This window comes from Bufo gargarizans, chromosome 6 (genome assembly GCF_014858855.1).
Source record: "Bufo gargarizans isolate SCDJY-AF-19 chromosome 6, ASM1485885v1, whole genome shotgun sequence".
NCBI lineage: Eukaryota > Metazoa > Chordata > Amphibia > Anura > Bufonidae > Bufo > Bufo gargarizans.
The window spans coordinates 260,194,469-260,338,647 of record NC_058085.1 but is presented as its reverse complement, the minus strand read 5'-3'; the positions used below and the strand labels follow the sequence as shown (position 1 = coordinate 260,338,647).

The 144,179-nt window shown below is 45.7% G+C and overlaps 2 protein-coding genes across 2 annotated transcripts in view; both read left to right on the top strand.

Annotated features, from left to right (window-relative positions):
* Window positions 1–8,754, top strand: part of SALL4 (spalt like transcription factor 4) — an 8,775-nt gene extending 21 nt beyond the window's left edge. Inside the window, 5 exon segments of the mRNA XM_044297968.1 lie at window positions 1–75; window positions 4,135–6,546; window positions 6,794–7,086; window positions 7,725–8,086; window positions 8,088–8,754. The exon segment at window positions 1–75 is cut by the window's left edge and continues 21 nt beyond it. Of these exon segments, the coding sequence (XP_044153903.1) occupies window positions 6–75; window positions 4,135–6,546; window positions 6,794–7,086; window positions 7,725–8,086; window positions 8,088–8,142 (3,192 nt within the window). The 5' untranslated portion in view covers window positions 1–5 and the 3' untranslated portion in view covers window positions 8,143–8,754.
* A 38,375-nt stretch (window positions 8,755–47,129) lies between these two features.
* Window positions 47,130–142,914, top strand: ATP9A (ATPase phospholipid transporting 9A (putative)). The gene is made up of 28 exons (XM_044297369.1): window positions 47,130–47,251; window positions 67,868–68,012; window positions 71,054–71,167; window positions 72,096–72,204; window positions 75,553–75,611; window positions 75,793–75,844; window positions 80,041–80,135; window positions 84,035–84,115; window positions 86,609–86,684; window positions 87,676–87,752; window positions 89,325–89,485; window positions 92,369–92,511; window positions 92,788–92,900; window positions 95,902–96,108; window positions 108,513–108,674; window positions 111,715–111,807; window positions 114,281–114,364; window positions 116,754–116,924; window positions 117,347–117,445; window positions 117,528–117,617; window positions 119,840–119,984; window positions 123,355–123,419; window positions 126,626–126,781; window positions 135,851–135,915; window positions 138,832–138,940; window positions 140,116–140,173; window positions 141,100–141,303; window positions 141,640–142,914. The coding sequence occupies exons 1-28, from the start codon at window positions 47,184–47,186 to the stop codon at window positions 141,774–141,776; spliced, it is 3,138 nt and encodes a 1,045-aa protein (XP_044153304.1). The 5' UTR covers window positions 47,130–47,183; the 3' UTR covers window positions 141,777–142,914.
* The last annotated feature ends 1,265 nt before the right edge of the window (window positions 142,915–144,179 follow it).

Sequence of the window (144,179 nt, the reverse complement as noted above, 5' to 3'; positions counted from 1 at the left end):
GGACCATGTCGAGGCGCAAGCAGGCAAACCCCCAGCACCTCAACTCAGAGGGGCAGCAGCTCCTGGAGGCGTGCGGTGAGTACACGAGCTCTGCCCGGTGACTTCAGGACTCGGGACCCCCGGCGGCAGACACTCTCCCCGGGCTCCGTCCCTGCTCCAGCGGCCGCCAGTCTCTCCCCCCCCCTATAGCATCCGCAACTTCGTACGGTCTTGTCGCTGCCGGACGGTGGAATGTACCATTTGTAGCAAGTTGTAGGAGCTGCCTGCCGCGGTACCTCTCGCACCTGCTTTATCCCGACGGGGACCTCGGAGTTTAGGGCGATTTTTTTTCACGTTACTACAGCCATGAACTAACTTTTGGGTCGCTTTTGAGGGACTTCTGGGCAGGTATGGGTTTACAATGCGTTCGCGGTGTAGTTTTTAACCTGTCTGAATGCTCGTCTAAAGGTCAGTGCTCCATAAATGGGTCAGGACCGCTTCCCTCTGTGCGTGGGATGGTGGTGCGGTTGGCACCTGAAACCTGTAGCCATGAGGCCCCACTAAGGGGCTTATAGTTAGTTTTGTGGCCACCTTCCGTGCGGTTGTGTCTCCCGGTACTGACCGCTCGGTAAGTGCTCACATCTGTCCGTATGTCGCGCCTGCAGAGCGGAGAACGCTCACGTTTGGCAATGCTCGGACGTGAAGGTGATTCCCTAGCGTTATCCTCCGGCGCCCCCTGCCGGTGAGTGCTGGCTATGACAGTCCCACTGTGAACCACAGGCTGTGGGGGGGAGTCCATGGGACCTCTTTTTAGCTGAAGAATTTGTCACTTTTCTTTTTTTTTTTTTTAAATCTTCAGATGAATCCCTCTATTGGACCCTCCTGGGAGAACAATGGGCAGCTCTTTTACCCTTTCCTGGTGAGCAATTACCAGTTCAGGAAATCTGCAGGGGGTGCTCTGTAGAGACAATACTACGTATTGTACGTCGGCATTTGTCACAAAGGAAGGTCACAAGTGGCTTTTATTTTATGCTCTGTTATTGGAAATCGCCATCGATCACTCTGCTTTCTATCCAGAGCGCCCCCCCCCCCCCACAATAAATGTGTTTATTGCTGCGATTCTGTAGGAGCGCGCCCCCCCCCCCCCCCCCCCCAATACTGGAGGTACAGCACATGTCCAGTGTAAGACCCCCCCAATGGGATGAAGGTACTTGTTGTTTCTATATATTGTTGACTACAGGTCGTTGACCCACTTATCTATATTAACTCCATTTTTTGGGGGGCCTGTCCTCGTCTGTGTAAACCTAATCTTTCTTGTAGCGGTGGTCGTCCCCATGCCCCCTGTGCTTGTGACGGACTTGCTTCTGTAACCTTTGCCGCCTACTGTGGGTGGTAAGCTGATGTCAGGCTTACAATTAGGGTTCCTGCAATTGACCTTGGCAGCAGGGTTTGTGTCTTCAGGACTGCTTGTGGATGGGGCCCGAGAGGACTAGCTTTGTGGAAGTGCCTGTCCTTGTTGGGACTTCTTACAGCTGAGGTTTGTTTCTGTGTTTTTGCTCCTTGTTGCTTTAGGTGGCATTTATTATAATTTTTTTTTTCTTCTGTTTATATACCTGCGGCAATGGATGATTGCCTAGTACAGGGCTACATGCACACAGTATGTATTGCGCGTAGATTGCGCAGCTCTTCGTGCAGTAAATCTGCAGCGTAATACAGTACCAGCTAGGGTAGATTGGATTTTCCGAATCTCGGTGACGCTTTCTACATGGAGGTTGACCTACTATGTGGATTTTGAAACTGTTTGTACGGATTTCCAATGCAAAGGGTGAGATCTGGGCAAGTCCGTGTTTAGACCCACGAAGCAAAGTTTGCAAGCAGCCCATGTGGATATCGGCGCAGAGACTCCAGCGTTGTGCGCATGGACTGAAGAGCTGATTAGTTTTGTTGACGTCTATTAGGGCTCATGCGCATAAACGTACCGTGTTTTTTTTTTTTTTTCTGCGTCCCGTATGCCAAGCCATTCATTTCAATGGGTCAGCCCAAAAAAAAAAAAAGACGGAAATGACTCCCGTGTACATCCGGTTTCCGTACTTCCGCATGGCCGTTCCGCAAAAATTTGAATATTCTTGTCTGTTTTGCGGACAAGGGTAGGCATTGTTACATCGGGTCTGCAAAAAAACTGATGCAGTACAGACATCGTCTGTATTTTTTTTTGCGGACCACAGAATAGTTGCGGTCCTGTGCATGATCCCTTAGGAAGACCTAAAGCTGATGTGGGTGTGCGCTCGCTTGTAAGGCTATGGCTTTATGTAATGTAGGTCAATGGCATCGCCATGCAACACGCGACATGGATTTTGTGTTGCATGTTGCACGCGCCTTTCACGCCATTGATTAATTGCACGCGACTTGGCTGTGTTTTTCACAGCAAATCCCAGAACTATTTGCAGACAAGTTTTCGTGTTTTTTGTGTCGCGTGCCTGTGTAGCCCTACCCTAATAGAGACAAAGGGTTGTAGGAACCGTCATGTTCTGAACGTTATTGTGATAATCCAACTGTGTGAAATGCCCCTTAAACGAGCACGGACCAGCGCTGGTTTCAGGAAGTGGAACTACCTGTGTAAATGGACCCTGCGTCTTGATGGAGTTTCTGAAAGCCCCCTATTCTGTAAATACATTAGCATAATTAACAATAGCATTGGATTATTTTTCCCCCCTTCTCTGAAATCCATTTGTTGGTGATTTTAATCTAAACCCCTGCTGACTTCACTGCATTCTTCTAACTTATTGGATAACTAGATGCTGAGAGATAACATTCCACAAATTCAGGGGTGGAGAGATGGCAAAACAGATGAACTTTCTGGATCTCTGCTTTTATCATTAATGAAAAGGCCCTCCCCCCACCCATGTGCACCATTATTTAACGGCTGGCCATGGCTAGAATTTTGCTGTGTAGCCAAATGTTACAGTGCCTGATGGGTGACAAAAGCCATGTGCCCGCCACCCTTCATGAATATTCCTTGGTCTGATGTATTAACACTGAGGGGGCTTGTATTAAGCGAGACCTTTACAAAAAGCTTAAGCACTTGTACAGTCCAACATGGTGATGTCTAACGAGCAATGCTCTGCTAACTGTGACCATAAAGTATGTACTTCCAGAGCTGTGGGGTCCATAAACCAAACTTCTGACCCCTCTGTTCTTCCATACCGTGACTACTTCAGAAATGGCTTGCGTATGATTAGTTTAACCAGTCTACTGTGGTGAAATGAGGGGGCCCTCAGGCTCATCACATCTTAATCTACCAGCTCCACAGCCTGGTTAAGCCTACCACACATCATTCTGAATGTTGTGCTGGAGTTTGCTTTAGTGTTAAATATTCTTCCATAAATCCATGAAGAGGTCATACACCATTCATGGGATGCAGAGAGTTGTGAGGCACACGTATGGATCCATGAAGGAAAGTGCTTCAGTGTCCATGCAATTAAAATGAGGATGGGCTTTATTATGGGACTCCTATGAGAGTGAATAGAACATGCAGACTTATGTTGTGTGGTGGGTTGGATCCCTAGTTCTTAAAAGTTTGTCTTGGTACTCTACAGGCAACCGCCCATGCGCTTTTTAACAGGTGATGAGATCCAAAGGTTGTTGTTTTTGAAGATCTTCTCAGCAAGTGACTAATAGGAGCTGAATTATGGTACTAGGCAGCATGGTGACTTAGTTTTTGGCCTTTGACCAAGGCAATGTGTTGGTTGTCAGTAATGGTAACCCCCCCCCCCCTAGAAGGATAGACTATTGAGAATGATGAAGTCTTTGTGGGGAGGGGTGTTGGTGCCTTTGACGTCAGAATGGTTTCATTACTGGAAGCTGCGCACATCAGACTAATGGGGGGGGGGGGGGGGGTTGGATGGAAAGTGTGTAAATATATTCTAGCCTAGCTTATGGTATTGGGTTCAATGATAGTTTATTCCCATGAATGTTAACAGCATTGTTTGTCAAGGACTTAATAGGACCATGTCCTCCTGGTTTACAGGATACAGTTAGTGCTAATAAAATGCAGTTTTGTGATTGTTGCTTTGTGTGTATGGTAATGTAATCTACATGGAGTGATGTAACCAATGTTCATGGCCGCTCATTTGTCTTATCTTTTTTTTATTTTAGCTGAAGCTCAAGAAAGTCCGAGCAATACAGATGGAGAAAGAAGCGTGAAGCGCTGCAGGATGGAAGAGACACGTGTCTGCGAGAAGTGCTGCGCCGAGTTCTTCGATCAGTCAGAGTTTTTAGAGCATAAAAAGAACTGCACAAAAAATTCTCCAGTCCTGATCATGAGCGACGGCGAGGGTACACCCGGAGTCTACTCTGAAGAACCTTCTGGAGGTGCCAAGCCAGCTGAGATCAAAGCCAAACAGGAAGGACTTGCAAAGGGCTCCACTGTGTTAGCAGAGAAGATGGACGGAAAAGTGGACTCTGCCAATAAAACAGCTTCTCAGCCAGCTCACAAGACTAATGGATTTGGCTACCTGCCTAAAACAACCATCTCCAACACTAATGTGACTTTGCAAAGTATCAATACCACTAAAGTGGCTGTTAATCAACACGCATCAGAGGGCATCTCTAATCCAGTGAGCAACCCCAACGCCATTCCGATGATTCTCGAGCAGCTAGTATGCCTGCAGCAGCAGCAACTCCAGCAGATCCAGCTTACTGAGCAAATTCGCATTCAGATTGCAATGATGGCTCCTAACTCCTTGCATCCTTCCATAGCTGCAGCCACGGATCCACTAAAAGCCTTGGGGGCCCATTTGTCTCAGCAGCTTTCGGCTGCCGTTGCTCTAATTGGACAGAAGGCTGGAACACAGAACTTGACACTTGAGACTATTAAACAATCCAAACTACCTCATACCACCATACCTGTGGCAGCATCCGGCGCTGTGCCAATTGCCGTTTCAAGCCAACTAATAAAGCCTCAGGTCAACAGGGGAATTCCTACTTCCATTTCACGATTTCCAAACCCTGTCCTACCTCATTCTCCAGGAACTGTAATATTCCAGAATCCACTCAGCATGACTGACCCCGCAAACAAACTGAAGATTAGGTTTCCAGGTGCAGTGACCTCTGAAGTGAAGTCTAATGGTGAGGATCCGTTCTTCAGGCATAAATGTAAGTTTTGTGGCAAAGTATTTGGCAATGACAGCGCGCTGCAAATCCACTTGCGCTCCCACACAGGTGAGAGACCATATAAGTGCAACATTTGTGGCAACAGATTTACTACGAAAGGAAACCTAAAGGTTCACTTCCAGCGGCATAGAGATAAGTATCCACACATCAGAATGAATCCTTATCCTGTTCCTGAGCATCTGGACAATGTCCCAACGACTACTGGAATTCCATATGGAATGTCTGTCCCGATGGACGAATCTAATGTGATCATAGACCCAAAACCTTTAGTGACTAGTCTTCCTAGTTCTGGGTTAACTATGACAAATGTGGCTAGTACAGGTGACTCATCAGTAGCCTCTATCCCCATAAATCTGCAGTCCAAGCCATCTCCAGGCAGTGAAAGTGAATCTGTGTCTGGAGTAGTTGGCCATGAATCTGGCACTGATCAGAGTCTAAATTCTCCTTCTGCTAGTGGCTCAAGCGAGCAAGGGTCTGAAACGAGCAAGCTCCAGCAGCTGGTTGAGAACATTGATAAGACTGGTTCTGACCCAAACGAGTGCTTGATATGTCACAGAATTCTCAGCTGTCCAAGCTCCCTTAAAATGCATTACCGCACCCACACTGGCGAGAGACCATTTAAATGCAAAATCTGTGGACGTGCCTTTTCTACCAAAAGCAACCTCAAGACCCACTATGGAGTCCACCGTGCAAACACTCCATCAAAAGTGCAGCACTCGTGCCCCATCTGCCAAAAGAAGTTTACTAATGCGGTGGTTTTGCAGCAGCACATCCGAATGCATATGGGTGGTCAGATTCCAAACACGCCAGTTTCTGAAGATTCTTGTGAGGATGTTGACATTGATTCATCTATGAACGATGAGAAGAATGGAGATGTAAACTGCTTTACAGATGACATTGATGATATTGATATGGAAGAAGATTCTGAGCTTGGAGATGGTCCTTTGGGTTCTAAGCCACAGACACCACAAAGTGAGACCCAGGCAGAGTCGCCGTCACAGCTTGCTGAGCTTGTCTCACAGGAGAATCGCATATCTCCGGCCCTTAACTTACAAAGGCAAAACAGTGTAAAATCTATGGACAATGGGTCGGTGGAAAGTGAAGGCCTGACCAATGATTCCTGCTCAGTTGGTGACCAAGAATATACTAACGGTAAAAGTCCCACACAGTCAGAGCCTAGAGGGTTTTCACCAGCTAACAGCCAAGATGACAGCCTTCCATCGAAGTCACCACCTTTATTTAACGGCCATGATATGCTGAGTGTGTCCAGTAAGGCAGAGCAGTCTGAACACTGCTCCATGAACACAGAGGATGATGGTGCCCTCGACCTAACAAATGGTAACCTGGTCCGGAAAATCAAAGAAGAACCAGGGCTGCTACATAATGGAGACTTCGGTAAGTATTCTTCACTTTAATGTTAGGTTTCGTCAGAAGATTACATAATTAGTGGCTATGACTTGTGTGAGATATATAATTTATACTTATGTCTGTAAGTGGATTTTAGAGACCTTTTCCTGATTAATGTAGCACCTTCCTGTTTTTTTTAAAGAGCATTTTTGGGCTGTCTTGTGGGAGATTGCTCTGTGCACACAGTAAGGTGTTTAAGTTGGCACGTGTTTAACAAGTATTCGTTGTTCTGCAGGTAGGAGTTCAACTGTGTACATTGGTCCACCCCCAACGCTTATAAAAGTGGAAATGCCAGCAAATCGGGTTATAGGCACTGCACAGTTCATCACCCCACCAACTCTGTCACCCGCCATAATGCCTCTAATTGCCCCACAGCGCCGAACAGCAAAGCAGCATTTATGCCTTACATGTAATAAGAACTTTTCCTCTGCAAGTGCGCTACAGATACATGAAAGAACCCATACTGGGGAAAAACCTTTCGCTTGCACAATTTGTGGCCGGGCTTTTACAACAAAGGGAAACCTAAAGGTAATTTTATTTTTATTTTTTCTACCGGTAAAAATGAATCAATCCAAATGATGGTTTTATGTTCCAAAAAAAATTCATTAAATACCTTGCCTTTCCCTTTTTGTAAGCTTATTAAAGGTTTGCAGAAATTGGTAGAATCTGCCAGCAAAAATCATGTTTAACTCTTATTTTAGAGAAGAAAAAAAATCATGTAAAATATATTACTCTTCTGTAATAGTTGTCTTTTTGACCTAAACTAAAACTTTGTCCTCTATACATTATGTGCGTCCCTTATTTTTTCTTAGTAAATAAAAGGGGCTATTCCTGTCCACAATATAGCCAAGAACAGGACCTGTTCTCTAGGTTGAGGGTTAGCCGCAAAAATACCAATGTGTGCCTGGGCCCCATAGAAATGAATAGGTCACTGAGATATCCATAAAAAGTAGATAAGGGTGTGTGCATGAGACCTAAGTCGGGTAATTCCTTGCCCCTCATATCCTATAAATACTATGGCCAGAATCAGATCGAAATGTCAATTTTATAGGAACCCCCTGCATGCCATGTCTTCCAATGTCTTGATTAGATTAGCGCTTCTCTCTGTGAAACTAGACTTTAGAGACTTTCTGTGATGGCACTGACCTTCTCTCTTCCTTCCCTAGGTACATGTGGGAACGCACATGTGGAATAACTCTGCACGCCGAGGACGGAGACTCTCCCTGGACAACCAAATGCCTATCTTGGGAAATGATACAAAGAAAGTGGCTGAGATTTTTCCGAAGTATCTTGTTCCTTCAGCCGTCAACATAGATCCAGCGCTATGGAGTCAGTACGCTACAGCTCTTAGTAATGGCCTGGCCATGAAGACTAATGAGATCTCTGTGATCCAGAGTGGCGCCATTCCTGCATTACCTGTCAGTAATGGGGGCGCTCCCATCATCAGCACGGCCACCATCTCAAACCTTGAGGTCTCTCAGTCTAATGTGGGTCAAAGCTTGTCTGAGATGGAAGAAAAGACTGCAGAGTGCACCACAACACCAGTTCATTCACTTCATGTCGGAGAATATAGCCGTGAACTAGTAGAAAATCGTGCCATGATGCCAAAATGCGTGGGCGTTAACCTGTAATCAGATGGCTGGGAACTGCTGCATTTGTCCTCTAGTTGGATTTTCTTACTGTAGAATGACTTGGAGCACCTCTGAAGGCTGGCCGCTACTGGAGTAGGGAAGATGCATCCGTAAGACTGAAATGACTTGTTATCCGCCCCATGAGACTCGTTTACCTGAAAGTTGCATTAAAAACTTAGTGTGAGAACAGTCCTCCCCTTCTGTGTTAAGACTACCCGTGGGTACATCTTCTGGAATATCTGCCATCCTTTATTTTTTAAAAGTAGATGTTTTTTGAAGTCTTGAATGTAGGTTTTACTCCAAAGTAAATGTGCACGGAGGACTCTCCTCCTGCATCTGAAATCGTCTGCCTGTTCCAGTATTTCCAATAGGGTTTTCCAGTGGCCTTTCTGGGATAAGACCACTGAGAACTTCTTTACACGCGTGACAATGGCTTCTTCAATGAGCTTTAAGTGTTGTCTTTACTGATGAGCAGTATTACCTTTAGTCAGCTTTCTGATGACCATCTGTTACTATAGTTTCTGTAAGAACCTTATTTTTTTTTTTTTTAAGTTATCTACCTCATTATTTTATTTCCCCCCCCCCCCCCTACTCTTCCTCCTCGTGCTCTCTGAAATCTGAAATTCTACTGTAAACCTAACTGGTACTGGAAACTCTCCAAGCACTGAAATGTACTTCTGTCGTGTTACAGCTCTTCCTATTCATCTACTGTATGGGGAGTATGTGTATGTATGTAAATATAAAGACTTGAATCCTACATGCAACATGAACAAGAGTTGTACTTTTTTTTTTTTTTTTTTTTTTTTTTTTGAAAGGCCCAAAACTCTGCAAAAATACCAAAAAAAAATCAATTGCACGTTAGCTTGTTGCTTCAGACCATTGCCATTTTGTGCCTTTCATAATGGACTAGAAAAATCTTGAACACAATAGTTCCTGTTTACATTGAAAAGTTTGTTACAAAAGGCATTCCAGTGCCAAGTTTCTGCAATGTGAATGTATGCCTTTTAGGAGTATGTAGTGTTATGGCATCTACTGAATGTATTACTATGAATTTATTTTTATTTTTTTTCTCTCCTTTTGAATAAATTTTTGGGATGGCTTTTTCTCATGAAAGTTTTGTCATTACTGCAGTGTCTACACTGACTGTATACTACATCTCAAAGCTGACAATACACATAAGGTAATCAGCTGATTTTGGAGGGGGAGTAATGGGCACAATCAATTACCTCAGACTGTGCTGTGCCGAATACTAGGGTTGAGCGATTCTTAATCCACAGTCGCGCATTGTTCAAATCGGAATACTGTACGGAGATTCATCTCCATGCAGTATTAGAATGTATGGGCTCCGATGAGCCAAAGTTATTCACAAAGTCGTGTGTGACTTTGTTGAATAACTTTTTTAGACGTTAATTTTTGTAGTGGAAAACCACTTTAACCCAAACTCTGCTTCAGTTCTGATGCACTAGTTGGAACTGAAACTGCGTTCGGTTTTAAAGTGGTTTTCCACTTAAAAAATCCACTACCGAAGTTATTCAACAAAGTTGCGCGCGACTTCGTGAATAACTTACTTCAGCTCATAGGAGCCCAAACATTATAAGCTACTTCGGATTAAGCATCCTAAGCTCTCTTCGCTCAACCCTACCGAATACGATAAACTCCGGCAGGCTGTTCCTCTGCCGTAAGATTTTAACACTAGTGAAAAACTAGCCTTACAGAAGTGCACTCTGTTTTGCGCTTGATCTGATCCACTAGTTGAGTCTGACCTCTATCAGGTTTTTCATGACCAGTCTGAAGTACGTTGGCTGCATTAAGTGTCTGTTTTAATTTAACTGATGCGTCATAGCAACCTACTAAAGGTTTTGATTGGTAGGGGTCAGAGTACAACCTTCACCAATTGCTAGAATGAGGAGATAAGTGCTCACATTGTCCCTCTATTACCCCCCCCCCCCCTTACCTCAGCAAGGAGACACTAAGTGAGTCCTATTTCATTGTTCCAGCAAATGGTGAGGGTCTTAGCATTTAGACCCCAACCGATCAAAACATTTGGTGTCACTATGACATCACTGTGGTTTGCCTCCATTGAATAGGATAATCCTTGGGAGGATCTGTGGCAGTAATCAGACTGAGGACCATCCTAGTTAAACATGGTGTATCCATTTTCACCTGCGTACGACTTTTACGGCAGATTGGTTTTGCACAGAGAAGGCAACAGAATCAACAGATGGCCGGGAAAACCCTCTCCATTGTAGCCTATGGGAGTTGTGAAATGCACGGGTATTGTAGTGAGGGTCTAATCTGACCAGGTGCCCCTTGTTGCAGAAATGTTGTGCACTCTGCTTTTAGGCCCCCTTTCACACGAGTGAGTTTTCCACGCGGGTGTAATGCGTGACGTGAACGCATGGCACCCGCACCGAATCCTGACCCATTCATTTCAATGGGTCTGTGCACATGAGCCTTTTTTTTTTTTTTTTGTTGAAAAAAGCAGCATGTTCTATATTCAGTGTTTTTCACATAGTCCTGGCCCCAACCTTGGAACCTTAAATGAAGTCTTTATACTTCCATGTGAAGTATCCTGCACATGGCTCTGTGTTCATGAGTCCTGGAAAATGACCAGCATTATAAAGTGGGAAGTGACGGTGACGCCTGACTACAAGGGGGTGGCCACGTGTGCAGAGTCTGCTGTGGAGCAGCTGATATATATATTTTAGCTGCAAAAACCTGGTTGGGAAATGTATTGCACCTGTAGTGCCGGATTGCTGCACAGTCTGCATTGGAAAGCATAAGTCAGCCCTAGCTAGCTACACACCGCGTGACGCCTTCTGCTACTGTTAGCACTGCAGATTTTTTTTTTTATATATTTTTTGCAGAAAATTGGCAAATTTTACTGTGGATTTCATCCTTTTGCATTGTTAGTTCCGACAATCAGTCCCAACTGTAAAGCCTCATGCAGACGTACGTGGAACACATTGCTTTGACACCGTGCGCTCCTGCAATGCCAGTCCAGTATCTCATGGGCCGTGTTCCACGGACATCTGCATGAGGCTTAAAGCAATAAAAAAGAAAAAAAAATTATATATTTTTTATTTTTTTTTCAGAAAAGACTGCTGTACCAAACTGTAGAGATATTGATTTTGGTGGGAATTATATATTTTATTTTTACTTTTTAACTTTTTTTTTTGGGGGGGGGGGGGGGGGGGGTGAATGCATGTTGGCAAATGCAACAAACAAAAATGAAACCGGTGAACAAATGGAAATTGAAGAAAGGAAGTAAAATGTAGCCTCCAGGTCCTTTCACACTCCTAATAGAAGGTGTTGTATCGCTCAGAGTGCCATATTGCCTTGTTCTCGCCACCCAAAAGTGACTACTATTTTGACAGTGACTCAGGAAGGTTTGTTCTTGGTACCATATGGAAGTAATTTGAACTGGTTCTGAGTTATGATTGCCTTAGGCCCCTTTCACACGGGCATTGCGGGAAAAGGTGCGGGTGCATTGCGGGAACATGTGCGATTTGTTTTTTTTCGTGCGAGTGCAAAACATTGTAATGCGTTTTGCACGTGCGTGAGAAAAATCGGCATGTTTGGTTCCCAAACCCGAACTTCTTCACAGAAGTTCGGGCTTGGGATCGGTGTTGTGTGGATTGTATTATTTTCCCTTATAACATGGTTATAAGGGAAAATAATAGCATTCTGAATACAGAATGCATAGTAAAATAGGGCTGGAGGGGTTAAAAATATTTTTTTTTACTCTCCTTAATCCACTTGCTCGCGCAGCCTGGCTTCTCTTCTGTGTACAGGAAAAGGACCTGTGGTGATGTCACTCTGGTAAAAGATCATGTGATGACCGGAGTGACGTCACCACAGGTCCTTTTCCTGTACACAGCACAGAAGAGATGCCGGGCTGCACGAGCAAGTGGAATAAGGTGAGTTAATATTTTTTTATTTTATTTTTTAACCCCTCCAGCGCTATTGTACTATGCATTCTGTATGCTATTATTTTCCCTTATAACCATGTTATAAGGGAAAATAATAAAGATCGGGTCTCCATCCCGATCGTCTCCTAGCAACCGTGCGTGAAAATCGCACCGCATCCGCGATGGCTTGCGGATGCTTGCGATTTTCACGCAGCCCCATTCACTTCTATGGGGCCTGCGCTGCGTTAAAAAAACGCACAAAATAGAGCTTGTTGCGATTTTCACGCAACGCACAAGTGATGCGTGAAAATCACCGCTCATGTGAACAGCCCCATAGAAATGAATGGTTCTTGATTCAGTGCGGGTGCAATGCGTTCAACTCACGCATCGCACCCGCGCGGAATACTCGCCCGTGTGAAAGGGGCCTTAGAGTTGGAAGAAATTCCATATTTTTGCGCTATAGGAAACTTAGTTCCAACCTGGATAGTGCCATAAACCACTTCTGTGCTGCCCCTGGCACATTTGTGGACAATACAGTCAAGGAAATTGCATTGACTTGACTTTTTTTTTTTTTTTTACACGTTTGCCTAGCTTTCCTTAAACAGTTTGCATAACTATTTTGCTTTGCTATTATATTTTATTTTTACATTTACTTTCCCTATTCAAAGTAAAACAGAGCTTGCGGGGAGCCACAGCCAGGATTAAGGTTTGATTTTAAATCTGCCCTTGTATTGTCAATGATGGCAATCAAAATGTGCAGCACAGTGTATGAGTCTTAACATGGCGTGTCAGGCTGATTGGTGCAAGCTCCGAGACATAGTGAGGGTGCTTGCACACTGTGCATCAGTTAAATAATAGTGAAGAACCCCTTTAGCGTTTCTGATCCCAGAACATGGGATCTGATCCTGTCTATGGTACTAAATATTGGGCCGTGTTTACAGAGCCAATTTCACGTAAGCGTCATACATATTATGCGTGCGTAAAGCTGGCCTAAATTAGGTAGAAATTAAAAGGATCCATTGACACATCTCACCTGATAATCCCTGATTTTAAAGGGTTTCTCCACTTTGGATTGTATCTACTTGTTAGAAGGGTCACTGTTAGTAACCTTATGCTGAAGCCTTACAGAAACCTGGCAGGAAGCGATCAATTTCTCTGCGCCGCCATCATGGGGGAAATGATAGATTACTCAGTGCCCATTCATCTCAATGTGGTAGAGACGCTCTTTGTAATCACTAACTACTCTAGTTAAGGGGGGCACTCCTCTATAACGTGTTGGGTTATGAAACATATTCTACATCTTTGAAACCAGTACCTGGATCTGAATAGTTTTGTAATTGCATTTAATAAAAAATTTCGTATCGCTACTGAGTTATTCAATAAAATGTATCTGTATAGCGCCTCCTGCTGTTTGTTCTTTTCCTGATTTTTTATTTTATTTTTATCCGTCTCATTGAGCTGGTTCAGGGATGGGCAAACTGCGGCCCTCCAGCTGTTGTAAAACTACCACTCCCAGTATGCCCAGTCTGCCTACAGCTATCAGCCTACAGCAGGTCATGGTGGGAGTTGTAGTTTTACAACAGCTGGAGAGCCGCAGTTTGCCCATCACTGAGCTGGTTGAACGTGCTCAGTTTAAATCTTCAACTGCCGCCAGCTATATGTTCCGTTATATGCTGTGGTAGTTTCAGGGAGAGCGCTGCAGCAGAAAGGGCATGCCCCCTGAGCTGCCCCGCTGAAGATAACCTAGCAGAGCAATTTGGAAAGTGACGATTAGGGATGAGTGAATCGACTTCGGATAAAACCTCCGAAGTCGATTCGCATAAAACTTGGTTTCCATTCTGTACGATGAGCCAAAGCTATTACTTTGCGAAGTCTCTCAAGACGTTGCCTAATAACTTCGGAAATTGATTTATACTGTAAAAAAACATTTCCCGAACTCAGGTTCGGTTCCAAGGTACCATTTGGAACCAAACCCGAGTTCGGGAAATGTTTTTTTACAGTATAAATCAATTTCTGAAGTTATGTGAAGTCTCGCAAGACTTCACAAAGTAATAACTTCGGCTCATCGGAGCCAATACATTCTAATATTGTATGGCGTGCTCGCTCCATACAGTATTGAAACAAAGTTTTATGCGAATAGACTTCGGATGTTTCCTCCGACGTCGATTCTCTCATCCCTAGTGGCGATCTCTGGATCCATGTGCGGTAAAGGGCTGGTTCTAGCTTTGTTAGGGGGACTTCACATCACTGTCATTTTTCCGTTCTTGTGAACCATCAGGATCCTTTAAAAAAAATGTAATAAATAAAAATACGGATCCTGTGCATCAGTTATGTACATTTGACATCCGTTTGAGCCATTTCTGTCAGAGATCCGGTTTTTTTTTAGACAGAAAAAGCAGTACTGCTTTGCTGATTGGAGTCTGGGGAAAGTCCGGAATGAAAATCCTGTCTCATGAGACTCGTGCTGCTGCTCAGTCTATTTCTTATCCTTAATAGAGTTGAGCGGACGTCTGGATGTTCGGGTTCGATGGGTACGGCCGAACTTCACAAAAAAGTTTGGGACCCGAACTTGACCCCGAACCCCATTGAAGTCAATGGGGACCCGAACTTTTGAGCACTAAAATGGCTGTAAAATAAGTCATAGAACGGGCTAGAGGGCTGCAAATGGCAGCAAAATGTGGTTAAGAGCATGGCAAGTGCTCTGCAAACAAATGTGGACAGAGAAATGACTTTAAATAACATAATACATAAAAATAAAAAATAATAATCTTGATCTAGGAGGACGAGGTCCATATGGAGTAGGAGGTTGAGGAGGCGGTGTAGGTGGAAGTGGTAGCCAACACTGGTTTTTTGTTTTATTTTTTATTGTTTAAATTAGGGCACACCCCAAAACATTGGGAAATATAACCTGTGATAACCCCCTCCAGCCGTGCTAAAAACACATTCAGACAATAAACTGGCTGCAGGGCAGGCTAGCACCTCCATGGCATAAAGTGCAAGCTCAGGCCATGTGCCCAATTTGTAGACCCAGAAGTTGAAGGGGGCAGAACCATCAGTCAGTTCATGAAGGCGTGTGCACACATACTGCTCCACCATGTCGCACGTCCCCGTGACGTCCACGATCCAATTGGATATCTGCTCTATCAACTTTCGATGTTCTTTTCTGCACCTACCATGGTGATCATGGTTAGCGGCAAATCAGGGTTCCACGCCGGAGAGGGAGTGTGAGAAAGGGAGAACACATCCAAGGGAGGTCAATGGCTGCAATGTGATCAAGCTGAAATGTGGGACGAATTATTAAAGCAGAAGGATCGAATGAAAGGGCCAATTAAAGATGAATTTTAGAAATTTAAGTCCCTGTGACCTATGCAGAGCAGGGGTTTTTCATCGCCAGAAATGGGTTAATGTCACCCACCAATGGAACAGATGATTTTAAAAAATTGCGGTTCCTGTCACCTATGCAGAGCAGGGGTTTATTCACAGCAAAAATTGTAAAATGTCACCCAAGAATGTAACTGAAAAATTTGTGAAATTTATGAACCTGTCTACTAGGTAATGCAGGGGTATATCATAGCCAAAAATTAGTGAATTTCACCCGAAAATGTAACAGACAAATTAGTGAAATTACATAAAATAAAATACGTACAAATAAAAAAATAATAATTTTGATGTATGAGGTGGAGGTCCATATGGACTAGGAGGTTGAGGAGGCGGTGGACATAGCAGTGGAGGTGGAGGAGGACGAGGTAGCCAACACTGATTTTTGGTTTTAATATTTATATATATTTTTTAAAATTAGGGTACACCCCAAAAGAGTGGGAAATATAAAAAATACAACAATGAGCAATTGCGCTGTAGTATAACAATGGCTGGGTAAGGCCGGTATACAGGTCTATTCTGCACAAGGTACGGACAAGTCCTGTGAGATTCATGCCTGGTTCATTTTAATGAACGTGAGCTTGTCCACATTGGCTGTGGACAGGCGGCTGCGCTTGTCTGTCATGACGCCCCCTGCCGTGCTAAACAAACGTTCAGACAATACACTGACTGCAGGGCAGGCCAGCACCTCCAAGGTGTAAAGGGCAAGCTCAGGCCATGTGCCCAATTTGGAGACCCAGAAGTTGAAGGGGCAGACCCGTCATTCAGTACGTGTAGGCGTGTGCACATACTGCTCCACCATGAAATGCTGCCTCCTGCTAAGACGTTCCATATCAGCTGGTGGTGCTGGTTGTTGTGGCGTGCTGACAAAACTTTTCCACATTTCGTCCATGCTAACCCTGCCTTCTGAGGTGCTGGTGGTGCCCCAGCTGCGTTGGCAACCTCTTCCTCCTCCTATGCCTTCGCCTTGTGCTTCCACTGTGCCCCCGCTGTCAGGTGGGAATGCCACCAGCAGCGCGTCTACCAGCGTGCGCTTGTACTCGCGCATCTTACAATCACGCTCCAGTGACGGAATTAAGGACGGGACTTTGTCCTTGTAACGGGATCCAGCAGCGTGGCCACCCAGTAATCAGCACAAGTTAGAATGTGGGCAACTCGGTGGTCGTTGCGGAGACACTGCAGCATGTAATCACTGATGTGTGCTAGGCTGCCCAGAGGCAACGAAAAGCTGTCCTCTGTGGGAGGTGTATTGTCTGTGTCCTCTGTATCCCCCCCAGCCACGCACCAGTGATGGCCATGAGCTGGTTTGGGTGCCACCCTGCTGTGAACACGGTTCCTCCTACTCCATCTCCTCATCGTCTACCTCGTCATCCTCCAGAACTGTGCCCTGGCTGGACAATTGTGTACCTGGCGTTTGTGGGTGCAGGAGCCCACCCTCGGAGCCACTTGTGAATGACTGGCCTGAAACCTTATGAAATGATCCCTCCTCCTCCTGTGCCACATCCTCTTCCATCATCGCCCTCAGTGTTTTCTCAAGGAGACATAGAAGTGGTATTGTAATGCTGATAACAGCGTCATCGGCACTGGCCATGTTGGTGGAGTATTCGAAACAGCGCAACAAGGCACACAGGTCTCGCATGGAGGCCCAGTCATTGGTGGTGAAGTGGTGCTGTTCCGCAGTGCGACTCACCCGTGCGTGCTGCAGCTGAAACTCCACTATGGCCTGCTGCGGCTCGCACAGTCTGGCCAGCATGTGCAAGGTGGAGTTCCACCTTGTGGGCACATCACATATGAGGCGGTGAGCGGGAAGGCCGAAGTTACGCTGCAGCACTGACAGGCGAGCAGCAGCAGGGTGAGAACTTTGAAAGCGTGCACAGACGGCCCGCACTTTCTGCAGCAGCTTTGACATACCGGGGTAATGTTTAAGGAACCTCTGCACCACCAAATTCAGCACATGCACCAGGCAAGGGATGTGCGTCAAAACGGCTAGGCCCAGAGCTGCTACGAGATTTCTCCCATTATCGCACACCACTAGGCCGGGCTTGAGGCTCACTGGCACCAACCACTCATCGGTCTGTTGTTCCATGCCTGTCCACAGCTCCTGTGTGGTGTGGGATTTGTCCCCCAAACAGATGAATTTTAAAACTGCCTGCTGTCGTTTACCCCTGACTCTGCAAAAGTTGGTGGTAAAGGTGTTACGTTGACCGGATGAGGAGGCGGCAGAGGATGAGGAAGCGGAGTAGGAGGAGGAAGCAACAGGAGGCAAACTGAAGCGCCCTGCAATCCTCGGTGGTGGAAGGACATGCGCAGTGCACACCTGATTTTGCCCCCCACTTGGTTGTGCAGGGAAGGGATGTCTCGCCTGGAAAAGTACTGGCGGCTAAGCACGACGTACTGTGGGACAGCCACCGCCATAATGCTTTTAAAACTCTCCGTCTCCACCAGACGGAATGACAGCATTTCAAAGGCCAGTAATTTTGAAATGCTAGCATTCAGGGCCAGGGATCGCGGGTGGGTAGGGGGGTACTTCCTCTTCCGCTCCAGTGTTTGGGAGATGGAGAGCTGCACACTTCCATGGGACATTGTGGAGATGCTTGGTGACCCAGGTGGTGGTGTTGCTGGCAGATCCTCTGTTTGCGGGGTGGCAGGTGGCACTGTCATTCCAGAGGTGGATGAAGAGGCCGAGACTGCAGCAGAAGAGGAAGCAGGAGGAGCCAGAGTCCTTTCTTGGTTTTTGAGGTGTCTACTCCACTGCAGCTCGTGCTTTGCACTTAGATGCCTGGTCATGCAGGTTGTGCTCAGGTTGAGAACGTTCATGCCTCGCTTCAGGCTCTGATTGCACAGCGTGCAAACCACTCGTGTCTTGTCGTCAGCACATTGTCTGAAGAATTGCCACGCCAGGGAACTCCTTGGAACTGGCTTCGGTGTGCTCGGTCCCATGCTGCGTTCGGCAGTAGCAGGCGTACTGTCTATGGGACGGCCGCTCCGCTTTTGCACCCTGCTCCCTCTTCTGCTGTGCTGGTGGCTCTGTGTGACCACCCCCTCTTCCTACGAACTACACAGGTCACTCGCATGAACCTGATTCCATGTGGGGTCGAGGACCTCATCGTCGTCCACATCGTCTTCACCCCTGACCTCCTTGTCGGTCTGCACACTTTCGAAAGCCACAGCAGTTGGCACCTGTGTTTCGTCATCACCCGAGACGTGCTGCGGTGGTCCTCCCATGTACTCATCTTGAAACATAAGTGGTTGGGCATCGGTGCACTCAATCTCTTCCACTTCTGGGGCAGGGCTATGGGGATGGCCCTGGGAAACCCTGCTAGCAGAGTCATCAAAAAGCAGAAGAGACTGCTGCATGACTTGGGGCTCAGACTGCTTGGCTGATTTGCAAGGGTCACCAGCTGGACACCAGCTGCAGGTGCTAACTCTGCAGACAGTATATCGGGCATTGAGGAAGCACGCCCACTTGTCCTCCGTTCAGTCCTGGCTGGACCCTGCTTGCTTTCTCTATGCTCAGGGCCCCCTCCGAACATCTCTCCCCCCCCCCCTTCCCATTCTGTACACAATAGAGCAAGCATACTCTGCTGATGTCCCGACCCTCCGTGTCAGGCTCAAGCAGACAGAACTTCACTGACCACGCCTACATCCATGAAGCCACACCTTGTCCTGTGAAGCCACGCCCCCCAACGCCAGTCTCAGGTAGGACACTAGCTGCCTGCCACCTCCCTCTATCCTGCTGTTGCCTATTATCTCCCTCCTGGCCCCCACAGAACCTCTCGTATGCCCCTCTATACTACTCTCCCCACAGGCCACAGAATAGCTGCAAGCCTGCATCCATCTGTGGCCTCCCAGCCACTATCATCTCCTATGTTCCCTGAAGTCCCCAGAGACTCCTTGCCACCTTCTGTGACCAAAAGAACCTGTACAAGCTTCTGTGCCCCTTCTCATAACAGAGCCCCTGCCACTTTTTGTATTCCTTGTCACCACCATCCACTCACAAAGCCCATGGAACCCTCTATCCTTCTCCAATACGTGTCTGTCCATCCATCAGTAACTGAGCCCCTATCACCTATTTGGACTTGATGTGCCCAATCCCTTAGCACAAAGCCCTTGTCAACTTCTGCCCCCTGATCTATCAGAGTCCATGCCACCTGCTTCTTTCCCCTTTCATATAAAAGAGCCCATGCCAGCTGCTGCTACCCTGCATCTAATAACACATCACCTTTTGTCTTTTATGTTCACTCTGTTCTGTCAGACACACTGCGCCTGGAGCCACGGCTGGGTAGGAGATGGTGCGCACGTGCGACTATATACTCCGGTCCAAATCTACCTACCCCTGAGTGCGCACGCGTGGTGTAATCCTGATGTGTGTGGTCGACGAGTATATAGCCGCACTTGCACACCCTCGCCTACCTAGCCGTGGCTCCGTACGCAGGCGCAGTGTGTCCTGGCCGGTTTTGCGCATGCGCATTAAGTGGTACCTGATAAGGTATAGTATTCGGCCAGAACACACTCCCCTCATAGAGCCTCTAGCAGCTTCTAATCTCCCACCCACTGCAGTGTCCCTGACATCTGCCACCTCTAACAGTGCGTAGTGGCACTGACTCTGTGGCAATTATGGGACAAAAAATTGCTAATAGCTGCCCTATCCCACTGTGTGCAGGATATGGTGGCTTTATCTGTGCACATTGTATAAGGGTCCATTCAGACGTCTGTTGAATGGGTGCAGACCCATTCATTTTCAATTGGGCTGGAAAAGATGAGGACAGTACACAGTGTGCTGTCCGCATCCGCATTTCCTGTCCACTGCCCCGAACTTCCGGACAAGAATAGGAATGATCTATTAGGTGCCGGTGATGTGCGGCGTCAGTGTTTTGCGGTCCGCAATTTGCAGACCGCAAAACACTATGGACGTCTGAATAGACCCTTAGCAGGATTATTTATCTGTATAGCATATTATGTTATTATTTGCGCATAGTGTATGGGAGAGGCACTATATGGTGGAGTTACTGGTGTGTGCAAGGTCTAACAACATGATTGGTGTGTAACGTGTAATAGATCATAGTTTTTGTGTATAACGTATGATGTTCACACTTTTATTTCTTGCACGTTATGACAGCAATACCAACTTATACTCAAGTCATTATTCATGATAAATGGCTATTTTTTCTCATGGTAAACTAAGCATCAGCAGCAAGGAGTTAAAGGGGTTATTCAAACCCTATAATGCCCCCCCAAAATGCCAGGGCACCTCATACAGGTAATACTTTGCCCGCTCCCGACACCCGCGTCACTGATGCACACATGGCCACCACTGCATCCTCCCTGTCACATGAATGAAAACATCCAGAGACGTGAGGGGCAGTCAATAGCAGGCCACAATGGAAATTAGCCTCTTTAGCATCACGGGTGACGCTAGGGAGGCTCATTTCCTTCACGGCCTGCTATTGGCTGCACCCCCCGAGCATAAGTATTATCTGTATGCGGTGGCCAAGCATTTTGGGGGCATAATAAGGGTTGGATAACTTCTTTAACAGGATACCAGAGTCATTTTTGCATTTTCATTTTTCTTCCCTATCTTCCTTGAGCCATAACTTTTTTTATTTTTCCGGTCACATATCCATATGAGGGCTTATTTTTTGCGGGACAAGTTGTACTTTCTAATGCCACTATTTAGTATGGCATACAATGTAGTGGGAAGCGGGCACAAAATTCCAAATGGGGTGGAATTGGAAAAAACAAACGCAATTCCTCCACCATTTTACCGGTTTTGTTCCTACGGCGTTCCCTTTGTGGCGAAACTGACCTGTGCCTTTTGTTCTCTGGGTCAGTTGGAATACAATGGGGGTGTGGCAAGGGAGGAGCCAGGGTAGGTAGTGGGATGGGCCAGGGGTGGGTAGTGGGCGGAGTTAGGGTGCCCAATTCAGATTCTTGCTATGGGGCCCAATGATTTCTATGTACGCCCCTGGGCCCGACCAAATAACGCTGAAAGTTCTGTCGCCTATTTGCACCTGAGGAAGGGGTTTTACTTGTGCGTGTAGCTGGCACAGATCGACCACGTCCTCTCCCTCTCTCCCTACAACAGGAGCTCCACCAGCAGCACCACAACCGGGGCCACGTTCCTTATTCAAAGCTCTCCTCATTCTCCGCAAATTTAGTGTTTGGCCCAAAATGGGTGTTTTTTTTAATAACAGAATATGACAGTAGTATCTAATGCTTGTATTTCACACTGACAGATGCAGCAAGGCCTGTAAAATTGTGTCTTTTGCCCAAAAAGGGTGTGTTTTAAAACCTAGAAAATTATTGCAGCATTTCAAGCTTAAATTTCACACTGACTAATGCTGCATAGGCCACAGATGGAGGGCATTGCCAAAAAAGGGGTGCTTTTTTAAACCCAGAAAATTATTGCAGTCTTTGAAGCTTGTATTTAACAATGACAGATGCAGCAAATGCCACAGATGTAGGGTCTTGGCAAAAATGGGTGATTTTTTTAAACCCAGAATATAATTGCAGTATTTCAAGCTTCTATTTGTCACAAATGCACATATGCTGTGCTGGTGCACTGAACTTGCATAAAATGGCCACCGCCGCCCACCTAACTAACAGACGGATAAAAGCCATTTTTCTGTGTCACTGGGCTCAGGGCAGGGTAAAAAGATTGTGCACTGCACCCACACAATAAAATCTAGGTAGATTGTTGAGTTAACAAGCACTTAAGATTAAAGATTCTGTCCTATTCTCTCCCTCACAGCAGCAGCATCCTCTCCCTACACTAATCAGAGCAGAGTGATGTGCAGCGCTACGTGACTCCTGCTGTCATGCCCTGCTCAGGTCATGTGCGGAGGTCTGCTAGGTTAGCAGCACATGTGTAGCCTTTTGTTATTGTTTTGGAGTTGAGCTGTATCCGCCTCCCTTCAGGTGCACTGGGTGGGGTCGTTGGTATGAGTTTAAATTACGCCCACTCCCAGTGTCCTGTGCGGGTTATAGCTTCTGTCTTATTCAGAGGAAGGAGGGAAGGATTGCTGTTCCTGCTCAGTACAAGATAAGTTGGTTTTGTTTTCTTGTGATTGTCTGTCTAGGCTGTTAGAGAGACGCCTGCCCCCTCCAGGTCCTGAGGGAGCAGGCTGACGCATTCCCCCTTTCACCATCTTAGGGATTTTAGGGAATCTTCAGCCTAGGCATGAGGACACATTCATTCTCACCTTCAGGGTCTGAATGTGGGCATAGAAGTCTAGGGAGAGCTGGTAGGGATTTGTCAGGAGGTGACCTTTATCCCTAGCTTCTTGCCTAGACATTTGTTTTGTTGTATTCTGTGTATCTTGTATCCTGTCCAGCATGACACCAGCTTATATAGAGGCTGGGTCACATGCTGCACTGGCCAATCACAGCCCTGCTATTAGTAGGCATGGCTGTGATGGCTTCTAAGGGCACACAAGTTAAACGCTTGTTGATTGGCTGCTCTGCAGCCTTTCAAAAAGCGCTATTAAATCACTGAACACCGAACCCGAACTTTTACTAAAAAGTTCGGATTCGGGTCCGGGGTCCAAAACTCCTAAAGTTCAGTACGAACCCGGACTTTACAGTTCGGGTTCTGTCACGGCTGTGGATGGGGAAAACCCTTAGCCGTGCGGTATCAGAAGATGGATGGTCAGAGCATGGCCAGGACAGGGATCAGGTCACCTCCTAAACAATCCCTAATACTGACCCTGTCTCCTAGCCTGTATGAGCCGACCCTGATGGTAGGAGGGCTCATACTCCGGAACCTGATATTCCTGCTAGCCCTCAGGGTGGCCCTGGACTAGGAGCAGGGTAAGACGACTTGTTCCTCCTAGACACGGAGGAACAGGAGTCTCACTGGCCAAGCTACATAGAAAGGGGAACATAAACAGACATATGGCAATGACATAAACTTAACATCACATAAACATATAGTATCACAATTTATGACCACAAGGGTGGCCCTCACTGGCAGATGGTATATGGGACCAGGAGAGTGCCTCCAGCTTACTACAAGGCTGGAGTACCCCTCAGAACTCAGATCTCAACTGAGGTTAAATAGCCCATGTAGCCACACCCACGCAGACACACCCAGTGCTTACAGACTAGGAAGGGAATTAACCCTTCACACACCAGGGAAGGGAAGACAGCAACTAAAAGGGGAATACACACAATAAGGCTGCTTTCACACTAGCGTTCGGCTGTCCGCTCGTGAGCTCCGTTTGAAGGGGCTCACGAGCGGACCCGAACGCCTCCGTCCAGCCCTGATGCAGTCTGAATGTAGCGGATCCGCTAAGACTGCATCAGTCTGGCGGCGTTCAGCCTCCGCTCCGCTCGCCTCCGCACGGACAGGCGGACAGCTGAACGCTGCTTGCAGCGTTCGGGTGTCCGCCTGGCCGTGCGGAGGCGTGCGGATCCGTCCAGACTTACAATGTAAGTCAATGGGGACGGATCCGTTTGAAGATGCCACAATATGGCTCAATCTTCAAGCGGATCCGTCCCCCATTGACTTTACATTGAAAGTCTGGACGGATCCGTCCGAGGCTATTTTCACACTTAGCTTTTTTTTGCCATTTTAATGCAGACGGATCCGTTCTGAACGGAGCCTCCGTCTGCATTAATATGATCGGATCCGTTCAGAACGGATCCGATCGAACGCTAGTGTGAAAGTAGCCTTAACCCCGTGCACACCAGAGAAGGAAAGTGCACACATATAAACACACGTTGCCAAAAACAACCGCATGCATGGACAGCGAGCTGCCCAGCAAGCAGCTCAGGCTGCTCCACTGCCCAACAACCACACGTGAGGCAAGATACTAGCCCTCACCTGTGGTTGACAACAATACCAGACCGCGGGCAAATGCATGCGGCTCCCAAGGAGTCACGACCATGACCATGGTCGTGACAGGTTCGCTCAACCCTAATCCTTAACACTGCAGCGCTTCTCATTAGGGTTGCCATGTGTGATGTGTGTGCCAGCACAAGCACAGCAGAAAGTCTGTACATGGGTAGCTGATTACATTCCAGTAATTACAGAATGATTATAAAGTACAAGCAATTAAACTCCAGTGAGGAAACGATTTCTAGGAAACTACTAGCGTTGGAGGTGGGGCCTCAATAAAGAGGGGCGTAGCCAAGGTACATATTAGACAGTCACCTTAACACTTTGGTGTTTTTTTATAAAGATCTCACCAATTGATGCTTTATAATGTGCAGACATTTCTGGCATTGGGATCACTGGGTGTCCAGCCTAAAGTCACTCGGCAGGGTCCACCATTGTATCAAAATGGTTCCCACACCCTATAAAAAGTGTTCAAAATGGACTCTACACACAGTGAGGGACCTATTTCCACAGCCTTAGGCCTCATGCACACGACCATGCAGTTTTTTTGCGGTCCGCAAACTACTGACCCGCAAAAAAACGGAAGCCGCCCGTGTGCCTTCCGCAATTTGCAGAACGGAACGGGCGGCCCATTGTAGAAATGCCTATTCTTGTCTGCAAAACGGACAAGAATAGGACATGCTATATTTTTTTGGGGGGGGGCCACGGAACGGTGCAGCGGATGCGGACAGCACACGGAGTGCTGTCCGCATCTTTTGCGGCCCTATTGAAGTGAATGGGTCTGCACCCGAGCCGCAAAAAATGCGGCTCGGATGCGGACCACAAAAACGGTAGTGTGCATGAGGCCTTACATAAGTCATGCCTATCCCATTAAAGGGAACCTGTCACCGGGATTTTGTGTATAGAGCTGAGGACATGGGTTGCAATACTGGTCCCCATAGCTCTGTGTGCTTTTATTGTGTAAAAAAAAAACGATTTATACATATGCAAATTAACATAAAAGAGTCATATCTTACTTGTGTGACCAGAGAAGAGTCATATTTTCAAGCTCTGACTCATCTCAGGTTAGTTTGCATATCTATCAAATCGTTTTTTTACACAATAAAAGCACTCAGAGCTATAGGGACTGGGTATTGCGGATGTGCTAGCGGCCATCTAGCAACCCTTGTCCTCAGCTCTATACACAAAATCCAGGTGACAGGTTCCCTTTAAGGCTTTCTTTCACATTTGACGCTACAGTTATGTCCGGACTGAGGGCGTAGCCTTAGGGGAGGGCGTCATGACGGGGGTTTGGTTTAGGGAGACCCCAGTTAGGTGGGTAGGTGGAGTTCAGAGGGGATAGGAGGAGGAATTGGGAATGAGTGTAAGGGGTGTGGTTAAGGGGTTAAATAGGTTAGCTGAGGGGAGACCAGGGGCCATTTTGGAGGATCTTGGAGCGAGCTGGTACCTGTCGTTGTAGCTGAAGACCCATCATGGAACAGCTGAAGGAGACCATCGCTCGGTTAAGGGCAGCAGCGGAGGTCTGTGGCGCCGATTGGATCCAGGCGCAGGTGCAGCAGATGCTCCGGGGGCGGCTGAGGCTCCAGCTGGGTTAATCCGGCCGCGGCGGGCCGGGCCGCCGGCGCGCTACAGCCCGTCGGCTTCTCAGTCGGCTCCGCCCCCTCCTAAGGCTCAGCGCCGCAAACGGAGCCCCTCAAGTGACCCTCCACGCCGGGGGTCAGCGGGGAAAGCTTCCTCCGTTACTCCCCGGCGTGGGAGGAATCCGGCCAGTAGGCGGAACCTGCGAGGTGGCCGGGCCCGGTCACCTCGTCCTTCATTGACGATCGGCGAGGGAGATGGACCAGGTGCGGGGGTCTCCAGCCCGGGATCGGTGGCTGTGACCCCCCCAGCGTGTGCAGGACGTCGGGAGGAGCGGGGCTGCCGCAGTTGCAGTGGTGTCCGGCGGCAGGCCCCTAGCTTCGGTAGTTACAGTTCCAGGAAGAGGAGGCTCCGCCCACTCGCCTACAGCCCGGGAAGATGGATGTCCTAACGTCCCTGGCCTGGGCCTGGCTAGGGGACTGGATGAAGAGGCGGCGACGCGGAGGGATGTTCAGCAGGATTCCGGATTGTCGGCTGGTGGGGACACAGCACCCAGGTGAGGCCTCTTTGGGAACGTTAGTGTAACGGTCAGCAGAGGAAGAGACCGTAGAGCAGGACTCAAGTACAGTGCAGCAGACAAGGAGGCTGAAGTAGAAACCGGCTTTATTAAAGGAGAACTCTAACTGCCGGAGAAGCAGATTTACAATATGAACAGCTTGAGAATTCACAACAAAGATAATGGAAATTTGCATAAAGAAAACAAATGAATCACAAACAAGTACAGACAATAGCAGGCTACTCTCTTCTAGGTAGTCCTATCTGTCCCCGCTACCCGGGGTGCACCTCTACGGTGCACTAAACTAAATCCTGTTCCACTATGTCCTAGCTCCGGTTAGCATCAGTGCACTCACAGTTCGGTGTCCGGCACATGCAGGCAGATACAGTCTGGGTCCCGATCTGGTTGCTTGCTTGCTTGCTTGCTTCAGCGTGGCTCAGCTCTGGCCTCTCTTTGTAGTCTCTGTAACTCTGGTTAGAGATAATCAGCAGCTCTGGACGTGTAATCAGGCAGGGCCTGGAATTCACTCACAGTTCCTCTGGTAAGTGCCTCACACTACAGCAGTCTCTCTTCTACACCAGGACACATCAGCTCAGTCAGAGAGCAAACACACTCTAATGTCCCAGATACCATGTCACAGCAGGTTGGCAGGGAGAAATCACTCTAATCTTCCCTGTGGATCTCCCTCTCAGTGCACAGCGTCCTTCTTCCTGTGTACTCAGACACCTGCACCCCAGGCTCTCTGCTCAGCCCGGGAAAAACACTTAACTCCTTGTCCTCTGGAAACAACTCCTCACACTGTCCTACTCAGCCACAGTGGCCTCTGGTGGCTGGAGGGAAACATGACAGTCTGCTATATATATATGTGTTGGAAATGTTGCTGGATGATCAGGGCTGCCTCTTACATGCCTCCCCACTTAAAGGTGGCCGTCCTCGGCCTTGCTATATAGTCCATAGAAATAATGGTTAATGTAACTTTTTATACAGCAGTACAACATTGTCCACAATACATACAGGTGGACCAAATGAACTCATCAGCAGCGTACCTGTTTGGTGGAACCCCTGCAGTAAGCCTACTGGATCTCCGGAGGTCCTGGCTATCTGTTACGACCTGACTCTCTCCACTAGGAACTGCCAGTCTGGATTCATCTACCACAATAGGAGGTTCGGGTGTGTCCGAGGGCCCCTCTCCATTACGGGCCGGCAATGGTTCTGTGACAGTGCCTTCATCACCTGTAACCTGGGAGGCTCCTTCAGTGTTGGGAGCAGTCCACTAGTCTTCACCATAATCTCCATCAGAGATAACAAGTTCTGAGTATGGGGCAGGAGGAGGTGTCCTCTGAACAGGTGCGGGATCTTTGGACCGGCATGGCCGTAACATATTCCTATGTAGAGTCCGTGAAGCAAATTCCTCATTCTCAACCTGCACTTCGTAGACCGGACCATTAGGGTACACTCTCTTGATCACTTTATACGGCTGTACTTCCCAACGCTCACTCAACTTGCCTCTGGGACGTTTCTCTCATACCAGTACCCGATCCCCAGGCTGCAATGGAACCTCCTGAACTGGAGGACGGTCTGTATGAGCTCTCTCCTGTAACCGCTGACCTGCCAACCGGCGAATGGTCTGGAGACGCCGACGGTGTTCTTTCACCCATGAGGTGGTTGATCGCTCTATTAGGTCTTCTGGCTGTTCTAGGTTTAATTCCACAATCTCTCGACCAGCCCTACCGAACAGTAACATGTATGGGGTGTAACCGGTGGTGGTGTGGACACGATTATTGTAAGCCCAGACTAATTCTGGCAGGTAGTCAGGCCAGTGTGCCCTCTTGTCTTCCTCTAGTGTCCTCAGCATTTGCAGCAATGTGCGGTTAAAGCGCTCACAGGCTCCGTTTCCTTGGGGATGATAAGGAGTTGTCCTGGATTTTTCAATGCCGTACAGTCGATGTAGCTCTTCCATCACTTTTCCTTGAAAGCACGCCCCTTGATCTGAATGGATCCGCTTTGGACACCCATAGACCCAAATGAAGTCTTGACAAATGGCTCGTGCCGCGGACTCGGCCGTCTGGTCCCGAGTTGGGGTGACTACTGCAAACTTGGAGAAGTGGTCGATCATGACCAGGCAATACTGTGGACCTCTTGACGATTGTCCCACAAGAAGATAGTCTATCATCAACACTTCCAGCGGTTCTGTGGTCTGGATGGACTGTAGGGGTGCTCTCTGTTCTGTACTCTTCGTGAGTTCACACACTCGACACTGTCGGCAAACTTCTTCAACTGTGGCCTCCAGTCGCGGACAATACACATAACGCTGCAGCCACTGGTATGTCTTGACTGGCCCGAAGTGAGCTCCAAACTCATGAGCCTCTTTGGCTATCTCCCGTGCCGTTCTTCTGGGTATCACTACCTGCCACCTCGCCTCTAGGTCGGCAGGCTGTTGCCACTTGCGGAACAAAACAGCTCCATGCACTTCCAGTCTGTCCCATTGATGTAGAACGGACTTCATCTCGGCATCCAGATCAGTCCTTTCTTCTTTGTTGGGTTTCCTGCACTGGGTTACCCAGCTTTTCATTTGCTGCAGTCCAATGTCTTCATCTTGCAATCTGCCCCATTCTTCATTAGTTCTCCCCAATGCTTTGGGTAGCTTACGGGCCTCCCCACTTGTCTGGGCCGCGACTGTTGGGGGAGCGAACTTGCGGAAGTCAGGAGTTTCATCTTCTTCCTTTTGTTCATCCATATCCCCTACTGGAGTTTCAAAAGTAACCCTCGAGAGACCATCAGCATTAGTGTTCTCTGTAGCGGAGCGGTAGCGAATTGAGAAGTCATACTTTGCGAGGCGAGCCGCCCAGCGTTGCTCCAGGGCTCCCAACTTGGCAGTACCCAGATGGGCCAGGGGATTGTTATCCGTCCGTACGAAGATCTTAGCTCCTGTCAGATATCCTGCAAATTTCTCCGTCATAGCCCACACCAGGGCAAGGAGTTCCAGCCGGAAGGAACTGTAGTTATGGGGGTTTCGCTCCGTATCTCGCAAGGATCTACTGGCATAAGCGATCACTCTCTCATGTCCATCTTGTACCTGCGACAGGACTGCCCCAAGTCCGTAGAGGCTGCCATCAGTAGCTAAGATGAATGGTTTATCAAAATCGGCATAAGCCAAGATGGGGGCCGATGTCAGGGCTTCTTTCAGGGCCTGGAAGGCCTCTTCCTGTTTCTGTCCCCAGGGGATACTTTGGCCCTTGGGTTGCCCAGCCGTTCCTCTCAACAACTCATTCAGAGGGCCCGCTATTTTTGCGTAGTCTTTGATGAACCGCCGGTAGTACCCAGTCAGTCCCTAGGAAGGCCTTCAACTCACGCAGTGTTCTCGGCACTATCCATTGTCGTATTGCAGCCACTTTGTCTTGGGACGGTAGCACTCCGTCTTGGGACACCCTATGGCCCAGGTACTCGATCTCCCTCTTGAAGAGATGACACTTCTTTGGCTTTACCTTCAGGCCATGGGATCGCAGTCGCTCGAGTACCTGCCCTAGCCGATTCAAGTGTTCTTGAAAAGTAGCAGAGTATACGATGATATCGTCTAGGTATATCAGAGTGGCTTCAAAATTCAGGTCTCCCAGGCATCTCTCCATCAGCCGCTGGAAGGTTCCAGGGGCATTAGTCAGTCCGAATGGCATCCTGTTGAATTCAAATAACCCCATGGGGAGTATGAATGCTGTCTTTGCCTTGTCCTGCTCAGCCACTGGTACTTGCCAGTACCCACTTGCTAGATCCAGGGTGGAGAAGTATTTGGCTCGTCCTAGAGCCGTCAGAGGCTCCTCGATGCGTGGCAGAGGATATGAGTCTCGCGCAGTGCAAGCATTCAACCGCCGGTAATCCACACAAAATCGAATAGTGCCGTCTTTCTTCTTGACAAGCACCACTGGGGCTGCCCAAGGGCTCTGGCTTCCCCGCACCACTCCGGAATCTATCATCTGTTTCAATAGCGTCTTCACTTCCTGGTACAACTTGGGCGGAATCTGTCGATATCTCTCCCGAATTGGTGGAGTGTCCCCCGTCGGTATATCATGTGTGATAGCATTCGTGCAGCCAAAGTCATCGGCGTGGCGGGCAAATGCAGCCTGATTCTCCCACAGCATGGTTTCAACTGCTCGCTGTTGGTCTAAACTGAGAGCCTTAACATCTATCTCCATTTGATCCAAGATGGTTCCCCCATTCCATTCTGGGGTCGGCGCCTCTTCTGCACTGGCAGTAACTGCCAGGGTCCAACCAGCATCCCCTACCGGAGCTAGAGTCACTTCTCTCTGACTCAGGATTTCTCCCTGATGTAGGTACACACGAGCCAGTTCCACCCCTGGCGTCAAGGGAACTTCTAGATATCCCACATTCACAGCTCTTATGGGTACTCGTCCATTCTGGACCACTCCCAGTGTCCGGGCCACCAGGACGTCCTGACCCAGCTCTCCTAGGCCTGTTGGTTCAACGAACACCTCCATGCCTTCAAGATTACGGAAAGTTCCCACGGGTAACGTCAGCACGGTCTCCCGACCAGGGGGAAGGGTGAAGGTAGCCTTTCCTGGCGCTCGGATCGTTCCCACCGCCTGGTGTGCTGGTACACTTTTCTGTGTTCCACAAAAACGGATTAGCCGTTGAAATGCTTTCTGGGTAGGTTTGTGCGGGGTGGCTTGTTTCCAGTAACCCGGCCCCCGTTTGGTGAACATGATCTGATCCAATTCTCGCAGGATATTCATGCCCATTATCACCGGCACATCTTCTTTGAACGTTTCGGGGACCAACAAGATACCTTTCCGCCCCACTTCCTGTCCACATAGCCGTACATTCATCCACACGACCCCTGTGACAGGAATCTGTTGCTGGTTAGCCGCTGTAACCCGGACCAGTGTCTCTCGTTCTGGCTTGGCCAGCGCTTGAAAGTAACGGTAGAAGAATGACTCGGGCATAGTTGTCACTTGAGACCCAGTATCCACTAAGCAGTCGACAGGAACACCTTCGAACTCAGCTCGTATAGTGGGGCACCCTGCGACCAGGTGTTCGGAGCTTTGCTGGGTAACTTGGCTCTCCACCTCCCCTGCAGTACGCCCCACTACTGCAGGGGTCGGTAGTTTAACGGCGGCTCTTGGCGTCCAGCTGGATTATTCCGACACTCTCTGGCGAAATTTCCTAGATCTCCACACCGCCAACACTGTGCCCCTTGACGGCCCACTTTTTGCCTGCGAGTGGGAGGTGCCCTCAGAGCTTGGCTGGATGGCCCCACTGTCATGGAACCATGAACCAGACGTACAACAAGAGATAAGTGGAAAATAAGAAGGTTTTATTGAAGAGCAAGCCGTAAGCAAAGTCCGAACGGATGGCTAAACCGAAGCAGGGTCTTGCGGAGACAGAGGTCAGGAACCAGAAGGGTAGTCAGACGAAGCCAGGAACAGGAACCAACGGGGTAGTCAGACGAAGCCGGAATCAGGAACCAACGGGGTAGTCAGACGAAGCCGGAATCAGGAACCAACGGGGTAGTCAGACGAGGCCAGGATCAGGAACCAGAAGCAGCAGCAGTCTTGGAAGCATGTGAACACAGGAGGACCAAGCAAGGAACTGAAGCCACAGACCTCCTATATATATGAGCTAGGCATCCAGCTCCTCCCAGTGGGAAGGAGGAGCCGCAGGGTGGGAGGCTACAAGAAACCCAGAAACCAAGATGGCCGCCAGCACATGTCAAACGAAGGGAACAGCAAGGAGGTAAGACCATGACAGTACCTCCCCCTCAAGGGCCCCTCCTCCGCGGAGTAAGGAACGGTTTCTGAGGGAAGCGTGCGTGGAAGGCTCGGAGCAAGACAGGAGCATGGACATCTGCGGAGGGAACCCAGGAACGCTCCTCTGGACCATAACCACGCCAATGGACCAAAAACTGCACCCGGCCGCGGACCAGGCGTGAGTCCAGGATATTGCTCACCTCATACTTCTCACGATTGCCCACTTGGACCGGACGAGGCCGAGGAATCGAGGAAGTGAAACGATTACACACCAGTGGCTTCAACAGGGAGACATGAAACACGTTGGAGATCCGCATGCCAGGAGGAAGCGCAAGGGCATAGGCTACCGGGTTTACCCTGCGAAGCACTCGGAAGGGACCAACAAAGCGAGGCGCCAGCTTGGGAGTGGGCACTCGAAGGTTGAGGTTGCGGGTGGACAACCATACGCGGTCTCCGACCTGGTAGGAAGGAGCGGGCGCTCGTCTGCGATCAGCCTGGAGTTTCTGGCGCTGCGCAGAGACCTCAAGGGACCTCTGGATCTGTACCCAAGAAGCACGTAGGACGGAAAGGTGATCCTCCACAGCCGGAATATCCTGGGGAGAGAATACCTCCGGTAACACGGCAGGTTGGAACCCATAATTGGCCATGAAGGGAGACGTCCCAGAGGAAGAGTTCACCGCCGTGTTCCTGGCAAACTCAGCCCAAGGCAGGAGGTCAACCCAATTGTCTTGGTGATCGGAGACATAGCAACGAAGGAATTGCTCCAAGGCCTGATTGGATCGTTCTGCGGCCCCATTGGACTGAGGGTGGTAGGCCGAGGAGAAAGAGAGATGAATCCCCAACTGGGAGCAAAAGGCGCGCCAGAACCTGGACACAAACTGACTCCCCCGATCCGACACAATCTCCTTGGGCAAACCGTGCAACCGGAAGACCTCCCTGGCAAAAATCGAGGCCAACTCTTGTGCAGAGGGTAACTTCTTGAGAGGAACACAGTGGCACATTTTGGAAAACCGATCCACAATCATGAGAATGACCGTATGGCCTCGGGATGCAGGGAGGTCCACAATGAAATCCATCCCCAGGTGTGACCATGGACGCTCCCCGGTGGCTATGGGTTGCAAAAGGCCCAACGGAAGGTGCCGAGGGGACTTACTCTGGGCACAAACGGAGCATGCCGCTACATATGCGGCGATGTCGGAACGTAGAGAAGGCCACCAGAACAGACGTGAAACCGCCCAGGACAGCTGATTCTTTCCAGGGTGCCCCGCGGCCTTGGAGTTATGGTAGGTTCGCAACAACCGAGTGCGCAACTCCTCAGGCACAAAACATCTGCCGTTGGGTCTCCCAGAGGGAGCACCAGATTGAGCCGCCAAAATCTGCTCACCCAGAGGAGAAGTCAGGCTGGTGCGAATAGCGGCCAGGATCTGATTCGGGGGTATGACCGTAGTCGGAATCGACTCCTCCCCGGACAGCTCAGAGTACTGCCGTGATAAGGCATCCGCTCTGATGTTCTTGGAGCCGGGTAGGTAGGAGACCACGTAATTAAAACGTGACAAGAACAGAGCCCATCTGGCCTGACGTGGTGTCAATCTCTTGGCCTCAGAGAGGTAGGTCAGATTCTTGTGGTCCGTCAGGATGAGAACCGGAACCACCGAGCCCTCGAGCAAGTGCCTCATTCTTTAAGGGCCTGCACGATGGCCAATAACTCCCTGTCACCAATCTGATAGTTGCACTCCGCGGAAGACAGTTTCCGGGAGTAAAACCCACAAGGAAGCAGAGGACCCTCTGGTGTTCTACGCTGAGACAGGAGGGCGCCTACTCCCGTCTCAGACGCGTCCACCTCGAGGACAAAAGGCAACCCAGGGTTGGGATGCGACAGAATCGGAGCCGACACAAAGGCGGACTTTAGAGCCTCAAAAGCTCGGATGGCCTCGAGCGGCCAGACCTGAGGATTACTGCCCTTCCTGGTCAGATCCGTGAGAGGCTTGGCTAGCATGGAAAAGTCCCTGATGAACTTCCGATAATAATTGGCGAAGCCCAAAAAGCGCTGCAGGGCACGAAGCCCACTGGGCTGGGGCCACTGTAAGACAGCCGAAACCTTCTCAGGATCCATGGAGAACCCCTCAGCGGAAATGATGTAACCTAAGAAGGTTACCTGGGATCGGTGAAATTCGCATTTCTCAAGCTTACCGAACAGCTTGTTCTCTCGTAAGCGTTGCAACACTCGTCTGACATCCAGAATGTGGGCCTCCATGGATGCAGAATATACCAAGATGTCATCCAAATAGACCACCACACACTGCTGCAACAGGTCACGGAAAACATCGTTGATGAATTCCTGGAAGACTGCGGGCGCATTGCACAACCCAAAGGGCATAACCAAGGATTCATAATGACCGGTCCTGGTGTTAAACGCGGTCTTCCACTCATCGCCCGCCTTGATCCTTACCAGGTTATATGCCGCCCTCAGGTCGAGTTTGGTAAAGACCGTGGCCCCTTTGAGGCGATCGAACAGCTCGGAAATCAAGGGTATCGGGTAAGCGTTCTTGATCGTGATGCGATTGAGACCCCTGTAATCGATGCAAGGCCTCAACTCGCCGCCCTTCTTTTTCACAAAGAAAAATCCAGCCCCTGCCGGGGACGAGGATTTGCGAATGTGTCCGCGTGAAAGCGCCTCCCTCACGTACTCCTCCATGGCCTCATTCTCCGCTACCGACAGTGGATAGACTTTGCCACGAGGAGGAACGGCACCGGATTGTAACTCTATGGCACAATCGTATGGGCGGTGCGGAGGTAGGGCAACCGCGCGCACCTTATCGAATACATCCCGGTACTCTTCGTATTCAGGAGGCAACAGAGAGTCCGAGGAAGTACACAGCAACTTGACAGGCCCATGGATGCAACTAGCCCCACACTGCGGTGACCACGAGAGGATCTCGACCGATCTCCAATCGAAAGTCGGATTATGCTTCTGGAGCCAGGGGTACCCCAAGACCACCGAGTAGTGTGGAGACGAAATAACCTGGAGACAGACCGACTCTCTGTGAACGGCACCAATGGCTATCCCCACTGGAAGGGTCTCATGAGTCACGTGTGGCGGCCGAAGGGGTCTGCCGTCTATCGCCTCAAGAGCCAGTGGGGAACCTCGAGGCTGCAGAGGAATGGAATTGGCGGCAACGAACACTCTATCAATGAACAAACCACCAGCACCAGAGTCCACCAACGCCTGGGTCGTCACCGAGCCCCCGACCCAGGAGAGGACAACCGTGATCAGTGGTTTGTCAACACGGGAAACCGGGGACGAGGAGACTCCACCCAAGATCTGCCCCCGACAGGACCTCAGGTGCGAGCGTTCTCCCGGACGGTTCGGACATGCCAACCGAAAATGCCCACCGAGACCACAGTACATGCATCGGCCCTCGCGTCTCCGGAGTACCCTCTCCCCCTCAGACAGGCGAGCAAACCCCCGCTGCATGGGTTCACCCCCAGACAAGTCATCCCCAGGAGGCGTGGGAGGAGAGGGAGGCACGGGTGGGACAGCAAACGTAGGCGCCAATCTGTTAGGAGGCCTCCGCAGGCTCTCCTTAAAGGAAGGTCTCTCCCTGAGTCTGGTGTCAATCAAAATCAGGAAAGAAATAAGAGACTCGAGCTCCACTGGTAGGTCCTTAGCTGCAACCTTATCCTTCAAGGCATCCGAGAGACCATGAGAGAAAGCAGCGACCAGAGCCTCATTATTCCAGCCCACCTCTGCTGCCAGGGTACGAAACTCAATGGCGTATTCAGCTACGGATCGTGAACCCTGTCTGATGGACATAAGGAGCTTCGCAGCAGAGGCAGCACGAGCCGGCACATCGAATACCTTCCGAAGAGAAGCAACAAAACCGGAAAACTCGGCAACCACCGGATTGTTGTTCTCCCATAAAGGGCTGGCCCAGGCCAAGGCCTTGTCCGAGAGCAGCGAGATCAAGAAGCCCACCCTTGATCTCTCAGTAGGAAAGGCATGTGGCAGCAACTCGAAGTAAATGCCCACCTGGTTAAGGAAACCTCGGCACTGAGTTGGCTCTCCCCCAAAGCGCTGTGGAAGGGGGGCAGAACCGGTCATACCCTGAAACACCACAGGCGCAGCAACAGGTGTCAGGGTAGACTCTGGCGCAACAACCGGAGCGGCAGTAGGAGCGGGCCCAGGAGCGACAACCGACCCATCGGCAACGGAAGCTAAATGAGCTGTGCGTTCAAGCAGGGTTTGCAACGCCACAGCGAACCGACCCAACAGGTGATCCTGCTGATCAAGTCTGGCAACCAGCGTAGGTAGCGAGGGTGGCCCTGTACCGTCAGAATTCATGGCTTGGTCCTAATGTCATGGAACCATGAACCAGACGTACAACAAGAGATAAGTGGAAAATAAGAAGGTTTTATTGAAGAGCAAGCCGTAAGCAAAGTCCGAACGGATGGCTAAACCGAAGCAGGGTCTTGCGGAGACAGAGGTCAGGAACCAGAAGGGTAGTCAGACGAAGCCAGGAACAGGAACCAACGGGGTAGTCAGACGAAGCCGGAATCAGGAACCAACGGGGTAGTCAGACGAAGCCGGAATCAGGAACCAACGGGGTAGTCAGACGAGGCCAGGATCAGGAACCAGAAGCAGCAGCAGTCTTGGAAGCATGTGAACACAGGAGGACCAAGCAAGGAACTGAAGCCACAGACCTCCTATATATATGAGCTAGGCATCCAGCTCCTCCCAGTGGGAAGGAGGAGCCGCAGGGTGGGAGGCTACAAGAAACCCAGAAACCAAGATGGCCGCCAGCACATGTCAAACGAAGGGAACAGCAAGGAGGTAAGACCATGACACCCACTGAAGGGTAATGAGGGGCTTGATGGTATGGTAAACTAGCATAAGGGCATTCGGGTGTAGGAACCCACGGAGTCGCCTGATAGGTTTGTTGTCGGGCTGGATAGGCAGCCTCAGTAGTATGGCGCGACTCTATCCGTTTCTCCAGGTGTGTCAACTTTTCGTGCATGGCACTCAGGGAGCTCTGCAAGTCTTGTACCACTCTGACCAGGGCTTCCTCATTTCTTGTAACCCCGGGGGGTGTAACGGTCTGGGTCCGTATTACTCCAGAAGCATAGCCGTCTTCTTTGTTTCGCGTCACGGCCTCTGCCAAAATTTGTCGAAAGGTTAGGGTAGGGTCTACTCTGACTCGTTCCCGCAGAGCCTGTTTCAGGGGATTGCTGTAGAGCCCCAGAATAAATTGTTCCCGCAGTATCCGGTCTATGGGTCCCATGCCAGTAACCCCATCTGCCTCTTTTTTTTGTACCTCGGCCAACACTTCCTGTAGGGCTGTAGCGTACTGAGAGACACCTTCGTCTTCCCGTTGAATCCGGTAAAAAAACTTCGCCCGGAGGTGCCCTGCACTGGCTGTTTCCCCATATATTTCTTCCAGGAATCTCACCATCTCTTGCAATGTATTGCGCGTGGCTTCTGGTTGTAGGATTACATTTCTTCGGGCCTCACCCTCGAGAGCGGCCAAAGCAATTTCTACTTGTAGTTCTGGGCTGACATTGTAAATCCTAACAGCACTCTGTAACCTTGTCACCCAGTCTGACAGTGTCATGTTCTGGCCATCAAATTTGGGTAGCAAGTTGAACAACGTGCCAATAGGAAGGGCCCTTGCAAGGGTTCCACCATTGCCTGAGGTACTCACATTAACATCATGCACATTGCCTTCAGCCGCCTCCATCTCTGTGACTGTACCCTGCTCGCAGCGCCACTTGTAACGGTCAGCAGAGGAAGAGACCGTAGAGCAGGACTCAAGTACAGTGCAGCAGACAAGGAGGCTGAAGTAGAAACCGGCTTTATTAAAGGAGAACTCTAACTGCCGGAGAAGCAGATTTACAATATGAACAGCTTGAGAATTCACAACAAAGATAATGGAAATTTGCATAAAGAAAACAAATGAATCACAAACAAGTACAGACAATAGCAGGCTACTCTCTTCTAGGTAGTCCTATCTGTCCCCGCTACCCGGGGTGCACCTCTACGGTGCACTAAACTAAATCCTGTTCCACTATGTCCTAGCTCCGGTTAGCATCAGTGCACTCACAGTTCGGTGTCCGGCACATGCAGGCAGATACAGTCTGGGTCCCGATCTGGTTGCTTGCTTGCTTGCTTGCTTCAGCGTGGCTCAGCTCTGGCCTCTCTTTGTAGTCTCTGTAACTCTGGTTAGAGATAATCAGCAGCTCTGGACGTGTAATCAGGCAGGGCCTGGAATTCACTCACAGTTTCTCTGGTAAGTGCCTCACACTACAGCAGTCTCTCTTCTACACCAGGACACATCAGCTCAGTCAGAGAGCAAACACACTCTAATGTCCCAGATACCATGTCACAGCAGGTTGGCAGGGAGAAATCACTCTAATCTTCCCTGTGGATCTCCCTCTCAGTGCACAGCGTCCTTCTTCCTGTGTACTCAGACACCTGCACCCCAGGCTCTCTGCTCAGCCCGGGAAAAACACTTAACTCCTTGTCCTCTGGAAACAACTCCTCACACTGTCCTACTCAGCCACAGTGGCCTCTGGTGGCTGGAGGGAAACATGACAGTCTGCTATATATATATGTGTTGTAAATGTTGCTGGATGATCAGGGCTGCCTCTTACATTAGCGCAGTTTGTTGGGGGGGCTGGGGGTGTTGGGGGGTCCCCAGTAGATGTTAGCAGGGGTTTGGGGCAACTGTTAGGGGGGCTGGCAGGTTTGCTTGCGGGTTTGGGTATGGGGGGGGCATCTCCGTTACCTGCGTGGGGGGTGTCCGGGCCCTCTGGGGGAGCGAGTGCGGTTGGGGGGGCCAGTTCAGGTGTGGGGTCTGCGGTGGCGTCGGTGCAGATGCAGGCGGGGGGCGCGGTTGAGGACGAGACGGTGCGGATGGACGATAGGGCAAGAGGGGAGGTGTATGTTTGCTTTGAGGGTCCATTGGGGGCGCATTTGAAACAGGAGGTGAGGGAAAAGATTTGGAGGGGGGAGTATGTAGAGATTTTTTCTTTGCTTCCTTTGGACAAATTTAACCTGCATAGGGCGAGACGGGATGAGGGTAAGAAAGAGGAGGAGGAGAAGCGTAGGTACCGCCTAATACCGCGGACGTTTGCAAACTGGCTGCAGGCGTTCGCGATATTAGCGAGCGTGATTGGGGAGAAGGCGCCGGAGTGCTGTTCGGCGTTGTTTTGTTATTTGGATGCAGTGGGCGAGGCGTATAGGGTGTATGGGGGGATAGCGTGGCTGCGGTACGACGAACAGTTTCGGCAGCGGAAGGCGGTGCGGCCCGAAATTAAGTGGGATCACAAGGATATAGCCTTGTGGTTGAAGGTTACCGCGCCGGTGAGACAGGGCCAGTCCTTTCGGGGGGAGGCAGGAGGCGGTGGGCAGCCCAATGTTGCGGCAGCTTCAGCAAAGGGGCTTTGTTTCTCGTTTAATGACGGAACATGTAAGTTTGGAGCAAAGTGTAAATTTAAACACGAGTGCTCGTTGTGCGGAGGTTCACACGGTGCGGCGCGGTGCTTTAGGGGTAACAGACAGAGGGGGGGGGGGGTTTCAATAGCAAAGGGGGAGACGCCGGTGCGTCTGGGAAGGATGGGCCCGTTCCTAGACAGATATCCGGATAGGGAGGCGGCAGTTTTATTGCGGGAAGGTTTTTCAGTTGGGTTTCGGATCCCGTTTGTTCAAGGGGAAGCGGTTTTGGTTAGGAAAAATCTGAGGTCAGCGTTGGAGCATCCGGAGGTGGTGGCCGAGAAACTTAGGAAGGAGGTCAGTCTAGGCAGGATGGCGGGCCCCTTTTCGGCCCCGCCGTTGCCGAATTTAAGGGTGTCACCATTGGGGGTGGTTCCGAAGAAGGAGATGAATAAGTTTCGGCTTATTCATCATCTGTCTTTTCCAAAGGCTCGTCGGTCAATGACGGTATAGACCCCGCCTTGTGTTCGGTGGTTTATACCTCATTTGATGCGGCAGTGCAGTGGGTTAAGAAGTTGGGGAGGGGGGCGCTATTAGCAAAGACTGACATCGAGGCTGCGTTCAGGTTGCTGCCGGTTCACCCAGATTGTTTACACTTGTTGGGGTGTTTTTGGGGGGGGGGGAGTTTTTTGTGGATAGGTGTTTGCCTATGGGCTGTTCCCTGTCCTGTGCATATTTTGAGGCGTTTAGTTCATTTTTGGAATGGGCCGTGGTGGATTCGTCGGGTTGTGAGTCTATTATTCATTACCTGGACGATTTTTTATGCATTGGTCCGGCGGGTTCCAGGGTGTGCGCCTTGTTGTTGCGTACCTTGGAGTCGTTGTTTGGGGTTTTCGGGGTACCGTTGGCCACGGAGAAGACGGTTGGGCCGGTCACGGAATTTAGTTTTTTAGGGATAGTGATTGACACGGATAAGATGGAATGTAGGTTGCCCCTTGATAAGTTAGGGGATTTAAAGGGGGAGGTTGCGAGGGCGTGTCGTTTGAAAAAGCTACAGTTGCGGGAGCTTCAGTCGCTGCTCGGTAAACTCAATTTTGCGTGCCGAATTATGCCTATGGGGAGGGTGTTCTGCAGGAGGTTGGCTATGGCAACCGCGGGTGTGGTCTCACCGCATCACTATATGCATTTAGGGAGGGAGTTGAGAGCGGACTTGAGAGTGTGGGCTTCCTTTTTGGAATGTTATAACGGTCGCTCTCTATTTATGGGTGATGTGGTGAATTCGTTTGATTTTGAGTTGTTTTCAGATGCAGCAGGGAGCGAGGGTTTTGGGGTCTATTGCCAGGGGCAGTGGTGTGCGGGGCGGTGGCCGGACAGCTGGGTGGAAAGAGGTTGGGTGCAGAACGTGGCCTTGCTAGAACTGTTTCCTATTGTGGCGGCGGTGGTGTTATGGGGGGAAGTTTTTCAGGATAGGAAGGTGCGGTTTCACTGTGATAACTTGGGGGTGGTGCAGGCGATAAATGGGTTGTCAGCTTCGTCGGTGTTGGTGGTGCGGTTGTTGCAACGGTTAGTATTGGAGTGTCTGTTGATCAATGCGTGGATGGTGGCGGTTCATGTGCCTGGAGTGGATAATGGCATAGCTGACGCTCTTTCTCGTTCACAGTGGGACCGTTTCCGGCAGTTGGCTCCAGGCGCGGAAGAGTTTGGGAGGGAATGCCCGAGTTGTCTTTGGGAGGTACTGGAAGAACGGTAGCAAGTCTCATTCAGGCATCGCTTGCGCCTAGGACGTGGGAGTTGTATCTGAAATCGTGACGGTACTGGGAGGATTGGTGCAGTAAGTTGGGTGTTGGGGAGGAGGAGCTGGAGGTCCCGATGCTGTTGTTTGTGGGTCACTGTAGAGAGGCAGGTTGGTTCGTGGCAAGGATGAATAGTTGCATGGCTGGATTGGCGTTCGGGTTTAAATGTAGACAACGGCCAGATGTGACTAAGTCATTCTTGGTCATGCGGGCGCTGAAGGGGTGGCGCAGGGCAGGTGCGGGGGGTGATAACAGGAGACCGGTGTCCTTCGGGTTGTTGTTAAGACTGGGGGAGCAGCTGGGAGTGGTGTGTAGTTCGGACTCAGAGGTCCGGTTGTTCCGTTTGGCCTTTTCTTTTGCGTTTTTTGGGGCGTTACGGGGGGGGGGGGGGAGTTGGTCAGTCCGTCGGTACGTAGGGCTTGGAGGTTACAGAAGGCAGACGTGGAGTTATTCCAAGACAGGCTGGAGTTTGTTATTCGTAGGTCTAAGACGGATGTTGAAGGACGGGGGCGGAGAGTGGTGTTGTTTGGTGTCCCGGATTGCGCCATGTGCCCGGTTAGGAGTTTACGTGACTACTGGGGTGAAGAGCGGGATGTTGCCATTGTTAGTGCATAGGGATGATTCCTTTTTGTCGCGTTTTCAGTTTGCGGCGGTTTTTTCGAAATGTTTGGTTCGGTTGGGTTTGGGGCCTGAGGGGTACTCGAGTCATTCTTTTAGAATTGGGGCGGCAACGGAAGCAGCAAGGTGGGGGTTGGGAGACGAGATTATTAAGAGGATTGGGCGGTGGGAATCTATGCGGTTTAGATCGTACATTCGCTTGCACAGTTTATAGGGGAGCGGCCGGGGGGGGGGGGAGGGGTAGGAAGTTGGAGTATACGCAATGTCTTTACTGTTTGCTTTGGGTTTGTTGTTTTCTTTTTTCTTTTTCGTTACAGATGCAGTGCCGGCCCTAGTTTGGATCCTCGGGCATTCTTATGTCTTTTGGGGGGCTGTCCGGGCAGCGGTTCGGCCGGATGGTCAGCAGTTGGGGCTCCCGAGGTCTGTGGCGGTGGTGAGATGGCTAGGGCGGCGGGGTATGGTCTGGGCGGGGGTGTTGCCTGAGTTTCACAGGTTTGTGAGGCAGGATAGGGCACCCGAGGTGTTGGTTCTGCATGTGGGCGGTAATGACCTGGTGGCGCGGCCGTTCCGCGAGTTGCTGCAGGGGATTAAATTTGATTTGCTGCGGATATGGGCTATGTTCCCGCGGATGGTGACAGTATGGTCAGATATTGTGCCTAGGATGGTTTGGAGGGATGCACGTTCTGTGGTGGGGGTGAATAGGGCCCGTATTAAGGTGAATAGAGCGATGGGCAGGTTCATGGCCAGGAATGGAGCGGTGGCAGTGAGGCATATGGAACTGGAGAAGGGTGTAGGGGGGTTTTGGCGGGCGGACGGGGTGCATTTAAATGCGGTTGGCTTGGACATGTGGTGCTTGGCAATCCAGGAGGGGATTGAAGTAGCCTTGCGTTTGTGGAGGGACGCGCAGACTTAAGGTGGTCAAGTCGGCGCGTCAGTGGCGGGGGGAGGTCCTTGAAGTTGGTCACATTCACAGAGGAGGATGCTGGGAGGGCTCCATGGTTGGGGCTGGACTCCCAGTGGTGACGGATTTAAAAGGGGCCATTCAGTGGTGCTTCTGAGCTGGTGGGCAACGGCTGGAGGCAAGATGGCTTACCCGGTGGGGTATTTGCAGTTGTTTGGAGGCTTCAAGGACCTCCCCTCGGGGGGGAGAATTGTTATTTATTATATATGTTATGTTTATATGTTAATAAAAGACGGCTGCTGTGGCCGATTTATTCCAAGCCTGGTGTCCGTCTATCATTTGGGGCATGTTAGAGAGGAGGTCTTGGTGGAGGTAGGTTATGGGGGGTTTGGTGGGAAGGATTGGCGTAGAGTTAGGGGTCGGACGGCAGATAACCAATACCACCGTCATGTCCTGTCAGGTGAATTAGCGATGCTTCAGGCCGCTGTCAAGGCTCATTTAGACGAGTCGATAAGAGTTGTTACGATTTGAACGCTAGCCACTAATGGTGAACAATAATCGTGTAATGTGAATGTATGTAGCGAATAAGTGAATCATCCTTTGTCGTTAATGAATTGTGGTAATGTAAATGTGCATCGTGTTACCTTTTGCTGATAAACACGACTAGACCTGTCTGATCACAGTCAATGATCATCGTTAAGAGTCCATTCACACGTCCGTAGTGTATTGCGGATCCGCAATATACCGGGCCGGCACCCCCCATAGAACTGCCTATTCTTGTCCGTAATTGCAGTTATAGACTTAGGACTCATGCACGCGACCATGACAGACCGTGACAGATGCCGCCCTGTGTGCCTTCCGCAATTTACGGAACAGAACAGGAGGCCAATTATAGAAATGCCTATTCTTGTCCGCAAAACGGACAAGAATAGGACATGCCTCATAATTTTTGCGGGGCCACGGAACGGAGCAATGGATGCAGACAGCACACAGAGTGCTGTCCACATCTTTTGCTGACCCACTTAAATAAATAATTCCGTATACAGACCGTATACGGAATCAAAATATGGCCCGTATATGGAACGCAAAAAACGTTTGTGTGCATGAGCCCTTCTTACAGTTCTGTGCATGAGCGGGGCTTGTCATGACACCTGTGTCGATTATAGCTCCTCCTTAAAGGGGTTTTCAGACATTTTAATACTGATGACCTATGCTCAGGACCTCTGCCAATCAGCTGTTTGAGAAAGCAACAGTGCCCGCAGTTTTCCCTAGGCCAGTGCCGACATGTTTATTAATCACATGACTTAGGCGCAGCTCAAACCCATTGAAGTGAATTGGGCTGAGTGCGATGCCAAGCACAGCCCCTATATAATGTACGGTGCAGTTCTTAGTAAGCTGTGAGAAGGCCGTGGCACTCACAGGAGTGCAGGTGCCTTCTCAAACAGCTGATCGGGGGGGTGTCGGACCCCCATCAATCAGATATTAATGACCTATCCTAAGGATTTTAAAGGGGTTGTCCGGGTTCAGAGCTGAACCCGGACATACCCATATTTTCACCCAGGCAGCCTCCCTGACAAGAGCATCGGAGCATTTCATGCTCCGATGCTCTCCTTTGTCCTGCGCTGTATCTCGCAGGGCAAAGGCATTTTAAAGAGATCCGGTAACGTACCGGGCTATCCTTAGGGCTGCCAGGCGGAGGCTTCCGCCCAGCAGTGAACCCGGTGACCTCACCGGCACTGGTGGGCGGGCTTTAGCACTGCCCTAGCCTGTAAAACGGCTAGGGCAGCGCTAAAGCCCACCCATCAGAGCCGATGACATCACCGAACACATTGCTGCGCGATCCAGTGCAGGACAAGGGAGCGCATCAGAGCATGACATGCTCCGATGCTAACATCAAGGGGGGCTGTCTGGGTGAAAATACGGCTATGTCCGGGCTCAAATCTGAACCCGGACAACCCCTTTAATGGTCGCTTACTCTGTAATGGGTGCCTCATCAGTAATGATGACAGACAATATTACATGTTTTTCCAGAAGCTAAATTACTATAGTATTGATATAAAGGTCAGTAATTTTGTATGTGGTTTATCTAGTGGATATAATTGCATAACTACAATTGACTGGGCCCTACAGCAAATTTTTGAAGCCCCTTTCACTTGAATGGGTCTGCAATCCGGAAGGTCCGGTGCGAAACGGAGGCGTGGAACCTCCGCACCGCAAAAAAATATAACTTCTATTTTTTTGTGGTGCGGACAGATCACGGACCCATTCAAGTTGAATGGGTCTGCATCCATCTGCAGAAACCACGCGAATGTTGCTAGTATATTGGGGACAACAAATTGCGGTCCCCAATGCATGGAACGGCCGGACTACAGCCGTCTGCATAAGCCCTTACATGGGCGCAAATTGGGACATGATTCCGCTGTTTTTCTGCGGATGCACAGAAACTTAAAATTTCATGGAAATGTGAACAGACCACAGATTTCTTATGGGTCAGTATGCTGTCCGCTAAATATGCTGACAGCACACGTCACACGAAAATGTGAACGAGGCCTAATGCCTTATTCAGGCTTCTTTCATATGAGTGTGACGTATTGGCTTCGAATGCGTTCAGGGTGCGTTCAGTGAAACTCGCACCATTTTGCAAGCAAGTTCAATCAGTTTTGTCTGCGAATGCGTTCAGTTGTTACATTTTTTCCGCATGAGTGCAATGTGTTTTGATGCGTTTTTCACACGCGTGATAAAAAACTGAAGGTTTACAAACCACATCTCCTAGCAACCATCAGTGACTTGCTTGCGGATGCAATGCGTTTTTCACTGACGCCTCATTCACTTCTATGGGGCCAGGGCTGCGTGAAAAATGCAGAATATAGAACATGCTGCGTTTTTCACGCAAGGCAGAACTGATGTACAGAGAAATGAATGGGTCAGGATTCAGTGCAGGTGCTATGCGTTCACATCGACATCGGCGCGGAAAACTCGCTCGTGTGAAAGAGGCCTCACAGTCAGTGATTTCCATCAGTGATTTTGAGCCAAAACCAGAAAGAAAACAAAGAACGAGGGCAGATCTTTCCCTTATCCTTGTGTAGGTTTGACTTCTGGCTCACAATAACTGATCAAAACAGTGACATGTGAATGAAGCATAAATCTATGGTGAAAACCACCAGTGATGGCCAGTTTGCAGTGTTCACCAGCGAACACATGCGGGCTGCCATCTTGAATCACAAGTCCAGCGATGCACAGGTAAGCCCTTGCCTGTGCCGGGAGCCGGTCTGAAACAAATGCGGTCACCGGGAGCACCGAGAACAGCCTGATGAAGGCCGTCGGCGGCTGTTCTCGGAACTGCCTGCTCCTGGTGACCGCATTTGATTTCAGACCGGCTCGCGGCACAGGTAAGGGCTTACCTGTGCATTGCCGGACTTCTTGACGAATCAAGATGGCAGCCCGCATGTGTTCGCTTGCGAACTGGCCATCACTGAAAACCACTCTACATAAGGTGCGGAATCGCATAAACAATTGACATGTTGCGGATTTGAAAATCCACATGGCAGATCAATTTCCACACAGAAAAAAATACACAAAGTACATGAGATTTGTCATCTCTCATTCACATGGCTAGTACTGTAATACGCGGTGTTTATTCCTCACAAACATTGGTGTGGAAAAACCGCACGTAATGTGCATGTGGTCTAATCTCTGAGCAGACCCCCTGCCGCAGTTTGTAGCGGCGTCTGCATTGAAACCGCGCCAAGAAGGGACAAGTCTCTTCTTGGTATCATCGTGAAAATAATCCGCAGCTACGTGGAATCCCACTGTCAACAACGGGAGGCGGTTTGCTCACAAAGTCCGTGCGGCTTTTGGTGCGGAATTAAGCCAAACGCCCAATCATTTGTGTGCAGCCAAATATTTTTTGCATCCGTCTTGTTATCTGACATTTCCCATACATCATGAAGGGAGGATCTTTACGTCTATGGCTAGCTCTACCATTGTGAAAGTAGGACAATTAGCCAGTCACCAAGGAGTTAACGAAGGTGCAGCCATTGTATTGTCTGTGAATGCAGGAGGCAGAATGAGCTGGACAGTCCCCCCCAGCAGACCAGCCCCATTGTTACTGGTCAGACTGGAAGACTGAAAGGAGAAAGCAGGAAACTGAGGGAGAGAGCAGAATGCAGGCTCCACCTTCCTCCAGCAGCTCCTACATTCCCAGCAACACCCACAGCCTTACAGCAGCCAAGATGACGGATAATATTCCCCTTCAACCTGTCAGGCAGAAAAAGAGAATGGACGGCAAGCACAAGAGAGGGTAAGCAGGCCTGTGCCCCCCAATAATACAGCCAGGTGTCCTCCCCCCTCTGTTTTGCAGGAGCCTGGTCTGTACAGTAGACCTGGCAGGTGTGGTGCCTATGGCCCCAGTGAAGGGCCACACACTGACGAGAGGGTCCCAGTCAAGGCAAGCTGACATTGTGTCTATGTGTTATGTTCTATTTCTTTTTTCCTTTTTGCTGGTAGTGACTGTGGAGGCTTTTGTTCTCCTGTTTACCCTCTGCTTGTGTCAGAGGAAACACCTTGTGCATTGTGCTTGTGTCTGTGCTGCTCCTACACTATGTAGCGTGTTAGGCGCCGTCCTTTGCGTATACGTAAACTCTTATCTACTATACTATATGCAGGTGTATACGTGTGTGTATATAAAATATATATAGTATAATTATCGGTTTCTAGGTAGTGATTAACCTGCCCAACAAAAGGTGTTCTGTGTCATATTCAAATATGTGACTAATTTGGATATGTGCTATTATTAAAATCATTACACGCTATCTGGCATGGTGATGTCAGCACTTGGGGGCCACATCATTTCTGACGCAGTCTACGCAGGTAGAAGTAGCTGTCATGAGCCATCTCGTTGGCAACTATGGCTTGGTCTAGTTAAAGGGGTATTCCAATCGTGGGATAACTATTAGATCGTTGAAGGTCCTACTGCTGGGACCCCTCACCTATACTCAGAACGGGAACCCTGTACTCCTTGGGGGCCCCCCCTCTGAAAGGAAAGGCAGGTTGGGCATGCACACTGCCCCTCCATTCATCTCTGAAGGGATTCTGGAGATAGCTGAGCTCTGTACTCGTCTGTCATGATGAAGGGAGTGGCAGTGTGCATGCCTGGGGGTCCTGAGGGGTTTGGATTCCCCATTCTTGTGCCTGGTGAAGGTACCAGTGTTAGGATACCTACAAATATAATAGTTATTCCCCATCCTGTGCATAGGGGATAACTTTTCACAACCAGAATACCCCTTTAATTCAAGCCAAAACAGCATTTAAAGGGGTTTTCCGAGAGTTATTCACTGATAATCTATTCTCTGGATAGGTTATCAGTATCTGATCAGTGGGGGTCCGATATCTGTGACCGCCTCCGATCAGCTGTTTGAGAAGGCATCAGCGCTCACAGTAGCTCTGTGACCTTCTCGTTGCTCACCAAGCACAGTACCGTACATAGTATAGCAGCTGTGCTTGGTATCGAAGCTCAGCACCATTTGCTTCAATGAGGCTGAGCTTCGCCTAAGGCAGCCATGTGACCGATGAGCATGACGTCACCTGGCCTAGGGAGAGCTGGAGAAGGCCATGGGGCTACTGGGAGCACCGCTGCCTTCTCAAACAGGTGATAGCCGGGGGTCCCAGTTGTTGGACCCCACTGATCAGACACTGAGGATAGGTTATCCAGAGGATAGGTCATCAGTAAAAAAAAAAACCTCTTTGAAAAACCCTTTAATAGAGGTAGGTGACACATTGTGAAGCTTGAATATCTAACCTGTGTGGCTGGTGGAGTTATGGAAACCGTATAGCACGGCCTTCTGTTTTCGTAACTCCCTCCACCGTGGTTTCTGTATAAGCTGCATTTACATTGCCGTGTGCAGTCTGTGAAATAAGATCCATGTGACGCCACATTTCCCAGACTGACCGCGGCTCTATGATGCAGTGAGTTATGCTACGTTCATAGTAGTGTTGTGAATCCGGTAGCCTGATCCAAAGGGCTGTTTTGGCATAAATGTCGGCCAGACAAAAAAAAACTGTAGTTGTTTGGCCAAAACCCAGTATTTGTGCCTGAAAAGTGGCTGGATCACCGCTAAATACGATTATAGTCGGTGAGCTCCGGTAGACTGATCCTCATCTGGAATTCAAACGTACCTGTGAACGAGGCCTTACTGTCCCGACACAGGTCTACTGTCCCGTACTCACAGCATCATTTGAGCAAGGGACAGTAGACCCACCATGGTTGAGCTGGAACTCCCAGCATCTTAGATAGTGCAGTGATTTAATGAGTCAGTCCATGACAGCAGGGGCGTAGCTAAAGGCTCATGGGCCCTGGTGCAAGAGTTCAGCTTGGGCCCCCTTCCCCCGGTGCTTTGTGGCCAGGGGGCAGGGACGCACATAGCCTTCCTACTGCCTGAGGAAAACATTAAAATGGCAAACCCAAAATGCCAGATTCTTGACCTAACCCCTTCCCTCCAGCCAGAGGTGTAACTTGACCTGCATGCACTTTCTATAATACCAGTGTCTTCTTATGTGGCACAAGGGTCTTTGGGCCCAGTAGCAACTGCTACCTCTGCACCCCCTATAGCAGTGATGGCTAACCTTGGCACTCCAGCTGTGGTAAAACTACAACTCCCAAGATGCCCCCCTTGCTTGGCTGCTCTCAGAACTCTGTAGATATAAATGGAGCATGCTGGGAGTCGTAGTTTCACCACAGCTGGAGTGCCAAGGTTAGCCATCACTGCCCTATAGCTACGCCCCTGCATTAGAGCCACATTTCACAGACTGCAATTCTGGAGATAGCTCAGCACTGAACTCCCATAGACATGAAGGAAGTGGCAGTGTGCATGCCTGACCTGCCGCTCCATTTATTTTGGGGGGTCTTGAGGGGTATGGGTTCCCCGATCGTGATTGGTGAAAGTACCAGTGTTATGTCATAGTTAGTTATTTCCTGTCCTTTGCATAGAGAATAACTTCTCACAACCAGAATACCCCGTTAATGCACATACTACAAGCCAAAACAGCATTTAGAGGGGTTTTCCGAGAGTTCTTTACTAATGATCTGTTCTCTGGCTATGAATGCAGCTTTAGGCCTCATGCACACGAACGTGTGCCAGCCGCAATTTGCGATCCCCAATGCACGGGCACCATTCGTGCAGTTGCCTCAGACAGATGCAGACCCGTTCAACCTGAATGTTCTGTTTCTCTCCATGCCTCCGCACCGCAAACATTTTTTTATGTTTTATTTTATTTTTGCGGTGCGGACGGATCACTGACCCGTTCATGTTGAATATGTCTGCATCTGTCTGCGGTAACTGCACATGCATTGGGGACCACAAATTGCTGTCCCCAGTGCATAAGGCCTTAGGATTAGTTTATACCTGAATCCACATATTTTAAAAAAGGTGGAAAAAATTGTGCAACATGTTGAGCTATTTGATCCGGTAAAATGCCAGACACCTTGATGGAAACCGGACAGAGCCTATAATTGGGTGTTGCTCTTTTTTGTCATATAATGAATCCGACGCTGCTACTTAGAAAGAAACACAAAAAGCTGTGCAGATGTGAACGTAGGCTAGGGTTACACAGCGATCTTGGGAAGTTGGGAGAGGCACACGTGTGTCCCACAACCAAGGCTTGCTATATAGCAGTGCAGCCATTGAACTGACTGGAGTGGCAGAACGACTTGCTAATTGTTGCAACTACAGAATCGCAAAGAATCCAGCACTACTCCATCTTTGGCGATTCTAGGATCGAGGTGGAAGCAAGTTGCAAGTTATGCTCCAGCTCCATTCAGTACAATGACAGCTACACAGCAATCTTTGCTTGTCCCATCTAAGCCCCAGTCTTAGGGCTCATGCACACCACCGTGTGCTGGCCGGATTGCGGTCTGCAATGCACGGGCCCCCGCATGTGGATCGCAGACCCATTCACTTGAATGGGGTCCGTGATCTTCATCCGACGGTCTGCACCGCAAAAAAAGTAATGCATGAAACACCACAGAAGTACTGTGTAGTGCTTCTGTGGGGTTCCGATCCGTGATGCGGGGTGCACATGGCTGGTGCCCCGTGTATTACGGGCCTCTACAGCCACGGTGGGGTAAGGGCCGTGTGCATAAGCCCTTAGGCAAATCCGCAGTGTGATGATAAGTGATGGTAAACTAGTTTGTGCTCCAACCTGTGAACACGGGCAGATTTTTATACCGACAACTCACAGATGATGGACTGCAAAAACGGATACGGTTGTGTGCAAGAGGCCTAAGTCAATAGGTCAAAAGTTAGTGATAAGGAGACATGAGAAGCAACATTGAAGTTAAAGAATCAATATAAATCATTAGTTTTCTCTGTGAAGTTCTGCCCCTTCTTCTTGATGCCCTAGGCAAATGCCCTCATATGCCTTGTTCTACATATGGTCCTGGAGAGGGGGCCCCTGTTTAGGGCCCCCTCTCCATCACCTGAGGAGAACTACACAAAAAACACTTTGGAAAACCAGAATATGATTTTAATGTGTGCACTGTATTGGTTCAATGCCCCTTTAGTGTTACAGCTCTTTCCCAAGAGAATAACAGTGGAGTGAATGGGGGTGGATGGTGTCCCAACAATACGACCCCTCTCTCTGTCACCCCATTGGCACGCTATAGGCAGGATCAAGTGGTGCCATACCAGCTGTGAACAAAGGCCCCCATGCCAATCATGGCTATGTGCCAATTAAGGTGACCGTGCACCTACTGACTTTTGAATACACATGCATGCTCGGCTCAGTGTGCATGTGTTGTCCATAGGGAGAGGATTATATATGTGGTCAAAAGATCATATAATAAAGTTTATAAAAAAAATGATTTAATTTTGTAAAATCATTAAAAGATTCACTTATATAACGTCACTGCGATCATAACGGCAGTATACTAAAATTAGCTTCAAGGTGAACCCCTTCATAAAATGAAGATTAATCAGTAATTTATTTGTACTCCAAGATGGTCCGATTACAAAATATGACTCCTATCGCAAAATCCACATACAGGCACATTAACTGAAGAATAAAATAAAAAAGTCAACACTTGGAATGCGGCAGCCTTTTTTTCCCCATGAAATGTGCTAATATTGTGCAAATGTGGTAAAGCATAAAATAAGCTTTACATATTTATCACAAGAATAAAAAAGACCCATAGAATAAAAGTAACACATTATTTATGCTGCATGATAAAGGGTGTATATGTTTGTTAACCCCTTTATACAGGGTGACACCTTCTCCAGTGTTGGCAGGAGAGTGCCGCATGAGCTCAAGGGGGAGAGCCGCTTTCTCTATTAGTCCCGGCGGTCACGTGGCCTCTGGGTGTCTCGGGGCAGGAGCAGAGCTACAGGGTATAAGGAGACCCCAATCAGCTCTGCCTGTGTGTAATGCCTCCACAGGGGGCTGTTTTCCCCTATAACTGGGGCTCCTGTGGACGCCCCATTTACAGTGGAAACAGTGGATGAAAAAAATATATATATCATATTTTGGGACAGGAAGTAGCTGTCTGATATTCAGTGACCATTGACAGCCATATTGCACGATGATCTTGGCCACAACACTCGTCACACAACCAAAAATGGCTGTGTAGCAGTGCAGCCTCAATAGTGAATGGGGTCACAGCACAAGTTTCTGTGGTCCCAGAATAGCTAAAAAAAATCCAACAGGGCTAGATTTTTTTGTGATTCTGTGGCCATGGCAACTTGCTACCCCATTCATTTGGGAGGCAGAACTACTACTCAGCTATCTGTGGCAGTGCAACGGGAAACCAGCTGGGTGAAATACGATCTTGTACCAGTGTCCAAATATTATATTTGGATCCGGAATATGTGAAATAGAGCAGAGCCTTAAAGGGGTATTCCGGTTAGGGAACGTTATCCCCTATCTACATAACGATTAGGTCGGTGGGTGCAGGGACTCCCACCGATCATGAGAATGGGGGCCCCATATCCTGTGGAGCCCCACTGAAATGGACAGAGCAGCTGGTCAGAAATGTGCGCCACCTCTCCATTAATTTCTATGGGAGCGCCGGAGATAGCCGAATACAGCGCTTGGCCATCTCTGGTGCCCCCATAGAAATGACTGGAGCAGGTGAGTGCATTTCCTGCCAGTTGCTCCGTCTATTTCAGGGGGACTCCACAGGGTACGGGCTCCCAGCAGTCCATAGGGGATAACTTTCCTAAACTGGAGTACCCCATTAACCCACATTTATATCCTAGAAGATTGCAAAGTTTTTTAAAAAGGAATGCTGGGAAATGTGGTTCAGTAGTGATGTCATTGAAGCAGGAAGTAGCTAGCTTCTTCTCCTACTTGGGTCATAATATCAATGAATGTCGCTGTCGTCTGGGACATACCAAAGTAAAGCATGGGGTTGGGGATTATAGCACACAAATGGAGCAGTTTTATCGTCCATCCTGAGACCCAGACTCTGAACATTTTAAGTTTGTTGACCGACCCCCACTTTCTAATGTGTATGGGGTCCTCCTGACTGTCGATGTCTGGTTGAAGATCTCATATATTGGATTCCAGAATGCTGGATTGTTTGTCCTGTCAGGAGATAAGCGGCTGTCAGAGGTATCTCGCAGTGACTTGTCTCCCTCGTAATTAAGCATGCATGCTTGTTTATCGGGGCGACGACCATCTTAAAGGGAACCTGTCACCAGGATTTTGGGTATAGAGCTGTGGACATGGGTTGCTAGATGGCCGCTAGCACACCCGCAATACCCAGTCCCCATAGCTCTGTGTGCTTTTATTCTGTAAAAAAAAAACGATTTGATACATATGCAAATAAACATAAAAGAGTCATATCTTACTGGTGTGACCAGAGAAGAGTCATATTTTCAAGCTCTGACTGATCTCAGGTTAATTTGCATATGTATCAAATCTTTTTTTTTTTTTTTTTACACAATAAAAGCACACAGAGCTATGGGGACTGGGTATTGTGGATGTGCTAGCGGCCATCTAGCAACCCATGTCCTCAGCTCTATACCCAAAATCCAGGTGACAGGTTCCCTTTAAATCTCTGGAAACGAGACCTATGGCCACACAGAAAATCTCTACTGTGCAACTATTCTTTTTATGCTGTCACAAGTTTTCTAGGATGTGACTGTCACGTCAACTGTTGTGTGTTGAAGGCGTGCTTGCGTCTGACCGCTTATTAACCAAGGTGTGTCTATAGCAGGGATGCCCAACCTGCGGCTGTCCAGCTTTTGCAAAACTACAACTCCCATCATGCCTGGAAGGCCTTCAGCTATCAGGGAATGCTGGGAATTGTAGCTTGTCATATAATGAGGGAGTTGTAGAGGGGTAAGGGGTTAAACAAGAGCTAGTTGCAATGAATCCCGGGACAAGCATTTGTTTAATGAGCTGCTGCCTAACCATGGAAAGGGAAGAACGTCCTCCAGATATGCAGATAAGTGAGTAAAAAAAAGAGTTTTAAATTTGTGGGATAAGCCCTTTTAGGCCTCATGCACACGACCGCATATTTTTTTTTATGGGTCTGTAAAAAAAAACAAAAAAAAAAACGGACAGCACATGGATGTCATCCGTGTGCAGTTCGCAGCCACAAATTATAGAACCTACCCTATTCTTGTCTGTTTTGCAGACAAGAATAGACTTTTTCACAGTGGGTCCCGTGAAAACTAGAGTATAGTTTAGTATATCGCACAGGAGCAGACGGAGTCCGTCTGGAAAAGATAGAAGCATTTTGATTGCACTTTTGACAACAGCAGCTTGGATAATGTCCTTTGCATAGCAAATGGTTAAAGGGGTTATGCAGGTGTTTAATATTGATGAGCTATCCTCAGGACTCCCCGCTGCTTGAGTGCACGCGCACAGCCCGCAAGCATTGTAGGTGAAAACGGGGCTAGGGTTACGTGCCCAACATGTGATCCTGGAACAAAATATAGATTACCGGATATCTGAAACATATGCAGTGTGCTGAGGAGTAGAAAATCTACAGCATGCCCTTAAATCGGCACAATTTATTTATTTTTTTCTGCACCATGTGAACTGGCTTTTGTAAAACTTAATTTGCTTGCTTTGGTCTTTGCATCTGGCGTTGCATGATAATCTAGCATAACTGGGCAAAAATATGTGATTTCATTTTCTTTCATGAAATTCAGCTTGGGCTCATGCACAAGACCGTATGTATTTTGCAGTCCGGAAAACACGGATCCGCAAAAAATACAGATGACGTCTGTGTGACATCCGTATCGCATCCGTTTTTTGTTTTTTTTTACGGATCCATTGAAACAATGCCTATCCTTGCACACAAAATGGACTAAAATAAGACATGTTTTATTTTTTTTGCGGCATGGATTTGCTGACATAGGCCACATGCACATGAGCGTTTTGTGTTTTGCGGTCCGCCTTTAATATAACTGCCTATTCTTGTCTTCAAAGAGTGGACAAGAATAGGACAGGTTATTTATTTTTTTGCGGACCACGGAACGGAGCAACGGATGCGGACAGCACACAGAGTGCTGTCCGTATCTTTTGCGGCCCCATTGAAGTGAATGGGTCCGCATCCAAGCCGACAAAACTGCGGCTCGGATGCGGACCAAAACAACGGCCGTGTGCATGAGGCCATACGGAAATGGAATGCACACAGAGACATTTCTGGGGGGTTTTCTGGCATCATTGAAATTAATAGTTCCGCATATGGGCCGCAAAATAAACGTATGGACACGGAAAAAGAAATATGTTCATGTGTGTGAGCCCTTATTAATAGATCTGACATAATTAATAATCTGTGTTTTATATGCCAGTCTAAAAAATGTATTGGAGTGAATTGCTGCAAATTTATTAAAAGATGCATGCCTTTTAATAAATGTAGTGCATTTTGGACTGTTCTAAAGTCAGAAAATGTAATGTACGCCGGCCGGTATACATTTGCTCTAAAATCTGCACCATTTCTGGGTTTAGTGTTAATAAATCTCATTAAAATCCAAAACCACACCCCTTTAGATAAGCCACTCCCACTTCCCAGCCATTAGTAAGCATGGATAAAAAGCCACATTTTGCCTCCGTTTGCAACTCCAGTCCAGGCAATGTTCTGTCAGCTACGCAGCGTTGACTCCAGACTGATGCATTGCAGCAAACCACCAGATCTGTGCAGCAGCTGCTGTGTGTTCAGCACACTGTGTAGACTGGATACATAGCTTTTCTACGCAGTTTCTAGCTGTTTTGATTAGTCACATGCATTTTATCCCATTTTTATGTTGCATTATTAATGTGCTTTCGGGGTATAAGCGCCTCCTCTCCCGGCACATCACTTGGTTAAAATATGTACATTTATTACTGTACACATTGTTTCTTTGCACTGCAGATTTTCTCTATAAGGACAAGTTTTTGGGGACAAAAAAAAAAGTTCAGGGTCCATTCACACAACCGTGTCCATTTTGCAGACCGAAAACCTACAGACGCCGTGTGTGCATCATGCGCCATAATTTGCAACTTTTCACCACCCTTTTGTGGCGTAAAAGCATTCTTAAATCTCCTTCATTGTGCCTCCACACTGTACATCGGGGGCCCAGTTACAAGTGCCACCTCTGCTGCCCCTACATCCTCGCACATGCTGTTTGCCGACATTGATTCAGCTCTGGGGTGGACCGACAGAGTGAATATTTGCCTTCCCTCCAGGTATATTACATTGCTTTGCTGCTTGCAGTTGTACATTTTTTAATTCCTGGTTTTACATATCATCTGAATCCTTAATGTGGTGTTTCTATGATGACTTATTTAGTGGGCTCAGATTGGGTTGTTGTACATACTTAGGTTACCACTGGTGAAGCCTAACCCCTTTAAGAAGTCTGGCCTTTAAATAGGGCGCCTGCTCATGAGCCCAATGGGTTCCATAGCCACTAGGTTTCTGCTGTTTTACACTGCAGAGACCCAGGGCTAATGTCTGCGATCGAAGATAACGCCGATCGCAAACATTTAACCCCTCAGATGTTGTGGCCAAAAGTGATCTTTGGGCAGCTGGTGCCTGAAGGATTCGGTGGCAATACAAAAATGTATAGATTTGGGCAGCGCTTTATTGGTATGAGTTTATACTCTAAACTGTGAGTGAAGCTGTAAACAGGCCAATATGTTTGGGATGAAGTCAGCCTTCTGCTCCACACTTTGCTTTGAGTTTGCGGTAAAGGCATCCATTCCATGGAATGCTGAACCCTTTAATTGCCCCTTTACTCTAAGGCCTCATGCATACAGCCGTGTGCCCCCTGTGAGCGTATTGGGGTCCGCAATACACGGGGCACCCGACTGTGCATTCTCCATCACGGATGCGGACTTATTCACTTAAATGGGTCTGGAGATGCGGAACGAAAGCATGGAACCCGATGGAAGCACTACGGAGTGCTTTCATGGGGTTCCGTTACGTGCTTCCGTTCTGCAAAAAGTTAGAACTTGTCCTATCTTTTTGCGGGTCGGACAGATCCACATGCGGCATCCCTTCGGTCGATGCCTGTACATTGCGGACCGCAAGAGGCCGAAAACAGTTTCTACTGCACCTTCTCCAGGCCCCTTCTCACTATAGATGGCCTTGCACTAAACTTATACATATAGTCTGAGGATATGGCACAGTAGAGAGGACTTTTCGCTTTTCCTGACCTTTCTGTTATAGCAGATACTTGCATCCCCTTTGTCACAACAATTCTGGAGCATCTATTCTTATCGCTCTATATTGTTCCATTCCTTTATTATTCCTGCTAGAAATTATGAATGCACACACACGCTCATTTGCATGAGCCCTTAGATTGCTCTCGCACATCAGTGTATGGTCAGTGATTTCCATCAGTGATTGTGAGCCATAACCAGGGGCAGGTCCAAAACACAGAACAGGTGCAGATCTTTCCATTATACCTTATCTCTTTTGGAGGCTCCAATCACTGATCAAACACTGACCGTGTGAAAGCGGCTTTACACTATCCAGTCAGTGCTGCCTGTGTCAGACTGTGCAGGGACCCCCCCCCCCCCCCCCCCAAAAAAAAAAAAAAAAAAAAACTGGTAACACCCATCTGGATCTTCACTGCAAGCTGTTACTTCTAGAAGGAATAATAAAGGAACGGCACAACATAGAATCATAAGGATAGATGCTCCAAGTAGTTATTGAAACGGACATGTCAGTAGAGGAGAGAGGTCCCTACTTGTTTGTCCTACAGTATACAGAGGACAGTTTGATATTCCTCCTTGTGCTATAGATTTCTACCTCCTTCTTTTCTTTTTTTTTATTAATTCCCCCCCCCCCCCCCCCCTCCTTCATTTATGAATTATTAGTAAACTCTCCTGTGTTCAGTACTATGCTAGAGGCTTTGACAGGCAGCCGGATGGGACTGTTATTAGTCCTTGTGTACTGCATTTATATTCAATGGTCTCTGGTAATTCCATTTCTGTGGAAGCGTGATTCAGGGATTTTTCCAGGCAGGCTGAACCTGAATGATGTAGTCTGAATTTCTACTGTGATGACTCTCATTGACATTGGGCTGATATCAGGAAAGAAATGTACTGGAGAAAGCGGGAGCGGACTAAAAGACTCATTAACCATTACCATCAAAAAGCCAATGCATTCTTACGTAAATAAAGCCATAATGAGACAATCCACAACTTTTTTAATTGTATGTAAAGAGGACCTGTAACTTCTCCTGACGTGTCTGTTTTAGCAAATATTCTCCCCCCCCCCCCCTCTGTAATAGCAATTCTGGAGCATTTATTCTTATGACTCTGTGCTGTTCCTTTATTATTCCTGCTAGAAGTTATGAATGAATTGCTAGCAGTTTGCAGTGAAGATCCAGATGGGTGTTACCAGTTGGGGTGTGTCCCTGCGGCCATGCTATCTGATAGACCGATACCTCAGGATAGACCATACATATCGGGTCCAACACACTGGATCCCCACTGATCAGCTATTAACTAGATCACACAAAACATAGTGATGGCGTGAGAAGTGGCAACATTATGAAGAGCCTCTTTGGCACGTCTCAGCAGGTCTGTTTGTCAGAATCTGAAATCTGTGCCAGCTAGGAGCCGCTTTAGGTGTGACTTGCAGCAGAAACTAGCTTGAAGGGAATGTGTCATCAGAAAATGACCTAATTTTTTTCAATCATGTTTTTTTTAAGAAATGTGGATGATATTATTTTTAATTTTCCATGTCAATATCTATGTTTAAACAAAAACCATAAAATACGGCAGACGTGTTCATCGGGTAATCGGAGTCTTTCAACATGTTTAAAAATAATCCTTTGCTGGCGGCAGATCGGGCCGATGGCATTAGCGATCGCTCGTTCCCATGTTGAGGAGGAGATCGCTGCATGTAATAGCAGCGCTCTTCCCTCCTGGCGGTCGCCTGCTTCATCTGCCTGTGAAATAGGGCCTTAAAGAGAGGACCTTTCATCGGGCCAAACATTGTAAGATAACTATCGGACTGCGTAGAACGGCGCCGCTCCTTTCTCCCGCTATGTCCCCCGGTATTTTCGCTGAATTGGTTATACTGGGAGGAGTCGGCCCTGTTTCTCCCTGGGCGTTCCTTCTCCCAGGCTGTAGCGCTGTTCAATCGCAGCACAGAGCTCACAGCCAGGTATTTTCGGGGGACATAGCGGGAGAACGGAGCAGCGCCCCAGAATAATAGTAAGTGCAGCGAGTCCCCGGGGCACCGCTCTACACAGCCTGATCTTACAATGTTTGGAACGATGAAAGGTCCTCTTTATACCTAATAATAGGCGTCACTTCTTGGTCTGTACAGATCACTTTACTGCAGTTAACTGCTTATCTGTCATTCTTATCCTGCCTGTAACGATTTCACTTCTGTGTATAGATAACACATGATCCACCATCCACAGTAGGTGATTGTCAGCGCTTATCTATTCTTTCCTTGTACAATAACCTCTGCAAAGGGCACAGAGCATGCCCAGAAGACTATCCCATAGAAGTCAGTGAGGTCTTCTCCTGACTGTTGTGTCTATGGACCATGGGGCTGCCGTAAAGCAATTTTCTTAATGCTTTCTAAATGCTGTTAAGAACAGCTCAGGCAAGATGCCCCCCCCCCCCCCCCCCCTATGCAACGTTTTTCAAGGCTAACACGCAGCCGAAACGTTGCATCCGGGAATAAATTCCACTCTTTGCACCTTTTTGGACGTGCTGTCTCCGTTTTTTTATTTTTCTGGATATCTACAAGTTGTTCTACTAGGGGCTTTTTACCACCCCTCCTGGAGACGAGCACCCGATACATCATTATCAAGGAGTGCTGTCCACCCATATTTTTCGCTATAGGCTGTTCAACCTGTCGGATCCGTCCTTCTCCTATTTTGCCGTGCCGCTGGACTGCCGCTCCATCCCCATTGACTATAATGGGGACGGGGGCGGAGCTCTGGCGCAGTACGGCAGTTCGCAGTGAGAGGCCGCCGGACTAAGAAGTCGGACATGCAGTACTTTTATTTTGGCGGCCTTTCGCCGTGCACTGCCGTGCTGCGCCGGAGCTCCGCCCCGGGTATGGAGCGGCGGTCCGGTGGCACGGCGAAATAGCGGAAGGACGGATCCGACAGGGTTTACAGCCTGTCGGATCCGTCCTGCCGCAAGTGTGAAAGTACCCTTAAATGTCTTGGGCTGTGTAGGACATGCCCCTCCGGACCACATTCTTCTCACCGTATATAATAGTGGCAAAAAGGCTGAAAAAAATACATCTGTCCATCCAGTTTGGCCAGTTAGGGTCCATTCAGACGTCTGTAGTGCATTGCGGATCCGCAATACACCCGGCCGGCACCCCAATAGAAATGCCTATTCTTGTCCGCAATTATGGACAAGAGTAGGACATGTTCTATTTTTTTCCTGTCCGTCAAAAAAATAGCAGCGGTCCTATTTTTTTTTTTGAGAGACAACAGTTCGCGGACCCATTCAAGTCAATGGGTCCGTGAAAAAACACAGAGGCCGTTTTTTTTGTCCGTTTTTTTCCTATCATTTTTAAGGCAAACTTGACTTCTATATTTTTTTTTTTTTTTTTTTTTTTTTTTTACTTTTCTGGTCTGGTGATCCTCCAAAAATCAAGGAAGAAAATACGGACACTGATCACGGAACAACGGAACCCCGTTTTGCGGACTGTGAAAAAATACTGTCGTGTGCATGAGGCCTAACTCCCTGGATCAACGACCCCTCTCTAGTAGCTATAGCCTGTAATATTATTACGCTCCAGGAATACATCCAGGCCCCTCTTGAACTCTTTTAGTGACCTCACCATCACCACCTCCTCAGGCAGAGAGTTCCATAGTCTGACTGCTCTTACCGTAAAGAATTCTCTTCTATGTTTGTGTACAGACCTTCTTTCTTCTCCCTCCTCCATCCTGTTGTAGGGGATTGATACATCTCCCCCATCATTTTTCAGTTGGTCCTGGTAGTCACAAATGTGTTCTAGCCCAGTGGTACCTGGATGACCTTGTGCATGGGGGGGGGGGGGGGGGGGAGGAACTAGAAGTGAACTAGAAGTGTCTTCTTCTCACCGTTACTGGACACATTAGGTTCTGAGAGGGAATTAACAGAACAGCATGGTGCGCCATAACTAGTATAGGAGAAATATCTGGACACAGGAGCGTGTGCTGTCACTTCTGCTTTTGGTGAATGATGGTGGGACTTCCTGATTTGTAATAATGAGATCAAATATTGTAAGCAGAACATTCAGGCAACTTGTAGGGCTCTCTGCGAGTTTACAGACATGTTAGACAGGAATGACTGGTTTGTAGTGGTTCCTGCCAATTAAGGCTGTGTAACTCGAGCACTACATAACTGGTCCTGGGACAACATCCCACAGTGTCCTCCTCATGAAGTGCACACTTAAGGTACTTACCAGTGGCCAGCTGTTCCGTTCTGCAAAATACGGAATGCACACAGATGTTATCCGTATTTTTTGCAGATCCATTTTTTGTGGACCGCAAAATACATACAGTCGTGTGCATAAGCCCCAAGTAGCATACTACTTAGGGTCCATTCACACGTCCGCAATTCTGTTCCGCATTTTGGGTCTGCAATTCTGTTCCTGAAAAAAAATAGAACATGTCCTATTCTTGTCTGCAATTGCGGACAAGAATAGGCATTTTCTATTAAGTGCCGGCGATGTGCGGTCTGCAAAATGCGGAACGCACATTGCCGGTGTCTGTGTTTTGCGGATCCGTGAATCCGCAAAACACTTACGGACATGTGAATGGACCCTTATTGTCTATTATTATTATTATTATTATTATTATTATTATTATTATTATTATTATTATATATATTTTTTATTTTTTTTTTCCTTGTGAAAATTCTCCTGGCAGAAACCTTGGTCAAGTGTAGTATGTACAGTAGATCCAAATGTGGCATGAAATCCACACTGAACCTGTGTCAAATCGGATACATGTGAATGGAGCCTTGCAGGACATTGCTTACAGAAGTGGATGTGACTATAGAAATAAGAATTATAATGCACCTGAATATGTTGCCTTCTGTAGGCGCCATGCTGCCACCCACCAAATACCAACATCTCTACATATATACCAGGGAGCAGAGCGGTTCGAGATGGACTTGGTATTGCTCATCCAGCTTTCCCTGAAACTATGAGATGGCTGGGTACTTTGAACAACTTTACAGAAGATTTTATATTATGTTAAAGGGGTAGTGTCAATTCAGAAAATGGCATTTATCATGTAGATAACGTTAAAGGGAACCTGTCACCTGGATTTTGGGTATAGAGCTGAGGACATGGGCTGCTAGATGGCCACTAGCACATCCGCAATACCCAGTCCAAAACTATTTTATATACATGTAAATCACCTTAGATGAGTCCTGTCTCCTCCATGCTTGAGAGAGGAGTCCAGCGTTCTCTGACTCTGATCCAAGCCATGCCCAGTGTGAAGGAGCCCAGCACCGCCCTGCATCCTCCAAATATCCTCCTTGCTCCCCGATGTCACAAAGCTAGAGCACCGAGCTAGCGCATGCACAGTTCATTCCCTGAGACTGATGCCAGCACAGGGAAGGAACACTATGCCGACACTGCGCATGCGCTAGCTCGCGCATCGCAAGATTACGGTGCTCTAGCTTTGTGACGTCGCGGAGCAAGAAGAGATTTGGAGGATGTGGGGTGGTGCTGGGCTCCTTCACAGTGGGTGTGGCTGGGCTCCGGAAACGTTAGTAGCCTCATTTACATATATATATATATTTATTTATTTATTTTCGTTTTTTGGCACAATAAAAGCACACAGAGCTATGGGGACTGGATATTGTGGATGTGCTAGGGGAGATCTAGCAGACCATGTCCTCAGCTCTATACCCAAAATCCAGGTGACAGGTTCCCTTTAATACAAGCACTTACAAATTCATTGATTTTTCCATCGCATTTATACACTGCTCATTTCCAGGGGTTACGGCCACCGTTGCAGTGAGGCCAGTTCTTTTTTTCTATAGTGTGCAAGCACGGCCACCGCTGCTGGATTGCAGGGTGCTCGTGACCCCTGGATACGAGCAGTGTATAATGAGATGGAAAAATGAATCCAGCCAGTAAAGGAAGCAATATGGACAATCGCAATACATTAGTAATTGCCTTGTATTAACTTTCTCTACATGATAAATGCCATTTGCTGAAGTGAGAGAACTCGGCTCCAGTTGATCCTGGAACAAACGTTCCCAGTGTCTGCTGAAGGTGCCGTCACTAGAACAAAGCTGTTGAATGACGTGTGTTGTTCCAGTTGTCCTGGGCTGTGACTGCCAGCTCACTGAATCAACATCCCGGCACTCTTTCGACGGGCACTGCGCTGCTGCTGAAATCCAATATTAAATGTTATTTGGGTCTCATGCACACAACCATATGTACGGTCTGCAAACTGTGGCTCCACAAAGTACGGATACCGGCCGTGTGCATCCCGCAATTTTCACAGGGACCATTGTCAAAAACCCTATTCTTGTCCTATCCTTGTCCGTTTTGCAGACATGTTCACCTTGGGGAGAGATCGCCTTAATCGGCGTGAGAAGACATATAGGCCATTCATGCTCCTCTGGAATTCTGGGAATAAAGGGGTGCAAATGTGCTCTTAACCAGCTCTGCCTCTAATGCCACCATATGTAAGGCAGCTATCTTATAAGTCAATGTTTGATCCTTTGAATAGGCCTTAAAGGGGTTGTCCAGGTTCAGAGCTGAACCTGGACATCCCTCCATTTTCACCCCGGCAGCCCCCCTGACATGAGCATCGGAGCAGTTCATGCTCCGATGCTCTCCTTTGCCCTGCGCTAAATCGCGCAGGGCAAAGGCATTTTTCTGATTTCCGGTGACATACCGGGCTCTCTATGGGGCTGACAGGCAGCCCGGTGACGTCACCGGCACTGATGGGCGGGATTTGGCTCTGCCCTAGCCAGTAAAACGGCTAGGGCAGAGCTAAAGCCTGCCCCTCAGAGCCGGTGACGTCACCGAACACACTGCTGGGCGGAAGTTACCGCCCGGCAGTGTGTTATTGAAAACACAAGAGCCTGTGCCCTGCGTGATCTAGCGCAGGGCACGGGAGCGCATCGGAGCATGAGATGCTCCGATGCCAGGCTCAGGAGGGCTGCCGGGGTGAAAATAAGGGTATGTCCGGGTTCAGCTCTGAACCTGGACAACCCCTTTAAATTAAGGAGATAAAGACCCCCCCCCCCCCCCTAAATCCTGACTTAGGCCTTTCACCCAAGCCTGTATTCTCTGCTCTGCACTGAGGGGCAATCACCCCGAAACAGCGGTCTGCAGATGAGTTGCTGGCTTATTTAATATCCGAGTCATGTCTCAAGGCCTACTTAAAGGGTCAAACATTGACATAAAGGATAACTGCCTTACATCTGGTCGTATTAGAGGCAGAGCTTGTTAAGGGCTCATTTGTATCCCTTTCTTCCATATTTTATTCTGGTATGGCCATGCAGGCATACAGAGTGCTGTCTGCATTTTTTGCGGCCCCATTGAAGTGAATAGGTTCGCACCCGATCTGCAAAAATGCCAATCGGATGTGAAAAAAAAATACAGCATCAAGCTAACCTATATGCTAGGTGTAGAAACCGGCATTCAGGGCACAGGATAGATCCCAGATCATCAGTCATTCTGGATTATCAAATGGTCATAGAAAACTTGAAGAGCCCAAAGACGTTACCAAAATAATCTACTATACAGTTCTGTGCTGGAAACGGCTGGATTATCAGACTGTCCGGATTACTAGATGGCCGCTCAATAAGAAAGAGCAGTTTGGCTGTAAATGCTCAGGGCGACCACTGATGGAATGATAACTAGTGGTCCTTCCATGGTGCTGTGTCCAGCCTATGAAATTACTTCTTTTTGGTTAAAAACGTATAGTTCTTTAAAACTTTCTGTATTCATCAAGCCTGTTTTTATTTGTACTGAGAAAGCTCACATCTTCTAAGGATATGTTCACACAGCGGATTCTGACGCTGTCAAATCCATGTTTTTTGCTGCATGTCTTCAGTTTGAAAGCTGCTGACCTGTTCGCAGGTTATCCTTATTGAATGGAGCTGACCGCATCATCCGTCTGGATACCATATCATGTCCCTTCTTGGCACGGACATGGCTTTAAACCGCCGGAAGCGCCAACTTCACCCCTGCTTTCCATTGAAAATAAGTCCATGCCAAAATTGCGGCGGCATAAACCACCCTATGCAGATTTTTTTTTTTATGCAGTCCTTGAAGCCAAACTCAGAAATGGATTCGAAAAACAGAAGTCGTATCTGCCCTTTTATATACTTTCTCTCCTTTTCTGATCCACACTTGGTCTTGGCTTCAAAAACTGCATAAAAAACCCCTGAACGTGCGGCTGTTCCCTAAAGGGTTGTCCACACAGAGTATTTTGCAGGCTAAGGGCTCATGCACACGACCGTATGTATTTTGTGGTCCACAAAAAATATGGATGACGTCCGCGTGCATTCCGTATTTTGCGGAATAAAACAGCTGGCCCCTAATAGAACAGTCTTATCCTTGTCCGTAGGGAGTAAAATAATAGGACATGTTCTATTTTTTTTTTTTTTTTTTTTTTTTTGCGGAACAGACTTAAGAAAACAGAATGCACACAGAGTAACTTCCGTGTTTTTTGTTTTTTTTTGCAGACCCATTGAAATGATTGGCTCCGCATACAGTCCGCAACAAAAACGGAACAGGCACGGGAAGAAAATATGTTTATGTGCATGAGCCCTAACTTTGGTGCGGATTGTACGCCAAAAAACTGCTGGGCGGCCATAAGGAAGCAACTTCCCATATGACTTTCTTTTTTTAGCTGAAAACATTGGAAGGTTGTTTCCGTGCGGCCACCTAGCGTTTTTTTCTTTTGTCATGGAATATGTGCCAAGTTCAGTGCTGAGCAGAGATACCAAAGGCCTGTGATGGCTAACCTCCGGCACTCCAGCTGTGGTAAATCTACGACTCCAAAGATGCCCCATTGCTTGGCTGTTCTCTGAACTCCATAGAAATGAATGGAGTATGCTGGAAGTCGTAGTTTCACCACAGCTGGAGTGCCAGAGGTTAGCCATCACTGCCATAGGCTCTTGAACACCATTTTACACAAGGTTTATGTTATGTGAAAACGTGATTTTATGTTAATTCAAAGTATGGCAACAACCTATGCATCCGCATCCATCTTCATACTTCGCCCCTCGAACTTTCATTTAGAAAAAAAAGAAAGTATAATACGTACACCTCATGTACATTATATGTTTAGAGCAAAAATACTGTAAAGCCCTAGGGTAAAATAAAAAATAAAAAAAGCAATGCATACACATTTTGGAGGTTCGAACACAGTGCACTACTTCACAAATATGTTCCTTTATGGGTTGTTTTTGTCATTTTCTTGTTATATGTTGAAAAGAAAAATCAATGGCCTACATTTCCTAATCGATTTATGCCATTATTTGGTCTAAACTGAGTCCTAATTTGCAAAAAAAAAAAAAAAAAAAAGTTAAAACGACAAAAATTTCACTTTTGACGCTGTACTCATCAACTTTTTTTCCAAGTTTGAAAAAGGCATGGTTTAGGACTTTAGGCTACTTTCACACTAGCGTTCGGGGCTCCGCTTGTGAGTTCCGTTTAAAGGCTCTCACAAGCGGCCCCGAACGCATCCGTCCAGCCCTAATGCATTCTGAGTGGATGCGGATCCACTCAGAATGCATCAGTCTGGCGGCGTTTGGCCTCCGCTCAGCAGGCGGACACCTGAACGCTGCTTGCAGCGTTGGGGTGTCCGCCTGGCCGTGCGGAGGCAATTGTATCCGTCCAGACTTACAATGGAAGTCAATGGGGACGGATCCGTTTGAATTTGACACTATATGGCTCAATTTTCAAACGGATCCGTCCCCCATTGACTTTCAATGTAAAGTCTGGACGGATCCGTCTGCAGCTACTTTCACACTTAGAACTTTTTCTACAATATAATGCAGACGGATCCGTTCTGAACGGATCCCATCGTCTGCATTATATGAGCGGATCCGTCTGGGCAGACCCCAGACGGATCCGCTCTGAACGCAAGTGTGAAAGTAGCCTTACTGGGAGGCCTAAAAGAGATATATTGGTACTAAAGCCAGGAAATGGTGCCAATTTTGCAGCAGCAGATCTATGCCTGCCCACAGCAGGCGTAGTTTTAATTTTAAAACTATAACCAGAGGATAGATCATCAGTTTAAACAAACTGCAGAATCCCTTTAAGGATAAAAATGCTTGGAATGTACACACGCTGTAATTAGCAATAAATGTCCTTTTAACTAATTGCATATAATCTGTAATTGGTCTGGAATTAAGGAACTTTATCTCTGCACTACTGCCGCAGGCAGCATCTCGTGATTCCTTATATCTTTACACTAGAAAGTATTAATATATTTTTCTTTTGTGCTTTTTTTTTTTTTTCTTCTTTTTTTTTAAAGGTGCTGTGATTGTTTGGGCTGTTGTGGCCGTCGGGAACTAAGGCCACGGACTGTCTGGCTTGGACACCCCGAAAAAAGAGAGCAGAGGTATCCGCGAAATGTCATCAACAATCAGAAATACAACTTCTTCACATTTCTCCCGGGGGTAAGACTCTTTGTCTCCCAGAATATTTTACACTTAAAGGGGTATTCCTTTCTCAGACAGCGGGGGCACATCACTAGGATATACCCCTATTGTCTAATAGGTGCTGGTACCACCTCTGGGACACGCACCTATTTTAAGAATGGAGCGGGGAAGGTGGTGGGCCGGAGGGGGACTGGTCGACATCTATCGAGTTAGGGGGCCTCCTGATTCTCCCCTGAGTGCCAATGTTAGGAGAGGCATGGTGGCTCAGTGGTTAGCACTGGTGCCTTGCAGAGCTGGGGTCCTAGGTTTGAATCCAACCAAGGACAACATCTGTATGGAGTTTGTATGTTCTCCCTGTGTTTGTGTAGGTTTCCTCCAACATTTCAAAAACATACTAATAAGGATTGTAGATCATGAGGGGACAGTGAGTGGTGATTAATGTATGTAGAGCGCTGAGGAATATTTTGGCGCTATATAAAGCAAAAAAAAAAAAAAGTTAAGGATCAGACATGTTGGATTTAAACTGCCCCATCCTTTTGTTCTCCAGAGGTGTGTGGCAACAGTTTTCTCCCCACTCCATGATATGCCATAAATGTAAGAGATCTATAAGCCCACGTGTACAACCTGCACCTATGCTGAAAAAAGTGTCCCCGGACTTCTGTCCTGCCTAGTAAGGGGGCGGCTGGCTACCACACCTGTGGCTATGCCATAATTTTCTTTGATGGAAATAACCCTTTTACGGTCTAGGCATGCAGCATTTCCACGCACTCAAACACTATTGGGATTTATCAAATTGGTGTAAAGTGGAACTTGCTTAGTTGCCCCTAGCAACCAATCAGATTCCACCTTTTATTTTTCAAAGGAGCTCTGAAAAATTAAAGGTGGAATCTGATTGGTTGCTTTCATTTTTTAGAGCTCCTTTGGAAAATGAAAGGTGGAATCTGGTTGCTATGGGCAACTAAGCCAGTTCTACTTTACACCAGTTTGATAAATGACCCCATATGTGTTGGCATATAGAGTCTTTATCATTGTCCGTAGGCTCTCTGTGCTCTGCCATATGGGGTCTCTGTATACACTAAGAGGCTCAAGGAGGAGTACAGGGCCCACAATCTAAGAAACCGCTGTACCGAATTTTTATCAGACAACAGATGGACTTTCATATTCTACATTGCCACATGAAATGTTTAACAATAATAACTGCAGACCCAACGCGTTTCATAGCTGAACTCTGACCTCACAGCAGGCTCTGGTTTGATGTAATTACCCCCCTGGGGGGTGGAGGGCCCATCTGTGGCTGCAGTAGTGTCGATTATCTTGAGAGCTGCGTGTCTACAAGTAGCTGTGTGCGCTCTGACACTTCTTGCATTGCTTTGTCTGTAGATACATCAGGTAAAAGTATTGCTCAGTGTCAGTAACGTCCTGCTGGTTAACCCATCATGGCAAGAAGCCGAGCCGTCCCCTGGGGCAGATTGGCCTTAATTAACACCTTACGGGACGGGCAGGGGGGATGTTGACAGCTGTTGGCACAATTGATCATTTCTTACACTTCTGTTGTTCGGCCAGTTGTTTAAGGAGGAGACATTTCTAAAGCTGGACATAGACGCAAGGTGGAAACCCTAATCTTATATGGATCCAAATACGACCATGCAGAACGGTCTTCGGATCTTCTTCTTTAGCAAAGCTAAAAGCAATGAGGGTGTCTTGTAGTCATTTTAGTATCCTTTGGAAATTACAAAAATTGGGGCAAAAAGTAACAAAAAACACCCTAGAGGTGCATTCACACGACCGTATTTTTGGCTCCGCATCCGTTTTGCAATTTTGTGGAACGGGTGCGGACCCATTCATTTCAATGGGGCAGCAAAAGATGCGCACAGCACACAATGTGCTGTCCGCATCCATAGATCCGTTCCGCGGCCCCGCAAAACACATAGGGTCGTGTGAATGTAGCCTTATATAACATCCCATCAGCTGTACAAGAGGTGTTTGCAACTTAAGGTTCAGCATCGGACGGACTAGCCTCCAAAAGTCCAACATGGCTGATCATCGGTGGAAGATTGAAAGCATTTGGTCCATTAAGTGAAAGAATTTGATAACTATTAGAAATACAAGTGAAACCTATAAGTTTGACTGGTTGTTAGGAAGGTATTTACACCTGATGGTCACATCGCATTTTACGGAACCTTGCGGAAATTGTGGCAATACATGCAACGTGACCTCTGCATGTAAAGAAACCTTAACCGCTCCTATATCTGTCTGGAAATTGTTCCAGGATTTGGTTTTAGTAAATGATGAACGATCATTTGGGGTTTTATTTTCCTCTTTTCCACAAATATATCAGAAAAGTATGGACATTTTCATATTTGGCTGATTGGTTGGATAGTCATTGTAGAAGAAGACTCTAGTTAAGGCTACTTTCACACGACCGTATCCGTTTTGCAGTCTGCAAATCGTGGATCCGCAAAATACACATGTGGTCCTTGTGCAACCTGGTCTTTTCTTGGCCCCCATTGTAAAATTGCCTATTCCTGTCTGCAAACGGGAATGTAATATAATCTGCTATGGACAATGCACGGGTGACATCCTTGTGCTGTCTGCATTTTTTGCGGCCCCATAGAAATGAAGGGGTTCTTTGTGCGATCCACAAAAAATGCAGGACACGGGCCGAGAATACAGTCGTGTGAATGTAGCTTAAAACTGATACACTGTCCAACTGAGCAAGCGATTGTCGGGAGGGAAGCCTGGCAATCGCTTGCTTGCTAGCGGAGGAGAACGCTGCGATTAGAACTGCCATACTGCCTTTATGCTCGGTGCAGAGCCTGAGGGCATGACCTGTGTCATTCTCCAGCCTCTTAGGCCCTGCCGTATGTATTTCTTAATTGGGAGGCAGAGGGCACGCGTTCACTAACATTTCCTTGAAGGGATCTTCTCACATGAAGTACATTTCTTGTTACACACAATCATTTCTTTAACATCTCGACTCTTTTTTACTTGCAAGATGTTTTTTCATTTCTTGGCACCACTGACATTACAGGACTCTACCCTGTTTTTCTCCATTTTAGATCCTTTTTAACCAGTTCAAATACTTCTTCAACCTGTATTTCCTGCTGCTGGCCTGCTCACAGTTTGTGCCCGAGATGCGGCTGGGGCCCCTGTATACGTTCTGGGTCCCTCTGGTATGTAGACGACCTTGCATTTGGTTTTAAACAGTTCATTGTTTCAATACAATTTTACAACTTTTATCTAAATAGAAAATTTAGCAGTTTTTCTTGTATTTTATTGCGCTTGAGTTACATCCTGTATTATACACCAGAGCTACACTCTGTATTCTGCTGGTGGAGTCACTGTGCACATACATTACATTACGTATCCTGTACTGATCATGAGTTACAGCCTGTATTATACTCCAGAGCTGCACTCACTATTCTGCTAGTGGAGTCACCATGTACATACATTATTTATCCTGTACTGATCCTGATTTACAGCTTGTATTATACTCCAGAGCTGCACTCACTATTCTGCTAGTGGAGTCGCTGTGCACATACATTACATTACTTATCCTGAGTTACATCCTGTATTATACTTCAGAGCTGTATTCACTATTCTGCTGGTTATTAATTGATAACAGTCAGCAAGTTTGTGTTGTGGGTGGGCAGACATCTTGTAACAGCTTAGCTGAGTTCCTGTGATATGGGGGGGCAGTTTGTTTTTCTTACATCAGACGCCTGTACAGCACCTCATGTGAAAATAACACTTTCCAAAATGCAAATCACTGGAGCGTGCTTTGTTTTTTTTAACCTGTGCAGTGAATATTTCCTGTACTCACCAAGTACACTTACCTGCCACGTAATAAAGTGCAGCCAAATAATGGAAAAGTTGCTTTTTAAACTTTTGAAACCCTGGTTTCTTACATGCTTACAACAAACGCACTGTGCCCCAAGTGTATGTGCTCAGTGGCTCCAGCTTGGCAGCATTGTCTGTTGGAGTAACACGATGACATAAATTGCATGTATCAGGGAGAATTTCTTATTTTCATTTACTGTTTTCTTTCCGAATTTCTTTTGCCTGTGCCTTTAATAAAAGTACTTTTTTCCGCCTCTCCAGGGATTCGTCCTGGCTGTCACCATCATTCGTGAGGCTGTAGAAGAAATCCGATGTTTCATGCGGGATAAAGAAGTTAACTCCCAAATCTACAGCAAGCTGACAACCAGAGGTCAGATTTCAGGGTCCCCACATTGTTGGAGTCAGAGTGGGGGGCTTTGCTGTGATTACAAAACCACTGCAGGAGCTCTGCAACCGATCTGATAGACTGAGCATCTGCACCGTATGCCAGCAGCGTCTGCATGGGGGGTTTGCCTGCTGCCTTCATTCCTCCTTTTTTTTTTTTTTTTTTTTTTTTTTTTTAATGTATAAATTTTTTTACCTGCATCTGCCACAAAAAATTGAAGAATTGAAGTAATATTCTAATATTCCAGCCAAAGAGCATCAGGATACACATTTTTACAGGATCTATCAAGATAGGTTCTGTGTCAATTGTTAGTAGAACCGCTGGAGGTCCAAGTACTGCAGCTGTAAAACGGCCACTAAAATACGGCCACGTTATACCAACCTTAAAGGGGTTGTTTTAACAGACAGAACATGAGCAAGTTTTACACCGCTTGAGTGAATAAGATTTAAAGGGTTTGTCCCATTAAGACAACTTGCTCCCCCTCAGTATATGGGGTAAGTGTGTGATCTGCAGCTGCCCGACCACTGGGGTCTCTGCCGATCTCGAAAACTGTGGGGCCCATTTGACTAGAGGGGCAGACGCGCGGCCCGATAGAGGTGAATGGAGTGGGAATGTACATGCATGATCCCTGTTCCATTCAAAGAGGGATGCACCAGCCCCAAGTTGTATAATCCCCACTGGTTGACCCACCACCGATCACACTGTGGATAAGGGATACAACCCCTTTAAGGCTCGTTCAGATGAACAATGGAAAATTCATCTGTATTCTATTCAGTAAATGCTGATGATTCCCCGTCTGTATGACATCAGTATGTCATCCGTTTTTTCAAGCCAGTCAGAAAACTGGAAGAATGTCTACCTAGCATTTCCTAGCAACCATCCGTGAAAAACGGACTTGACATGAATTGACTTGAATGAACGAGTCTAGCATCAAAATGGGAACAAAATAGTGCAAGCTGCGCAGCCCGGTGGCTCAGTGGTTAGCACTGGTACCTTGCAATCCTGGGGTCCTTGGTTTCAATCCGACCAAGAACATCTGTATGGCGTTTGTTTGTCTGGGTTTCCTCTGGTTTCCTCCTGGACTCCAGACATACTGACAGGGACCTTAGATTGTCAGCCCCATTGGGGACAGCTTGATGCTAATGTCTGTAAAAACACTGTGGAATATGTCAGCGCTATATAAGTGCATAAAATAATGAAATAAGGCTACTTTCCCACTAGCGTTTTAGTTTTCCGGTACTGAGTTCCATCATAGGGGCTCAATACTGGAAAAAAATGCTTCCGTTTTGTCCCCATTCATTGTCAATGGGGACAAAACTGAACAGAATGGAGCGCTCCAAAATGCATTCCGTTTCGTTTAGTTGCGTTCCCATACCGGAGAGCAAACCGCAGCATGTTGTAGTTTGCTTTCCGTCCTGGGATGCGGAGCAAGACGGCATGACCACCAATGCAAGTCAATGGGGATGGATCCATTTCTCTGCCACAATAGAAAACTGATTCGTCCCCAATTGACTTTCAGTGGAGTTCATGACGGATCCATCTTGGCTATGTTAAAGACCAATACAAACGGATCCGTTCATGACGGATGCAGATAGTTGTATTATCAGTAACGGAGGCGTTTTTGCTGATCTAGCAAAAACGCTAGTGTGAAAGTAGCCTAAGCTAGAACTATGACGTATGAATTGGTCCATTGACTTTAGGGTACTTTCACACTTGAGGCAGTGTGATCCGGCGGGCAGTTCCGTCGTCGGAACTGCCTGCCGGATCCACCGATCTGGATGTGACTGAAAACATGTGAGACGCATCCGGATGCGGATCCATCTCGCAAATGCATTGCAAGAACGGATCCATCTCTCCGCTTACTACGGTTTTATCTTTTGCCTGATCAGTCAAAAATACTGAAATGAAGACATCCTGATGCATCATGAACGGAATACTCTCCATTCAGAATGCATGGGGATATGCCTGATCAGTTCTTTTCCAGTATACAGTCCCTGTGACGGAACTCTATGCCGGAAAAGAAAAACGCTAATGTGAAAGTACCCTAAATGTGTCAGTGTTCAGTCCGTGTGTTCTTTGTTCTACACTTGGACAACAAACCCATTAATGAATAAACTTAAGAGACATTTTTGCTTCTGGTCCCAAATGTACAGGTTTTATGTATCTTTAAGGCCTCTTTCACACGAGCGAGTTTTCCGTCCGGATACGATGCGTGTTGTGAACGGACGGCATACGGACTGAATCCAGACCCATTCATTTCAATGGGTCTGTCCACATTTTTCACGTATCATCTCTGCGTTTTGGAAAGATCGCAGCATTTTCTATATTGTGATTTTTTTTTTTTTTTTTTTTTTTTTTTTTTTCACGCAGTCCTGGCTCCATAGAAGTTTTGTGTAAAAAAACAGAAAGCATCCGGATGCAATGCGTATTTCCCTGATGGTTGCTGGGAGATGTAGATTGGTATTCTTCAGTTTTTCTTCACCCGTGTGAACAGCGCATCAAAACTGATTGCGTCCGCGTAGAAAATTTTTTTAACACTGAATGCAATCACAAACAAAACTGATTGAACTTGCATACGAAACCATCAGTTTTATCCTGAACAGATCTTAAAGGGGTTCTGCACTTTTAACTGATGAACTATCCTCTGGATAGATCATCAGCTTCTGATCGGCGGGGGTCCGACACCCAGGATCCCCGCTGATCAGCTGTTTGAGAAGACAGCAGCGCTCCAGCAGCACCGCATTCTTCTCACTGTTTACCGCCGGCCCACTGACGTCACAACTAGTATCAACTAGCGTGGGCGTGGCTAAGCTCCATTCAAGTGAACAGAGCTTAGCCCCGCCCACGCTAGTTGATACTAGTTGTGACGTCAGTGGAGCGCCGCTGCCTCCTCAAACAGCTGATCGGCGGGGGTCCCGAGTGTCGGACCCCTGCCAATCAGAAGCTGATGATCTATCCAGAAGATAGATCATCAGTTTAAACAAAGTGTAGAACCCCTTTAACGCAATCCGTAACACTGGTGTGAAAGAAGCCTTAGGTGGCTTTCACATAATCAGTGTTTTGTCAGTGTTTGATCAGTGATTTCCATCAGTGCGTGAGCCAAAGCCCTGAGTGGAAGCTACATGCAGATCTTACCATTATACCTTATCTCTATGGACTCTATCTGTTCTGTGTTTTTAACCCACTCCTGGTTTTGGCTCACAATCCCTGATGGAAATAACTGACCGAACACTGACCAAACACTGACTGTGTGAAAGCAGCCTTATTGTCTGCAATCTGAATGAGTTACCTAAACACATGGGACCGGCTGACGTCTTCTGTTCTTTATCACAGGCACTGTCAAAGTCCGCAGCTCAAGCATACAAGTTGGCGATCTCGTTATTGTTGAAAAGGTTAGTTTTGATGCAGCCAGTATCTATAATTAGGGTTGAGCGAATCGGAGTATCTGAAGTGGACTTCGATCCGAATTTCAGGAAAAATTTGATTTGCCACAAAGCCGAATTTCCTGTGCTTCTATAAAGTGTAAACTGTTTGAAAAACCTAAAATCTAATAGGACCTTCTTTGTCATGCAGAATCAGAGAATTCCGGCCGACATGATATTTCTAAGGACATCAGAGAAAAACGGTAAACCAACCATATTTTATAAGGACTCTCCATCTGCATTCATGTTCTCTTCCGATGACCTTTCAGATTTCTGCCCACTAAACACAGACTTATCTGGACACCCGTATGGCGTCTGGGTACGCCTGTTTTTTTTTTTTTTTTTTTTTTTTTATTGTTATGGAATCATTCATTCATTTGAATGATTTCCAGTCTAAAAACAGATAAGACGGGTGCATGCTGTTGGTTTCCGTTTTGTCTATGCTGAAAAACTAAGGTGTGGATCGCACCAATTACTATACCATGTGAATCAGGCCTAAGACTGGGCTCACGCTATGTTTTTGCCAAAAACTACTGATCTGTATATGAAATGGATACGTCATGAGATTGTTAAGGCTCCATTCACACATCCGCAATTCCGCTCTGCATTTTGCGGAACGGAATTGCGGACCCATTAATTTCTATGGGGCCGCATGACGTGCGGACCCGCACTTCTGGGTCCGCAATTCCGATCCCGAAAAATGCTTGAAACATGTCCTATTCTTATCTGCAATAGCGGACAAGAATAGGCATATCCTATTTGTGCCGGCAATGTGTGGTCCGCAAAATGCGGAACGCTCATTGCCGCTGTCCGTGTTTTGCGGATCCGTGGATCCACAAAACGCACACGGATGTGTGAATGGAACCTAATAGCTTTTAAGGACGATCCATTACATTATAAGCTATGGGTGATGGATGCCACTGTTACAGGTACCCATTTAAAGGGCATGTGTCAGCAGATTTGTACCTATGACACTGGCTGACCTGTTACATGTGCACTTGGCAGCTGATGGAATCTGTGTTGGTCCCATGTTCATACGTGCCCTCATTGCTGAGAAAAATTAAGTTTTAATATATGCAAATGAGTCTCTAGGAGCAATGGGGGCGTTGCCATTACACCCAGAGGCTCCACTCTCACTGTAACTGCTGCTTCCTCTCCACTTCAGCCAGACATGTCCAGCCAATTTCTTGCATTGTCTGCTGGGCGTGTCGGCTGGAACAATTGGCCGCAGGTGTAAAAGAAGCCTTAGATTTCTGTGTAACCTGTCTGGTGGGTTAATGCTGCATCCTGTTCCTTCCATATATTTCATTACGGGAGGATAGATAAGGGTAGGTACATTATAATTCCTGGTAGTGTTGTAGCTTAAAGGAGTGGAAACCCAGGAAAGATCCTGATGATAAATCTCTGATAAATTGGTGGGACTCTCCATGTGCATAGACACACATTCGCTGTAGTTAACCTGATTAAAATGCTGTTTTTCTTCATTTTTTTTTTTTTATGTGAGGCTCAATTCCCAAATTATGATTCTTGTTCTAATATGCAATTTGGGCCTTTGGTGCAACAAGGGAGTGTCCATTGCTCTTGTTGCACCCAAGCTCCACTTCTTTCTGTGGCCAGCTCCTCCCTAGCTGCTTTGCTACTGCATGGTCTTGTCAGGCGGGGCTGAGAAATAAGTGGAGCTCAGGTGCAACAAAAGCAGTGGTGACACCTTCATTGCATCAAAGGCCTAAGTTGCATATTAAGAAAAATTATCATAACTTTAAACTAAAAATCTGGGTCTCACTTCCCTTTTAAAAAATGTTTTGCGTGCCCTCCTATCCCTTGGTTGAATTTGATGGACTTATGCCTCATGCTCACGACCCCCGTTTTTCGGGCTGTTCGGATGCGGACCCATTCACTTCAGTGGGGCCGCAAAAGATGCGGATAGCACTCCGTGTGCTGTCCGCATCCGTTGCTCCGTTCCGTGGCCCCGCTGAAAAAATATAACATGTCCTAGTCTTGTCCGCGCTTCGCGGACAAGATTAAGCATTTATATTGAAGGCTGTCCGTGCCGTTCCTCAAATTGCAGAACGCGCACGGATGCCATCCGTGTTTTGCAGTTCCGCGATTTGCGGACCGCCAAATGCACCACGGTCATGTGCATGAGGCCTTACAGTCAGGTCCATAAATATTGGGACATTGACACAATTCTAACATTTTTGGCTCTATACACCACCACAATGGATTTGTAATGAAACGAACAAGATGTGCTTTAACTGCAGACTGTCAGCTTTAATTTGAGGGTATTTACATCCAAATCAGGTGACCGGTGTAGGAATTACAACAGTTTGCATATGTGCCTCCCACTTGTTAAGGGACCAAAAGTAATGGGACAATTGGCTTCTCAGCTGTTCCATGGTCAGGTGTGTGTTATTCCCTCATTATCCCAATTACAATGAGCAGATAAAAGGTCCAGGGTTCATTTCAAGTGTGCTATTTGCATTTGGAATCTGTTGCTGTCAACTTTTAAGATCAGATCCAAAGAGCTGTCACTATTAGTGAAGCAAGCCATCATTAGGCTGAAAAAAACACAACAAACCCATCAGAGAGATAGCAAAAACATTAGGCGTGGCCAAAATAACTGTTTGGAACAAAAGAAGGAACGCTCCGGTGAGCTCAGCAACACCAAAAGGCCCGTAAGACCACGGAAAACAACTGTGGTGGATAGCCGAAGAATTCTTTCCCTGGTGAAGAAAACGCCCTTCCCAACAGTTGGCCAGGTCAAGAACACTCTCCAGGAGGTAGGTGTATGTGTGTCAAAGTCAACAATCAAGAGAAGACTTCACCAGAGTGAATACAGAGAGTTGACCACAAGATGTAAACCATTGGTGAGCCTCAAAAACAGGAAGGCCAGATTCGAGTTTGCCAAACAACATCTAAAAAAGCCTTCTCAGTTCTGGAACAACATCCTATGGACAGATGAGACCAAGATCAACTTGTACCAGAGTGATGGGAAGAAAGGAGTATGGAGAAGGAAAGGAACTGCTCATGATCCTAAGCATACCACCTCATCAGTGAAGCATGGTGGTGGTAGTGTCATGGCGTGGGCATGTATGGCTGCCAATGGAACTGGGTCTCTTGTATTTATTGATGATGTGACTGCTGACAAAAGCAGCAGGATGAATTCTGAAGTGTTTTGGGCAATATTATCTGCTCATATTCAGCCAAATGCTTCAGAACTCATTGGACAGCGCTTCACAGTGCAGATGGACGATGACCCAAAGCATACTGCAAAATCAACCAAAGAGTTTTTTTAAGGGAAAGAAGTGGAATGTTATGCAATGGCCAAGTCAATCACCTGACCTGAATCTGATTGAGCATACATTTCACTTGCTGAAGACAAAACTAAAGGGAAAATGCCCCAAGAACAAGCAGGAACTGAAGACAGATTGCAGTAGAGGCCTGGCAGAGCATCACCAGGGATGAAACCCAGCGTCTGGTGATGTCTATGCGTTCCAGACTTCAGGCTGTAATTGACTGCAAAGGGTTTGCAACCAAGTATTAAAAAGTGAAAGTTTGATTTATGATTATTATTCTGTCCCATTACCTTTGGTCCCTTAACAAGTGGGAGGCACATATGCAAACTGTTGTAATTCCTACACCGTTCACCTGATTTGAATGTAAATCCCCTAAATTAAAGCTGACAGTCTGCAGTTATAGCACATCTTGTTCGCTTCATTTCAAATCCATTGTGGTGGTGTATAGAGCCAAAAATGTTAGAATTGTGCCTGTCCCAATATTTATGGACCTGGCTGTATGCCTTTTTTTTCAACCGTATTAACTATGTAATTTGGGAACGGTCGGAACGGAGCCTCAGATCCACAAAAGACAAACCGAGTTTTAATCAGGTGAACCACAGCTATCTGTCTATGCAAACAGCTAGATAGTGAGGTCACTGGTGACAAATTCCCTTTGTTGTTCCATGAAAAATATTCTACAGTTTTCACCAGCACCTAGATCTGAATACTTTTGTATTTGCATGTAATAAAAAATTTAGCATAGCCACTGTGTTATTCAATAAAATGTATCTGTATCGCGCCGCCTGCTCTTTGGCCGGTTCACTGAGATGGCCGCACGTGCTCAGTTTCATCCTTCAACTGACACGCCCCCTGAGGTGTGATATGCAGAGCTGAGACACGCCCCCTGAGCAGCAGAAAAGACACTCCCTTGAGCTGCCAGCTTGATATAAATTTAGCAGAGCAATGAATGTGGAGATCTCTGGATCCATGTGAGGTACAGGGCTGGTTCTAGCTTTGTTAGAAAGATATTGTCATGTACTATAATATGTGTGATTTTCATTTTTTACGTTAGTCATGGGATAACCCCTGTAACTAAGTTGATGTATAACTTCTGTCCTTAGGGTCCTGCTTTCTGCGCACTGATCAGCTGGACGGTGAGACAGACTGGAAGTTGCGGCTGCCGGTGTCCTGCACACAGAGACTGCCCACAGCGGCGGTAAGTGACCCCTATACTTACCACGTGGTGGTGTTGACCCTCTGCACATAACTTTCTGAGCACCTCTCGGTTTACAGATGCGGAATCTGCAGACGACAAATCATTCAAATGTGAATGGACATGCAGAACTGTGCAAAAGTTTAAGGCATGTGTGGAAAAAATGCTACTAATTGAGAATGCTTTCAAAAATAGAAGTGTAAGGCTACTTTCACACTAGCGTTTTTACTGGATCCGGCAGGGTTCAGCAAAAAACGCTTCTGTTACTGATAATACAACCATCTGCATCCATTATGAACAGATCTGGTTGTATTATCTTTAACATTGCCAAGACGGATCCGTCATGAACTCCATTGAAAGTCAATGGGGGACGGATCAGTTTTAGATTGTGGCAGAGAAAACTGATCCGTCCCCATTTACTTGCATTGGTGGTCATGCCGGATTCGTCTTGCTCCGCATCCCAGGACGGAAGGCAAACTACAACATGTTGCAGTTTCCTTGGGAACGCAACTAAACGGAACGGAAGGCATTTTGGAGCACTCTGTTCAGTTCAGTTTTGTCCCCATTGACAATGAATGGATACAAAACTGAAGCATTTATTTCTGGTATTTATTTTTCAATGAACAAAATACAAAGTGAATGAAGAAAAGAGAAGTCTAAATAAAATCAATATTTGGTGTTGCCACCCTTTCAACACCGTGTCAGTTCTTCTACACTTGCACTCAGTTTTTGAAGGAACTCGGCAGGGCTGTTTATCCAGAAATCTTGGAGAACTAACCACAGATCTTCTGTGGATGTGGAGAGAAAAAGCTTGGAGTACAGTCACAAATAAGCAGCTGAACCTTTGTCCAGGAGTAGGTTCAGTCTACCTTAAACAGTAAAACCCACAAGCAATTTCAGGGACCGCGCTAATTCCAGCAGTTAAGACACAGTGCAGACTCGTCACTCGATCCAACAGATAGCTGTACACAGTCCACTCCTATGGACCTCACCTGCAGTGTCTTGCCACCAACCAAAACTTTCAATATATGACATCAGTACCTTCGCAAAGAAAAGAAGGACATGGCGCAATACCCAAGTGGTAAAGTAAGTTTACAATATATTGTACTTGCAAAATTCACTGGAGTAAAAGCATATTCATAAAAAACGCGCCTGACCCAGGTTTCGCCTTAGGCTTCGTCATATATTGAAAGTTTCAGTTGGTGGCAAGACGCTGCAGGAGAGGTCCATAGGGAGTGGACTGTGAACAGCTACCTGTTGGATCGAGTGTCGAGTCTGCACTGTGTCTTAACTGCTGGAATTAGCGCGGTCCCTGAAATTGCTTGTGGGTCTTCTGTGGATGTAAGCTTGTTCAAATCCTTCTGTCTTTGTGTTATCCCAGACAAGCTCGATGATGTTGAGATCAGGGCCCTGTGGGGCGTTATCATCACTTCCAGGACTCCTTGTTCTTCTTCACACAGAAGATAGTTCTTATTGACATTGGCTGTATGTTCAGGATCATTGTCTTACTGCAGAGTAAATGTGGAGCCACGTGCCTCCTTGATGGTATTATATGATGGATAAGTATCTGCCTGTATTTCTCAGCATCGATGACACCATTTACCAAATACCCAACTCCATTTGCTGAAATGAAGCACCAAACTTGCAAACAACCTCCACCGTGCTTTACTGCTGCCTGCAGACCCCGATTATTGTACCACTCTGCAGACCTTTGGTGACCAAACTGCCTAGTGTTACAGCCAAACATTTCAAATTTTGACTCCATAGGTCCTGCTGCCATTTTTTTGCACCCCAGTTCCTATACTTTGGTGCACAGTTGAGTTGTTTGACCTAGTTTCCACGTCAAAGGTATGGCTTTTTGGCTGCAGTTCTTCCATGAAGATCACTTCTGGGCAGACTTCTGAGAAGAGCTGATGAGTGTACCTGGGTCCCACTGGTTTGTGCCAGTTCTGAGCTGATGGCACTGCTGAACATCTTTCGATTTTGGAGGGAAGTAAGCATGATGTGTCTTTCATTTGCTGCACTCATTTTTCAGGATTAATGGTGTCCTCAGTGATGAGAAATACTGGCGGATACTTATCCATCATGCAATGGGATCAGGAAGGCGTCTGATTGGCTGCAAGTTTATTCCGCAGCAGGACAACAACCCCAAATGTACAACTAGGGCTGCAATGATTATTTGAGTAACCTGACAAAGATAAATCCTTGATGCAAATTTTTTGTATCAAGGATTCGTTTGTGTCATGTGACCACGGAGTGAGAGTTAAGCGCTTGCTATTACTCACACTCCGTGTTCACCCGCCTGGCCGCACCATGCTGCACTGGATCCTGACATATCGTCACTATGACCTGACGCTGTGTGACGTCCGGACGTTCAGCACGCCAAGAAGGAGAGGCTAAGGAGCTGAGGAGTGTCGGCGGTGCCCCTACAGGAAAGGTGAGTACTGGCGCTGGGGACTGATGGCTAGAAGTGGAGGGCATGGAGGACTGATGGCATGAGGGGGGAACTGATGGCACGGCGGTTGATGGCATGGGGGGTGATGGCACAGAGAACTGATGGCACAGAGGAATGATGGCACGGAGGATTGATGGCATGGGGAGGATGATGGCACAGAGGACTGATGGCATGGGGGGTGATGGAACAGAGGACTGATGGCATGGGGGGTGATGGAACAGAGGACTGATGGCAGGGGGGGGTGATGGAACAGAGGACTGATGGCATGGGGGGTGATGGAACAGAGGACTGATGGCATGGGGGGTGATGGCACAGAAAACTGATGGCACTGGGGGGTGATGGCACAGAGGACTGATGGCACGGGGGAGCTGATGGCACGGGGGAGCTGATGGCACTGGGGGTAACTGATGGCATGGGGGCGGATGAGTTTTTTTTTTTTCTTATTAGAGTACTCTATTAATCGTTGGATTAATCAATAGAATACTTGATAACTAAAATAATCGATATCTGCAGCCCTATGTACAACCAATGTTATTAAAGGGGTTATCCAGTAATATATAATGTTGTCCTGCCCTGAGGATAGGTCGTCATTATTAGATTGGCAGGATCAGTACAGGATAAGGAATGTAATGTATGTGCACAGTGACTCCTCTAGCAGATAGTGAGTGCAGCTCTGGAGTAAAATACAGGATGTAACTCGGGATCAGTACAGGATAAGGAATGTAATGTATGTACACAGTGACTCCTCTAGCAGAATAGTGAGTGCAGCTCTGGAGTATAATACAGGATGTAACTCGGGATCAGTACAGGATAAGTAATGTAATATATGTACACAGTGACTCCTCTAGCAGAATAGTGAGTGCAGCTTTGGAGTAAAATGCAGAGTGTTGATCACCATCAATTTAATAGCAATGTATTTACAAAGTAAATCAAACATCCGAGCAGTATAATTCTGCGTAGTGATTAGGGGTTACCTTGATTCTCTTTCCTGTGAGGTTAATTTAATCTACCAACTGAAGCATCGATGAATTGTCATGTAAACATCCCCTGATTTATTTGGTCATGTTCTGTCTCATTAATTGCATGTATAGTAACCATAGCTGCCGCAGTTGTCCGCTTCATCTGACAGTCATCAGTCCATGTCCTTGGGGCGTCCAGATGTTTCAACTTTACAGCTTACTTTGGACACAGGGACCTCAATAACCACGCACATGTTGTCTATTGATATACAGAGCATATGCGTCCATCATAGAGTGAATTCTCAGTGTAGTCTGCCCCCCCCCCCCATCACCTGTGATCTAAGTAACATTTCCCCCCAAACCATATATCTGTTAATAATAAAGAGACGTGCATTCATGTTTTTATTTTTCTATTTCATGCTCAGACATTTTTGCAGCAACTTCTCTGGAACTGCTATAATATAATACATTTTCTTATTATATTTCAGGACCTGCTCCAGATTAGAGCCTATGTATATGCAGAAGAACCGAATATTGACATCCATAATTTTGCAGGAACCTTTACTCGAGTGAGTAATGGTCAGACTTTTTATTTTTTATTTTCTTGGAGTGATTACAGATAGGAAAATTTTGTAACCCGACCCCAGTGAGATTGTTGACAAATTTACATAATTTTTTTTTATTAATTGGAGAAATTTGTTTGTAAAAAAAAAAAAAAAGTGCACTCTGCCTCACCTGCTTTACTCGACCACTGTGTTGGAAAAAGTGGAACAAGTGCTTCATAAATATTGCACTCAGTCTGAACACCCTATGTCTCCATATATTTACAATAGACAACTGGTATCCATATGCTGATAAATCTCCTTCTTACAGCTCCTGATTCTCTTCACATAGTTCATAATAAAACTAGCTGCCTGCAGCCACCACTAGGGGGAACTCTTGCAAAGAAATGTATACAGTTACAATTGAACTCCATGGAAGCTGTAATAAATCTCTCTTTTTTTGCACTGAGCACCTCTAGTAGTGCCTGTTACAAAATGCTGTGCATTTATGTTGGGAACAGAAGAAAGGGTTCAGTACTGGGCCCCCCCCTCCCCTATGTCCCATAGCAGTTGCGTGGTCTGCCTCCGAGTAAGCCACTGTTTTTTTTTTTTTTTCGGACTGTCCCATTTATCTTAAAATGATCGATGCACATGTGGCAAAATAACTGCAGTTTTGAATTTAAGCTGGCCATACACATCAGATGTATGTTGGCCAGACCTGACGAATTGGCCAACCATCTAAGGCTACTTTCACACTAGCGTTCGTCGGTCCGCTCGTGAGCTCCGTTTGAAGGAGCTCACGAGTGGACCCGAACGCCTTCGTCCAGCCCTGATGCAGTCTGAATGGATGCGGATCCGCTCAGACTGCATCAGTCTGGCGGCGTTCAGCCTCCGCTCCGCTCGCCTCCGCACGGACAGGCGGACAGCTGAACGCTGCTTGCAGCATTCAGCTGTCCGCCTGGCCGTGCGGAGGCGAGCGGATCCGTTCAGACTTACAATGTAAGTCAATGGGAACGGATCCGCTTGAAGATGTCACCATATGGCTCAATCTTCAAGCGGATCCGTCCCCCATTGACTTTACATTGAAAGTCTGAACGGATCCGCGCAGGCTACTTGCGCACTTGCGAAATTTTTTAAAGTTATTAATGCAGACGGATCCGTACTGAACGGAGCCTCCGTCTGCATTAATATGATCGGATCCGTTCAGAACGGGTCCGATCAAGCGCAAGTGTGAAAGTAGCCTAATGTGTATGGGGCCTCCTGACTTTCCCTAAATAGCAGAGGTCGGGGAATATAAAGATCTGGCAGTTAAACTTCAACATGCTTGAACTTTTTGTTCTTGGGAAGATAAGCCTCTGGCAGAGACGCTTAGCAATGACTCCCCCCACCAAGAACAAATGCTGGCTTGGCTTAGCCGACCATGCATGTGTATGTGAGAAGTGATAGCTCTCCATTGAACGAGCTTTTGGCCGCCAGTTAACTCATGTGCATGGCTGGCCTTACCCTAATCGTCCTCAAGGCCTCATGCACACGACCGTATCTTCAAATTGCAGATCTGCAAAAGGCCTCATGCACACAACAGTATTTTTTTGCGGTCCGCAAAAAGGGGTTCCGTTGTTCCGTGATCGGTGTCCGTTTTTGTTTCCGTGTGTCTTCCTTTATTTTTGGAGGATCACCAGACATGAAGGAAAGTAAAAAAAAGTTGGCCATGCAAATGATAGGAAAAAAACGAATGCGGATGCGTGGACGCAGATGACAATCTTGTGTGCCTCTGTGTTTTTTTTTTTTTTACGGACCCATTGACTTGAATGGGTCCGCGAACCGTTGTACGTGAAAAAAATAGGACAGGTCATATTTTTTTCACGGACTGGAAACACTGATCACAGACGCGGATGACAAACGGTGCATTAGCCGACTTTTCCACGGACCCTTTGAAAGTCAATGAGTCCGCAGAAAATCACGGAAAACGGAACAACGGACATGGGACACAACAACGGTCGTGTGCATGAGGCCAAATACGGATGCGGTCCATGTGCTGTCCACATCTTTTTGTGAACCCATTGACTTCAATGGGTCCATGGTCTGCATTTTGCGGACATGTTCTATCTTTTTGCGAAACAGACATACGGATGCGGAAAGCGTCCGTTACGCAAAAAGATCGTGTCCTATAATTGGATGCAAAATCCGGACTACGGAACCTTTTAAATTGAATGGGTTCCGTGAAAAATGCGGATGGGGCATGGACAGCATCCATAATTTGTGCATCCACAATTTGCGGACCGCAAGATACATACAATGTGTGCATGAGGCCTAAAAGTCAGCCCATATGCTTGTGCCAGTCTCTTCCTTGGTGCTTCATGGTGCACACCCTGTCAGAGGACATATATATGAGTCACACAGAGTGCAGCTCTGAAGCACCACCCTCTTTAGGCCATAAAAGGTAGAGCAGGGGCTTTACAAGACTGCGCATATATTTCTAATTCCCTTCCAGTTGTATTCATGTTCTCTCCTTCTTCACAGGAGGACAGTGACCCCCCAATAAATGAAAGCTTAAGTATCGAGAACACGCTGTGGGCCAGCACGGTTATTGCTTCTGGTAAAGATAAACATTCTCAGTCTTCAGAAATGCATGTTAACAATTTAATCCCTCATTAATTTGTCTCTAATTGATAATAATTAGGTCTGTCATTGAGAAAATGAGTCCCCAAATTAGTAGTTTTTTGTTTTTTCTCTTCCATTTTTGACACCATGAGAGCAGAACTGACATGCAGTCACCCCGGGGCATTCTATAAATGATGCTAATGTCATCTGTGATGTGGAGCCGCTTCATCTTTCATCTGTCAGGAAACAAAACGTATGACATCACAATGGGCATTTCTGTGCCGTCTAATGGAGAGCAGCATCTCTGCCAACCTACAGTGAGGCTCCAATGCTGCTCTGTTTAGCTAATCCCTTAAATAACAATTCCTTACAGCGCCCAATCACTTTGGAATGAAAACTTATGCAACCTTATAATAAACATTGTCTTTCTAGTGTTTTTAACACCTCCGTTTGCTGTCAGTGAATTATTCTTGTTTACATATAGAGTCTGAAAACCCCTCCTGACCTGTCCCTGCACATTCTGACACGGCAGCACTGATTGGATAGTGTCAGACTGTGCAGGGACACCGCCCCCCAACTGGTAACACCCATCTGGACCTTCATTGCAAACTGCTAGGAATTCATTCATTATTTCCAGCAGGAATAATAAAGGAATCGCATGTCATAGAGTGATAAGAATAGGTGCTACAGAATTGTTATCACATGGGAAATGCAAGTAGTTACTAAACAGACATGTCCGCAGAGGTGACGGGTTCTCTTTAAGAAAGTAGGTGAGTAAAGAGAGCGAAGCTAGAAATGTCCAAAGACATACTGATAAGGACCTTAGATTGTGAGCCCCATTCGGGACAGTTGGATGCTAATGTCTGTAAAGCGCTGCGGAATATAGTAGCGCTATATAAGTGCATAAAATAAAAATAAATAATGTAGCGTAAGGGTGCGTTTACATGGACATGTGATGTATGTATATGTGGTGTTCCCTGTTCCAGGTACGGTGGTCGGAGTGGTTCTTTATACTGGCCGGGAGCAGCGCAGTGTGATGAATACCTCTAATCCACGGAGTAAGGTACAGGTCCTCGGAGTGAATTGGCAACCATTTATCACATGTATTGTGTTCAGGCTGTATGTGCTCATGGGAAATGTGCAGACAGTGCAACGTGCTGCTCACTAGGGCCGATCGTATCCCAGGTTTTTAGGAATGCTGAGTGGTGGTACGGCTTTATTAGTTCTGTGTGTCACGGTGCTCCTACCTGGATACCATTGGTCCCCAGGGTTAGGCTTCGTAGCAATAAATGGGAAAGTCGTAGTTGGTGGAGAAAAGGTTGAGTCCAGAATTTATAAAGTTTAACAGCTTTAGGCTGAATGCCTAAAGCTGAACGGTCCGTGGTAACCCGGCCTGGCATCCAGCTGAGAGCAGGAGCCCATGGCGTCATTGGTTGCTATGACGCCGTGCGCTTCATGCAGCCGCTGCACTACAGTAATACACTTGCATAGATCAAAACCTGCTGGAGCAAAGAGACCAAATATTGTCTGGACGCAAGTTTATTCAAGTAAGGCCGAACTGTCCGTGGTAACCCGACCTGGCATCCAGCTGAGAGCAGGAGCGCACGGCGTCATTGGTCGCATAGATCATACAAGTGTATTACTGTAGTGCTGCGGCGGCATGAAGCGCACGTCATCATAGCAACCAAAGACGGCGTGCGCTCCTGCTCTCAGCTGGATGCCAGGTCGGGTTACCACGGACCGTTCGGCCTTACTTGAATAAACTTGCGTCCAGACAATATTTGGTCTCTTTGCTCCAGCAGGTTTTGGGGTAAACTGGCAGGCAAACTGAGATACATTGCTTTCTCTTTCTCTGTGGTGCTCAACTCTGGCTTCAGTCTGGTAGCTGGACTTTCAGACTGTTCTGGTACCTTTTGAAGTGGGGTGCCTTTGGCCGTTTTTCCCCTCATAACTGTAAGGAGTCATGGTGCTCTATGAGCTGCTTCCTTTGGGAGTCTCCTGCTGCAGGAGGGAGGGGGGCATTCCCCTCACTGCGCCATGTCTCTTCTCTTTCTAGCTCCACTATTGACTCTAGACTGACTTTAGCTTCCTGCAACCTCACCTTGGTAGGAAGCAGGACTAGCCCACTTCTGCCTAACAGGGGGGAGAATGGAATGGTAAGTTCCATTCTATCTAAAGATCTTCCTCTGCCAGATACACTGCCACCTGCTGTATAACCAGGCACAGTGCATGTAATAAAATACATAAGTTACATTGCAATGTTTTTAGGCACAATATCAAAGGACCTAGAATATATACACAGATTACATTATTGGTTATCCATAAGTAAGGTGTAGGAATGGTAGTACCCTGTCTGGGGTACTATAACAGTGGTTGTGGGTGTTCGTCAGTCTATGTGCTCGCACATATACCAGTATTTGCTGTTATGGCCACTTTGCTTTGATGTTTTCATGCCTTACTACTGATTAAAGACAATTATCAAGTCATTATAAAATCATTTATTGGATGAGCGAGCGCAGGAGCAGTGATGTATGTGAATATCTGCGTCATCAGACTTGTTGCTGACATCTTATAGCATATGTCCCCCACCCTGTCAGTGATGCCAGCTTTACAGTCTCCTCATCCTGTGCCACAGATCGGCCTCTTAGACCTGGAAGTGAACTGTCTGACGAAGATCTTATTCAGCGCCCTAGTGGTCGTCTCTCTGGTCATGGTGGCTCTTCAGCATTTTGCCGGTCGCTGGTATCTACAGATCCTCCGCTTCCTGGTCCTCTTCTCCAACATCATTCCTATCAGGTAAGGGGCAATAGTTATACAAGAATGTTGTTCACTGACAACTTTCCCTCAAGTTTATAATGCGTCAAATTAACTGGAAAATAGAGAAAGTACAGAGATTGTGCCTACTAGAGTAATGTTGGCCTGGTACTGGCCGGTTGACTGATTTCTGCGAGTACATGCGTGTGGCCCTACCCTGAACTGTTGTCCATGCGGCCTGAAAACCATTCTTAACGAAAAGCATAGCAACAGCTTTTAATTTCCCTTTAAAGGGTTATGCCATGATTGATGTAAAATCAGATCTCATACAGTACATGACACAGTTCTAACAAAGCTTGAACCAGCCCTGTACCTCACTAAGGCTACTTTCACACTAGCGTTCGGCTAGCGTTCGATCGGATCCGTTCTGAACGGATCCGATCATAATAATGCAGACGGAGGCTCCGTTCAGTACGGATCCGTCTGCATTATTTTAGCAAAAAAAAGCTAAGTGTGAAAATAGCCTAGTACGGATCCGTCCAGACTTTCAATGTAAAGTCAATGGGGGACGGATCCGCTTGAAGATTGAGCCACATTGTGGCATCTTCAAACGGATCCGTCCCCATTGACTTACATTGAAAGTCTGGACGGATCCGCACGGATCCGCACGCCTCCGAACGGCCAGGCGGACACCCGAACGCTGCAAGCAGCGTTCAGCTGTCCGCCTGTCCGTGCGGAGGCGAGCGGAGCGGAGGCTGAACGCCACCAGACTGATGCAGTCTGAGCGGATCCGCCTCCATTCAGACTGCATCAGGGCTGGACGGCTGCGTTCGGGTCCGCTCGTGAGCTCCTTCAAACGGAGCTCACGAACGGAAACCCGAACGCTAGTGTGAAAGTAGCCTTAGATATAGAGATCTCCTCGCTGCCAGCTTGGGGAGGGGGAATCTTTTCTCCCCATTACAGTTCAGGGGATGTGAACTTTCTGCTGCAGCTATCTTAGTCACATTTAAGGGGGTGTTTCCTTTCTGCTGCAGCTCTCTCCCTGTCACAGCTCAGGGGGTTTCCTTTCTCCTGCAGCTCTCTCCCTTTCACAGCTCAGGGGGTTTCCTTTCTGCTGCAGCTCTCTCCCTGTCACAGCTCAGGGGGTTTCCTTCCTGCTGCAGCTCTCTCCCTGTCACAGCTCAGGGGGTTTCCTTTCTGCTGCAGCTCTCTCCCTGTCACAGCTCAGGGGGTTTCCTTCCTGCTGCAGCTCTCTTCCTGTCACACCTCAGGGGGTTTCCTTTCTGCTGCAGCTCTCTCCCTGTCACAGCTCAGGGGGCCTGTCTACTGCAGCGCCTCTGCTTTTAACAGTTGATACAGCTGAGGACAGTTGAAGAATGGAACTAAGCATGTGCACCCATCAGGGGCGGACTGGCCCTAGACCCTACAGGGAAATTTCCTGGGGGGCCATTGCCCAGGGGCCGGCTGAGCCCTCTTGACAGCCACTGGCTGGGTATATAATGATCTGATGCTCTTGGCATCAATTAATGCTATAAGCATCAGGAATTTATGCGCCTGGCCAATGGCCGCAGGGATCCTCCTGAACTTAAAGTTGAATATTGCAGGCGCTGCCCTACTTTTGTTGCCTGTCGTCTGTCAAAGTTATCCAAACGATAAAACATGTCCCCCAATGCCCAGGCCCCTCATATAGATTATACTTACCCTGTTCCCCGGCACCCGCATTGCTCCTGATCTCCGCACGGCCGCTGCTGCATCTGCCCGTCACTCAGATCAAAACATCCAGCGATAGGGGGGGGCAGCCAACAGTAGGCCGCGACCTAGACAAGCCTCCCTCACGATCAGTAGAAACACGGGTGCTGGGGAGCAGGGTAGGTATAATCTATATGAGGGGCAGGGCCATTGGGGGCATAACCCACCCCTTTAATTTAGACTCGCCTACATAACTTGTAGCTTTTTTTTTTTTTTCCAGGGCCACTTTAATTTCCAGTCCACCCCTGGCAACCAGGCTTATCCAGATCAGTTGATGGACGTGCACATTACTTTACATATTAAACACCAGGGGGCGCCATTATAATGAAGTAAAAAGAATATAGAATTTTTGTAACAGAAAGTAAATTACAAAGTAATTTCATACTGAATTATATTAAAATATAATTGGAATTGTAGTTCCATCGCAAATTGCAGTTTGGCAATTCTAGCATCAAAAGTTTTTTTTTTTTTTTTTGTTCTTTAATATTAATATAGCCTAATAATGTTCTGCAACTTTCTTGTACTTAGATTAATAAAAAATTGGCTTTGTTGTCCAAAGCAACCAATTAAGGCACAGCTTTAATTTTTCAAGAGCCCTATTAAAAATGAAAGCTGTGTTGTGATTGGTTGCTATGGGCAACACAGACATGAGGCTTAGACCGTTTCATACATCTCCACCTTTTTCAAAATCTCTGCTTACTGTTGGTGTTGGCAATATCCTGACCTCATAAACAATCTTCATAGAAACTGATACGAATATGACTTAAATGATTGTTTATGTGGTCAGGGATCTGAGAAAAGGCTTCACATGAGCCGTCAGCTGACAGGACTGACAAGTTATACTTTCAAACAGACTGATTTTTAACCCTTGTATCTCAAAAACAGCTGAAAATGTTTAATAAAGACCAACTGAAAGAATGATTTTAGCCACAAATGAACACAATGCAATCATAAAAAATTGCCCGAAGGTGTTCATAGCCTTTAAGGCTATTGAATATAACATAAGAATATAGGAGAAGCCAATCTGAGATTCCCTATAGAGGATCAGTCTTCAGCCTGCGGCTGTCAGAGCATGCTGAGAGTTGTAGTTGTGCAAAAGCTGGAAATTCCCAGGCTGGAGACCACTAACGCTGAGACTGCAGGGTCCATTAACCCTTTATGTTCTTCATCGTGCAGCTTGCGGGTCAATCTGGACATGGGGAAAATTGTATACAGCTGGATGATCCGCAGGGACCCCAAGATCCCAGGAACTGTGGTCCGATCGAGTACAATCCCGGAGCAGCTTGGACGAATCTCCTACTTATTGACTGACAAAACAGGTTGGCTACACGTGTGGAGAAAGACAAATGGAGGGTAGAATGTAAATTAGGGCGTGCAAGTGTTTCTTTCACATTTTATGGATAGTATTACTACATCTACGGGTGAATGGTGGGCAGAACGGCCAGATGTGTTATATTTTGCTTGTAATTCCTTAGAGATTTTTTTTATTTTTTATTTCCCCTCTTCCTGTCCACATCTAAAGGTGATTTGTTGTATTGTCAGATTGTGGTTCTGTCCTATAGAAGCTGATAATGTTACTATACTGTGTCTTGTAGGGACCCTGACCCAGAACGAGATGGTCTTCAAACGTCTTCACCTAGGGACAGTGGCTTATGGAATGGACTCCATGGATGAAGTGCAGAGTCACATATTCAGTGTGTACACACAGGTACATCATTGGAGGAATTGTCATATGAGACTGATGCAGCAGGGTGCCCATTGCTAGTACTGCCTGCTATTAGAGTTTGTGTTCTGGGGTTATTTTAGTTGTACCCGTCTATGTGGGGCCGTGGGGCCCAATTATTGGAAATGAAAGCCTGAACCTGGATTATAGTGGAAGCGTGCACTCTGGGGCCTCCAGCACTTATCAAACACTCCCAGCAGCAAGGCATGGATCTGTAAAAACATTTAGGGTATCTCATACACACGTTGCATTAACCGGCCTGGGGTGCGGATTAAAATCCACGACATGTCAATTTATGCTGTGGATGTCACGCTTTCCAAAGAAGTATCTCCCAGGGAAAGGGAACCACCTTGCTAGTGCCACCTTCTAGAAGTGGCTCCTTATGAGTCAAAGTCTGACTTTTTAACAAGCCTTGGAACTTAGGAAGGTAGGGAAAATAGCCAAGCCAAATATCCATCCATAGACGGGGGTTTCTGGGTGCTTGCCCCTCATCAGTATGGCTGGGTGCAGCACCCTGCCTAAACTGCTTTCAAGGAATCGCACTCGTACTGATGAGGGGCAGGCATCCCGAAACAGCTGACTATGGATGGATATTTGGCTTGACTATAATCCCTTGTTAAATCCCAGGGCTTGTTAAAAAGTCTGAATTTGACTCATATGGCGCCAATTCCAGAAGGTGGCGCTAGCGAGATAGTTCTTTCCTTTGGAGATCCCTCTTTGCATTATTTATTTTCTTTCCCCATGAGCATTGCCAATAAGTCTCTATAACATGAAGCACTGGTCTCCGCATAGCTGGTCTCTTTAAAGGGGTTGTCTCATCTGAGACAATTGGGGCATATCACTAGGACCCGCACCTATATCGAGAACGGAGCCCTGAAAGCGGTGGAGAGCGCACTGCGCATGCGCAGCCGCCCTCAATTCATTTCTATGGGGCCACTGAAAATTGCCAGGCGCTGTCTCGGCTATTTCCATCGGGTCCACAGAAGTGAATAAGAGTGGTAGCTGTGCATGCTCCAATTCACTTCTATGGGGAGAGCGCTTGGTGGTGGCCAAACCAGAGTCCTCCAGCCACCGCTTTGGCCTGCTCCGTTTAGGAGATAGGTGCGGTTCCCAGCGGTGGGATCTGCACCTATTAGAAAATGGGGGCATATCCTAGTGATATGCCCCTATTGTCTCAGATGAGACAACCCCTTTAAGGAGAGCCAGCACCCTGCCTAAGCCTTGAACCGGGTGAAATCCATGGCAAATCTACCCCAAAATCCATGACAAATAAAAATGTAATAAGGATTTTGCTGCAGGTTTTTTACAGGTTGGCGGATTTCGGACTCATGTACATGACCAGTCCGTTTTTGGTCAGGAAAAAAATTACAATATTGTCTGATCGTATGACTGTTCTGTATTATATATGTTCTCATTGGTGTCTGCTCATGAGCCGCTTTAAGCCCATGTGGGGGACTGTATGATAAACCACTGTAATCGCTCACATGAAAGGTAGTAGATAACAGGAAGCAAGGGGAATGAGATTTATGTGTAACCAGAGGGTGGTGCGCTACCTCCACCATCTCGGACCCCCCAATTTAGTTCGGCAGTTGACAAGTGAATTATGAAGCCGATTCTGTTATGTGTAATGAGAAGCTGTTCCTTCCACTGTAGATCTGATTCATGGCTTCCATTACTATTTCCATTCAGTCACCTTTTGACCTGGAAGTGAAACTTTTTCGTGCTCCTTCTGACACCAGAGGTTAACAGATCAGGAAGCGCAGCCCTGTGTCCGCTGCATGACCAGCCTAATTATGGAATTGTCTAATTACACCAGGAGTTTGGAGGCAAAAACTAAAAATAGTCTTAAAGACATCTCCCAGAAACGCGTTGGGCAGTCCCACATTCAGCATCTGGTTTCCATTTCCATTAATCATATCCATAAAGGGCCGCGCAGCTCCTGACTGGAGGGTCACTCACAAAATGTGTTTCTAATGCAGCGTATAACCTGACAGGTTTATTATGAACATTTGATCCAGCTCCTGCCGCCACCACTGCACATTTATTTCACAGTCCTGCGAGTTTATATTTTTTCCTGAAATTTCAACTAAACTGTTACATATTGCAAAAGGCTTAATAGCAGCACATGGATCAACAGCGTCACAGGCGTATACACAAAATGGTGCGAGTGCCACATAATTTATCAGAATGCGGTCACGTTTATTTAGACTGATCGGATTTATCAGATTTCATTTATCAAACCAAATGCACTGCAAAATGGTGTAAAGTGCCTTAGGGCTCATTCAGACAACCATATATTTGTGTCCGAACGGATCTTTTAATTTCAATGGGGCTGCAAACGATGCGTGCGCTCTCCGCATCCGTACTTGCTTTCACTGGCCGTAATTGTGGACAAGAATAGGCATTTCTATCGTAGGGCTGGCCGTTCCGTTCCACAAAAGGCGGATCCATATTTTGCGGATCCGCAATTTGTGGACCGCATAACAGATACGGTCATCTGAGTGAGTCCTAAGAAAACCTATGGTTATGCATAGTTGCCAACTGCCCCAAATTTGGCAGGACTGTCCCTGATTTTAAGAGACAGTCTCGGCAAATTTGCGCTGTCCTGGGCTGAAAATGGGCAGTGCTAACTCAAACCCCGCCCATAAGTGGGTAATTTTGGGTGGGGTCGGAGCGTTCCCAATGGCGAGGCTAAGATGCCCCGATTTTAGCAGATGAAATGTTGGTAAATATGGACCCGCATTATGTTGGGGTTCCTATTATTGAATCTTTTTACCATTGACACAGATTATGCCAAAATCCAAGACCCCCCTTTCTTATGCGCCATTCTTCACCTTTTGGATACGTCTTCTGACTGTAAAATCATTTTGTGGCATCCACGCCTTTCAGAAGGACTGCTTTTTAGGGGCGGTGTGCCCATTGATACATTGAACTTGTCAGGATCCTGCCATGTTACAGCGTTTCTTATATTGACCTCTCTCTCCAGCCATCCCAGGATCCTCCAGCGCAGAAAGGCACCACGACCAAAGTGAGGAAGACGATGAGTAGCCGCGTTTATGAAGCTGTAAAGGCAATCGCCCTGTGCCACAACGTTACCCCCTCCTACGAGTCTAATGGTGTGACAGACCAGGCCGAGGCAGAGAGACAGTTTGAAGATTCTTGCCGAGTGTACCAGGCCTCCAGCCCTGATGAGGTAAAGCTATTTGTTCCATGGTCCTCCAGTCTCATATAAAAGATTTCATGTACCGGTACATCAGCAATTTTTCAGTGTAAAGAAATAGTGTACACATGATAAAACGGCATATTGGATTATAAATATGACACAGACGACTTGTCCCAAAATTTTTGGAACCTGTACCGATTTTAAAACAAGACTGGGCCATTTACCCATCTTCCTGACCAGGTATATTCTTTTTTATTTTTTTATTTCATGCATCTTTGAGAGCCATTTTTTTGTGAACTGCAATATACCTATACCATCATACATTTTTTTTCTGGATTATATACAAACTACGGACTTTGTTTTATGCTAATTTTTTAATTGCCATTCTGGCGTTGACTATTAATGTTGTGGATCCACATTATTAACAGCTGCAGGGCCCACAGCAAATGTAAAGACTAGAACAGTTAGGTTTGTTATAATTGTATATTTTCATTTTTTTTGTATGTCCTCAGGGCTTTTTATGTTTTAATTTTTATTTAATATATTTTGGGAATTATTATTTAGAGCACCTGCCCATTATTTTTAAATAATAGTTTTTATATATATATATATATATATATATATATATATTTATTTATTATTTGTATTATTATTATTTTTATATTATTATTATTATTTTATTTTTATTTTTTCGGTGATACATTGGGCTTTATTTTTATATTTTTGTTTTTATACCCAGCAAAATGTAAAAAAAAAAAATTGCATAATAGGGGGTTTGTGACTTTTTGAGGTCATTTGCTCAAATTGCGACTTTATGCATTTTTATACACTCACTCCAGTTTTTGAAATATGGGTGGAAAAGTGGGCGTGGCTAGCTATGTAAATGAAATTCACTCACTCCAGTAAGGCCGCTTTCAGATGAGAGAGTGTCGCGCTCCGGACTCGCAGCACCTGTCCTGACCTCCCAGTACTGCCGGGGTCACATAGCATTATAGTGAGATTTATGATGCTATGTAACACTTGCAGTTCTGGAATGTATTGGATAACACTGCCAGCATTATGTCAGTATTATCCAATACATTCCAGAACTGTAAGGGCATAGCATCATAAATCAATACATTGCTATGCAACCCCAGCAGTGCTGGGAGGTCAGGACGGTACTGCGCTGCAAGTCCGGAGCGTGACACTCACTCGTCTGAACGGGGCCTAAGAGGGTGGTATAGGAAAACTGGAGTAGCATTTCAAATGCAACAGATTTAACAAACGTGTGACATTTTGATAAATTTGGTGCAAAATACTCCAACACCGAATACTGCAAAACTGACTTCAACTGATAAATTACCTCCTACCCCGTTGTATTTTTCACATTTTCCTTTTTTTTTTTTTCCTAATAGCACAAAGTGCAACTAAAATAATAATTTTTATAAGTTACATCTCCTTTCTGCAATGGTCATTTTGATATAAATGTTTTTTTTTTTTTATTGTAAACATTGTGCCTCCATAAGGTCATACAAGACGTTTGGGGGGCATTCAAACATAATTTTTTTTTGTTTCCTGATTTCTCCTGTAACCGAGGCTGACACTTTTAGCCCCAGTTATAGGGGCAATACACCCCCAGAGAGGTTGCACGGGGCTTCTCAGCCAACCCATGCAGATACTCAACTCTCAGTGATTGATCCGTCTATACAGCTCTCATTGAATGCTGTGTATACGGCAATGGAAAAGGCAGGGATGTTAAGAATCCATCCTTGCCTTCCCTATGGGCATCCCAACTATTGCTGACAGTGGACTTCCAGTTTCCATAGCTGCACAATCTCCATGCATCTGTCCTTACAGAGTAAGTGCTGACTTCCCGGACGTTTAGGTCGCCTGCACACGAGTGCAGGTGAACGCACATAAGATCCGCGCAAATTTACGTGTAGATTTACGTTTCTGCACCAAAATCCACAATTTCTAACAGTTTTTTTTTGTGTGGATTTGATTTGGTCTTCTTCTTCTTCTTTGGAAAAGAATGAAATCCATAGCAAAAACCGCAAACCTAATTGACGTGCAATAGATTAGGAAATTTACATGGCAGGTCAATACCGCACAAAAAATATTCTCAATGTGCACATGAGATTTGTGCAATCTCATACACTTTGCTGTTACTGTACTATGATGCGGTTTTTCAGCATGGGGGAAAAAACACGTATTCCGCGACATGTGCTGGTGGCCTTATAGTCAATGGGGAACCGCAAGTTGTATGGATCCAGATGGCAAATTATAGTGCAGGTGCTACTCTTGCGGACGGGAATAGCCCTTTCTATTGATCGAAGTGAGAAAAATATGGAGTTCACACGGAAGGTATCCGTATTTTGTAGATCCGTTGTTCTTGGACTGAAATATGGGCGCTGCTGTGTTCGTGAGCCCTTACAGTATGGTTTCCACATTCTAGCAACTTGTGGTAGTTCTCTCCTTAACACATATGTTATGTCAGACCTAAGTTCCCTCCGGATAGGAAAGGTTTTCAAATGAGTGTGTGAAATGGTCAATCGCAGGAGATAATCCAAAGTAAAAGAAGTGAGGGATTTGTACCTTTCTATTCTACAAATAGACACTCAGTCATCGCTGATGTATCATAGGCCAAGGTGTCAAATGATGTAATAACTGGAGTGAAACCTTACTAAATGCCCTAATAGACAGCCCTGCTGCCCCTAGTGGAGAGGAAGGAGAGTTACAGGGTACATCAGCTCTGTCTAAGAGCTTTATGAGTGAATGGAGAATATCATACCTATCCTCACCATCTACACAGTCGCACTGGGGTTCCTTGGGCCCACCAGAGAAAAGTATTGTCTAGGCCCAATCCCTATATAGTCAATACATTCTAATGGGTTCTGAATTAAAGAATCAGACCCTACCAGCAATTGATTGGCATCCTGGACCTTTGGGGCCCACTAAAGTAGCGTATATCCACATACTGCATATGCCCATATTTTAAATTGATTACGCATGGATCTGTTTGCGGTCCTTTTTCATGGAAAATTACAGGAAAATTGGACCTAAATGTTGCATGCTGTGAATCGGCCCACAGACTATAATTCGTCAGTGTTTAGTCCGGGTGCAGTCCGTTCTACTCTCAGACAGTACATGGACATGAACATCTCTCGCCTGAATGTGAATTCCCATAGGAAATAATGAAGTTGTGTTTGGCAATTCCCTTGGTCACCTTCGTCTTTTATTATTTCCGATGAGGGTCTAACCCAAACCCAGAACGGCACACTGTAATCAATCTGCTTATTATGATATGCTGCATTATAATATCTCCCGGAAGCCGCCTCTGCTTCATGTGTCTGTAAGGATCTGTGTGGAATCCGCCGCTGCCGCAGATTACCATATCCAGGAAGGTGAGACTCTGAATTAAGTAAGAAATTGTTTATTTTGTCTCTTCTTACCCTCAAATTTTAACCAGTTGACATAAAATTCTTTTCCTGAGACAGAAGGCAGGATTTCCTAAATTTGTTTCCTCTCTGAAGCCCCTGTCCTGAGCTATCTGTTACACCCCCCTGGGCAGAGCCGTCCGTCCACTGCTACAGTAAGCGGATACAAGTAGATGGCAGATAAGGGGCTCAAGAGCTTCTAGTTATCCAGCTGCCGTGCTATTCCTTCCAAGGAATCTCATTCACTCTGGAATTTCACGTTACCCCGTCTGGTGGGCCATGCTCGGAGTTTGGCATCAAGGGAATGATTCAGCATCATTATTATTCTCCTCTCCTAGATCTATCTAAAAAATCAGACATCGTATAGCACATGACAATCTCTAACAAAGCTAGAACCAGCCCTGTACCTCACATGGATCCAGAGATATCACCATTCATTGTTCTGCTAGATTCATATCAACCTGAGAGCTCAAGGGGAGTGTCTATTCTGCTGCAGCTCAGGAGGCGTGTCCATGTTCTCCCTATCACAGCTCAGGAGGCGTGTCTCAGCTCTCCCTATCACAGCTCAGGAGGCAGTTGTAGGATGAAACTGAGCATGTGCGGCCTTTTCAGTGACTAGGACAAAGAAAAAGATAGTTTTTTTTTTACTAACAGCAGGTGGAGCTGTACAGATACATTTTATTAAATAACTCAGTGGCTATGCTGAATTTTTAATTACATGCAATTACAAAAGTATTCAGATCCAGGTGCTGGTTTAAAAAATGCAGATTATATTCTCGTGGGACAACCTCGTGGGACATACAGTGTTTAGAACATTTTTATAGGTTTTCTCCCATTTAAAATGAAAGGGGTATTCTAAGAACGTTTTTTTTTTTTTTTTTTTTTTCGATAAAATATATACTGTGTGTGTGTGTATATATATATATATATATATATATATATGTATAAATATATTTTTTTTATGCGGGATGCAGAGTACATCATTGGTCGACATCATAGAGGGGAACCGACACTGATTTAATTTATCACTTAAAATTATTCTGGGCTGCAAAGAAAAACGATGGGGAAGATTTACTAAGACTGGCGTTCTTTACACCAGTCTTAGGCCTCATTCACACATCTGTGTATGGTGATGACTAGGGTTGAGCAAATCGAGCTTTGGATCATAGATCCGAAGTCGATTTGTAAAAAAAAAACGTTGTTTGTACTGCTGTTTCCGTGCACAGCATTAAAATGTATGTGTTCTGTGTAGGAAAACAGAACCGATGTTGCGCGAGATTTCGGTAAAAGACTTCCTATCTGCGGTGGTCTTGCTTGCATATTATAGGAAAAAGCTCCAGCCTATGCACACTTCCACAGTCCCGGCCACCACAGAGGCCAATGCTTTTTCCTATAGTGTGCAAGCACGACCACTGCTGCTGGATTGTAGGATGGTTGTAACTCCTGGATTCGAGCAGTGTATAATGTGATGGAATAATGAATCCAGCCAGCAAAGGAAGAAATATGGACAATAACAATACATTAGTAAGAGCCTTGTATTAACTTTCTCTACATGCCATTACTGAGGTGAGACATCCCTTTTAAATTCCTGGCTATTCTCACATGTCCCTGTGCATATTCTAATTTGGTTCATTTAATTGGTGCATCTTCCTGACAGCCACAAAATTACCAATCATCTTTAATATTCCTATTGCAAGGGCATTTTCTTTTAAATAGCTGTAGAAGTAGTAATGGCTGCACTAGACTTAAACGTGAGCGCCCTCTAGTGGCAGATCTGTGTAACTGCAGCAGGTACCGTTCCTCTCTCCAGAGGTTAAATGTCAACTATCATTAACTTTAACACCGGTGACCAGTTAAGAGGGGAAAGAAATAGAAATGTCGGAATCGGGCCACACCGCAGATCTGAATGTATGGATGTGGCTTTAATCCTTCTGAGACTTTGAAATGAGACTAATGAGTAATCAGAGTTTTTGCCCCGATTTGTCAGTTTGCGGGGGTTGGAGGGGGTCACGTGCATTAAGAATGAGGTGAGAAATGTATTGGGACATGGGAAGTGTTTCCTGGATTTCTCTGAATGTATTTACTTGACACATGTGGCATTAATTGCCCTTCTTTATCCTGAATAAACATCTGCATTGTTTTCAGGCTCAGGAAGGAAGTGGAGACGTATAAACTATTGTCTGATTAAACCCCCTCCTTTTAATCTAAAGGAATTATTTTGACATGACATTAAATGAATGGGGAGGGGGGCGTCTATAATAAATCCTGCAGACACTTCAAGGACTTGTGAGTGAAATAAAAGGATGGCTATGAAGTGACTGTTGATGTACCGGGCATCATTACAAATTCCAGGCCAGGTACTGTCTCTCATTGAAGAGACTCGGCAGTGTATTTCTGTTCTGGCAGTGCTCCATGGGAAAAGGCAAATGTGCAACTAAACCAGACACCTGTAGACACAGTGTCGGACTGGGGTGCCTAGGGTCCACCCTATGTATGCAAATATCACAAATTTCTTTTTTTCAGCCTTCAGAATGGTCTTTTTTTTTTTAGATTTTTCATCATAGCATTTAAAGATCCATCTTTTATTTTTTCATTCACATAGCTCTGCTAGGCTTACTTTATTAGTGCCACAATGTGCGGTTACATATCTTTTATTGATTTAACCTTTTTTTGCGAGGGGGGACGGTAAATCAGAAATAGTACCGTGCAGCATAAATAACTATGTAACTTGTGGCCATACCAAATATGTCTAGTTTATTTCATATTTGACAAATTTTGCACTGCAAAATGCTTTATGGAAAAAAATGAATTTTTGTGCCATCGCATAACTTTTTCATTTGTCCACCAGACAGAGCTGCTGCTAAACAAAAACAAAAAACGGCATTTAGGCCCAAACGCTGCACATTTGTGGTCAACACTTTCCATGCTGCAGTAGGGAAAACCTCCCTAGTGCAATGAATGGGCCTGAACGCCACTGCAATTTTATTTCATTATTTCTTAGTTATTTATTAGTTCAGCACTGTATGTGTCAAAGGGAAGGAGATCCTTTATTTTTATTTTTTTTTTACATTTGCGTTTAGATCATCGTTATGGGGCACAGTTGGATAATGCTGTGAACCGCCGGCATGCACAACTTTTTGTCTGAATGAAAGCAGCCAAATTCCTTTCCTGTAGGGTCCCATATAAAATATTCTAAGGAGGGCTAAATAAAGTAAAAAAAAAAAAAAAAGGAAACCCATCTCCAAAGACCAGGTTCTTGAGGTGTCTGCCAGCAGCCGGTGGGCTGCCTTGTCTGTGCCAGGTCATGATGGTTGTCTTCTAGTGAGGGGGTGAAGGGACCTTGGGCTCAGAGAGCACACAAAGTGATTGTTAGGATTTACACTTTCTGCTCAGCATAACTCAAACCCCTGAGGCGGCGCCTCATCTGCCAGAGTCCAGGCTTGCTGATCGCCATGCACCATAACTAACAGACCTTCATGACACTGGCAGAAGAAGAATCATGCAGTGCAGGGTCAGGAAGGTGTGTTAGTTTAACCTGTATAATCCCTGCGCTGCCACCACCATCACACGCTGGGGCTGAATTCTGCTGGAGGTTACTCCATGACACTGGAGCTCCAGACCTGAAATATCTGCTGTTAGTAGCAGCAGTGGTGATGGCTGCAGACCACCTGCTGCACTATCAATGGAGTGTTTGATGCGGCCCTGCTCTCCTGATGTGGGGAAAACTGATCTAGTGCCCCCTGTACCAGAGAAGGGGGATAACCCTGTGCAGTTGGACTGCACTAAGCCCGACCCTGCTCTCCACACTTTACACTCTAGAGCAGAAAATCAGTACTTAAAGGGGTTGTCTCATCATGGACAATGGGGGCATATCGCTAGGATATGCCCCCATTGTCTTATAGGTGCGTGTCCCGTGGGACCCGCACCTATATAGAGAACTGAGCCCCACAAGGTGGTGGCTAGAGAACTCCGGTCCGGCCATAACCAAGCTGTCTCCCCATAGAAGTGAATGAGAGCGTACCTGATGGAAATAGCCAAGTCAGCCGGCCCTTCACTTTCGGGGTCCTGTTCTCGATATAGGTGCGGGACCCGCACCTATAAGACAATGGGGGCATATTTTAGCGATATGCCCCCATTGTCCATGATGAGACAACCCCTTAAACTTGCAGGAAAGTCCCTCGCTCCGCTCCTGCTGTCTCTGCCTTGTGATGTCATGCGCAGTGTCCACCGCTGGAAATAGCTTTTCTTGTGGTGGTTCCCTGTCTTACACATCTAAAACGGTGTCCTTAGGACGCAGATATAGTTTAATGTTCTGCCGCTGTCTTACCCTTCTCTCAGGGGGCCCTACTGGTTATATACAGTAACATAGTACATAAAGCTGTAAAAAGACACTTGTCCATCCAGTTCGGCCTGTTATCCTGCAAGGTGATCCAGAGGAAGGCAAAAAAAAACTGTGAGGTAGAAGCCAATTTTCCCCAGTTTAGGGGAATAAAAAATTCCTTCCCGACACCAATAAGGCAATCAGAATAAGGCCTCTTTCACACTACCGTTTTTTGTTTCCGTTTTGCGGCCGTTTTTTGCGTTCCGTATACGGAACCATTCATTTCAATAGTTCCGCCAAAAAAACTGAATGTACTCCGTATGCATTCCGTTTCCGTATTTCTATTTTTCCGTTGAAAGATAGAACATGTCCTATTATTGCCTGCAAATCACGTTCCGTGGCTCCATTCAAGTCAATGGGTCTGCAAAAAAAACGGAACACATACAGAAATGCATCCGTATGTCTTCCGTATCAGTTCCGTTTTTTCTGAACCATCTATTGAAAATGTTATGCCCAGCCCAATTTTTTCTATGTAATTACTGTATACTGTATATGCCATACGGAAAAACAGAATGGAAACGGAAACAAAAAAACGGAACAACGGATCCGTGAAAAACACTAAAATAGCCATACGGTAGTGTGAAAGAGGCCTAACTCCCTGGATCAACGACCCCTCTCTAGTAGCTATAGCCTGTAATATTATTACACTCCAGAAATACATCCAGGCCCCTCTTGAACTCTTTTAGGGAACTCACCATCACCACCTCCTCAGGCAGAGCGTTCCATAGTCTCACTGCTCTTACCGTAAAGAATCCTCAGTGACGCTTGCTTGCGCAGAGAAGAGGACAGAAAGACCTCTTACTGATTAGCTCAGGGGCCCACCGAGGGATTCACCTGCTCCCTGGTGGGCCCGTCCGAGCCTGTGTAGACAGCACCGTTTTAGGGTTTTTGACCCTCCTCAGTACAGGATAGGGTACTGGCTGACTGAATGAGATCCCTTACATGCCACTCAGGGGGCAGGGAGCATCAGCTCTCATTGAAGACCATTGTATGGAGACTTATTGTGTTTATATGACAGTATTTTACTGAAGTGCAATACAGCCCAGCCTAATAATCCCATCCATAAAGGAATACTTCAGCTAAAAAAGCAAAGTGACATTTTTTTAATGCTTTATTCACACGTCAGTGTTCGGTCAGTGATTTGCATCAGTGATTTTGAGCCAAAACCAGGTGCGGCTCTAAACAAAGAACAAGGGCAGATCTTTTCCTTATACCTGATGCCTGTGTAGGTTTTGGCTCACAATCTCTGATCAAAACACTGACGTGTGAATGAGGCTTTACACAGAACTCAATGGAATGATGAACGACAGCATTTGTTTCCTGTTCAACAATCTGTTGATTTTTTTTATTTTATTTTATTGGTTTTTCATTGATGGAGCCCCTTTCTGTGAGTCCGGGCTGCAAACAAACAGGCTCTGATTTATCATACCTTCACTCCAGAAATCTGGTGTCAAAAAGTCGCAAAAATAGGACTTTTATGAATTTTTGCACTCGCTTGCACAAAATGTAAGCAATTGCGCAAAATTTTGCGACTTTTTTTAATTTTTACACCATTCACTCTAGTTTTGTAATGTGGGTGGGAAAGTGGGCATGGTTAGCTATGTTAATGAGTTTCACTCCATATTTATCATTGAGACTTTTTTGAAAAAGTTGCAAAAAAGTTGCAATCTGACTCCAGAAGGAAGGTGGAGTAGGAAAACCGGAGTAGCTTTTCTAGACCGAAGTGTTAGGTTTAAAGATAAGACAAATTTATCAAGTAACATGAGACATTTGATAAATGTGGCATAAAGTTGGATAAATGTGGCATAAAGGCGAAACCTTGGGATCTAGTGATCACCAGTCAGTGTGGTTTAATATAAGAACTGTGAAAGAGTCCCACCACACAAAAACAAAAGTTTTAGATTTTAGAAAAACAGACTTTTCAAAAATGAAATTAGTCATAAATGAGTCCTTATCAGACTGGAACGGATTACATGGAGTCCAGGAGAAATGGGACTACTTAAAAGGTGCATTATTGAAGGCAACAGAAAATTCAATTAGACTTGTCAGTAAAAGCAAAAAAAGGAAGAGACCACTGTGGTACTCGGCAGAAGTGGCCCAAATCATTAAAAATAAAAAGCTAGCATTTTGTAATTATAAAAAAACCCAGAGCAATGAAGATAAGGAAATCTACAAGATTAGGCAGAAAGAGGCCAAGCAAGTTATAAGAACTTCTAAAGCGCAGGCAGAAGAAAAACTAGCTCAGTCTATGAAAAAAGGGGATAAGACATTCTTCAGATATATAAATGAAAAAAGGAAATTAAAACAAGGAATAACTAAATTAAAAACAAAGGACGGAAGGTATGTAGAAGAGAATAAAGGGCTAGCCGACTGCCTTAATGAATACTTCTGTTCAGTTTTTACAAAAGAAAAAGGAGAAGGACCTCCACTAGAAAGGATGACTAATAAATCGTTTGATGCATGTGTCTTTACAGAGGAAGATGTTCTAAGTTTGCTGTCTAAAGTGAAGACAAATAAATCACAGGGGCCTGATGAGATACACCCAAAATTATTAAAAGAGCTTAGTGGTGAGCTGGCAAAACCGTTAACAGATTTATTTAACCAATCATTAGTAACAGGAGTCATCCCGGAAGATTGGAAATTGGCAAATGTCGTGCCCATTCACAAGAAAGGTAGTAGGGAGGAATCGAGCAACTATAGACCAGTGAGTCTGACATCAATAGTAGGCAAATTAATGGAAACCCTATTAAAGGATAGGATTGTGGAACATCTAAAATCCCATGGATTGCAAGATGAAAAACAGCATGGGTTTACTTCAGGGAGATCATGTCAAACAAATCTTATAGATTTTTTTGACTGGGTGACTAAAATAATAGACGGTGGAGGTGCAGTAGACATCGCATATCTAGATTTTAGTAAGGCTTTTGACACTGTCCCACATAGAAGACTTATCAATAAACTGCAGTCATTGAGCATGGACTCCCATATTGTTGAGTGGATTAGGCAGTGGCTGAGTGACAGGCAACAGAGGGTTGTAGTCAATGGAGAACATTCAAAACAAGGTCATGTTACCAGTGGGGTTCCACAGGGATCTGTACTGGGACCAATTTTGTTTAATATCTTCATAAGTGATATTGCAAAAGGCCTCGATGGTAAGGTTTGTCTTTTTGCTGATGACACAAAGATATGTAACAGGGTTGATGTTCCTGGAGGGAAACGCCAAATGGAAAAGGACTTAGGAAAACTAGAAGAATGGTCAGAACTCTGGCAACTGAAATTTAATGTGGATAAGTGCAAGATAATGCACCTGGGGCGTAAAAACCCAAGGGCAGAATATAGAATATTCGACACAGTCCTGACCTCAGTATCTGAGGAAAGGGATTTAGGAGTAATTATTTCAGAAGACTTAAAGGTGGGAAGACAATGTAATAAAGCAGCACGAAATGCAAGCAGAATGCTTGGATGTATAGGGAGAGGTATAAGCAGTAGAAAGAGTGAAGTGCTTATGCCGCTGTACAGAACACTGGTGAGACCTCACTTGGAGTATTGTGCGCAGTACTGGAGGCCATATCTCCAGGGGGATGTGGATACTCTGGAGAGAGTTCAGAGAAGAGCTACTAAACTGGTCCATGGATTGCAGGATAAAACTTACCAGGAAAGGTTAAAAGACCTTAATATGTATAGCTTGGAAGAAAGAAGAGACCGAGGGGATATGATAGAAACTTTTAAATACATAAAGGGAATCAACTCGGTAAAGGAGGAGAGCATATTTAAAAGAAGAAAAACTACCACAAGAGGACACAGTTTTAAATTAGAGGGGCAAAGGTTTAAAAGTAATATAAGGAAGTATTACTTTACTGAGAGGGTAGTGGATGCATGGAATAGCCTTCCTGCAGAAGTGGTAGCTGCAAATACAGTGAAGGAGTTTAAGCATGCATGGGATAGGCATAAGGCCATCCTTCATATAAGATAGGGCCGGGGCTATTCATAGGATTCAGATATATTGGGCAGACTAGATGGGCCAAATGGTTCTTATCTGCCGACACATTCTATGTTTCTATGTTTCTATGTAAAGTACCCCAACGCAGACTCACTTCAAGTTTTCCCCTCATGATAAATCCCCCCCATAGAGACTGCCACTCTGGCGGACCCTGGTCATTGATGTAATACATGGAAGGCACTTCATTTGAATGGCCATCATGTAATGTCAAATTTCCCCTGTAGCAACTTAATGGTGGGGATATTGAAGCCTGATCCATGGTGGTGATCGGTGTCACCAGTGGTGTCAAGGTTTGTGTTCAGACACCGACCAAGGCACTCACTGCATGCTCTGAGTTTCTCTGTACAGAGGTGTGAATAGCCACTTCTGTGGGTCCATATGCTGTGCGATTCTGTGTCTTCTGCCTTTTCGTGTATTTGTATTTTTTTTCCTTAATTTTCATGCACCTATACATATTTTTTCCCATTAAATGAAAAAAAAAAAAAGTCTCTCCATTTGTGAGTAGCAGCTGGTAATGTATGCGCAGGAACAGTCAATCATTGTTGTCTTCATAACCGCTCATAAAGCTGCATTGTCCCTTGCTGTGTGTCACCTTGCTGACTCCCCAGTTCTGACCTTTCACCTTTCATGCTCATAGGTGGCCCTGGTGCAATGGACTGAGAGTGTGGGGCTGACACTGGTTGGGAGGGACCAGTCTTCAATGCAGCTGAGGACACCTGGTGGCCAAATCATGAACTTCACCATTCTGCAAATCTTCCCGTTTACCTATGAAAGCAAAAGGATGGGAATCATTGTAAGGGTAAGTACCCTGCAATAGCTGTAAATTATCTCCATTTTATACAAGATTGCAAATAACTGTGTATGTGGTTATATTTGTGAACGCAGCAGTGAGCCCCGTGTCTTCACTGTTCAGGGCTGTGAAGACAGGTATTCCTTACCAACGCTCATTTAGAGGGCGCTGCTAAGGGACACTTCAGCGCCTGCTTTTTCATACAAATGTACAAATTCACTTAGTATATTAGAAAGTCTTTCCTCGTCACTTTCTCTACACAATACAAAAAAAACATTTACATGACAGTTATACTTTCTAGTTCAATTTCAGTGTAAGCAGACCACTGAAGTTCAGAATATACACCAGACGTCCGTAGTTCAGGTTCCGCATCCGTTCCACAATTTTGTGGGACGGGTGCGGACCCATTCATTTCGCAAAAAAGATAGAACATGCAATCGCAGACAGGAATAGGCATGTCTATCACAGGGCTGGCCATGTGCGGTCTGCAAAATCCGGAACGCATACGGCCGGTATCCGTGTTTTGTGTATCCGCAATTTGCAGACTGCAAAACACATGCGGACGTCTGAATGGACCCTTAGATGGCCATACACTTGTAATAGCAGTTGGTTGAACGATCGTACAGCTGAAAGCTATCTCTCCCGACTCCCCTATACGCAAACACATTCAGCTTGGCCAAACGTGTCTGTGTATTCAACGGGGAGAGAGGAAAAAGCCGATGCCAGACACTTCTGGCGGAGGCATATCTCCCAGAGAACAAAAGGATTGGGTGAAGATACTTCACCCAATCCTTCTCTCCCCCGACTTGAGATGTCAGCAGGGGCGGACTGGGAACTTAAAGTGGCCCTGGAAAAATTACTAAAAGTGGCCCGGTTTTGTAGCCGGGGCCAGCAATACCATATTGTAGCACATTATACCACCACAACAGAGCCAAACACATCGGTCCATCACAAAATACTGCCGCCAGCAGCCCAAGATACGTCTCCAAAAACTTCCACTGGCCGGCCTTGAGAAGGGCCCAGGCGGCCCCCTGGGCATCGGCCCACCTGGAAATTTCCCTGTAAGGTCTATGGCCAATCCGCCCCTGGCCGTCGAGGGAGAGTTGGGAGCTCCCCACACACATCAGACTGTCGACTGATCCCCGTTCTCGGTGGATTTGTCTGGCAATACACTAATGTGTATGGGAGCCTTTAGGGCTCATGCACACGGCATAGTTTGCTCCGCATCCGTTCCACGTTTTTTGTGGACTGGATGCGGACCCATGCATTTCAATAGGGTGCTATCCGCATCTGTAACTCCATTCTGTGGCCATGCAAAAAAAAAAGAACATATCCTATTCTTGTCCATTTTGTGGACAAGGATAGGACATTTCTGCAGGAGTAAAAAAAAAAGTAATGACAGCATGCACTCGGCAGGGCCCCTGTTTTGCGCATCTGTGATTTGCCGTCCGCAAAACACCTACAGCTGTTTACATGAGCCCTTAGATAGATGTAGGTTCATAGTTCAACAAGTAGTTCAACGATTTTCTGATGAACGGTCGATATGTAGACAAGGCCATACACATTCGACTTCGTCCTGTCCGTTACGGCCATTCAGCCATTTTCAACAATTTTAGCCTAATGTGTATGGGCACCTCAATATAGGAGAAGCTTGAACAGACCTTTCCTGCAAGAGTCAGGAGATATGAGAGAGTTTGAGAGAGGCCATAGGGATGTTCTTCAGCTTTGCTGGCAATGAATGAAAATATTTTTCGCGTCCTGTCTGCAGGGTTTATAATAGGAAAAAAATCTGACAACAGAAGGGCAGGTTTTTATGTAATGTTATGATTGCAAACGGGCATCTTGAAAATCGAAACAGAAGTAGTCTATTAGAAGAATGCAGAGCTTTTCATTAGAATCATGAATGGTCCTCACACAGTTGTGTGGACACATGCCTGTTTCGACGCAGTGCTTTCAATTGGCACAGCGAGTGCCAACCGCTGCCGTGATCCACTGTAAACATGAGAAAGTTCTAACCTCCCCCTGAACCTCAGCAGAGGAAGTGACTCACACGAGGGTCCGCTGACATGCTATTTGTGTTGGAGCGGCTAGTGAGGCTTTCTACGGCAGCATTAGTGTGCAGGAAGCCGGGCTCTGCACCATTTCCTCCATATATGTCATTAGACACCTTCAATAATAACAGCTCCTCAATGGCTGATTGCATCGGCTCTAACCTCGTCACCTCTTATCGCTTGTGTGGTATTCAGCCGCAATCATGTCACTGTTTACACGCGGCCTCCTCTATGTCACTCCTCAGGTATTGTCCTTCATTTAGAATAATACGTGTCCGCGTTGTGCTGGCTACTGTATGGTCACATGTAGAAGCACTCGGAACATTTCCCCCTCAAGTCTAGTGCCTGTGTCACAATATGGTCAGTTCAAGGGTTTCCAGAACCAGGAAGTGCAGGATGAACAAGCCCAAAGGTTCTGTAGGGATCGGTGTATGTGAACAGAGACTTTGCTTTCACAAATTTATTTAACATCCAGCAGAATAGGACAATCACCTGGGTGAAACCACGGTACCAAAAATAAACATAAATCACAAAATCAAAGACCTTGCCCATCTGGGCACTTACTAAACAGTATATGTACCTTAGCTAGGTATAAGTCACAGATCTACCAGCTTCACGGCTCTGTTACAATCCCAGTGACTATACCTCAGACTAGGTGCAATAGTTGTACTAGTTGTACTGGAGTGGGGTGGAATAGTATGTCTCTCTACCAATCCTATCTACCATTCCAAAAAAAATCCAGCCCATAAAGAGTCTGAATAACCAGTTCCAGCAAACTATACTTTGTTGAAATCATACAGCCTTCTGGGTTCCTTTCTCTTGCCCATCTGAAAAATCTGGGAGAGACCTAGACCCCCTCCAGTACTTTACCAAAGACATTGTTACAGACTAGTTCATATAGGCTTTGAGGGGAGAGAACGTATAAATGATGTGTGTACCATGTTGCATTCTGTTGGTACCAAGTTATCAGTGCTCATTCTTTAACCTCTGCTGTGCAGGAAGACTCCACCGGAGAGATAACGTTCTACATGAAGGGAGCAGATGTGGTGATGGCTGGGATTGTACAGTATAATGACTGGTTGGAGGAGGAGGTAAGTGTCCTGTGGTCTGCTTAAAAGGTTATCCAGGATTTTAATTGATGGCCCATCCTCAGGATATGTCATCAGTATCTAATCAGTGGGAGTTCCACTCCCGGTACCCATGCCCAGCGCTGAGGTGAGCACCGATGCCACTTCCTAGGCTAATGACGTCACGTTTTTTATTCACATGAACAATTTTCATCACCTGATATTCTTATAAATTAAGTTTCTTCTTTCCGATAATAATTCAAAATCCCTGTTGCTTCATACAAGACCCCTTAACGAATGCAAGTTATTAAAAAGGGATTGTCTGAGTTTTTTTTTTTTTAAAGGGGAAGTTATTGGAATGATCAAACCTATACTTATTGGTGTCATACTGCATACCGCTGAGGCCAGTGACTGGCTGCAGAAGCCATGTGTGGCATGTCACCGCTGCAGCACAGGGAGGATTGGTGCAGCTGTGCTGGAACAGAGGGAGTTTAGGATGAAGAGGTTTTATTTTATTTTTTATTATTCTACTTACCTTACAATGTCTCTTACATTTTTTTTATTGGACAACCCCTGCGGCCTGCCCTTGTAGAAGGAGGTTTGGCCTTTTACAGTGATCTGTTGTAAATTGGTTTGCTGACCACATAGGGAACAATATCCTCACTATGTAATAAAAATGCTGAAACTTTCTAATGTAGATTTCTGTTCCTTTTTAAAAATACTTTCTATGGCTGCATCCGTGCAGGCATGGGATTTAGCCAGTTCCCTCCAGTTCTCCAGATCGGGTAGTTAAAATTGCAGCCAATAGACATTGGGTGGTGTTAGAGGTGTGGGCCAGCACTGCAAAAAAGCTTTTTTAAAAAGTTGGGCAGTATGTGGGTGTAGTGTTATATATGGTGTATTTATGTGTATGTGTGTTGCATATACTGTATATATGGTGCCGCGTGTCCACCGTTGAGTAGGGAACCTGTTGTTTGAACATTTTAATCCCACCCCTGAGTCCGTGCAATGGGCATATTTTCCGGAACCACCGCGCCTCATCTGCTCAAGTGATGCTGTGAGGAGGGGACAGTAGACCTGTGGTTGGGTTGACCATAGATCATTATAATGCAGTGAGTTCATTATGATGCGGCTCACAGGAGCCGTGGTCAGTCTGGAAAATGTGGCTGTCACATGAACTGCATTTCAAGGATCACACACAGCAATGTGAATGCAGTCTTAGGCCTCATGCACACTGTGACACGACTGGGCATGCCGTGGATCTGCAAAACACAGGTGTACATGCTGTTTTTTTTACCTCTGTAGAAAGTTCATATGTCTGTCTGCAAAACGGACAAGAACAGGACATGTTCTATCTATTTTGCAGGCCAGTAGAATGGACAAACTGATGTGGACAGCACACGGCGTGCTGTCCGCATCTTTAGCGATCGATCTGCAAAATATGTGGATCAGATGGCGAAAAATATACGGTCGTGTGCCTGGGGCCTAATGGAAACATTCCCATTAACACCCAGAGCTTGTTGTAACAGAAATCTCTGATACACTTGTCAAGATGCAAATACAAATTTCCCTTTTTACCTAAAGCAAGCAGATGATCTTGAAAACAATGAGTTATTGAAACAAGAAATACAGGAAAAAGTTGTAGAACTTTCCATTTTACAGTAGCTTGTTCTAAGTTAAATAGAAGCAGAAATCTGCCTTATTACGCTGAATGTTTAGTCAGGGGTTAGATTTATATCCTGTACTAAACGGCACCCCACAGGTCACGGCCATTTTATTGTGTGGAATAATTAAAGTCCATTTCAATGAGAAGCGCATGATTAAGGAAATCCTGGACCGTTGTAAGATACTTATGGGAATTAGTGAAATCCTGGACCTGGACCTTTCGCCCTGGGTGTATCTCCAGCTGCTGAAATCCCCACAATTCAGTACCTGCTGTTCTTGACACTTGTCCAGTTGAGACATCAAGGCTTTAACTTAGCTCTGCTACACCGTTGTTGACTTTGTGACGCATGACACTATTTGCCCCTGGTTATGAGCGGATTGTCATGGGTCTGGCTGCTGGAATTCTTGGCGACTAAATGTTCTCATCGGGGAAAGCTGACAAACATCCACATACTTATATTTTGTGCATCGTAAATTGTGCCCATCAAAGTCGATGGATGCCCATGTACCACCTTCTGCTCTGCCTATAGAGGGCGGTCCCTAGTACTGGTCCCTATGACATCTATACCCCCTATTAGTACAGTAATGGGGGATTTGGTGGGTGCATCCACTGCTGGACGTCTATGTCAGATGTCTGGTAGAGGCAAGGAATAATCTGTGGAGGAATTCTTTAAAGGTTGTGACCCAAACCACTTTCCTACATCTTGAGTGGGCTTTAGAAATGTCCAATACTCCAGAAAATCATTGAGTTCACCTTCAGTGGAGATCATGGTGTCACATTCTGGTCTGATGTGTAGTAAGATGCTCTGACTGGACATTTCTTCTTTTTCAGTGTGGCAATATGGCAAGAGAGGGACTCAGGGTTCTGGTAGTGGCAAAGAAGTCTCTGGCAGAGGAACAGTACCAGGATTTTGAGGTGAGACTCTTCATACTTTTTCACTCTTAAAGCCACTTCTATAGAAATGTTTTTGAGACTGTATTTTTTTATGCTGCCCTTTTTCCATTTGATTAAAAAGACATAAATGTGCACAGTGTGAATGTTACCTCAGAAATGTTACCGTAGCAAGCATTGCCTTACAGGGCAGCTACCTTAAGGTGGCACTAGAGAGACATTTTTCTTCCTTCTGGAGGAGAGCTAATCTGCATAGGGCTTCTAAAGGAGCATTGCCTGTATGACTAACTCCATCAGCTGGATCTCCACAAGGAGATACGTTGGGTAGAAAATCTAGATAATAACAGCTTCTATTCTATAGTTTGTCTCTAGATCAAATTGTTCGTCAAAATCGTTTCAGATCAGAATAAATTCAACATGAATTGAAAGTGCCCCCACTTGCCCAGAAAAAATCTTATCCAACCTCTTTCAAGCCAAGACAGCATTAACCTTTTAATCTTTAATCGCCAAGACCAGGCGATTAAAAAAATAAAACTTTTTTTTTTTTTTACAGTTTGTCTTCCAGTAGACATATTGTCTTCCAGTAGACATATAACTTTTTTGTTTTTCAGTTCACATACTCTTGTTTCTTGTGGGACAATTTGTACTTTCCAATATATCTAATTTAATATTGCATGCAATGTAGTGGGAAGCTGGCAAAAATCCAAATTGGGTGTAATTGGATGAAAAAAACTCAATTCTGCCACAGTTTTATGGGTTGTGTTTTTACGGGGTTCCCTATTCAGTAAAACCTACCTGTGCCCTTCATTCTCTGGGCCAGTACAATTACAGCGATACCACATTGATTATAGTTTCACTTGTGTTTTAATACCAGAAAAAGAAACATATTCTGACCCTAATAACTTTTTTATAGTTAGGTCTACGGAGCTGTGTTGGGGCTCACTTTTTGCAGAATGATATGTAGTTTTTATTGATACTGTTTTGCAGGGTGTGTGACTTTTTGATCACTTATTAAATTTTTATTTTTGGGCGGTGAAGCAACGAAAAAACAGCTAATCGCATATTTTGATATTTTTTTTTCCAGTTAGGCTACTTTCACACTAGCGTTCGATCGGATCCGTTCTGAACGGATCCGATCATATTAATGCAGACGGTGGCTCCGTTCAGAACGGATCCGTCTGCATTAGAACTTAGAAAAATTTTCTAAGTGTGAAAGTAGCCTGAGCGGATCCGTTCAGACTTTACATTGAAATTCAATGAGGGACGGATCCGCTTGAAGATTGAGCCATATGGTGTCATCTTCAAGCGGATCCGTTCCCATTGACTTACATTGTAAGTCGGAACGGATCCGCTCACCTCCGCACGGCCAGGCGGACACCCGAACGCTGCTTGCAGCGTTCAGGTGTCCGCTCACTGAGCGGAGCGGAGGCTGAGCGCTGGCAGGCGGATGCATTCTCAGTGGATCCGCCTCCACTGAGAATGCATTAGGGACAGACGGCTGCGTTCAGGGCCGCTTGTGAGCCCCTTCAAACGGAGCTCACGAGCGGACACCTGAACGCAGGTGTGAAAGGAGCCTTACAGTGTTCACCGTACGGGATAAATACATTTATATTTTAAAAATTGAAGCATTCTGGGACATGGCATTGTATATGATGTTTATTTTTTTTATTGTTTATACTTTAACTGAGGAAAGGGGGTTTTATTATTTATTTTTTATAATTTGTAACTTTCTTTAATTGCCCTAGGAGACCATAAGAAGCAATTTTACAATGCATTGAATTGCTAATGCAATTCTTTGCAGATTTGCTATATTGTTATAGAGCCCAGCCACCTGCAGAGATCGATAGGAAAGTCAGATCGAAAAGCCCTAGTTTCTTCAGAGAGACCAGAGCTTTCAGAGACAACCAACAGCTCCCCAATTGTCGCATGGTGAGCTGTTCAGGACCCAGGAGCGCAGTGTTCCTGGTTTTCTGCTCTCAGTTGCCATTGTCACATTTGACCACAGCATCTGAGCAGTTAAATGCCTGCGATCGGTGTTATTGCCGATCGCAGACATTAGCCCTGGGTATCTGCTGTGTGAAAATGGTGCTCGCTCCACTTGGTGGCTGTCATCAAGGGGTAATGTCAAAGTGACAGCAACGTATATGGCTACGGGTAAACAGATTGTAGCCAGTGGTAACATATACTGTACTGTCAGATTTTCTATTTAATTACAAAAACCTAAAGATTTTTTGGGGTGGCTGATGCCCTCTTCTGCCCTGTAAAAGAGTGGCTACCATTTTGAGTGGTTCGCTAGAATCCAAATTTGTGGGGAAATTCATTACACAATTTGATTCATTTAGAATGAATTTCCCCATCTCTAATAAAGAGATTTTTCACTCTTGACTGTATGTTTTCTTGGTGTGTTGTCCAGGCGCGATACGTACAGGCAAAGCTCAGTGTCCACGACCGCTCATTAAAAGTGGCCACTGTGATTGAGAGCCTGGAAATGGAGATGGAGCTGCTCTGTTTGACCGGGGTTGAAGATCAACTGCAAGTCGATGTCCGACCCACCCTGGAGACTTTGAGAAATGCTGGTATGAAGGTACGAGGAGTGACTGTAATCATGGCTGAAGTTTTGGTTTCTTCACAATGATAAATGGCCATCAAATTGCAGCATTTGTCACTTTATCAATATAAACCTTGCTCTGGATGTAGCCAGCAGTATAAAGAATGGAGGTTTCATTTCTGGCTGTTATGAGATGTAATAGGGCATGTGTATTTAGGAGATCTGCTATTAACTAGATGTGAAACCTTACATACATAAAGTCATAGCCACTACAACTAAAATAGATCCTCTATGCTTTACACTGCAGGCAGCATTAAGTGAACTGGGAAAATATTAATTGTCTTTTTTTTTTTTCTCTCTCTTATGATTCCTCAGCTTTACTTAGAAACAGTTTTAGAGCCTGTTCGTAACATCTCTTCTACTAAATGTCCTCAACACATTAACATTTTTGCCAACAGGTCTGGATGCTTACTGGAGACAAACTGGAGACTGCAACCTGCACCGCCAAAAACGCTCATTTAGTGACCAGAAACCAGGACATCCACATCTTCCGGCCTGTGAATAACTGCTCATATGGGGGGGTGATGGAGTTCTTCAGCAGTGATTTCTTATATAATGAGCCATGTATTATCGTTACAGGTAACTAATCGCGGGGAAGCCCATCTAGAGCTGAATGCGTTTAGAAGAAAACACGACTGCGCTCTGGTTATATCAGGAGACTCTTTAGAGGTAATTACAGATGGCACATAGGGGGAGATTTATCAAGCTGGTGTAAAGTAGAACTAGCTTAGTTGACTATAGCAACCAATCAGATTCTACCTTTTCATTTTCCAAAGGAGCTGTGAAAAATGAAAGGTGGAATCTGATTGGTTGCTATGGGCAACTAAGCCAGTTCTACTTTACACCAGTTTGATAAGTCTCCCCCATAGTGTATACGCTCTGATCAGTGCGGATTCCCCTGCTATGCGGTATCAGTAGCTCTTTCCTCTACATTGGATGTCTGTACAGTATTGTTTCTGCTTTATGGTCCCTATATGGCATTTCCTTTGGATATTTAAGTGTGCAACAGGATTGTAGAGAGTCCAAACATAGCGGAAAAATCTGCAAAATATGTATTAAACAATATTAATTGCTTGTGATATGTGGGAAATTGGAGTGAATGTGTATTGACTCTAAGGAAGAAAATCACTTGGGACCAGTGAATATCCCTCTAAATTTTCCTGAGATATTTTTACTGATGACCTATCCTCTGGATACGTCATCCGTATCTGATCGATGGTGGTTTGACACCCAGGACCCCCGCTGATCAGCTGTTTGAGAAGGCAGCAGTGCTCACAGCAGCGCAGCAGCCTTCTCACAGGCTTTCCCTAGGACAGTGACGTCAGTTGCATTGGTGACATAGCCTAAACGCAACTCAGCCCCATTGAATGTGAATAGGGCTGAGCCGCGACACAGCTGCTATACAATGTACGGTTCTGTGCTCCTGCTGTCAGACCCCTACCGATCAGAAACTATGCATTGTCAGCTGAACCCACTGAAAATGATGGGTTCACTGACAGTCTGATGTGTAATCTACTGCCGAAAGCATATTTTTTTGCTCTACCTATTGAATACACATTCATGTTCTGCCATGTCGAACGTGTATGTGCAACGGGCCCACTAGGCCACACCTGGGGTATCCCTTGCCCCTTAGGAGGTTTCTACGATATATGTCCCTCTTATAGCAGCAAGTAAATGTGACGCCAGCTGCCGTTAAGCAGCGGAAGCACAAGGACTCCCTTTGTAGGTGGTAATGTTGGTACCCACAGGTAGGATTGTCAGAGTGGTGCAGGGTGGCCTACAGTCTCTGTAGATGTTATGTACACGAGTTACGGTGTTCCTACCTGGATATCTGTGGATCCCAGACGTGATGTGGTCCGAAGCAGTGCAAAAGGAGTTGGTGAACTTGGATGCTGGATGAGTAGAATGAATAGAGTCTAGACTTTGTAATAACGTTGAACACAGCTTTGCTTGGCATAAAATGTAATCCAAACAGTTTCCAAACGGTATCTTGATCATCAGCAGATATTGTCTTAACTTTAGCAGGCAAATGCTTCTCTGCAACAATCTTAGCTCTGCTATGCTAGCTGGAGTAAATAGGAACTTTTCCTCTTCTGCTGGAACTTAGTTTAGCTGTAGTCTTTCTCTTACTTTAATCCTAGGAACTTCTTGTCCTGGCTTTGGAGTACCTTAAGCTCTAGCTTCAGCTTGGATGAAGGCAATGCAAGCCTAGGAGGGGACAAGCAACCATGTAGACTTCAGAGGCAGGGCCTCTAGGCCTTGCAGAGCAGGCAGTGCTCTGGTAGCCGACACACAACCTCTCCCTAAGGAGGGTGGACTAGACACTGACTTCTAGCTAACTAATTCCTCCCTCTCTAGAGAGGGCTGGAAGGGAACAAGCAGGTTCCTCTCCAGGGAAGCTAATACTGCCAATGTTGCCACCATCTGCTGGTAGACCAGGCAATTACATGAACATAACCAGTTTCAGGAATAAATATGCACATTATTAGGCAATGTTATACATTAGCACATAGGAGACGGTAGCAATGCGCCAAAAGAAGTGATAATGGCACTCCGGGACATTACATATGTATATAGGGGAACTGGAGGGATTTTGGGGAGAGAGCTGTCAGTTGATCATTTGGCTGACAGCTCCTGAATGTGTGTGAGCACCCTAACTACCTAGATTCTGCGGTCACTACTGACCAAGGCATCTAGAGGTTTAAGAGGCCGGGACTGGACTGGATTTCTACTTTTAAATTTTTTTGCTAAAAAAGATCATGACAAAATGTGTTGCACTCAAACCCAGAATGTTAAATGATAACCCTTCCATATAGTGCCTCCTGTTCTGGTCTCTCCAGACAGACTTGTGTATCGTCTCTGCTCACACTTCTTGTTTGCTCATCTATCAGGTTTGTCTGAAATATTACGAGTATGAATTCATGGAACTGGCCTGTCAGTGCCCGGCTGTCGTCTGCTGCCGCTGTGCCCCCACTCAGAAAGCTCAGATCGTGCGCCTCCTGCAAGAACGGACAGGAAAACTCACCTGCGCTGTAGGTACGAGAGTGACCTCAAATTGTAACCTCTGTATTCTCCCTTGTGTGGTCCAGTAAATTATTCGGCAGTCTCTCAGGATTACCCCCGTGCCTTCTTTCTGGAAAGTAAAATGAAGCAAATCAAAAACCTTTAGCAGCCGTAAGAAAAGCCTCATATTCAAAGGACAGAAACGGACGCGTTTCATGTCTGTTTCCAGACACGAAGCTGTGGTGATACACATGCCCTGCACACCGCCATCATACACTGCTGTCCTGGGGCACCTGGATTACACACTTTCCTGCCCCTCACATGAGACAGGATACTGGCCTGTACAACAAGATGTATCTCAGGATCCAGGATAAGGGCTCGTGCACACAAATGTATTTTTGTCCGCATCCGATCCATATTTTTGGCAGGTCAGATGCGGACACATTTACTTCAATGGGGCCGCAAAAGACACTCGTGTGCTGTCTGCATCCGTATGTCTGTTCCTCTGCCCCTGCCAAAAAATGGAACATGTCCTATTCTTGTCGTTTCACGGACAAGGATAGGACAGTTCTACAGAGGGCAGGGCCTTCCGTTTCGCAAAATGCATAACATACCTGGCTGGTATCTATGTTTTGTGAATCCGCAATTTGCAGTACCGCAAAACAGCCAACGATCGTGTGCAGGAGCCCTACATCCGACTCGTTGTAATCAAAAGTTTTGCAATGTTCTAGTAAACTATGGTGGAGATTTATCAAAATGGTGTAAAGTAAAATGGGCTTAGTTGCCCCTAGCAACCAATCAGATTCCACCTTTCATTTTCCAAAGGAGCTCTGAATAAATGAAAATTTTAATCGGATTGGTTGCTATGGGCAACTTAGCCAGTTTTTCTTTATACAAGGTTTGATAAATCTCCCCCTATGTTTTTTCGATTTCACCATTTCAATATCTCTGGTTGCTGTCAGTGAAAGGAAACAGTCTTGTTGATTTGCTGAAAATGAAAACCTGTACAGATACAATTGTAATAATTCTCAGCTGTGAGATGTATCAGTCAGGAAGGGTTTTCAGCCTCGGAACGTAAATGACTATCTTTCCATTGAGTGACAGCCAGCATTGATCTTGGAAAAAAATGGTGTTAAATTGAAACATAAATTCTTTTAGGCTGCAAAACAGACACGATTAGGACACGTTCTATAACCTGCAGAACGGTGACACGTATGACATCCATGTGTGGTCTGCTCTTTTTGTGGCCCCATAGAAAATACAGACGTGTGCATGAGGGAGAAAGTTGCAGAAAGTTTCATTTTACACATGCTGAAAAACGGTTTCAAAGGTTTTACCAAAAACAGTGACTGAACTCTATTCATTATAGATAGAGTTGAGCGAATCCAATCCAACAAAGTAGGAATATGATCCGAATTTCAGGATAAAATCAATTCGGCGCAAAGCCGAATTTCCTTGTGATTTTGGTAGCGAATCGATTTAACCTGAAATAGTGTAAAAAGCAAAAAAATCATACTTGCCTCCTCCATTTGCTCACGACGGGCCGGCCACCGCCATCTTGATTGAAGATCTGGGACAAAATCCCGTGCATGGTGACGTATGACCGTCACCATGCCAGCGCGGCAACATCATCTCAGGGCAGCGCAAGATCTTCAAGCAAGATGGTGGTGGGCGGCCCGTCGGGAGCAAATGGAGGCGGTAAGTATGATTTAATTTTTTAGGTTAATTTTACACTGTATTATTACTCTCAGATGCCGCAATCATGTATGAACGTGGCATCTGAAGGGTACAATGACGGGGGCGGCGCTATCGCAGCTCTCGGTCATTGCACCTGCTACTTACAACAACAAAAAAATGCGCCACAAAGCAATTCTGCAAAAAGATCCTGATGTGCAGGTGCACACTACCATGGCTAGAAACACAAAGAAAAAATTACAATACAACAGCACTCTGCAAACACAAATAATCTACAATAATGTCATAATTATAGAAAACATTCTGGTGCTAATGCTACTCTTATTTTGCAAATTGGAGATGCTTGGCAAATACATTTTGTACAAAATAATTTGAGCCCATCTGGCACACGTCAAGGCGATCTCTGTAAGACGGGAAAATAACACTAAATCCTACCTGTTATGTGTCATAATGGCCACCATAAAATTCAGGGAGTGCAGGTTCCACATGCATGCTGGATCCACTCTGCTTTTTACCATTTTTGGTGCCAAAACAGCCTCCATTAAATCCAGGGATGCAGGTACCAACATGCATGCTGAGCCCACTCTATACCTCTCCTTGTTCCAAATGGCTTCCAATAAATACAATGAGGGCAGGCTACAGCTTTTGGGCTCATGCACACGACCGTATGCCCTCCGAGACAAACGGTCCGTAAGCGGGCCATATGTCCCAGAGCAGCATACATCGTGCACACGGGAGCACACAGCATCATAGGTTACTATGATGCTGTGCGCATCGTGCCTTCCGCTGGGCTATTGTCCCACACTCATAATATCATACTAGTGCGGGATGATGCGGTCCTCAATACGGCAACGGGCAGCACACGTGTGCAGGAGGCCATACGGATGCATTTCCGTATGTGTTCCTTTTTTTTATGGACCCATTGACTTGAATGGAGCCACGGAACGTGATTTGCGGATTTGCGGGTAATAATAGGACATGTTCTATCATTCAATGGAACGGAAACATGGAAACAGAATGCATACGGAGTACATTCCGTTTTTTTTGCGGAACCACTGAAATGAATGGTTACGTATACGGAACGCAAAAAAACAACTTGAAAACGGTTGTGTGAAAGAGGTCTAACGCAGACAGGCCGTTATGCACCAAAATGGTAAACAGTAGAGTGGACCCAGCATGATTGTAGAACCTGCACTCCCTGAATTTTATGGTGGCCATTATGGCACATAACAGGTGGTATTTAGTGTTAGGGTTCCTGTCCTATAGAGAACGCCTTGACGTGTGGCAGACGGGCTCAAATAATTTTGTACAAAATGTATTTGCAAAGAATCTCAAATTTTCTAAAATAACCTCATCATTAGCACCAGAATGTTTTCTATAATTATGGCATTATTGTACTTTATTTGTGTTTGCAGAGTGCTGCTGCATTTCTCCACAAAGTAATTAGTCATGAAGCGAATTTTTGTAGTAAAATTCGGCGAAGTAGCCAAATCAAATTTTCCAAAACTTCGCTCATCTCTAATTATAGCCTCAGTATTTCTATTGCAGACACTTCACAACACCACACCCGGATTAGGGGCTATGCATCATAGAGACAGTACAGCCGTGTGAATGCGCCATTGCTACGTTATATGCTGGTTTCTTACTCCTCCTTCCTGAATCTTGAAGAATGTACTGAATCTTCACCTTTACATGGCTTGTCTTCCAGGCGATGGTGGCAATGATGTTAGCATGATCCAAGAAGCAGATTGTGGTGTTGGAGTTGAAGGAAAGGTGAGATTTTCGAATTTCTTTAACAATTCTCTATCAGACAAAATTTCAACGTACAGTAATATCACTTGAGCGCCCCCTGCCCTCCGGTGTAATAAGTGGACTGCTGACAGAGTGATTCCAACTACTTTGTACTAGAGAATGGTCAGGGTAGGTTGCTACAAAATGTAATTTCTGCAGAAAAGGGTTTCTGCAGATTTAGCCATGGATCTCGTAACCCATGTGGCTTTTGCAGCAGATTTCACCCTATGCATTGCAAAAGAGGAAATCTGAAGTGTAAGTCCACATGCTGTGGATTTAAAATCCTTACTGCAGGTAAATTTCCATTCAAAATCTGTGCAGATTTTATTTTATTTTTTTGCAGATTTCGTAGTATCTCCTCCACTTTATTGCTACTGTAAACGCTGCAGATTTTTCGCCTGCAATTCCGTGGGAAAAAATCCACAGCATATACACCTTGTAGGACCATACCCTTCTGCAGTATTCCTGTGCAATACTAAAGGGGAACTCTATCTAACTTTATCTCTGACGTGACAGAAGGGGACATTGCTTTGGTGGGAAGCACTTGTATTTCTACAAGACCCTTCAGATGAATGGAAAAGCAGCCTTCTCAAACTGCTGATCGTGGGGGTCCTGGGTGTTGGACCTTCACCGTTCAGATACTGATGATGTAGTCTAAGGCTGGGTTCACACCTGAGCGTTTTACAGCGCGTTCCTACGCGCTGTAAAACGCTCAACAAGGAGAAACCAATGATTCCCTATGGGAATGGTTCACACTTGGGCGTTTTACAGCGCGTACGATCGCGCTGTAAAACGCCCGACGCTCCAAAAAGTACATGAGCGACTTTTGGGGCGTTTGTGGCCATAGGACACTGTAGTGAATCACACAAACGCGCGTCAAACGCGCGTTTACTATTACAAAAACGCGCATAAAAATGCGCGTCAAAAACGCACGTAAAACGCGCGTTTGCGCAACGCTCAAGTGTGAACCCAGCCTAAGGATAGGTCATCAGTTATAAAATCTTGGAAAACCTTTTTAAAACTGCATCCAAAACTGCATTGGAAACAGCGCATGTGGTTTTTGGTGCAGTTGCAGTGTTTACAGATGAAATGTGATTTTATAAATGTTTTCAACCATAAAATACGCAATGAAAAGTACATTCGGTTAAATTAAAGTTAAATTCGGTTTTAATGTAGTTTTAACCCCACCTAACTGCACTCTCTGAAGGCATCGTTACACCTAAAAATCTATTGCAGTGAATATAGGGCAATGCGCTTCAGCGGTGGTGCAATAACTGCTTCTGAACACAGAGGAAAATAAAATTGGCTACTTTCACATTAGCGTTTTTCTTTTCCGGCACAGAGTTCCGTCACAGGGGCTCTATACCGGAAAAGAACTGATCAGGCATATCCCCATGCATTCTGAATGGAGAGCAATCCGTTCAGGATGCATCAGGATGTCTTCAATTCAGTCATTTTAACCGATCAGGCAAAAGAGAAAACTGTAGCATGCTACGGTTTTATCTCCGGCGAAAAAAACTGAATACTTGCCTGAATGCCGGATTCTGCATTTTTTCCATAGGAATGTATTAGTGCCGGATCCGGCATTCAAAATACCGGAATGCCGGATCCATCCTTCCGGTCTGCACATGCGCAGACCTCTAAAAATGAGAAATAAATAAATACCTAATCCGTTTTGCCTGATGACACCGGAAAAACGGATCCGGTATTGCAATGAATTTTTCTGCCTGATCAGGCATTTTTCAGACTGATCAGGATCCTGATCAGTCTGAAAAATGCCTGATCAGTCAGAAAAAATTACATGCGTTTGCATACAGTTTGCCTGATCAGGCAGGCAGTTCAGGCAACGGAACTGCCTGCCGGAATCAAACAACGCAAGTGTGAAAGTACCTATATATATATATATATTTTTTTTTTCTTTTGGGTCACAGCGACCCCCACCGCACTGACAATGTCTCCTCAGCTTCATGAAGTTTATTGAGCTGATGTTTTTTGGCGTTGTCAGCTGTCCTAACAATAAAAATATGCTTTTGATAAAATTCGGCAAATAGACACAATTCTGTCACCAATAAGATGCTGAACAGATGTTACAGATGCTCCATTCCAGTTCTGACTCATCTCCTAACATTAATCACTTGACAACATGATGCAACAACCTGCAACACTGGGATTGGCGAGAATACAAAAAGGGGTGAATCCTCCGCCAACAATATCCTCTTCTGGTGCCCGTACTGTAGGGGAGGAGAGGTGCCACTGGTTAGTGCAGTCTTGTAACCATTAATGTAATAGGCTTCTATAAACTAGGGCATTTACTATGATCAGACATATATTTGCCCCTTTGGAGGAATCTGGTATTATTGCATTTTAAAGGGAGTCCTGTCACCACATATTAGACTGATCAAATAGCGTTATATGTGCCACCGAGAACTTAAAAACGGTACCTTTGTTGTATCTAATGGAGTTTTCTTTCAGCCAAAAATGAACTTTTAAGATTCTGTAAATGCGCCCTCTCAAGTGCCTCAATCGTCCGAGCCCCAGGCAGCACCTCCTCAACGGCTCATAACCCCGCCCTCCGTGTGCTTTACTCTCCTCCTCTCTCCTTTTCCACTGCGCCCGCTACGTATTTGACCTGCGCAGCCGCAGTGGAAAAGGAGAGAGGAGGAGAGTAAACGGGTGGGCAGAGGCACACGGAGAGCGGGGTTATGAGCCGTTGAGGAGGTGCTGCCTGGGGCTCGGACGATTGAGACGCCGCCCTGGGCACTTGAGAGGGCGCATTTACAGAATCTTAAAAGTTCATTTTTGGCTGAAAGAAAACTCCATTAGATACAACAAAGCTACCGTTTTTAAGTTCTCGGTGGCACATATAACGCTATTTGATCAGTCTAATATGCTCAAATGTGGTGACAGACTCCTAAGCTATTTATTGTTTTGTTTTTAGCTAGAATATGTTATTATTTAGTTTAATTTACCACCTTTATCGGGCTAATGACATTACTGATCCCACACAGTCACTCAACAGCCATGACTGTGCCCTGTGATCTCCCTTGGGCAGTGAGTGGTCCGTGGTGGCGGAATCCATAATGGAATTCTTAGATAACCTGAACTTTGTACGCCGAACTTGAAAACCCACGTTTGCTCATCCCTTATCATAGACAGACCACAGATTGTAACTTGCTCTTGACTTTCAGGAAGGGAAACAAGCTTCACTAGCGGCAGATTTCTCCGTCACACAGTTTAAACACCTCGGCCGCCTCCTGATGGTTCATGGACGGAACAGCTACAAAAGGTCTGCAGGCCTGAGCCAATTTGTCATCCACCGGAGTCTGTGTATCAGTACCATGCAGGTATGGAATAAAACTGCGCACTGCGAATAATGTTCTAATAGTCAACATCTACAACTATTCTAAATTCTCCTGCAGTGCCGTATGGTCGCCTACATAAATATAAAGTCACTTTACTAATACATCACATTACTTACATTGTCCAAATCCTAAATTACATCCTGTGTTATCTTCCAGAGCTGAACTTCCTATTCTGCTGGTGGATATTGGAAACAGCTCATTCAGTTTTTTATTATTACACCAGAGGACGGTAGATTGCCTGGTGAAAAGACCATGCTTCCCAGAATACAAGCCAGCAATGCGAGCTCTGTGCAGACATTGAACAAGCTAAGAATGCTGGGAGATTTCAGCTTAGAGTACTTTCACACTAGCGTTTTTTCTTTTCCGGCATAGAGTTCCGTCCTAGGGGCTCAATACCGGAAAAGAACTGATCGGTTTTATCCCCATGCATTCTGAATGGAGAGCAATCCGTTCAGGGTGCATCAGGATGTCTTCAGTTCAGTCACTGAACAGCGTTTTGCACGGAGGAAATACCGCAGCATGCTGCGGTATTATCTCCATCCAAAATTCTGGTTCAGTTGCCGGAATGCCAAATTTACATTGAAATGTATTAGTGCCAGATCCAGCATTAAAAATAGCGCAATGCCAGATCCGTCCTTGCGCAGACCAGTAAAGATGTGAAAAAAATATATAACTGATCTGTTTCTCCGGATGACATCCGGAGAGACTGATCCGTTCTTACAATGCACGCATCCGGATCCGTCTACAAATGCTGTCCGTTTGCATGCAGACGAAACTACTTGCCGGATCACTCTGCCGCAAGTGTGAAAATAGCCATAGAAGCCCGGCAGAATCGCTAGAGCAGAGCTGCAGTATAGTACAGGAGGTAACTCTGGATCCGTACAGGATAAGTAATATAATATATGTACACAGTGACTCCACCAGCAGAATAGTGAGTGCGGCTCTGGAGGATAATACAGGATGTAACTCAGAATCAGTACAGGATAAGTAATGCAGTATATGTACACAGTGATTCATCTAGCAGAATAGTGAGTGCAGCTCTGAAGTGTTATACAGGATGTAACTCAGGATCAGTACAGGATAAATAATGTAATGTATGCATACATCTACTGCACCAGCAGAACAGTGAGTGCAGCTGTGGAGTATAATACAGGATGTAACTCAGGACCAGTAAAGGATAAGTAATATAATGTAATATAATGTAATACACAGTAACTCCACACTTCTTACGTATACTCTATATTCTTGATAAAACAAACTAATGCTACATAAATGTAAATCTTTGCTCTGCCAGACCCACCGATATATCATTAATCACTGATCACATTTTATATGCAGTGATGACAGTATGTTTTTAAAAATGGTCATTGGCACAGGTCTGCTAGTGGGAATTAGTGGAGGTCCTCCACAAATAGCTGGTTTGTAAACAGAAGGAAGCAGTACAATTGAGGTGGTGACAGAGGACGTGGTGTGATGACTAATACGGTTTAATAGAAGGAAATTCTTGTTTCAAACAATGTTCTACTAAATAAACAAGCAGACTCAGATTTTGGATGTGAGAGCATGCGAAGCTTTTATACTAGGATCCCCTTCACGTACCCAGCACTGTAAAAAGTATTACCCCCCCCCCCCCCCCCCTTTAGACTTCTTAATGTTAATGGGTTACATCGAATTTCACTATGATTTACAGGCATTTTAATTATAAATATTGTATAAAAAATGGAATAAAAAACTACTCGCACCCCTATTCACGTCAGTATTTGGTGGAGAAACAGCAATGACAGCCTTGAGCCAGTGTGAAGATGTCCCTATTAGCCTTAGGGCTCCTGCACACGACTGTATCCGTTTTTTCAAAACGCACATACCGGCTGTGAACCTGTCTCCATTTTTTTGGGGTCCTGCAGAAATGTCCCATATGTTCAATTTTTTTTTTGCCATGGGTGCACCCAACACACGGTGTGCTGTCCGCATCTTTTGCGGCCCCATTGAGATGAATGGGTCTGCAACTAATCCGCAAAAAATGCGGACCAAAACTACGCCGTGCGCATGAGCCCTTACAACTCTAGATCTTTGTAGAACTGTTGAGTATCTATCTCAGGTGGATGTTAGAGGTCATCGTCTTGCAGTTTAAAGCAGGTAGTGACACATAGAAAAAAGAGTGTATGTCGTTATTATTTTATCATTGTACATTTTTTATTTATTCTATTTCCTAAACATGATTATGAAGGCTGCCATCTTGCCTGAACGGTTGTTACCAGCATTTAGAGAGATGCTTTACAGCAGCCCCCATGGACCAAACCCAATGGAGAGGAGCTGACCTCATTGACTTCTATGGGAGATTTTTCTAGTCACGTTCTGTGAACATTGGTCAGGAGGGGTTAAATAAGCTGTGATATCTCCTATTGTGAATAATGGACCCTGTGTTATCTATATATATAGGTGATGTTATTCTAATCCTGTCTGTAATGATAAGGAGATGACTGCAATGTAGAGACCAAGAAGTGGCACCTTTAATTAGGCTTGGTGGCCAGTGTGAAAACTGCAGGATTTTATATAAAAAATATAGATGGTGACATGGAACATTCAACATAGATGTTTTCATGGAAGATTAAATATAACATCACCAATTTTAAAAAAATGTGTTTAACATAAAAACGTGATTTAAACAATAGCTCATTTTCTGAGGACACATTCCCTTTAGATCATCGGGTGATCATATACTGTCTGTGAACACCTAATAATGTCCCTGGGATGGCAGGAGGGAAATGACGTCTGTTTCTGGCGTTGTCCTCAATCGTGTTATTATTCATAGGTACAGTCGGTATTTGGTTATATCTGGATGCTATTACTATATAGATTCCACATGGGTTGTCGATTGGCTTTTCCAGACTTCCAAATGGTGAATAACCCCTATTCCCCGAGTGATAAATGGCAGACCTGCCATTCAAGTTTTATTATGCAGGGGTCCTGCTTTGCATTTGGTGCAGGGGGACAACACTGGGGTGTTATGTACATTTTAAAGTTACTCTCCATATCCAGGTCTAAAAGGACCACAAGCAGTGACTGACCAGTCAGAGCCATCACTCTTCACTGCATTTACCAACCCCTTTGCAATGACCATTCTCTCATCGGTCTTATCGACACAATCAGGTGCCGAAGTAAGCAAAAGTGAATGCAGTCTGTGCAACAATGCAATGAGGTAAAACACCAGCTCCACAGGATTGTAGTAACTGCACAATACACCTTACACTTTCACCCTAAACTTCCTCTCCGGAGAGTATAATACCGGCCATGGTCATTGTTCTGCTTCCTCATTCTCAGTGACCTCAGATAAACTTGGCCAGATCTGTAGAATGTCCCCTGCTGATAATGTATACGCATCACAGGCTCGATGTAGTTGTCATTTCTAAGGAATGAATTGCCTTTGGAGTAACTATGAAACAGATTTTTTAACATTTCTTTAAAGTCTATGTACATCTTCACAACAATGCATAGGTCTGCAAAAGCGCTCCTTAAGCCACCATGATGTAACTGTTTGTCATGAATTAAATGCAGTTACATCATGATGATTGCACAGGCACAGCTAGATTCCCACTGTAACAGCCAGGATTGGACACAACTCCCATCTAAATGCAGCATTCAATATCAACCATTGCATCTAGGCATTAGACAGAAGGAGGGGCTTCCCTCTGTACCCACTGCCACCTGCGAACACAAGCACCCAGTGCCTATTGGCTGCCATGGCAGCTTAGGGCCTAACAAAGGCCTTCACGCCTGTGATGACTGTATGCCGAAAGCACAGCCTAATAGACTAATAGTTTTACACTTTCTGACAATACTGCTTTGGGATACTATACCAGAGCATTATAAAAAGATCAAATGATCTCATTGTGAAATAAACTGGTGGATCTAAATGAATTACTGAAATAAATGAAGTTTGTTAAAAAGAAAAATACACAGTAAAAAAAAAAAAATTCCATAACATTTTTAAATTGTAAAAAAAAATCCCACACACATATCTGGTATCCCGTGATCACCATAACCTGTATAATAAATGTAACATTTGAACTGGAAGGTGAATGCTGTAAAGAAAAAAAAAAAACTGGACTTTTTCTCATTTCCTTTCCCATGCAGCCCCAAAAATCAGTGTTGATCAATAAGTCCCAGGTACCCCAAAATCATACTAATGAAAACCACAAAACTACAATGCATTCAGAAGGTCTTCAGACCCTTTCAGTTTTTTCACATGTCGTTATGTTACAGCCTTTTGCTAAAATAAAAAAAAAATCCAGTTTTCCCCATCATTCTGAACTCCAGGTTGAATCTGCCAGGTTGAATGGGGATCATTGGTGGACAGCCATTTCCCGGTCTCTCCAGAGGTGTTTGATTGGGTTCAAGTCAGTTCTCTGACTGGACCACTCAAGGACCTTGCACAGAGTTCTTAATAAACCACTCCTGTGTTGCCTTGGCTGTACACTTAGGGTCACTGTCTTTTTGGCAGGTAAACCTTCAGCCCTGTCTTGAGGTCCAGAGCGCTTTGGATCAGGTTTTTATTAAGAATATCTCTATACTTTGTTCCATTCAGATTTCCTTCAACTCTGACCAGTCTCCCTGCTCCAGCAGTTGAAAATCACCTCCAGGGCCATCTTTAACAAGGGGCAAAAGGGGCAGCTGCTGCCCCGGGCCCAGTTGCTCCTGGGGGGCCCAAGGCAGCTCCCTCTTGAGCCCTGCTGACCACTGCCCCGGGTGTCAGGCTGTCAGCTACACAGGGAGGTGCTGTCATGCCATGCCTGCCGGCACTCCAGGCAGCGAGCTGTGAGAGCTGTGATTCTCTTAGAAGAAAGGACCTTAGCTAACATCATCACCATGTGACCAGTAACCTAGCAATATTACTGGTGACATGGCTATGAGGTCATCAAAGGTCCTTTCTACCAGGAGTGTTGCTGTAGGAGACGTTTGCCTTAAGTGTGGAGCTTTTTTTGTGAAGCTTACATCAGGAAAAGGTGACATGGGCTGTTATGCTAATATACTGTAAGCTACTGTATACTGTGGGGTGCTATACTACTCTACTGTATACTGTGGGGTGCTGTATACTGTGGGGGCTGTATACTGTGGATTGCTGTATACTGTGGGGTGCTTTATACTGTGGGGTGCTATACTGCTCTACTGTATACTGTGGGGTGCTGTATATTGCGGTGTGCTATACTGATCTACTGTATACTGTGGGGTGCTGTATACTGTGGGGTGCTATACTGCTCTACTGTATACTGTGGGGTGCTGTATATTGTGGGGTGCTGTATACTGTGGGGTGCTTTATACTGTGGGGGGGGGGGGCTGTATATTTTGGGGTGCTGTATACTGTGGGGTGCTGTATTCTATAGGGTGCTATTCTGCATACAGTGGGGTGCTGTATTCTATAGGGTGCTATTCTGCATACAGTGGGGTGCTGTATACTATAGGGTGCTTTACTGCATACTGTGGGGTGCTGTATACTATAGGGTGCTTTACTGCATACTGTCGGGTGCTGTATACTATAGGGTGCTATACTGCATACTGTGGGGTGCTGTATACTATAGGATGCTTTACTGCATACTATAGGGTGCTATACTGCATACCCAGCTGCCCAGAGCACTGATCCTGAGCCGCTGGAGTCTTCAGAACTGGAAGTATTTACAGTCATTCGCTGTACTCTACCAGGTGTGTGGATTTTTTGTGTGTGTGTTGTGGTGGAGGCCGTGATTGCATGCAAGGGTGTGGGAAGGCGGAATCCAGGGGGCCCAAGTAAATTTTTGCCCAGGGCCCAATCAATATTAAAGACGGCCCTGATCACCTCCACAACATGATGCTGCCACCACCATGCTTTACTGATGGTAATAAGCAGGTGATAAGCAGTGCTTGGTTTCCACATGGTGCTTAGAATTGGGGCCAAAAAGTTAAATCTTGGTTTTATCAGACCAGATAATCTTGCTTCTCAAAGTCTGAGAGTCCTTTCGGTGCTCTTTTCTCCTGGTGGGTTTGCATGTGTCTCTTACTGAGGAGAAGCCTCTCTCTGGCCACTCTGCCATAAAGCCTAGATCAGAAGACTTAGCTGAAAAAACTATAGACTTGCATCTGTAGAAAGTAGTGGTTGCCTTGCCATTCTATTTGAAAGATTTTTCCAAGTAATCCAATAGACCAATAATCTTAGAATCGCCAAGCTCCAACAGGATATTTTACTCATTACAGCAGATGTCACTTCCTTATATTCCAATATTCTGCATGAAAAAGGTATGCCTGCAGTCAGGAATTTTGTATCCGATGATCCCAACATGCCATCACCACAAAAATACTTTCTCCTGGATGACATTTATTTCATTCTCTATAATAACATCTTTTGATTTTCAAGGAACTTTATACCAACCGATACGAGGGTGTGCCGTGGGAGTTCGATTTGAACCATCTTATGCAAACCTATACATGGGCCTAGTTGAACAGTTTCAAATCCAAAAACTTATTTTATAGTATATAAATCACTTGTTCCTATTGTGGCTGGGTAGCCCTGAGGAAGCCGTCCAATTTGTCAGTTCCCTTAACAACAATGACTTTGGACTCTCTCTCACCAGCAATCTCTGACACAAATTGCGTTTTTTGAACCTGCTTAATAAAAGAAATGCAGCTGAGACCTTTGACACAAGCATACTTTTTTAAAAAGGTGGATGTTAACCGTTATTTGGATTTTCGCAGCGCCCATTTCCCCTTTAGACAGTTGAAACTTATCATAATTTTTTTTTTCAATAATAACTCATTTGAAGTACAAGCCAGTATAGTGGAAAGATGGTTTAAAGAAAAACATTATCCACACCTGGACTGATTAAAAATGCCCTTACTAAATGCTACACCCTTACCCAAGCAGAATGTATAACAACCTCTAAATGTCTACAAAAGAAAGGGACGTCCAGCAACTTTATTTCCACATACAATTCACACATGGATCAGGAATACCCTTGCAAATCCTACAGAATGACAACACAAGAAGTGTTAAAAAGAAGTCCCTGATGAAATAACCCACAGGAGATATACAACCCTAGGGAACATACTGAACTCAAAGGTGCCTTCACAAAGCCTAAACTTCCCAGTCCTTCGCTTTCCCTGGATCGGAAGGGCTTTCCAGTGCGGCACAACATGCTGCCTCTGATTCCAAACCGTTGATATTTAATTGTAACCCACTGCCCTCTCTCCCTTCCTCTTTTTTTTCCCCCTGCCTTATGCTTTTGCCAGGCGGAATCCAGGGGGCCCAAGTAAATTTTTGCCCAGGGCCCAATCAATATTAAAGACGGCCCTGATCACCTCCACAACATGATGCTGCCACCACCATGCTTTACTGATGGTAATAAGCAACATACTGGACCCAAAGGTGCCTTCACAAAGCCTAAACTTCCCAGGCCTTCGCTTTCCCTGGATCGGAAGGGCTTTCCAGTGCGGCACAACATGCTGCCTCTGATTCCAAACCGTTGATATTTAATTGTAACCCACTGCCCTCTCTCCCTTCCTCTTTTTTTTTCCCCCTGCCTTATGCTTTTGCCAGGCGGAATCCAGGGGGCCCAAGTAAATTTTTGCCCAGGGCCCAATCAATATTAAAGACGGCCCTGATCACCTCCACAACATGATGCTGCCACCACCATGCTTTACTGATGGTAATAAGAGAACATACTGGACCCAAAGGTGCCTTCACAAAGCCTAAACTTCCCAGTCCTTCGCTTTCCCTGGATCGGAAGGGCTTTCCAGTGCGGCACAACATGCTGCCTCTGATTCCAAACCGTTGATATTTAATTGTAACCCACTGCCCTCTCTCCCTTCCTCTTTTTTTTTTCCCCCCTGCCTTATGCTTTTGCCAGCTCCCCCCCCCCCCATACCCTCCTTTGTTGAGGTAGCGATCTACCATTATTTCACACTCCTCTTCCTTTTTCTCGAAACATTGCTCTCTGGTGAATTTACTCATTGTTGCATTAATACCCATACTTCAGGCTGTTACATTCCCTGGATCCCTGGAGCTAGCTGCTGCTGTCTATTCTACCGATAAAATTTTCCTGGCGTTGTGCCTGATTAGCACTGCTGCTCCAGGTGAGCATTCCTACTGTCTATGCATGACGGCTCTATCCGACTCTCCCCATTTACTTAGTTTGGTGGGACAGTCAGCTCTAGGAAGATTCCTGGTTGTCCCAAACGTCTTCCATTTAAGAATTACGTAGGCAACTGTGCTCTTGGGAATTTTAAGTTCAGTAGAATATATTTTTTTGCCCTTTTCCAGATCTATGCCTCCACACAATCCCGTGTCTGAGCTGTACAGGCAGTTCTTTCCTCCCCATTGCTTGGTTTTTGCTCTGATATGTATAATCAGCTGACAAACCTTATATTGACAATGGGTGTCTTTCCTAATCCTGTCCAGTCAATCGAATTTACCACAGCCAGACTCCAATCAAGGTGTAGGAACATCCCAAAGATGATCAAAAGTAATAGGAAGTTCCCAGATTAAAATTTCAAGTGTCATAGTAAAGGGTCTGAATACTTTTGCCCAGGCAGAATTTTAGTTTTTCCTTTTTAATAAATGAGCAAAATCAGTGGCAGAATTGTTTGCATTGTACAATTGCTAGGTGGTTGAGCACTCTTTTTATCTGTTCATGGTTGTTTTTATTTGGAACACAGAGGTCTGCTTCCTAACTCTTCTTAGTTCATTATGTAGGCTTAGGCCCAGGAGAAGTATACTTGTTGGGATAGGCTCACACAATCTGATCAAAATGTGCACTAAGAACCTCACATTTCTAAGTATAGTAAAAAAAAAAAAGACGTAATGTGATTACCGTGATAAAAATCCTATATTCAGTGTTTGTATACATCTTAGCGCTTGCAGAGTATTTTCTTGTGTTTGTGTGTGCAGTTGTGTATTCATTATAATACATAGGTCTTGTACATGCATTACTGTAAGCGATGGTTGGTTGTGCCAATTCTTGGACTGAGACCAGGTTGGTCCAGAATTAATTTATGGAAGTAACTGTAGATCTTGTATCTTTGCAGGCTGTCTTCTCCTCCGTGTTTTACTTTGCCTCTGTTCCTCTCTACCAAGGATTCCTCATCATTGGGTATGTAGATTAAACTGTCATATAATGTATAACTGTTAATAATGCTGGGGCCATACACAACTGCACGTCTTAAAGGGGTTTTCTGGGATTTTACAACTGATGACCTATCCTGTATCTGATCGGTGGGGTTCCGACACCTGGGACCCATGCGATCAGCTGTTTGAGAAGGCACCAGGGTTCATGTGAGCGCCGCGGCCTTTTCTGTGCTCACCAAGCACAGCGCCGTACATTGTATAGTGGCTGTGCTTGGTATAGCATTCAGTCCCGTTCACTACAAGAGGACTGTGCGCGATCAGATCAATTCTGCAGTAAGGCTATACAGCCCAATACAATCTCTCTGGGGACTGCATTCACCTGTTATTTTAATATGTCAGCCCTATTTGCAGGAGAAATAAGCAATAAAAAAATGTTTTAATGCCCCCCGAAGGTCTTGTGTGACCTTATGAGGGTCAAAAAGTGTAAAATAAACTTAAAAAAACCTGAAGACAATATAAAAAGCTAAAAAAAAAAAAAATATATATTATTATTTTTTTATTTTTTTAATGAAAGCCTCAACGAGCCACACTGCAGCTTCTAGCCTTTCCCCCGGCGAACATAATCCATACATTCCCTATATCAAAATGATGGTTCTGGACATAATTAAAAAAATATATATATTTTATTTACACATTGTGCTACGAAAAAAAAATGTGAAAAATAGACTATTTTTATTTATTTTTTTTAAACATTTTTGCAAGAATAAAAGTTAAAAACAATATAATAAAATGTAAACAATAAACAAATTGCTTTCACATTTCTGGCCCAAAGTGTGGCCTTTAGTAATAGCACATCTTTGTCTATAAACAGACACATTATAAAGACTCTGTGAAGGAGCCAAATGCAGCAGGTGTTATACAGCTGACACCCGCCTGCAGCAGCCGAGGTTAGAGATCACGCCAGTCCTGGTCATTTAAACCCACTATTGAATGTGCTGCCCAGTCATGGGGATTTTCTTCCTCTGACTTGGCATCCAGGGACCTAGTGAAGGCCCTCAGGTCTGCCATCATTGTACTCCCATTACCCTTCTAGCGAGACTAAAAAACTTTACTAAATTTTTTGAAAATGTAATACAACTCCATAAAATGAATAGTTCAAAACAACTCCCTTTTCCAATTTATCATGTAAAATCATCTAAACAATAAAAAATAAACACAATTGGCATAGCTGAATCCGAAAATGTTAAAAATATTACAGTATCATGCTATGTATCTCCCAAGGTGAATGTTGTGTAGTAAACTGTGCACAGGGGAGTTAGAGGATGAGTTTTTAGATGAATATTATTTATTGAAAAAACTACATTAGAACAAAACATAAAAAAAATGAGGATTTATTTTTTTTCCTGTTTCCGACCAAGGTGTTGTCCCACCTCAGCATTTATGGCAGTCCCATAGTGGTGAACAGAGAGGTGCCAAGGCTTGCGCAGCTGCTCTACCTTCTTGTTCTGGGTATAGGTGTGGATCCCATCTCTGGGACCTGCTTCTATCTGACATTTGCGGCATCCTAGTGACATGCCATACATGTTGAGATGGGACAAACCTTTTAATGCAACCTACAAAATGAATTAATATCTATTCTCATTTTATAAAATCTGAGCGCCCCTTGCGTCGTGCAAAAAAAAGAAGGAAAAAAAAACATTTTGGGGTAGACAGAGGAACAAACAAATTATTTACCATAAAATGCCGCTTTCTAGAAGAAGCAAAACACCCCTGGTCTTCAAAAGGTTTAAAGGGATATTCATAGACACAGGTTCCTGATGGTCCCAGAGATCACCAGTGTTACACAGGTATAATGTCAGTGTAAGGCCTCATGTACACGACCATATTTTTGGTCTGCATCCAATCCACATTTTTGCGGAATGGATGCGGACCCATTAATTCCAATGTGGCCACACATCCTTATGTCCTTTCCATGGCCCGCTAAGAAATGAGAACATGTCCTCTTCTTGCCTGTTTTGCGGACAAGAATAGTTATTTCTAATATAATGCGGGACCTGCGGAAGGGGAAAATGCAGGATGCACATGGGCAGTATGCATGATTTGCAGAACTGATATGGTCGTGTGCATGAGACCTATTATTGATAACCTATCGGGGAATACATGTCATGAACAGGATGAAACTGATTCCCATAAATATGGCAGGTTCTCTTACAGGGTCCATTCAGATAAAGCGTTCATTAATAAATATCACAGATGGATAACGTCTCACGATTTTCAGACTGGTGTGAAACGTGTGTATACAAATAATTCCAGCAGCGTCTCAGGAAAGTGCGTGGACTAATACGGATATACGAGATTTCTATGTAAATACCTCTGGCCAGCATCTTGTGACAGAGAAGTCTGAAGGCCATAAAAGGATTAATGGCTTACTATTTTCAGTTCTCTTTATTCCGCCCTTCCTGACCGCCCTTGTACAGTATGACGGTTTGCGAGGAGGCCACTCCACCCTGCCCACTTGTTTCAAGAGTGCAACTCTTTGAATTTTTTGGCCCCTGGGGTCCTGGATGATGTAATCAGGATGAAGAATAGGTGATGGCCAAACCCTCCCAAGCTTGTACAGTTATTGTGCTGTGGGATTTCTATCAGGAAAGGCCGGAGTCGTGAGTCAGAAAGGATTAAGAAAATAGATTTTGTTTTTAATTTATTAATTTTCTGCCAAGTTATTTAGCAAATTCGGAGTCCAGTAGATCACATCCAGTGTTCTGTATGCTGAGCATATAATTCGTGTGAAGTGAGGGGCTTTACTGCTCAGAATGTGGTTCTACATTGGACCAACAGTTACTGCATCCCTGTATGTATAATACATTATTACATTTCCTAAATGTACGATAGGAAATCTCCAGCATTTAATTAACCATTCATTCTGCTGTCGTCTCTGCAGATATTCCACAATCTACACAATGTTCCCGGTTTTCTCTCTGGTGCTTGATAAAGATGTCAAATCTGAAGTGGCAATGTTGTATCCAGAGCTGTACAAGGATCTACTAAAGGTAATGGGGAAGATTTACTTATCCGATGTGCGCTGAAATGAGGTACACCAAATTTGTTAATAGGTGCAGGCCTTTAGTGAGCGCAGCTCTGGAGCATAATACAGGATGTAACTCAGGATCAGTACAGGATAAGTAATATAATATATGTACACAGTGACTCCAACAGCAGAATAGTGAGTGCAGCTCTGGAGTATAATACAGGATGTAACTCGGGATCAGTACAGGATAAGTAATATAATATACGTACACAGTGACTCCAACAGCAGAATAGTGAGTGCAGCTCTGGAGTATAATACAGGATGTAACTCGGGATCAGTACAGGATAAGTAATATAATATACGTACACAGTGACTCCAACAGCAGAATAGTGAGTGCAGCTCTGGAGTATAATACAGGATGTAACTCGGGATCAGTACAGGATAAGTAATATAATATATGTACACAGTGACTCCACCAGCAGAATAGCGAGTGCAGCTCTGGAGTATACTCCAGGATGTAACTCGGGATCAGTACTGGATAAGTAATGTAATATATGTACACTGTGACTCCTCTAGCAGAATAGCGAGTGCAGCTCTGGAGTAAAATACAGGATGTAACTCAGCATCAGTACAGGATAAGTAATGTAATATATGTACACAGTGACTCCTCTAGCAGAATAGTAAGTGTAGCTCTGGAGTAAAATACAGGATGTAACTCAGCATCAGTACAGGATAAGTAATGTAATATATGTACACAGTGACTCCTCTAGCAGAATAGCGAGTGCAGCTCTGGAGTAAAATACAGGATGTAACTCAGCATCAGTACAGGATAAGTAATGTAATATATGTACACAGTGACTCCTCTAGCAGAATAGCGAGTGCAGCTCTGGAGTAAAATACAGGATGTAACTCAGCATCAGTACAGGATAAGTAATGTATGTACACAGTGACTCCACCAGCACCCCCTAAGCTGTGATAAAGAGAGATCTGTAGCAGAAAGGACACACCTCCTGAGCTTCCAGCTTTAAACAAAATCTAGCAGAGCAATAAATAGGGGAGCTCTGGACCCATGTGAGATACAGGGCTGTTTCTTGCAAGAGACTGCCATGTACTATATGATGTCTGATTTAATTACATTTTTTATTTTTTATATTAATCATGGGATAACTCCTTTAAATACTTCTTTCTGTTTTCCAGGGCCGGCCGTTGTCATACAAAACATTTCTTATTTGGGTTTTGATCAGCATTTATCAAGGTATGTCATATGACTGAACTAGTGACATTCTAACTTTGGGTAATAGTAGATATATAGTCAGAAAATCTGAAAATCAACTATTTTTTTTTTTAAGTCCTTTAAAAAAGTTATGTGATTGATTGTACTACTGTGTATTGCATGTTATCTGCTTGCTTGATGGGCGTTTCTTTAACTGATGTGTGTTAACAATTTCCAGTTTGTATTTGATTGTCATACTTGGCAATGTATTTTATTTTTTTATTCAAAATTTAATGGAAATGTTTTTATAATTTTTAAGTAATTTACAGTTTATTATCACTGTGTGCAGTTTAAGCAGACTGGTTATTCATGACAGATCTTCTGAATTTAGTCTTATTCTATGTATGTCTGGTGTGAATAACCATGATCTCTTAAAAGGTGATGGGATATCATAAGGATCCAGAGGTGGGACAATGAAGGAACTACATCCCTGATTTAGTGATTTAGTTTTCCCAGGGGTGTGATTTATATATTGATCAATCTTAAAATCTTAGAATACCCCTTCAAGGAGAATTAATTAGCCACCAATCTGTTAAGGCTGGGTTTCCACAGCAGCCGCAACCCATCAATATCCCCGACGTATTGGTGGGTTAACCAAGGTATTATATTCAGATTTGTGCAACCATTGGCTGGTGGTGTTGGAGGGGGGGGGGGGAGAAGTAGGTTTCAAACACCCAGCCTGACAACAGGAAACCATCATTTACTTAGAACTGAACCACACAACAAGTATACCAGATCAGTCAACAGAAGCTTCCTGTGGATCTCCAGGTAACATTAGGAGATTATTATTAACAATATTTCTTATGGTTCAGATATACTGGCTTTTAAATTTGCTAACTTGATAAGTGTTGTCTCTTGAAAGTCCATTTAAAGTAAGCCACTGATCTAGGAGCCATTTCTCTCTCTAGGGAGCATCATTATGTACGGAGCACTGCTGCTGTTTGAGTCGGAGTTTGTCCATATTGTGGCCATTTCCTTCACTTCCCTGATCCTCACAGAATTGCTGATGGTGGCACTGACCATTCAGACGTGGCACTGGCTGATGATTGTGGGCGAGCTTCTCAGTCTCTCCTGTTATATCGCCTCCCTCGTTTTCCTCCATGAGTTCATAGGTAAGGACTATCAAATTTCTGAACAAGAGCTAGCGAATGCAACAAAGACCGTGCAATATGAACAGAAATCTTATGTCATGGGTTTAGTAACTGAGTTTGGCCTTAGGATGGAGCCAGTAATCTGAAAACTGGTTTGAGAACTAACTAACCTATTTATTTGCCTGCACATTCATCCATGGTTATCCTTTATGGTGTCAACAGGGCTCTGAAGATTTTTGCTTTTCAGAAATGTCGATGCGTGTTTGTCGTACAGTAAAGGATGGAAGTCATACATTTTCTAGTACACTTCCAGTTGCTGAAAGCTCATTGATATCTGTTGTTTTTTATGTGTTTCAGACATTTACTTCATTACCACGGTGTCCTTCTTGTGGAAAGTGACTGTAATTACGCTGGTCAGCTGTCTCCCCCTCTACGTCCTCAAATATCTGAGGAGGAAATTCTCTCCCCCAAGTTACTCCAAACTGACATCTTAGAATCCAAGTGAATGTGGTGACCACCAATGCTGCTTTTATGGACTAGGGCCGAAGAAGTTTACTGAAAATGATCAGTGGTTTCTGATCATTCCTCCGTGGGAACAAACAATACAGGGTTTATCTCATATCTCAAGAGCTAAGAGTTATATCGTGCCCAACCAAATGTTATAGGGCATTATGCCTGCAAAAAAAGAACACGATAAACTGGCCAGAAGATCCCAAAATCCACCTTTCATCATTTGCATGGAAGAAGGAAAAGTCTCCTACCATACTTCTCAACTTCTAACGTAAACTACAAATCCTATGGCACGCACAGGTGGCAGCCATTCCTGGACAGCGCCCAAAATCCAGGACTGTCCCGCTGGATCCAGGATGGTTGGAAGGCATGTTCTACTGAACTGGGACATCTGTGATGCACCTCCATAGGCTTTCTTCCCAGGCAGGACTGTGGAAGCTATCGCTCACTTTTACCTCCATTAAGATGTTTTGTTTTTAGTTTTTTAGTTGTTTTTTTTTGTACTGTCCCTGTAACAGTGACAACTGTTTAGTTCTCACGGAAAAAATGATATTTGTGTATGTGATGTTACATGAGTGACACAAAGACATGTAAGTCCATAGGAGATCAGGAGTCTTGACTGTAATTTGGCACTTTCATGAGCTGGCATGGCTACCGCCTGGTGAAGTGGTTGTATATGTCAGCATGTACGTTCTTCTGTACAGTTCATGATTATGTCCTGTGTATCTCTGATTGATAAACTACTGCTATTGTAACGTAAGAGCCACTTACTGACTCACTAAATACATGACAGCATCTACATATAGATGGCCTCCTCCCTCGTTTTCTCTTGATAAGTGCCAAAATGAATGCATACTTTGCCAATATCTTAGATAACGTCAGTACTGAACCCCGCACTGGAGCTGCTTCATTTCTGCATGATACCTGCTCTCTCTCCACACGATGTACATCACCTTGTATACACTGCCACCGCACATGTTCTCGTAATCCCAGTACCTTGCTTAACTCTTAGTCCTCCTGTGCACTTGTGAGACTAATGTCGTTAAATTAGATCAGACCTGGTGGAAAGGGCAAATACTGTCCCTGCAACTGGTCAAATAATGCGTCTGATTGGCTTCTTTTTTCTGCCATGTTTTTAAAAAAAGCCACATCTTGTCCACGAGCAGTTTAGATCAAGGATATCGCCAGGGTAACAAGCACGTCCATTTAGTGGGACCTGTTATTGGGATCGCTATCATTGGTTCACATGTCTATTGGGGATATGCAAGAACAATGGGGTATCAGACCGGGCTAATGGGAGGCCACACACTGTTTCAGGACAGCCATGCCACATAGGGACACCCACATGTACATGCAATGGTCTTCTGACTGTCAAGCACACATGCCATAAATGTCTGGATACCATCCCAGGGACTTCAGTCTGCATTCAGGTCCACTTATCCGTTATAACTGGTGCAAAATTCACGATTAACAGGAGGCAGCATGTAATAACTGGGAACATGGTGATCAAATGACTGTAATAATGTGATGTAATTCTTCTAGATAAATCTGGATGACAAGGCGGCTGCGCTGTATGTTTACCTGTAATTAGAAAGGGAAGAGAGCGCCGAGCAATAACCCATTCATTGCACTGTTCAGTCACAGCCGGAGACCTTGTGGGTTTTTATTTACCCTTATATAGGTGTGCACTTTTGTAGGGTAAATCTGATTGTTTGATGTACCGCTGATTGCTGAGTATTGTAGCGCTGATGATTTTGTAACCCAATGTACAGAATTTTAATGTATTTCACAACCTTCTTATTTATTGTCCTGTGGATTCAATAGAATGCCCGGCTGAGAACTGGAAAGGGAACTGGAAAGAAATAAAACAAATTTCTGCAGAAACGTCTCCTTTTGTTTGCATTTATGTGACTATGAATAAAAAAACTGTCCTTGCTGGTGGTGTGCAGAATAAATGTTTCACTTTGACCATTAGGTGGCGCTTTTGAACCAAAACTTACATAGCAAATGACTGATTCTGGAACCAGTGAGCCCCAGAGTTCCTGACTATCCCAAGAACAGATACCCTTATCCAAACCGGGCATACGTAACAAAAACTATTTGTGCAGGTGCTAACCCAAGACTACCAGCCCCGATATAATAGAAAATGGCACCAATAATTGATCAAATAATTCATCTTTATTAGTGTGCAATAATTAAGCAGATGGTAAAATACGAAATACTCAGCAATACTTTGCATTTGTATAGCACAGTTTACAGATATTAATGTCAGTAGAAAAACACCACCCCCACCAAAAATTTATAATATCAATACAGACCCAAAGAATAGCACCCAGACAGAGCCCAAAACCCCTGAGGAAGCAACGCGGAACACGTGTTGGGGTCTG

Excerpts from the sequence above, each read along its gene's own strand:
- ATP9A (XM_044297369.1), top strand. The coding sequence starts at position 47,184 with ATGACGGATAATATTCCCCTTCAACCTGTCAGGCAGAAAAAGAGAATG. Across the intron at positions 84,116-86,608 it reads TTGCAGGAACCTTTACTCGA|GAGGACAGTGACCCCCCAAT; the intron begins GTGAGTAATGGT and ends CCTTCTTCACAG. Across the intron at positions 92,512-92,787 it reads CTTATTGACTGACAAAACAG|GGACCCTGACCCAGAACGAG; the intron begins GTTGGCTACACG and ends TGTGTCTTGTAG.